Below are 144,179 nucleotides of genomic sequence, written 5' to 3' on the forward strand. Positions count from 1 at the left end.
TTATTCTGTAGAGGGACCTCTTTATTGATATTGCACTGATTTAGCCAAGACTTGGCATCTTTACCCCAACCCTACTTTAACCATAAGTGGTTTTGAATAGCTTTTGAAGCAACCTTGGGAGGCCTTTTATCTTCTATGTTGTTTATCTTATTATTGCATATTAATTACCTAGTCATAGTTGTGCTCTCAATGGGGGAAATATTCACTTCTATGAGAAGGATAGGATAGGATGTGTTGCATTTGATTTTAAAATTATTAGTTGTAAAATGATCTTAGATTTTCTTTATCTTTCTCGATGACTTTCAACAGATTTTGCAACCCTAAACTTCACAACCATATGAGTTAATAGGAGTGATGAGAGTCTCAAAGAGGAGTTTATTCTTTTTTGATAGCCATAAGCTTATTGATTTACAACTTTTTCAAGTCCCTAATAAGCATTCTTCCCTCCATTTATGCTCTTCTCAATGCTACATTTCTAGTTGAACTTGTCATGGAGATTGATTCCAAGAGATTTGATTGAATTCACTTCCTCCAAGTTGTTATTATCATACATAATTTTAGCGTAAGTGATATTTTTTTTATTTAATATCTTAACCTTCATTTTTTCACTGTTAATAGTTATACCTACACTAAAGTAAAAATCATTGAGAATTTTTAGTTTCTTATTGATGTCATAGGGCCTCCTCACCATACAAAAAATATTGTTAACAAAAAGAAGGATGATGACTATTATTGTCAAATACATACTAATACAAATTGCTTCCTCCAAACAACCATTTAAGTTGTCATTGTATTTGTCAAACAGTAGGGGAGAGGGGGAAACCTTAACTCATTTATTACAATCAATTTCTTTTAATCATTCCTCTGTGTTTAAATTTAGCAATAATGTTGCCAAACAACCTTATCGCAACAACTTTCAATTCAAAAGGAACTCTTAGTTCTTCTAATCTATTCTAGAGGTTAGTTTTGAGAATTCTGTCAAATTATTTTTTGAAGTCAACAAAGAAACAAAGGAGGTTGGTTTTATTATTGCAACACTACTTTGAAATGATCCTATGGGTAAGAAGGTAGTCCACATTTGAATGATAACTCCTAAGTCTAGGTTAACCTTTAGCTCCTTTTCTATGAATTTATAGTTGTACATTAAACTTCATAGAAATTCCATATAACTTAGCTAAAGGAGGGCTAATTAAAATGGTATTATAATTACAAGACTTGTTTTTATGCACCTTTAACAATAGAAATAATGAGGCTCAAGGAAACCCTACTTAACTGCTAAATTGAAGAGCTTGTGAATGTAAAGGATGAGGATAGGCCCTTGAATTTTTAGGATTTTTGCATGGTAGCCTTTGATGCCCTTAACTTTCCCTTTTGTAAGCCACTTGACCACAAACTTATGTTTCCTAAAGGAAAAACCTCTTCCTCCATAGAAATGGTTTAAATGTTGTCCACAACAATAGGGGATTCATAAAACTTTTTCAGGTAGGTATTCTAGTCTTTCAAAGGAATCATGTTGTTTTCTTTATTTATGAGTTATAATTTACCTCTATAATTTCTTAGTATGCACCTTAAGTGTAAGAGCTTCTCTTGCTTTCTATTTACATACCACCTTTTTATTTTAATTTTGGGTTTTTATCTATTTGTCTTTTTGATTAGAGGGATTCTTTAGAAGGAACTCTAATGGATTTTTTAGTAATCTTGCACTCTTTATCATAACAAGGGTTAATCATTCTACTTCCCTTTTTACTTGACACCTTGACAGAGAACTTGTTAATTGAAGTAGAGAGGAGTACTCGTAAAATTGAAAAGAATTCTTCAACATTGTTATTTATCGATATGAGAGTTAATTCATTGGTTAAATTCATTAGAAAAATAACAACTTTATTTTTGTCAAAGATTAAGTGCTTTTGGTTATGAAATATTTTTTATATGTTTTTTTTTTGTATGACAAAGTTTTGCCTCAAGGTTAAATGTCTATGGTTTGATTCAGGCTCATGAACATTTAAGATGTCAAAAATTTACTATTTGGTTATAACTAGGGATACCAAATTCCACATAATCTATGACACTGCTACCAAGACTATGAATACAAGTCATTCAATTGGATTTCAGCCACTTCATTAGACTATTGAAAATGATTAGATCTTCAGAACTGCATATCTTGAGAAGCTAAGTGGAACAAATTCTTGACCCTTCAAAGCTTCTTATGTATTTGATAGCTAAGATCCTCATTTGGACATAGAGATTTAGGGTAGGAATCATTTCTTAAGATAATACTTTGGTTAAATCCTAAATTATATATGTAAGAAATTGACCAAACACTTCATGGGGGAGAAGAAAAAGAGGTTTAAAATTCCAATAATGGAGGTCTATGAACTAGGTTCACAGGTGTTATGTGCTTGTGCATAAATAATTGTTTGAATTTCAAGGAAGTGAAGATACTTTGTAGTGCAAAATTCAAATAGATTAAAAACAATATCCAAGTAATTTTGTATGAATACATTCATTAATTTTGAGATTTTTTTAATGCATATATTTTCAAATTGTAGATGTTACATATTAAATTTTAAAATAAAAAGTTAAATCAAAATCTTATTTTATGTAAATTATTTAAATTTCCTTTGAAAATCAAATTACATCATTACTAAGCCAATCATCAAAATTACTGGCCTCACTTTTCCATATAGGAAACCAAAGTTGTTGGCTGATATCAAAAGCAAAAAATATCTACATATATGACCAAAACAACAACAAAATAATAGACCAAAACATGGGATCATGTAGAGACATAGCCAAAACATAAAACCATATTAGGTGTTTGATGATGATAGTGGAGTTGGATCCTTCACACTCGAATCAGGTGGCATATAGGGATTGAAATCACATTGGTTGTGCCTCTCAATGTGAGCTAAGCGTGCTACCAATTTGTTTAGACTGTCCTACTACTTCCATTAATTGTGTTGAATGTCATTGAGAAAGGATATAATGTCATTCTTGTTCTCATGCTTCTCCTTTAATACATGTCCAAGTAGAGTATTTAACTGCCAATGGAGCCTAAGCACATGAATATATTGATTCCTTCATCCCCTAGTATGACCAGGGCTAGGAAGCCATTGAGACACCTCCTCTATAATCTTTGAATCCAAATAAGCTTGCTTCTTTTGTGCTACCTGGGTCTCCAATCCATGAATCTCTTCCCTAGTGTTATGGAAGGTTGCAAAGTAATAATTCACTGCCACCTCTTTTGCTTGTGATTGGGAACGAGACTGAATGGTCTAGCCACCTACACTAGCCCCACAACACCCTTTCACATTATGTCGAGGTACAATTCTCACCACAACAAATATAACCACATAGTACCCTAGCAAAAGACCCCACTAGTTACTGACTCCATGCCTGGTCAACCTCTCTTCTGATCTAATTACATATGCCAATACTATAAGAATAATTATCCCTTCCACCACTAATAGCCACAGAGGCTACTTTGGCCTTCTACACACCTTCCCAAGTGAGTCCAACAACCACTGATATAGACAAACCATGAACCCACCTCGACACCTAGACCCGACACCAAGAGAATAGATCCACAAAGCCTTCTGCTGAGAGACAAAAGAATTAGAAATACAAGCTCTCTCTTCAAGAAACCAACTCGTCAAGGACAAGAAACCTTGAACTGATCCGTAAACTACCGTGGATATTCCATTGGACAGTTCATCACAACATATCTGATAATAATATATTAAAATACTGAAATTTTACAGTATTACATTTTATTAAACTTTAAGATCTTTGAATTTAATTGTAATTAGTGCATGCATGCGAATATAAATTATGCAGAAAAGTAGAGAATGACAAAATAATATCACACACACATAAGATACAAGATATTCTCTCTGGGAAACCCTTTGGGGAGAAAACACAGCTGGAAGGTGAGACCGATTCGCTCTCTTTCTCTGTCTAGAAATATGGTTTGCAGGTACAACGAAGTAATTCTTGTGGCCCATGGGGTGCTACATTGCACAAATCCTCTGTGTGTGCTCTACCTCCTATATCTCCTAGCTATCTTTTCTAAGATATGGAACAAAATGCTCTCGAAAGAATGGAATGTCTCTTCTTCCTAGTGGCCTAGTTATAACATAAACCGATAGCCTACTAGTGGTTAAGTTTGACTAAATCAACTCTTAACTAGAGTTACAAAATAGACTCTTCTATAGTATTTTACACAAAAAACACGTGGATTGCCTCTTTTCCATGAATAATGGTGGCTAACGCAATATCCTCCTGAACTGTATGTGCGAAAACATGAAGGTGAACTTCTGAGTGGCATAACTTTTGCATACAAACTCCGATTGAAGTGCTTCTTGTGCCATTCGAAATGTCTCCGTTTGTAGAATAGAATGAAAAGGTGCGGTACATAAGAGTCAATTTTTTACACCCAAAAAACATCATTTAATGCCTCAAAATGCTCTCAAAAGGTTTCTGACCCCGTTTTGCAAAACTGGGTCTTGTCGGTAAAAACAGTCTTGTGAACTAATTCCTCCACTTTTTCCACTCCAAATGCATTGAGATGGATGAAAAAAAATATAATGATCCCATTTGGATCACACCTCCCCATTTTGGGAGGCTTTTGGTCCCAAAAATATTTTACTAAATCAGGTGAGGAAAGATTTCCTCCACCTTCTCTCTGGTGTACCATTTAAATTTACCTGGAAGTTGACCCTTCAACCTAATATGCCAAAGGTCATGCTGCCCCTATCTTGTAGTTCTGGATCTCTTTTGCAAAACTATATCTTCTGTCAACTCTTCTTGAGTGTCTGGTGCCAAATCCTCCATAGAAAGTAGGACTTGTTCCTCTTCCCGATCTATCATGGAAGGCTCATAGAGTTTCAAATTCTCTACATTCACAACTGAGTAATGCACATATATGGTGGTAAGATGAGTCGATAGGAATTATCACACACCTTTTGAAGTATCTCAAAGGGACCATACCTTAGAGCCTTGATTTTCTTACCAGGCCCTTGCAGTCACTCCTTGTTCAACTGTAGCCATACTATGTCTCCCACCTTAAATGATTTCTTTGTTTCGTGCTGATCATGCCTGACCTTATACTTCTCATATGACTTATGAAGTGTTTCTTGTACTTGTAGATGGATCTTCCTGATCTTCTCTATAATTTTTTCAGCCCTCAAAGAATCTCTTGTAAGATCTTGCCTCACTCCTCCTTGCTGCCCATATGAAATATCCAAAGGTGAAGGTGGAAAATATCTAAAACAAGTCTCAAATGGGAACTTTCATGTAGAAGTGTGGACTAATATATTATAAGAATGCTGTATATATACCATATTTTCATCCCAGGTCTTTGGATGCTTCTGGTTGTATGCCCTCATAAGTTGCACAAAAGTCCTATTGACTACTTCTTGTTATAGACATATTTGGGAACTACAACCCTAAACTCATATGTCCATAAACTAAGGGCTCCTTAAGTCCCTAAAAGTGTTGTCTCATACCCTAAAGGATCATGGTTAGCTGATTACATCATTTCCCAGAAGTTCCACCTGAAAAACTACTCAAAACTGGCCAAAACTGGACCATTAGACTACTCCATGGGCAAGGTGCGATGCATACTGATTGCCAAACTGGCCAGGTGCGATGCATACTGAAATGGCCTTCTGTGGGGTGTGATGAGTGAGAATAATGGGAAAGATAGTTTGTGAGGTGGATAATCATGGAATCTTCCAGAAACTTCTCCTGTGACACTTGCCTCTTTGAATTCGCCCAGGGATGAGTAAGAGATTAATGAAATCTCCAAGTGGAACCAAGAACTATCAGTGGAATGACACTAATCAAAAACCCAGAGCTGACTGACACCCTTGCAAGACATCTATAAATGGATCCCTCATTTGAGAGATCTGGGGGTTGGAATTTTATTTTGTAAGGAAGTGTTGTTGGTTTGTTGGTGAGAAGAGACATTGCATTGTTGGGTGATTTTCTTGTTCATGAGGTGAAGAGGGCTTCTACAACTGGGAGGATGATGCTGGGTCAGATAGCTGGGTTGTAATCCTCTCTTACATTACTATTAATAAATTTCTTTGAGTTTTCCTCCATATAATCTTGTATTTGTGAATCTTATTGTTTATGAATGCAATTGTATGGTCAATGTGTTTCTGATTCCGCATTATTTCTGATGTTTTAGATAGAGATGCTTTGATGGTTTGCTGTTACTTTGACTATACAGGTCCTCTTTGAAGTGGGACAAGTAGGAGAGGAGTGGCAAATTCTATCAAGGAAAGGAGAAATCAAGCTAGGATCGAAGCGGAAGATCCAGGTTGGTCCTCTTTTCTTCTCTTCCGTCTATCACACTTAAAGGAACTCTTGAAAATCTTTCATTGTTTGTTTCTAAGATAGCTAACTGTCGTAGTGGGACTAGCAGTTCAAATCGACACTAGTTTTCCCTGAAACAAAATGGTGACTCCGCTGGGGAACAAATAGTTTGTTTTGTTTGCTTTATAAACTATAGATGGAGCTTGATGTTAGCCAGCTAGCCTTTGAAATGGCTTCGCTATGCAATTGCGAAGTAGATGAATGCTGCTTCAGTCAATATCCGGGTTGGTTTATGAACTGAACATCTGACTTACAAAGCATTCTAAGTGCCCTTGTGGTAGCTTAGAACCTCATCAGATCTTACCCTTAAGCTTTGTTATTACTGTCCATCATTACTTAGCCTAAATCATTGAACTTAGCTGCAAATTTTGAGAAAAAACCAAGCTCCATTTCGCTCCCTGGCCCATCGCACTATCTATAACTGTGCAACCTGGATGCATTGCACCTCCCATGTGTTGTAGGTGAGATGCATCCCTGTTTCCTTGTGTTGCAAGTGCGATGATTGAGTGATACTATTTTCTTCTCTGAAAGTTTGGTTTTGCCTCCTTGTTTTTAGCTTTATTCAGTAGTTTTGTTGTTCATGATCAATATCTTCCTACTGAAACCTTCTTCCCTCACATTATTTCAGCCTCCATCAGTTAGGAATTGTAAATGTTTTTTTGTACTTTTCAATCATTTACAATCTTCCTTTGTCAAAAGTAGCCTAATCGAACTGTCGTTTTTGATGCAAGTGTCGTAATTGTCATTTTGAATCAAAAGAAGAGTGTCGTAAAGTCTTCCTCTTCTAGATAGTTTATTGTACTTTTGTCATTGTACTTGATTTGGAATTATTAGTATTTGAAGTGTCGAAAAACAGTTTTCAATTCGAAATCGAAAAGTGTCATCTTAGTCTTCCTTTCGTTTTGAAAAGAAATTATTAAAAATGTCGCTTTGAAAGAAAATAGTTCAGGTCTGTAGTTAGCTTTCTTTTTGGCGTTCACATAGTAAGAAAGTGGAAAACAAATACATGCATGTGCATCTAAATTTTGACTGCATGCAAAATTTGATTTAGGAAAGTGCATTTAGTGTGTGCTCTATGCTCTCAGCTGAAAGAAAATCATAATCTTCTTTCCTTTGTAGCTAGGATTTTCATTGCTAAAAGAACATAAATGATTGTTTATCATTTTAGATTGCATATTTAGGAATTTCACATCTACATCACGTGGTGAACCTTTAAAGACAAACTTATAAGCAAGATCAACTCTAAAATAATCCTCAATGAACATAAAAACGCTTTGGAACCTAACACAACACATCTAGAAGTCTAGGCTAGAGACGTGTTCCGGTGTCGTAAAACTTGGTAACTATCATTTTCATTGGAGGTTGGGTGATTCCTCCTCTTTGATACGACAAGTGCTAGTACGGACTTGTGCTCCTTGTACAGTCGAGTATATATTGGGAGACCATAATAGGATGATACCCTTTATCCTTAGGAAGAAGTGTCTGCCGCCCTATCGATCGTAATGCATTGAACACAACATTTGGGAACATTGACTGCCGTACATAAGTCCTTGGTAATTTCTCTATCATTTATCACCAAGGTGTATTGCAAGCAGTTTTAGGATCGGTTTGGTAAACCCTCTTTCTAGACTTCTAGAGCAGTCACTTCGTTCCTTTTCGACTCCTTAAAAGAAAAGGTCCATCTGAGCACTTGTCACTTCAGGCTCATTAAAAATCGAAGGTGATTAGAGTCACTTTTAGTTTTTTATCGACTCTTAAAAATTGAAAAAGCAAGTTGTGTCAAAGTGTCTTAAAATTTATTTTAATCGGAATAACATCCCTGTTCCTTCGTTGATCTGAGGTTGAGATAATGGAGTCTACCAATCAAGGAATCCGTCTTGGAGGGAATCCTAGTCCTTTCTCCTCTTGGGGAGATATTGGTTCTCCATACATGGCTACATTGTATCTTCCAGGAACCATAATCGGCTTGCCAGTATGGCTTTTCTCGACCTCAGTCATTCAAAACACCGTAATTCTGCAACAATCTAATCAACAACCAAATGATACTGAAGTTACCCCTTCACCTTCTACTTCGTTTGTTTCTCCTTCCCCTTCTTCCTCTTCGCTTGGTGAAACTAGTGACACTAAAAACCAAGTAGTTGAGAAGAAAAAGAAAGGGAAGGAGAAGAAGAAGAAGCCAGCTAAACAAGGGAACGACCAGAGATCATCTGGCGAAAATATGCACACTAAAAATTCCAAACCAAAAACTCCATGTGCAATTTGCAAGGAGAGACATTACCATCGAGATTGCCCTTGCATCCCTTGGATCTTGAGAGAATGGTCTCCCTGGTTGCACCATTCGGTGCCATCAACCTTTGACAGTTAGGTTGACAACACACCGTCAACTAGTGAAAACGAAGTCAATGGACAAAAAAGAAAAGTCAGAGTTCCATGTAGGTTATGTGAAGGTGATCATACTCTTCACCATTGTCCTTTTCTGGATGAAGCCAAAAGCATTTTGGATAACCGGCCTGCTTCACCGCAGCAACTTCCACCTGGATACAAGAAACTCTTGCCAAGTCCTTCGCTAGTTGAAAACCTGATTGACATAACTCAATTGTCGATCGAATCACCTATCATTGAAAGTGAACCTTCTGAGTCCATACCGGATCAAAGTCAACTGGTCGAGATGGCAGTCGACCCAGTCTTGCCTTCAGAAAATCCACCTTCAGATGATATAGTTTCCAAAGAGGATGAGAACGACATCGTTCAAATTCTTTTTGTCGATACAGAGTATAATGAACTTGGGGGAAATCCGCCCATTCCTTCACAACAGGAAGAGACCCCCCTAGTTCATGAGATTTATTTGGACATTTATCTAGTACCCCCTCTAAGCAGTCTAGTCATTTTCTTTGATTGGAATAAACTAGTAAAACCCCACCTACCATCTAATGTACCTTTTCGAATCATAGTACACGTTTACAAAATGATCGTGTCTGGAACTCATAGATAAAGGGGCTTCAGTGAGTATCCTTTCCTCAACTGCTTGGAAAGCGCTTGGCTCGCCATTACTTTTGCCTGAGAAACAAAATTTGTCGGGCTTCAACAAAGGAACCAGTTGACCATTAGGGATCCTTCCAAAGTTGCTGATAACTTTGAGAAAGAAAACCGTTCATTTGAACGTGATGGTAGTCCAAGGTCCACCAGATTACAATCTACTCCTTGGATGTGACTATATATATAACATAGAAGCTATTGTTTCCACATTCTTTCGAGTGATGTGTTTTCCACATGAACGCAGACTGGTGCAACTTGTCGACCAGCTTTCATTTCTTGGTTCAAACATGGCTATGAATCAACCATCATCCGTAAATGGTCTCTTCGCATCAACAATGTCTCTTCAACCTTCATTCCATCCACCTAATTACAACGGGTAGTTCGGTGAGTGTTTTGAAGGTCAGGGGGCTTGCACCCTGGTCTGCTTCAGCAGACGAACCCAGAGGAAAAGAGAGATTTTCTTGAAAGGTCATAATACTTGGACCAAATAACATTCCTATATAGGTTATGTAATCAGTCTGACATAGTTATTTCCTTTGTACGATTGTGAATGGAAGCTCACAACATTCACATTCATATGTTATGTGATTGGAAGCTCAAAACAATCACCTTCGTCTATTTCGATGGACAAAGCAAGGGAATAGTTTTTGTTGGCCGACAGAAACAATCCTGCCTAACCGCAGGGACTTCCATTTAGTAACCTGGAAACTCTCCTTTTACTGAAAGACTTGGGGGCATGCAAACCTTTGCATGCAAGTGAAAAATGACCTTTGATTTTCTTAGTTTGTAGGTTATTAACCCTTTAACCTTGTAGCTTGGTCATTTCTAGCTTGCATAAAAAGGTAATAAGCACATGTTATAGTAGTGTTTAAGCTCATTAAAAAATAAATCTACGAAGAGACATTATCAAAAGACTGGTAAGAGAAATGTTCCTGCAAGGTTCAAGATCATTAAAAAATCAACCTTGCACTGAGCACATGTTGGCACAAGGTTCAAGCTCATTTAAAAATAAACCCGCCTTTAGTAAATAACCTTTGTGATCGCTTTGCTATCAGCCCTTTTGAACTTTGGTTGTGTTCCTTCCATCACCTCCATTTCATTTGGCCGATCATACGCTTCCACTTGATTGTTTACCCTTTTGAGGAACATCTACGATGAGTGATTCTGATTGCCACCCTCTTCACACTGCCATGTTTTGAGAAGTTCCAAACTTACCTGGAACTAGCTGCTACCTAGAAATACCACTCGTTCCTAAAAAACGAGTCTCTTTTAAACTCTTTTTAGACTCGTTAAATATAAAAAGATTGTCAAGCCATTGGCCTTCCCAGCTCGTTAAAGTAAAGGGAATGTCATCCCTCTCATATATTTTAATATTTTTGGACTTGAGGGATTAGTAAACAAAAAGATCAAGCGCTTGTCTTTGTCAACTCGTTAAAACTATCAAAAAGTCATCCTTTTCGTATTATTTTATACTTTTTCAGACTTAAGGGATTATGCCACGAAAAAGGACTGTTGGAGTGTCCTTTTCATCCGTTTTCAAACTCTCTAAACATGAAAAGGACCGAGTTATCTTTTTCGTTAAAATCATTAAAACAATAGCGACAAACTTGTCCACCCAGACAAGAACGAGTCTCACTGATGCTAGGCTCACTAAACACAAAGCGACAGGTTTTCCCGAAGGGCAAATTATAGACCAAGCATATGTTATCCTCCTCAAGCTTGTAAAAAATAAAGAGGTACTAGTTAGCAATGACTGGGGAAAAATGGGAAGAAAACTTGAAGAACTCTATTGGTAGCAGGTCGCTCTTGAACATGACACTTTCACTCCATCACCGTGATTGAGTTGGGTTGGGTTTTCGTTCACCCTCACCATTGGTCCGCCATGACATCCATGGGGTTAATTCTACCAAGTCCATATCAGTGTCACCAATATGTTCAAGAGAATTCATTCAGAGAATTCACCATCTAGCAAACGCCTCATCCACTGCATTACATCCACTCTTCATTTCTCATGGCCGCCATTCCTGAACCTTATATCATCAGATCATTTTCACCTCCACAAAAATCATTTTCTCCATTTCGTGTTGTAGATATGGGATACATCAAGTCCCTCCTACGACAGGTCACTTCTTGTCGACATTAGCTCATTATCCAAGAAGTTGACTTAGAAACAACCCTTTCAGTACTTTGAAGCTTGCATGCCTCAATGGAAAGTTTCTCACTTCCGACGATAGGTTTACATCAATGACCTTCAACCGAAAGACTTTGCGTGGTGTTCAACATCAAATCATATATTCACACCATGTGAATTATACTGTAGTACCTTGAGGGTCATCATCATTATCGGTGACTCCTCTCGCGTCTGTTAACAACTCACATTATTGGCTGGTAATCAGGCGATGTCTTTCCATGTTCGACTTCAAAACATCTTTTCACATGGATCGACTTGTACAGCGGGAAAACATTGGACGAGTTTTGAAGACCCCAGATCTAGTTTCATCCATCCGGGTTGCGATATTCAGGAAAATAAATACAACAATTGTACACAAAAGCTGCACAGATAGTCATCTAAGCCAGGGAAGATGACTCTTCATGCGAAGAATCACCAGTCTACAACAGCAGACGATTGTCTGTCTTATGTACATGAAAATGAATTTATAAAGCTAAGCATGGGAATGCCCGCCTCATCTAGATCATGAAAATATATGATGATGATGTATTGTATTGTATCTTATATAGGTCACCTTCTAGTACGAATACCTCAGATCCTCATGGTAAAGCATTTCACCCAACATCAGAAGATTTACGACCTCATGCTTTAGGGGGTAGCTGTTATAGACATATTTGGGCACTACAACCCCAAACTCATATGTCCATAAAATAAGGGCTCCTTAAGTCCCTATAAGTGTTGTCTCATACCCTAAAGGATCATGGTCAACTGATTACATCATTTCCCAGAAGTTCCACTTGAAAAGCTACTCAGAACTGGCCAAATCTGGACCATACAGACTACTCCATGGGCAAGGTGTGATGCATACTGATTGCCAAACTGGCCAGGTGCGATGCATACCGAAATGGCCTTCTGTGGGGTGTGATGAGTGAGAATAGACAAATGGTAGAGACAGTTTGCGAGGTGGATGATCATGGAATCTTCCAGAAACTTCTCATGTGACACTTGCCTCTCTGAATTCGCCCAGGGATGAGTAGGAGATCAATGAAATCTCCAAGTGGAACTAAGAAATATCAATGGAATGACACTAATAAAAAACCCAGAGCTGACTCACACCCTTGCAAGACATCTATAAATGGATCCCTCATCTGAGAGATCTGGGGGCTGGAATTTTGTATTTTGTAAGGAAGTTCTGTTGGTTTGTTGGTGAGAAGCAAGGAACCAAGCGCAAGATAGAGGTTGGTCTCCTTCTTTCCCCTCTTATCTACTTCTCATAAAGGAAAACGAAAGTGGTTTTAGTTTGTTTGTTTCTAAGGTAGCTACCAGCCTTAGTGGGACTAGCAGCTCTGCATAGACACTATATTTCCCGATAACAAAATGGCGACTCCACTGGGGAGCGAATAGATTGTTTGTTTGTCTATATTCGTTTTCTTTACAAACTTACATACGGAGCCTGAAGTCAAGCCAGCTAGCCTTTGAACTGCATTTGCTATGCAAGTGCAAAGCAGATCAATGCTGCTTCAGTCTATCTTTGGGTTTTGTTTATGAATTGAACAATCGATTTACAAGCTCTCTAATTTCCCTTGTGGTGGCTCTAGTAACCTCCTTAGATCTACCCCTGTGATTTATTTACTGATTACCACTTTCTCGGCCTAAATCCCTGAACTGAGCTGCAAACTGTGACCCGGAACCCAGTTAAAGTCTCGTCCCTGGACCATCGCACTGTCTCTTCTTTGGAATCTGGATGCATCGCACTTCCCGAGTGTAGTAGGTGTGCTTCATCTCACTTTCCCTGTGTTACAGGTGCGCTGATCAGATTAGACCTCTTCTGCTCCTAGATTTTGGTTTCTTTGTTCACTCTTTTCAGCTCTATTCAGGAGTTTTGCTGCCTGTAGTCAGTATACCTCTGTTGAAACCCCCTTCCTTACCATTATTCCACCTCCATTGTGCAAAGAACTGTAAATGTTTTTATGTATTTTAAGCCATTTTCAGTTCTCTTTTACAAAGAAGTAGCGTAATTGAACTGTCGTTTCTTGATTTGAAAGTGTCGCAAGTGTCGTTTTCAGTCATAGAAGAGAATCCGATTGTTCTTGATAGTCGATTACAGTGTTACTCTTGTATTTGATTTGAATTATTAGTTTTTCAAGTGTCGAAAGCAAGTTTTCAATTCCAAATCACAAAGTGTCGTCATTGTCTTCATTTTGTCTTGAAAAGAAACTTGTTAGGAATGTCGCTTTGAAAAATAGTTCAGATTTGCGCTTAGATTTCTTTTTATCATTCACACATTAAGAAGGTTGAAAACAAATACATGCATGTGCATTTTCATTTAGAATGTTTGTTGGTTTGATTCATGACAGTGCATATAGTGTGTGCTCTCTGCTCTATGTTGAAAGAATATCATCTCTCTTTCCTTAGTAGCTAGGATTTTGATTGCAAAAAGAAGATTAAATGATTGTTTATCATCTTAGATTGCATTTTAGGAATTGTACATCTACATCATGCGGTGAACCTGAAAGGAAAATTTCTTAAGAAAGATCAACTGTAAAATAAATTTAATGAATCTAAAAATGCTTTGGAACCTAACGCACAACATTTAGAAGTCTAGGCTAGAGACGTATTCCGGTGTCGTAAAGCCTGGTAATTGTTGTTTTCATTGATGGTTGAGTGATTCCTCCACTTTGAGACGATAAGTGCTAGTATGGACTTGTGCTCCCATGTACCATCAAGTATATATTGGGAGACCACAATAGGCTTTATCCTTTATCCATAGGAAGCCGTGTCTGCCGCCCTATCGATCACAATGCACTGAACACAACATTCGGGAAGATTGACTGCCGTACCGTAAAAAGTATTCTGCAGTTTTGCGATTGGTTTGGTAATCCCTCTGTCTAGATTTCCAGAGTAGTCTCTTTCATTCCTTTTCAGACTCCTTAAAGGAAAAGGTCCATCTAAGCACTTGTCACTTCAAGCTCATTAAAAATCGAAGGTGAATAGAGTCATCTTTTGCTTTTTCTCGACTCTTAAAAATTTAAAAAATAAGTTGTGTCAAAGCGTCTAAAATTTATTTTAATCAGAATAAACATCACCTTTCCTGCGTTGGTATTAGGTTGAAAAAAATGGAGTCCACCAACCAAGGATTTCCCCTTGGAGGAAATCCTAGTCCTTTCTCCTCTTGGGGAGATGTTGGTGCACCCCATATGGCCACATTGTCGCTTCCAGGATTGACAATCGGCTTGCCCGTATGGCTCTTCTCGACCTCTATCATTCAGAACACCGTGATTCCTGAACAATCAAGTCAGCAACTAAACGATACCAAAGTTACCCCCAACCTTCTACTTCGTCCAGTTCTCCCTCTCCTCCTTCCTCTTCGCTTGATCAAGCTGGTAAAGCCAAAAATCAAGTAACTGAGAAGAAGAAGGAGAAGAAGAAGAAAGAGAAAAAGAAGAAGGAGCCAAAGGAGAAAAGGGGCAACCAGGCATCGTCTAGCGAAAACCCACACACTGCACCGTCCAGGCCTAAATCGCCATGTGTCATTTGCAAAGGAGACCACTATCATCGAGATTGTCCTTGCATCCCTTGGATCTTAAGAGACTGGTCTCCTCGTTTGCACAATCTGGTGTCATCAAACTCTGATGATCATGTTGAAAATACACCGTCGACTAGTGAAGGTGAAGCCCCTGGAAAAAAAGGAAAATGTAAATTTCCTTGTAAACTGTGTGAAGGCGATCATGCCGTCCATCGTTGTCCCTTCTTAGATGAGGCTAAAAGAGTTTTGGACGACCGTCCGGTTTCACCGTTACGGCTTCCTCCTGGATATAAAAAGCTCTTGCCGAGTCCGTCATCTGGCTGACACGTCATTGTGGTCGGCCGAGGCATCTATCATTCAAGATAAACCATCTGAATCCACACCAGACGAAAGTCAAAAGGTCGAGGCGACAGTTGACCCGGTCTTGCCTTCAGAGGATCCATCTTCAGATGATACAGTCACTGGAGAGAACAAGAACGACACCGTCCAAATTCTCTTCGTAAGCACAAACTCTGATGAACATGGGGGCAGTCTACCCGTTCCTTTACCGCAGGAAGGAAGTTTGTCAGAGTCGTATTCAGCTGTCTATTCCGTCCCACCTCCAAGCAACCTAGTTTTTTTCCTTCGATTGGAATCTACTGGGCAGACCCCGCTTACCGGCTAGTGTTCCATTTCGAATCATTGCTCAAATATATAGAATGGTCATGGCCGGTACCATCATAGATGAAGGGGCTTCTGTGAGTATCCTTTCCTCAACTGCTTGGAAAGCGCTTGGTTCGCCATCGCTTTTGCCTGAAATGAGAAATCTAACAGGATTTGATAAAGGAACCAGTCGACCGTTAGGGATCCTTCCTAGTGTGCCGGTAACATTGAGAAAGAAAACTGTTCATATGAACGTAATGGTAGTCCAAGGACACTTGGATTATAATCTACTCCTTGGACGTGACTATATTTATTGCATGGGAGCCATTGTCTCCTCACTCTTTAGAGTAATGTGTTTTCCTCATGAAGGAAGAGTGGTCAAGCTCATAGACCAGCTTTCATTCCTCGGTTCACACATCGCAAATAGTAAAATACCATCCCTGAATGGTCTTTTCATGCAAGGAATGTCTCATCAATCCCCAGTCCGTCCACCTGATGAGCGTGAGTGATTCATGAGGACATGACTGAAACCCAGGGGGAATGCACCCTGGTCTGTTTCGGCAGGAAAACCTTGGGCATAGAGTAGGTTTCCGCGAAGGATATATGACTGGTTGACACACCCGTCCATTTAGGAAAATGGGGTTAGACCAGAATAAGATACCTCTGTTAAAGGTAGGCCTTTCTCGATAAAACAAATGTTTTGTCTGCAAATTGAGGGGTAACCTGGAAACTCTACTTCACTATACCTGGGGGCATGCAAACCTTTTGGCATGCAAGTGAAGAGTGACCATTTATTTTTTTAAATTTGTAGGTCCTCTAACCCTTTAAACTCGTAGGATTGGTCATTTCCTAACTTGCATAAAGAAAGGATGCGGGACAAAGCTTTGAAAAAATGCCAATTATATGAGACATCCTTATTATACGACTGGATCGAGCAGTTTTAACGTGGAATTCAAGCTCGTTAAAAAATAAACATAAGAAATGAGCAAGTGTTCCCCCAGAGTTTAAGCTCATTATAAAATGAACCAATTTCCGGTAAATAACCATCGTGAATGTATTATCACCAGCCTTTGAAGCATTGGTCGTGTTCTCATCATCACCTCCACTCTGTATTGGCCAATCATTCACCTCCATTTGATTGTTTACCCCTTTTGAGGAACAGCTGCGAAGAGTGATCCTGTTAGCCATCCTTGTGACATTGTCGTGATTGGAAAATTCCAAACCTTACCTGGAATCAGCTGCTACCCAAATTTATCACTCGTTCCTCAAAAAATGAGTCTCCTTTAAGCTCTTTTCAACTGACTTGTAAAATATGAAAAGATTGCCGAGCCATTGGTCTCTCCAGCTCGTTAAAGTGACCAGAAGTGCTATCCCTCCTTTAGATTTTAATCTTTTTGGACTTGAGGGATTATTACACAAAAAGATCGAGCGCTTGTTTTGTTCGGCTTGTTAAAAGTACCGAAAATTCATCCCTTTTGTATTGTTTTATACTTTTTCGGACTCAAGGGATTATATGATGAAAAAGGATTATGGGAGTTTTCTTTACGTCCCTTTTTCAGACTCTCTAAAATTGAAAAGGACTGAGTTATCTTTGTCGTCAAACTCATTAAAACTCAATAGCGACAAACTTGTCCATACAGACAAGAATGAGTTTCACTATCGCTAGGCTCATTAAAACATAGCGATGGGTTTGCCCGAAGGGTAAATTATAGAACAAGCATATGTTATCCTCCTCAAGCTTGACAAAAATAAAGAGGTACTGGTTAGCAATGATTGGGGAAGAATTGGGAGGAAAACTTGAAGAAACTTTATTGGTAGCAAGTCGCTCTTGAACATGACACTTTCACTCCGCATTTGAGTCGGGTTGGGTTATTCCGTTCACTGGTCATATCACCATGGGTCCATCACACCATCCATATTTGGGGTTAACGCTACCAATCCATCATGTCAGTGTCGCCGATATGTTCAAGAGAAGTCGCTCAGAGAATTCACCTGTGTCTCATCCACTGCAATACATTTACGCTACATCCTTTCATGACCACCACCCTGAACCTTATACCATCAGATCGTTTTCACCTCCATTAAAATCATTTGCTCCGTTCCGTGTCATTGATGTGGGATTCACTAAGGCCCTCCTATGACGGATTGCTTCTTGTCAACATCAACTCATTATCCCGGAAGCCGATCTAAGAACAACCCTTTCAGTACTTTGAAGCTTGCATGCCTCAATGGCAAGTTTCTCACTTCTGGCGACAAGTTTACATCAATGGCCTTCGATTGAAAGATTTTGCATGGTGTTCGACGCCAAGTCCCTTATTCACAACACGTGAATTGTACTACAGTACCTTGAGGGTCATCATCATTATCGGTGATTCCTCTCGTGCCTATTAACAGCTTACATCATTAGTTGGTAATCAGGCGATGTCTTTCCATGTTCGACTCCAGAACATCTCTCACATGGATCGACTTGTAATTTGGGTGAAGATCGAACGAGATTGAAGACCCCGAATCTAGTTTCATCCATCCGGGCTGCGATATATATTCAGGAAAATAAAGACATCAAATGTACATCATTACTGCACAGATAATCATCCAATCCAAAGGATGATGGCTCTACCAGAATCATCAGTCTGCACTCAGACGATTGTCTGTCTTATGTACATGAAAATGAATTTATAAAGCTGAGCATGGGAATGCCCGCCTCAGCTAGATCATGAAAATATTATGAAGATAATGTATTTTATTGTATCTTATTACAGGTCGTCTTCCAGCTCGAAAAAACTTTAGATCCTCATGATAAAGCATTTCACTTGACATCAACAGATTAACGACCTCATGCTTTAGGAGGAAACTGTTATAGACATTTTTGGGCACTGCAACCCCAATCATAAATGTCCATAAACTAAGGGCTCTTAATTCCCTAAAAGTGTTGTTCCAACCTCTAAAAGAACAAGGTCAACTGATTACATCTTCTCCCAGAAGTTCTCCATGAAAAACTACTCAGAACTGGTCAAAACTGGACCATCTCACCTGCTCCATGGTCAAAGTGCACTGCATCCCACCTAAATACACACGGGAGGTGCGATGCATACTGAAAAGCCATTCTATGGGGTGCGATGGGCGAGAGTGGACAAATGGCAGGGTCAATCTGCAAGGTGGAGGATCATGGAATCTTCTAGAAACTTCTCCTGTGACACTTGCCTCTCTGCATTCACCCAGGGATGAGTAAGAGATCATCAATCTCCAAGTGGAATCAATAACTATCAGAGAGAGGACGCTAATCAAATCTCAAAAGCTGACTCACCCCCCTTGCAAACATCTATATATGGATCCCTCATCCCAGAGATCCAGAGGCTAGAAGTTTGTATCTTGTAAGGAAGTGTTGCTGGTTTCGTGGTGTAACATCATAGTGTTGGGTGATCTAAGCTTTTCATGAGGTGAAGAAGGGATTTCTTACTGAGAGGATGATGCTGGGTCAGAACAATTGGTTGTAATCCTCTTTTCTATTCTTGATTATTAATAAAGCTATTCAAGTTTTCCTCCAGATTCTTGTATGATTGATGATATATGCATTTGTGTGGTCAATATATATCTGGTCCTATATTGTTTATGATAGTAGATCTATGTTCTTGGATAGTGTTATGCTGCTTTGATTCTACAGGTGCTCTTTTAAGCTGGGTAGATGAGGAAGCGAGTGGCAAAGATCTATCAAAAGGGAGAGGAATCAAGCAAGGAACCGAGCACAAGACAGAGGTTGGTCTCCTTCTTTCCCCTCTTATCTACTTCTCATAAAGGAAAATGAAAGTGGTTTTAGTTTGTTTGTTTCTAAGGTAGCTACCAGCCTTAGTGGGACTAACAACTCTGCATAGACACTAGATTTCTCGATAACACTAGCAGTTCGAATTGACACTAGTTTTCCCTGAAACACTTCTGTCTACCCATATTTTTGTGGATGGAATGCTGTAGATATCTTCAACTTTGTGTCCATCTTCTCCCACAATGTAGTCCATAATGCACTACGAAATCTTGTGTCCCTGTCTAAGATGATGCTCCTTGGTATCCCAAAGTGCACTGAGACCTGTCCAAAGAATAAGTTTGCTGCTTCTTGTTCATTGATGGTCTTTTTCCAGGGCATCAGAACACACATCTTGCCGAACCTGTAAACTACCACGAACAAGTAGTCATGTCCCTTTGCGGTTATCGGTAAACCTCCCATAAATAACATGGAAATTCTTTCCCAAGGATGAGTAGGTACAAGTAAGGGATGATATAGACCATGTTTCCTATTGCTAGGCTTACTAGTACAATAAAGCACACATCCTCTTATGAACCTAGCTACCTACTCTTGCATCTTGGGCTAGTACACATACATCTGCAAGTTAGCCACGATCTTCCCTACATCAAAGTGCCCTGCCACCTTGGAGGCACGAGCCTCTCTAATCAGCTGCAATCACTCACCTTTAGGAACACTTAGCTTATCCAGCCTGTAGAGTAACCCATTTGGGAGAAGATAGTCAATCATGCTATCAACATCACGCACATGACTCTAACTCTGAAACTGCTGATACACCTCCTTGAAGTCCTCATCTTCTAAATATGCCTCTTTGCATGCATCATGGGTGAATGGCTCCTTGTGCATAAGAGTCCCAAAAGTTTTAATCTTCGATGTGGGTGGCCTTGAAAGCACATCGTTCAACTTTTTTGTGCTTCCCTTCTTATACTTGATCACCAAATGAAACTGCTATAAAAACTCCATCCACTTGTAATGCTTGGTTTGCTGTAGCTTACTCTGGGCCTGCAAATACTATAACAACTGGTGATCTGTGTGGATTACTGTCTCTTTTCTCATCAGATAGTTCTTCCACTTCTTCACATATTGCACCATGGCATAGAGATCCTTGTCATAGGTAGGGTAGTTAAGAACTGCCCCATGAAATACTTCAGAATGGTAGCATATAGGCCTTCCTCCCTGCATCAAGAAAACTCCCATAACATACCCACTCACATATGTCTCCACTTCAAAGGGCCATTGCAAGTTTGGTAATTCTATAACTGGTGCTTAAATGATCTTCTTCTTTAACTCCTCGAAAGACCTTTGTTGACCTTTTCCCCACCGAAAACTCTTGCCACTTGCTATTATGGAATGGATTAGTGCTGGTACCACTGAAAATGAGGCTCTGAACTTCCTCAGGTACTGTGATACCTAATGAAAATACCGATCTCAGAAACATGAGTAGGCACCGAACATTTCATGATGGCCTCCATCTTGGAAGGATCTATCACATATCCCAGATACCCCAAAGACTGCTGCACAAACTCACACTTCTTAAGATTTGCTAGCAACTTCTGCTTCTTCAATGTTTCCAACACTTACGTCAAATGTGAAATATGCTCCTCCCAGGTAGCACTATATACTAGTATATCATCCAAATAGACAATAACAAATGAATCTATAAAAGGGTGCAATATATCATTCATTAATCTCATAAACATAACTGGTGCATTACATATGCCAAATGGCATAACTAAACACTCATACAAACCTTGCTGGTTTTGAAGGCGATATTCCATGTATCTTCTTCTTTGACTCAAACCTAGTGATATCCAGACTTCAAGTCCAACTCGGTGAAATACTTTGCTTGCTGCAACTGATCTAGAAGATCATCTATCCCATCCTGGGGGTATCTGTTCTTGAGCATGATTTTATTCAATGCCATGTAATACATACACACCTTCTAACTCCTATCCTTCTTTGGCACAATGATGACGGGTGACCCAAATGGTTATGTACTCGGTCGAATGACACCCTGTTCGAACAACTACTACAACTTTTTCTTCACCTAACTTTCTTCTATAACAGACTACCTGTACAACCCAATATTTGGCAATGGGGAGTGTGGAAATAATTGTATCTCATGCTCCACTTCTCTCTTAAGTGGTAACCCTTTAGGCTCTTAGAACACATCTTTGTATGCTTGTAACAAATCCTCCAATTGTTGTTTCTATTTCTTAGTACGCCCCTCCAAGGATTCCTTGCCTCTTATTTACTCCTCTTCAGAGTAACTTTCTCTTAAAATCAACAAAACGTACTTCTTCTCGACACTGATCAATTTATTGGCTTGGTTGGCACTTACCAATGAAATTTTTGACTTGCTTTTATGCACGTTGATGATGAACAATTTTCCATCCTTGATGAGCCGATATTGGTTAAATATCCTCATGAATATGGCATCACACACGTACATGTATGTACTCCCAAACACAACTCCACATACATCAATGGGAACCACATCTAGATCATCAATAAAATCAACACTGATAGCAAATCTAATTTTGCACTGTTTTGTTACCTTCAGCTCTACATCCTTATTTACCCATCCCAGTGGATATGGGTTTGGATGATCACGAAATTCCAACCCCAAATTCTTGACCAGCTCTACTACAATGAGATTCACTTGCAATCCTGAGTCAAACAAAGCATCAATATTTTTCTTCTTGATCTGTATCTTTATAAGGAAGAGTTTGGTCATTTGTTTCTCTTCCTGTTGCTGAAGGCTACTCAGATTCACCTTCTTCTGCACTGATGTACAAACAATCTTCTCATCCACGTCCATGATAATTTCAACTTGGTTTCTTGAATCAGTGGCCATGAGATTCTTCTTCTTCTTATTATCTTTCTTCTTGTTCTCCGGGTTTACCTTTGGATGCAACTTCTAATAGTTCTCCTATGTATGGCCATTAATGTTGTAGTGGTTGCAATGGTTGCTAGGGTCTTTACACTGGTGTGCTATGGATTCTGTCTTTTTATCCTTCCCCCCTTTGTCTTCTTCTTCCCCTCCTTTGAAGCTTCTTAGTTTCTCCTTCTGATTTGATCCACTTGATTACACTATTTTCAGGCCAATGTTCTCCAGGTACTGTGTCTGTACACAAGACTCATCCATCGATTTGGGCTTGAACAACATCACTTTCTCACGTAGATGGTGATGCAAAGCCTCAAAATACTTGAGGAGTACATTTGGGTTCTTTGGAGGGACACCCAACATTATAGCCATCTTTCTGAATTCTGTGCTGTACTCATGAACGCTTTGGCTCGACTTTTTCCTGAAGTAATCCCATCGGATCCACTAGTCCTCCAGGTACCCAATGGGATAAAACTATGATTTAATGAGGGTTTTGAAATCCTCCCACTTAGTCACTGGAGGTTCTCCCTCCAACCTCAGGGTTTCCGTGTGGATCTCCCACCAAGTCAGTGCATGGACCTCTAATTTCGTCCATGCAAATGAGATATTTTTCCCTTCCTCGATCTGATGGATGCTGAAATAAACTTCCATTTGTGGCAACCAATGGCTCAACTTCAAAGCGTTGATATTGATGTAGTACGACTTGATATTGACTTTTGCTTCCATTTTGAACAGGGATTGATTCACGATACTCGAACTAGGTTGATGTTTTTCAGGTTCTTTCTTCAGCTGGTTCTCCGTGTCTTCCCGATATCCAGATTCCCCTTTTGATTTGTCCTCTGCATTTGAACCCCCCATCTTCTCCAAATATCCCTAGATTATTGCTTAGGGCCTCCATGAGGAGGTTTACATTGCAGTTTATATCCGTGACTTATTATTTAAGCTGCGAAAACCTCACCTCCGCAGGATCACGAGGTTCGTTAACAAATTCGTTGCCCATGATTAGGGTTTTACGATTTTCGACCTTGCTGATCTAGATCCCTACAATCTCCACAAAATAACTAAATAAAGTGCTATGATTCTAAATTATCTGTAAACTACCATGGATATTCCATTGAAAATTCATCACAACAGATTTGATAATAATATATTAAAATACTGAAATTTTACACTATTACAGTTTATTGAATTTTAATATCTTTGAATTTAACTATAATTAGCATCAGAATATAAATTATGTAGAAAAGTAGAGAACAAAAAAATAATATCACACACACATAAGACACAAGATATTCTCTATGGGACACCCTTTCAAGAGAAAACCATCCTAGAAGGTGAGGTCGCTTTGCTCTCTCTCTCTCTCTATATGGAAATATGGCTCAGGTACAATGAAATAATGCTTGTGGCCCATGGGGTGCTATGGTGCACAAGTCTTCTTTGTGTGCTCTACCTCCTATCTCTCCTGGCTATCTTTTCTCAGCTATGGAACAAAATTCTCTCGAAAGAATGGAATGCCTCTTCCTCCTTGTGTTTGGGTCATAACATAACCCGATAACCTACTAGTGGTTAAGTTTGACTACATCAACTCTTAACTAGAGTTACAAAATAGAATATTCTAGAGTCTTTTACATCACAAACATTTTGCTAGCCCCTTTTCCATGAATAATGGGTGCTTACACGACATCCTCTTGAACTATAGGTGTGAAAATAGGAAGGTCAACTTCCAAGTGGCAGAAGTTTTGCATACAGACTCCGATTTACGTGCTTCTTACGTCGTTGGAAAGGTATATGTGTGTAGAATAGCTTAAAAGGGTGTTGCGATTAATAAACAATTTTTTACCCCCCAAAAACATCGTTTAATTCCTCAAAATGCCCCCGAAAGGTTTTAAACCCCGTTTCGCGAAACTGGGTCCCATCGGTAAAAATAGTCCCGTGAGATGATTCCTCCACTTTTTCCACTACAAATGCATCAATATGGATGAAAAACAATATAATGATCCAATTCGTATCATGAATAGTAAAAAATTGCTAACCGAATAGAAATAGAAACCCTAAGCATACGATAAACTAAAACAAAGGAAATTGTAGTACTGGGCAAGGGGAGAAATACTACTCTTTTAAGACCATGAAAATGCACGAAGTCAATGCTTCTAAACAATGTTGAGCCTGACATGTGGACATACTGATTCTGCCTCCAATCTCATGTACTGGTATGCATAAACATTGTCTAGCTTATGCTTGCATGATTTCCACTATGCCACCTTCATCATAGCCAACAACTCCCAGACTAGGGAAACATATCAAAGGTTGATAACCACCATTGTCTCCGGTCGTCGCACCATGTTCATCTTTCCATTTTAGGAACTAACAATCCCAATTTCATTCTTGGATTTTTGGCTAGATGATATGGAAATTCTCACTTTTCCAACTCCTACATGGGACAATTAATATCACCTATATTAGGGGATTATCACTCTCAAGATTCATATGCCCGCCACACCTCACATACCAGATATAATGAAAATCCATGGTATGCCATGCCATAAGACGATGGTGTGACTTCAAATGCCTCATTCTGGGGGTGGAAAAACATGCCACTCCCCCTTTAATGACATGCATAGTGGGTGGGGTGGAGCCCCCCCCTGACACCTCACCTCCCACCCCCATCAAGGATTTTATTTTAATTTTTATTGGTTTTTCCTAGGGGGAATTTGAACTTTAAATATCATGCTTTACATAATACTCCATAACATGATGATCACTAATTGAGCTACCCTTGTGGGAAAGTTAAATCAAAATCTTATGACAAAACTAAATTATTTTTTTTTTCTAAGGAAAAAACCGTAATTTTATTCAACTTGCAATAAAGAACAAAATTACATTCTGTATATGCTAGAAGCGTTTGGTAAGTAAAGCCTTTTGGATTATGAGTAATAATTTTTTTTGTTTGTAAAACATTACATAACAATTTCGAAGTTAAGTGTGATAATAATCACTTAAATTCTCGTTTTTGCCTTTCTTTTTTTCTAGACCTTCTGGCAACCTCCTGAATTGGGGTCAACTAGGACCATTACCAATTCATTCTTGATGTCTACGGTGGAATTTCTTTGTCTGAGATCTCAAAAACATGAGCTCTCTTTATACCTCCCATCCCATTTTAGTTGCATGCTTCCTATTTCTATTATTTTGTTTCTTGGATATCTTCTGATTTGATATCCTTCTGTGTGTGGGTCACGTTGTTTTTATGATCCGAAGCACCCCCTTCTTCTTGGTTTGGTGGGGATTCCCATGGTTTCTTCTTCTTCCTCTTCTGAGAGGTAGGGTTATGAAGGCTATCATCCTTTTATTGAGTCTGCCCCTTTTTCTTTTTCAATATTTTCTTTGCCCGTAGGCATGTGTTCAATAGGTGTCCAATTTGATAGAAAATATGACCCCTGAATGTCGTATTTTCATAATCTAATAATTGGGTCCACTGAACGCTTCCATGTTTCATTTGAATGCAATTTGGGAGACCTTTGCTAAGGTCTATTCCAACACATATTCTATCAAAGGTGAAAATACCTTGTATTAGAGGAAATTTCAACATAAAAGTGGTCACTTAAGGAAAAATCAAGAAATTAATAAAAAATTCCATATAGACAATTTTTTAATTTCATTTCACTTTTATTTATGTTCCACAATATTTATTAGCATGAGATTTAATAATTTTTTTTAATATATTTTTATTTTTATTTTTTACTTTTATCGAAATCACTCAATATGTGACACTTTGATCAAGATATATATATATATATATATATATATATATATATATATATATTATTTATATTAATTTATAAGCTGAATATTTAACACAATTTGTTAACCAAATGGTTTCAAATTTCTATATAAAATCCTAAATATAAGGGAAAGTTTGTTAACCAAATTGTTTTAATTTTCTATATGAAATCCTAAATATAAAGGACTTTATTAGATAGAAAATAAAAAGTTAATCATTAATAAAAAGACAAATAATATTAATAACATTTTTTCGTTATTACTTTTATTTTTTAAGATTAAAATGTTTTTTTTGGGAATTTAAATTTAAAATACAAATTCTTTTAATATTTTGTGGGAGAATATGTGACATGCATGAAACTATCCACAAGTTTTTCCTAAACCCCTATTTTCATTAATTTTTTTTCTAAAAAACTTATCATATTAAAAAAAATTTAAATTAGCTATTAGTATTATTTAATTAAAAAATTGATAATCTTATTTAAAAAAAACTAATTATTAGTATTATTTAATTATAAATTTTCACAAACTTATTGTATTATAATTTACAATAACTTATAAAAAAATTAATAATTAGTATTATAATAACTTTTTAGTATTATAATAACTTATTTAATATTGATAATATCTTACTTAAAATTGATAAACTTATATAAAAAAATTAATTATTATAACTAAAAGTTGCACTTTACAAAATGAAGTGCAAAAATTTCTTCGGCATCCCGAGTTTGCAAAATTTCTAAGGAGAGACTACTCATAGCGGCATAATTTCAATGGGGTTTCACAAAAATTTTCCTACTAGACAAAAATTTCATCAAGGGTTGCAAAATTTCTCCAGGGAGATTGATTATAGTGACAAAATTTTATTCATGGAGGTTTGCAAAATTTCTTCTAAGAGACTAAAATTTCATTAGGGGTTTGCAAAACTTATATTGGGAGACTGATTATCTCCAAATTTAGTGGAGCAATGTTCATAGCAGGAAAATTTCATCAATATTGCACAGGGGTTTGCAAAATTTCTCTCGGGATATTGATTATTTGGCCAATTGAATGAAATTTGTTGTGATTTTTTTGATAAATAATGGAGCAAAATTCCTTCAAGATAATTTTATTCATTGTTCAATTGGGACATCATTTTTTCCACTTTGGACACCTCTTCTACTCCCGCTTCTCAGTCAACTGCACTTGCCCTTGGAGGACTTTCAAGAGGAATAGATTTTTAAAGTCAATCAACTACATCTACCCTTGGGGGATTTTCAAGAGGAATACACAGTTAACATAGAGCGGGAAGGGGATTCAAAGAGGAATTCAAAAGATATCTTCTTCAGATAGAGGGGTGTTTCGTAGGTATGGTGGTTCATATTTCCCTTTCAGATGACATTTTCATTTGCACAAGGTATACAAATGACATTTTCTTACATGACATTGGTTGATTGGGAGATAATTGAAGCTTAGATTAAATATACAAGCTTGTTTCCTAAAATTGTCTTGATGGTTATAAAACTTAAGACATAATTGATGAAATTGTTATGATGGTGATAAAAATTAATATAGAATCGATGTAAGAAGTGGAGATACATAAAATGACACCAAAGAAAAACTAGCAGTTCAATAATTTATCGGTGTAGTTCAATAATTTGTATTTTAAAACTTGCTGAGTTGCGATATGATTCTTGTGCTAGTTTCAAGATGAACTTTTAGAGTCATATATTTTAATAAATTGTTAGTTTCTTAACCATTTTCAGCTTTAAAATAAATATTTGAAGATAAGCATAAAATGACTTCTGATCCTCCATTATACGGGTTCCTCCACGATGCACAACCAAAACAATTTCCATTGAATATTTTTATTTACTACCATTTTATTTGCACGGGAGATTTTCATGCACCCGTGGGTAAACATTTAAAATATTTAAGGACTGGACAACACATTTGAGGGGTAGTGTCTCTTGACACCTATTCATCATGTTTTTTTGTTATTTTTTCTTTTGGATATATCCCTATTTGGCATCTATTCATTATGTTTCATTGTTATTTTTTCTTTTGGATATACAAATTTATCTTCTAAAAGTTTTGAACTTTGTGATTTCACTATCACGGGCACTTTGTGATTTCACTATCACGGGCTCTGGGATGTGAGTATGATATATAAGTATTCATTTTGATTTCTTAGTTGGCTCAAGGGATTACTACATTTATTTTTTTCCCTTTATTTTTTTAGTTGGCTCAATAAATTACTAATATATTTTTTCTCTTCTAGATTCCTTTTAATTATTAGTTTAAATTATTGTTGGTTTATGAATTGAGATTCATTGTTATTTCTTCCCTATATTTGTTTTTTTTCCCAAAATTTTCTATTTTCCTGAGTCATGATATGATTGTCCTTCAACTTGCTGATATTTTCCTACATTCAATAATATTCTCCACAAGAAAATTACCTACATGTATATCAATATTAAGTATCCTAATACCTCGTATTCTAATCCTATGTACAACAACCACTAAAAAACTAGATGTTCCATGGTCATTGGCATCACAATCATGTGGGACAAACTACTGAAACGATGCAATTTTACTCACAATTTGTCCCTTATTTTCTTTCTTACGCATAGTCATTATGTTTACATTAAAATTGAATGTGTTATTTTTATAAGCATAGTAGGGGAACATTTGCAAAATGAACATGATCTAGAAGGTATGTTGCAACTTCTGTGATACTTTTTCTCCAACCCCAACATGTCTCTTTAAACTAGGTTGTCCCAAAATTTTTCCCACAATGTCTTTTGGCTTGTTGGGAGCAAAGGAATACTCATTTGTTGGTTTTACAATGGCAACATTTCTACCTCTATAATTTTTGAAATAGTAAGCCCCACCAAGGCTACCTTGAACAAGGATCAAAATTACCATTGTGCTTAACTGCCTTAACCATGTCCTTGACCAACTTCCTAATTTTTGGGTAGTATCTTCCTCCCACACTACAAAAAATACCACTTCTATATTTTTCCAACTGACCATCAATAGAGGAACTGTGTTGTAGTGAACCTCTCCTAAGATGAAGAGGAGCATCATTTTGGACTGTACTCAAATCATTACTCAACACTATGTGTCCATATGTGAGAGAAATTTCTTTAGTGGGTATATTCAAGGCCATTTTCATCTAGTGTGGGCATTTTCTTATTTGTCTAGTTCAATGTTGAATACACTACCTGTGTATATTTGAACAAATACATGCCTCTTCCTTATTTTCTTTCGATCCATGCTCTTAAAGCCATGACACTATCTGTTAATAGCACCATCTAGAACAACAATATCCATTTGTGTTTGTACCAAACTATCCTTGTTGGAAGGCATAAATTATTATCTGCTTGCTTCAGAAAGCCAAAGCTCCTCAAAATTGGAGATCAACACCAAAATATAGCCTTCAACATGCAACAAGAAGTAAATTATGCAATGAATAATTTTCAAAATTTGTGACAATGGTTTGATTGATGAAAGTGACTCAACATTAGGTTCAACTATAATAGATTGAGGTGCTAAACTAATCCTAGCTTTTGAGTGAAAAGAAGATGGCAGTATTATGAACTCAAATTTCTTGGATTCCTTAAGTTTCTATGTCTACAACTGCAAAGGAATAGATCTTAACTTTATGATATTGGGAAACAATTGGTTCATTTCTAGTGTCTACATGTACATTTTTTGGAAAAATTATTTCTCTAACTCCTTGCCAACAATTACTTCCTTGGAATCCATCTTGAATTTCATATACTTCCTTGAAACCACTTCTTTTCAACGTTTGAGGTACTTCCATTGAATTTCCATCATTCATGTCAAGAATGTACAATGTCGTTTGAGCTAGCTCCCTGAATCATTTCTGTATCTCATACAAAAATGCATCCTCATCTCCTATGTAGGTCACCTAAACATCCTTTTTTTTGAAACTTGAAATATCTAGAGAACCAATATCTATAGTCTCATCTATACTTCTGATATCTACCAACTAAGGATTTACTTCATCCTTCAGATTCAAGTAAGTAGTTTTTGCTGAAACCCATTTCCTTGATCTCTCAACTAGATCCGATACAAGGGGAATCACCAAGAACATAATAAAATAAAATCCAAATGTGAGTAGAGGATTCTTGTCTAGGAAATGATTCTTGTTCTACTAAAATTTATAGTGGAGGAGGATGAGCACAAGACAACCCTTAAGTGTCTACTAAAGGTGACAATTGATGAAGATGAGCACCTGATAGACTGGTAGAAGATGACTTGTATGTCTACCTAGTTCATGCTAATGAGTTAGGGAAAGTTATAGGGTTTTCAGTCTTTGAAGAGGGCCTTTTCTAAGGTTGTCAATAAAAAATGTAATAAAATTTTGTGGAATGTCAGATATGAGTGTCAACATTGGCTTACAAGCTCGATGAATTTATGCCTACCATGGTTCAAGTCTTCCCAAAAGTACTATCTTGCTTGTGCGCTGTTGACTTTAGTGGAATAAATACCTCTCACTGGTGGCCTCTTATGCCAAAGGGCATCCTCTATGACATGGAAAAACATTTCTGCCCATTGAATGTATCATCTACAATAGTTGTCACTTACTCATGTTGACTGGAAACATTTAGTAAAAATAAACATTTATGAGCTTGTCATCATCTATATCTCCTTTATTGTTTCCTTGTTTTTGTTGCTCATGTTGATAGGTAATGAAAAACCTATAAGTGTTGGCATTATGATACATATGTTGTACTTGATGGCAACCCACTCATCTCAGATGATAAATTATAGTAGAGAAAAGTTCACGCACTTTTATGCAGAGAAAAGTTTATTTCATGTAGAAAAAAGTTCACGCACTTTTATGCAGAGAAAAGTTTATTTCATGTAGAGAAACGTTCACGCACTTTTATGCAGAGAAAAGTTTATTTCATGTAGAGAAAAGTTCACGCACTTTTATGCAGAGAAAAGTTTATTTCATGGAGAGAAAAGTTCACGCACTGTTATGCAGAGAAAAGTTTATTTCATGTAGAGAAAAGTTCACGCACTTTTATGCAGAGAAAATTTTATTTCATGGAGAGAAAAGTTCACGCACTTTTATGTAGAGAAAAGTTTATTTCATGTAGAGAAAAAGTTCACGCACTTTCATGCAAATAAAAGTTCCTTTCATGAAGAGAAAATTTCACGCACTTTCATGGTTGGCTCATGGTATTAGTCCAACAGTTTTTGATCCTATGGTTTTGGTCCGTGGTATTGCATCCAAAAGTGTTGATCTCACGCACTTTCATGGTTGGTTCATGGTATTAGTCCTATAGTTTTTGATCCTATGGTTTTGGATCGTGGTATTGCATCCAGAAGTATTGATCTCATGCACTTTCATGGTTGGTTCATGGTATTAGTCCAACAGTTTTTTGATCCTATGGTTTTGGACCGTGGTATTGTGGAAGGCCTAAGACTATAAAAGAGGAAGGAGATCATTTGGCAAAGTATCATCGAATGAATTGAATATCTAATAAGTGCTAGATCTGAAATATTTATGATTGGGTTATGGTGCAGATCTGGATCTGAATGAAGGAGGAACCTTAGCGCATAAAGAAGGATAAGTTCTTTTGATGGGTCATAATATTTATGCTTGAATAATAGTATCTTTGCATGATTTTGATCTGTTATATGAGACGCATGCTTGATCTATAAATCTGACAATCTGGGTTAATTAGTGTCTGAATATTTGAAAGAAGGAATTATCCTTTATAGATCTGCACGCAGGTTTCAGGTTGTTGAAGTAGTGTATATCTTTAAATTATGATCTAGCTGCCTCTGTCTATTGCTGCAGTATTCTGGGTTCAGAATTTGGTGTGTGGTTACTGTTACTGTGTTCTGGGTACAGTTGTCAGAGAAGTGTTTACTTGATTCAGTGCTAATTGGGAAAAGGATATTGCTTGATGCAGATATACTTGATGATTGATTGATGTTCATGGATCCAGTCTAAAAATTTATGAAACGTGGTCCCTGGAAGAAAGAGAAGGTTGTAGCCTTTAGTAGGCCAGCACCTACGTACTAGTATCTTGGCTAGTACAAGAGCTAAGGGGGTTGTAGCTCCCTTCCAGGAGAAGCTGGAGAACGAGAGAGGGTTGTAGCTCTCTGCAGGTTGTAGCCTGCATACTGGTAAAGGACTGTACCAGTACAAAATCATCGTAAAATAAGTTTCTAATTGAAAGAAGATAGAGACATATTGCAGCAGGTGGTTTTCACCCACATTGGGTTTCCACCTTATATCTGGTGTTCTTTTGTGTGACTATTTGATTTTCTTGTTCCTGCTCATTATTTTATGATACTGACATACAAAGTAATGATCAATATTTGAAGAATTATTCAAAGTATAAATAAGGAAGATAGATTGATAAGAATTTGATAATACTGATTCACCCCCCCCCTCTCAGTATTATTTCCAACAATTGGTATCGGAGCAGGTCCTTCTGAAGAAGCTTGATCGCTTGAAGGAAGATCTAACATCATGAGCAACTATGAGAGGGAAGCATCAATCAGGCCACTGATTTTTGATGGAACAAACTTCGTATATTGGAAGGTAAGAGTTACTGCCTATCTTCAATCTTTGGGTACAGAAGTATGGGACATTATAGAAACAGGGTATACTTTTCCATCAGCTACTCCTACAAATTCAGCTGAGAAGAAGAAATATGAAACAAATGCAAAGGCGGTTAATACTCTTCTAGGATGTCTATCTCAATCTGAATTTGTGAAGGTTATGCAATATAAATCCGCAAAAGAAATATGGGACAAGATTGTTTTGAGCTACGAAGGAGATGAACAGGTAAAACATGCAAAACTTCAAACCCTCAGGATTCAGTATGAGAATCTCAGAATGTATAATGATGAAAGTGTGGCTAACTATTTCCTTCGGGTAGACGAGATTGTTAATTGTATGAAAAACTTGGGTGAAGAAATAAAAGAGGCTATTGTGGTTGAAAAAGTCCTAAGATCATTGTCCCCCAAGTTTGAATCTAAAGTGCCTGCAATAGAAGAAAAGGAAAATCTACGAACTCTTACTATGTCTTAGCTACACGGAATTCTAACTGCTTATGAAATGAGAAAAGGAGGTCCATCAGACATGAGAGAAGCTGCTTTTAAGGCTTCAGGAAAAGGAGACTACTATGAATCAAGTCACGTGCCAGAAGAAGAAGAAGAATCAAATTTTGTCAGAAATCTTCAACGGGGTACTGGAAGGTTCAGAGGTAAGCTACCTTTTAAATGTTTTGCTTGTGGAAGAGTAGGTCATTATGCTGCCAAATGTCCTCATAAGGATAAGATTGACAAAGGAAAGGAACCTGCCATATGGAACAAGAAACAGAATGCAAATAAGAAAAGCTACTACACTCATGAAGACAGTGATGGTCTATCAAATAGTGATGAAGATGAACGAGGTAATGACTATAAACTTTTAATGGAATTTGAAGATGATGATTACATGGATGCTATAGATGTGGATAGTTTTTATGAAGAGATTTCTAGACTTAAGACATGTATAGAAGAAAAGAATATGATCATTGATACTCTACAATTTCAAATTGATGAAAAAGAAAAATATCTTGAAAAGTTAGAAGGTGAAATTGTTGGCCTTAGAAAAGAAATTGAGAAAACAAAGGCTATTAATCTTAAGTTTGTCAAAGGATCTGAAACTATGGATGAGATCATCAATGTACAGCATTCTCCGCTAAACAAGACAGGTCTGGGGTATAATGGAGAAACATCTCAAGCATCCACCTCAAAGAGTTATCTTGATGCAGCAAGAAGGAATGAGCAAAAGCACAATGGAGATCACCAAGTAAAGCAGGGACGAATTACATCAAGAACGAACAAAGACTATCAGGTAAACCAGGGGCAATCTGTCTTAAGGATGAACAAAAGCTACAACCAGCCACAGGTAAAATCTTCTCAATTTGCTTCAAGAATGGATGACAATAGAAATTACAATCATTTGGCCAGTAGATTTGATAATCGTAGAAGTTTCTTCAATGGGCAATGTTTCTCTTGCCATAACTTTGGTCACAAAGCAGCTCAATGTGTTGCATATAAAACAATCATGACTAGAGAAGCTCAAAAACAAAGAAGTATGATCGGGATTACAAAAAGGACCTATAACAACTTTTCGGCTCTTGAAAATGAAGTTGAATGTTCTATTTGCAATAACTTTGGTCATGAAGATTCTGAATGCAGGAGCAGGTTTCAGCAGACAAAGGAACAAGCCTCAAGCACCAGAACATGGAGAATAAAGGAACCACAAACAGAAAGATGTGGGATAGCCTTTTATGCAGAGGGACAGGAAAATCTATGGTACATCGACAGTGGATGTTCGAAGCATATGACAGGTGATAAAGAAAAACTTGAATCATATTCTGCTTTAGAAAAGGGAAAGAAAGTTTCTTTTGGAAATGATACTCCAGTAGCTATAAAAGGAAAAGGCACATCTCAGTTAAAAGAAAAGGTCAAAGCTGGAAATGTTTTGTATGTTGATGGCTTGAAGCATAACCTTCTGAGTGTCAGTCAGATGTGCGATCAAGGAACCGAGGTAATATTTCGATCAAATGGATGTATTGTTCGTGATCTTGATACAGGGAAAACAGTGATCATAGGTAGAAGAACTCCAAATAATCTATACATATTTGAAGAAGGACAACAACAATGCTATTTGAGCAAGGATGATGAAAATTGGTTATGGCACCAGAGGTTGGGGCATCTAAGCTTTTCACAAATAAGGAAGGCATGCAAATATCAGGCAGTTCGTGGTCTTCCAGATATCAAAATTCCAGACAACACTATATGCAAATCATGTCAGTTTGGTAAGCAAACCAGAACCAACTTCCCGGAGAAGGAAGGATCAGCTAGCAGTCCTCTTGAACTAGTCCATACAGATGTATGTGGTCCTTTCAGGACGAGGTCACCTCGAGGAGAAGAATACTTGATATTATTCATTGATGATTTCTCCAAGTTTATTTGGTTAGGACTTTTGAAGCACAAAGATGAAGCATTCGAAAAATTCAAATCCTTTAAAGCCTTGGTTGAAAATGAATCAGGTTACAAAATTAAGTGCCTCAGGTCCGACAGAGGTGGGGAGTTTACCTCAAATGAATTTTTCGATTTCTGTGAAGAACATGGGATAAGAAGAGAATTCTCTACAGCTAGAACTCCTTAGCAAAATGGAGTGGTGGAAAGGATGAACAGAATAGTCCAACAAATGGCCCGTGCTATGCTTGATGAGTCTGGAACTCCCGCAACTTTCTGGGGTGAAGCTGCATATGCTGCGGTTGTTATTCTCAATAAAAAAAATGTCCAAGTGAATAGCACTCAAACTCCTCATGAACTCTGGTATGGTGAGACTCCTTCGGTAAAACACTTCAAAATCTTTGGGAGCAAATGCTATATTAAGAATACTGATGAGCAACTTGGCAAACTTGAACCTAGAGCAGATGAAGGCATTCTTCTTGGTTATTCTCCACACAACAAAGCATATAAGTGCTACAATAAAAGACTTGGAAGAATTGTTGATAGCATTGACGTAGTGGTTGATGAAAAAGGATACATTCCTAGGCAAGTAAATCATGAAAATATCGAAGAAGATGAAGACTACCCTCAAAGACAGAATGATGAAGAAGAAGAACCTCAAGAAGCACCAGAGGAACAGATAAGGGTAGAAGAGAAGACTCCATCCAGGTACATTCAGAAGAATCATACAGAATCTCAGATTTTGGGGCAAAAAGAAGCAGGTGTACAAACAAGAAGAGCAATTGCAGAAGCTTCAAGCTATTTGGCATTACTCTCATCCACTGAACCACAAAATGTAAGAGGCATGCAAAGATGAATGTTGGGTCAAAGCAATGGATGAAGAACTTGAGCAGATAAAAAAGAACAACACTTGGGAGTTGGTTCCTAGACCAAAGGATAAGAATGTTATAGGGACAAAATGGGTCTTCAAAAATAAGTTGAATGAAAATGGGGAAGTAATTAGAAACAAGGCCAGACTTGTTTGTAAAGGGTATGCACAGCAAGAAGGAATAGACTTTGAAGAAACTTTTGCTCCTGTTGCAAGACTTGAGGCCATCCGAATGTTCCTTGATCTCTCAAGCTTTCAAAAGTTCAAAGTAATTCAAATGGACGTGAAATCAGCCTTTCTGAATGGAGACTTAGAAGAAGAAGTATACATTGAGCAGTCAGATGGTTTCATTCTTGGAAATGATCCAAATCTTGTATGCAGATTGAAAAAGGCTCTCTATGGTCTTAAACAAGCTCCAAGGGTTTGGTACTATCGTTTGGACAAATATCTTCATCAACAAGGTTTTTCAAAAGGATCAACAGATAGCAATCTTTATATAAAAATTGAAAATGACAAATTGCTGATACTTGTTGTGTATGTAGATGACATTATCTTTGGAAGCAATGAAGAATCTATGAGTCAAAGCTTTGCCTTGGTGATGCAGAAAGAATTCGAAATGTCCTTGCTTGGAGAATTGACATATTTTCTTGGCCTGCAAATCCAACAAAAGGAAGGAGGGATGTTCTTGTCTCAAACCAAGTATCTCAAGCAGATTTTGAAGAAATATGGCATGGAAGATGTAAAACCAGTATGTACACCCATGGTCACAGGATGTAGCCTCAGTGCAAATGATGAATCAACAAAAGTACATCAACCAACCTACAGATCTATGATTGGAAGTCTACTTTATTTGATAGGTACCCGACCAGACATCATGCATGCAGTGGGAATAGTTGGAAGATTTCAGCCAAATCCAAAGGAAACTCATCTTCAGGCAATAAAGAGAATCTTCAAATATCTTCAAGGGACTCAAAATTATGGCTTATGGTATCCTAGAGATACAGATCTCACACTTCATGCTTATACTGATGCAGTTTGGGCCGGAAGCGTGGATGACAGGAAGAGCACAAGTGGTGGTGCATTCTTTATGGGTTCCAGATTAGTATCTTGGTTCAGCAAGAAACAGAGTTCGATTGCCTTGTCTACAGCTGAAGCAGAATATGCTGCTGCTGCATCTTGCTGCACTCAACTCCTTTGGATGATGCAGACCTTGCAGGATTTTCAAATCACTTGTACACCACCCATCTCCATCTTATGTGATAATACAAGTGCAATCAACATTTCAAAGAACCCAGTCATGCATTCAAAAACCAAGCACATACCAATCAAGTATCACTTTCTCCGGGAACAAGTGCTTGAACAAAAGGTCAAGTTGGAGTATGTTCCTTCTAAGGAACATGTTGCTGATATACTCACCAAACCATTGCCTAGGGAAACCTTTGAATACCTCAGGCAAAAGCTGGGGGTTGTTGATGCATCATCTTGTTGTTGAATATCTTCTGATTGTTGGTTGTACGCAAGGTTCATCTGAAGTATATGCGTACATGTGCTGGGTTGCGGATTGGTCAAAGATCGAATGGCACAGGTTCAGGGGGAGAATATCATGCATTGTTGGCATTATGGAGGAAGTACAGAAGGAGATCATGGATGCTAGTCTGAATATTGCTGCAATATGTCTCTATCTCTTTCATTGTCATTTATGGTGTTTGATGGATTATGGTTCTTCTTTGCAGATCTGGTTTATAGTCAGGGGGAGCATGTTCTTAGGGGGAGAATAACCCTTTGCCCTTGATGTCAAAGGGGGAGAGTGATTGGTTGTTGTTGCCATCAAGTCCAAAGGGGGAGATTGTTGGCATTATGATACATATGTTGTACTTGATGGCAACCCACTCATCTTAGATGATAAATTATAGTAGAGAAAAGTTCACGCACTTTTATGCAGAGAAAAGTTTATTTCATGCAGAAAAACGTTCACGCACTTTTATGCAGAGAAAAGTTTATTTCATGTAGAGAAAAGTTCACGCACTTTTATGCAGAGAAAAGTTTATTTCATGTAGAGAAAATGTTCACGCACTTTCATGTAAAGAAAAGTTCCTTTCATGAAGAGAAAATTTCACGCACTTTCATGGTTGGCTCATGGTATTAGTCCAACAATTTTTGATCCTATGGTTTTGGTCCGTGGTATTGCATCCAAAAGTATTGATCTCACGCACTTTCATGGTTGGTTCATGGTATTAGTCCTATAGCTTTTGATCCTATGGTTTTGGCTCGTGGTATTGCATCCAAAAGTATTGATCTCACGCACTTTCATGGTTGGTTCATGGTATTAGTCCAACAGTTTTTTGATCCTATGGTTTTGGACTGTGGTATTGTGGAAGGCCTAAGACTATAAAAGAGGAAGGAGATCATTTGGCAAAGTATCATCGAATGAATTGAATATCTAATAAGTGCTAGATCTGAAATATTTGTGATTGGGTTATGGTGCAGATCTGGATCTGAATGAAGGAGGAACCTTAGCGCATAAAGAAGGATAAGTTCTTTTGACGGGTCATAATATTTATGCTTGAATAATAGTATCTTTGCATGATTTTGATCTGTTATATGAGATGCATGCTTGATCTATAAATCTGACAATCTGGGTTAATTAGTGTCTGAATATTTGAAAGAAGGAATTATCCTTTATAGATCTGCACGCAGGTTTCAGGTTGTTGAAGTAGTGTATATCTTTAAATTATGATCTAGCTGCCTCTGTCTATTGCTGCAGTATTCTGGGTTCAGAATTTGGTGTGTGGTTACTGTTACTGTGTTCTGGGTACAGCTGTCAGAGAAGTGTTTACTTGATTCAGTGCTAATTGGGAAAAGGATATTTTTTGATGCAGATATACTTGACGATTGATTGATGTTCATGGATCCAGTCTGAAAATTTATGAAATGTGGTCCCTGGAAGAAAGAGAAGGTTGTAGCCTTCAGTAGGCTAGCACCTACGTACTAGTATCTTGGCTAGTACAAGAGCTAAGGGGGTTGTAGCTCCCTTCCAGGAGAAGCTGGAGAACGAGAGAGGGTTGTAGCTCTCTGCAGGTTGTAGCCCGCGTACTGGTAAAGGACTGCACTAGTACAAAATCATTGTAAAATAAGTTTCTAATTGAAAGAAGATAGAGACATATTGCAGCAGGTGGTTTTCACCCACATTGGGTTTCCACCTTATATCTGGTGTTTTTTTGTGTGACTATTTTCTTTTCTTGTTCCTGCTCATTTTTTTTATGATACTGACATACAAAGCAATGATCAATATTTGAAGAATTATTCAAAGTATAAATAAGGAAGATAGATTGATAAGAATTTGATAATACTGATTCACCCCCCCCTCTCAGTATTATTTCCAACAATAAGTTGATCACAACATGCTCACACAATTAAGTAAGTATGGACTTCAACTGCTCATAAATATCAAGCTTTTTCTTAACCTCTATCTCTAATTGTGAAATTGGGATTACATTTTTAGGGGTAATATGTTAATAGTATGGTTACATATCATTGATGGACTCCTTTCTTTGTGGCTTTTTCTCTTGGATAATCATGATGTTTGAAAACAAATATTAGAAATAAGGTTATCTCTCTTTCGCTCTTTGCATGTGCTGAGTGCTCTTTTTAGATCTATCTAATGTTGATTTGAATTATTCGTTTTTTATGCTTAATAAATCTAAGTTTAACATGGGTAGATCTAAGGTTAAGATTGAGCTATGCTAGCTTGGTTTTTTGTTTACACCCTCTTGTTTGATGTGTTTTGATGATGTTAAGGGGGATTTCTACTAGCCTAATAGATGCAAGGTTAAGGTTGATTTATGCAAAACTGGTTGTTGCTTATATTGCCTTGTTTTATTGGTTTTGTTTGATCTTGTTCATGCTTAACATTACCAAAGTTAACATGGATAGATCCAAGGTTAAGATGGAGCTATGGTAGTGTAATAGATAGAAGGCCAAGGTGGGTTAAGATGGGGCCGTGGTAGTTTAATAGAAAAAAGGCCAAGGTGGATTTATGTTGCATTGATTGATGTTTACATCACTATGTTTGATCCTACTCTTGTGTATTAAATCTAAAGTTAACATGCATATATATAATGTTGCGCATTTGTGTGGAAAAGGACTTTAGTGCCGGATTCCTAGCGGAAATAAACCTAACAAGTAAAGATTATGTGTGGAACCAGAAACTCGATTATGAAAGTGTCCTCTTCCGATGTCGATCCTGCTTTGAGATAGGCCATCTACCCAAAAATTGCCCAAAAGCCTCCCAGAAAAATCTTGGTAAAAAAAGCCACCACAGATCTACTTGGTGGGAAGGAGCACAAAAATAACACTACACTGTCATCAAAGAAGAATACTCTAGAGAAAACTCTGAATCACAAGAAATTGGGCAAGACAGAAACAACTCTCAAGACAAGCATGGAGAAAGCCCTGCCCAACAACAAAAAAGTGCACTTGACAACCCCTCAAGTATCAACAGTTATGAGGATTCGAATATCGTACAAAATAAATCTTCATTTAACAACAAAGCAGATCTCCTAGACCAAACCTCTTCTCCGACTATCTTCAAAAGGACGAACACAATTGATCGCGAAGCTAAGACACCATTGTCTCAAGAACCAAAAGAGATGAAGGAGATGCAAGATAAAGGAAGTTGGAAGACAATAGAGAAAAAAAAGAGATCTACAACACCAATCTCGCCAAGAAAGACGAGGAGCCAGACAATTAAAAATTAAAAATATTATAGGTCCGATAGACCAATTTGGTCTCAGTGGACGGTAACCACTATCATTATCATCATCATCATTATATATATATATATATATATATATATATATATATATATATATATATATATATATATATATATATATGTACATGTATATATGTACATGTATATATGTACATAGATACACACACACACACATATATAGATATATCTATATATGCTAGTTTAATAGTTCCAACATTAAGGTGGATCTATGCTAAACTATGTAAATTGATAAAAGTGGTAAGCTAAGCTTCCAAGGTACTTCAGGCTCCACTAGTTAAAAATATATGGTCTTGTGCATTGATGGTCTTTGGGTATGGATTGCATGTGCATGTGATGGAGGTTGTGTTTTTGTTACTTTGAACATGGTTTTAGTGACTAAGGTTGCTTGTTCTAAAATAGTCACTTGGTTGTTGTAAGACTACTTTTATGGTGTTCTTCTACTCACTAATATTTAATTTTTGTTGTCTTCAAATCCAGATATACATGCTTAGTTGGATTTACCATATTGTACAATATGCATGATAACTTCGAGGTATGACTTCATATCTACATAGGTTGGTTTTTTCTTAGAGGATCTCCCAAATTGTTCCTTAGGCTAGTTGGATTTTTCATTTTTTGTTTTCTATTATGTTTTGATTTTCATAATTTTGATTGTTTATAGGGCTCTCCAACACATGTAGAGTGTATAAGAAAATATCCCTATGTTTTGCACATAAATTTAAGTAAGGATATGGAACCGATCCATAAACAAAATCAGAAATCGGTCTCTAACATTGATTACAATGCCTTAAGGGAATCTGGAGCTAAAAATGTGGATCTTTGGGTAAAAGGATAATTGTATCCAATTGACCCTATGTCCAACTCTCATCTTGATTTCAAATCAATAACAGGGTTATGCAGGTTTATATGCCTTGGAAAAAATGGCCTTCTAGGATATTGTAAAAACTTGGAAGGTAATTGTATGTCTTTTGAACAAAAAATTTGTGACCTTCATATGTCTTTTGAACAAAAAAATTGTGACGTTAATATGTCTTTTGAACAAAAAATTTGTGACCTTAATATGCAATTATGTCATCTCCATCAGTTATATAGGGCTCAGTGTGAAGAAAATATAAGATTACAACAAGCCTCATCCAACTCATTAGGAGAAAATATGAGTTTGAAAACTAAGATTTGTCATCTCCAAAAAGACTCTCTACAATGAAAGGAACTCCAATGGGGTGGAGGAATAGATAAAAAAAATAAAAAAAATGCTAGGTTTGGAAAAGATGAGAGGTACCTTTAAAAAAAGAGTGCATGCATTGAAGTCCATATTAGATCCAAGTTGTATAGATTCTATGGATTTCTGAAAAACTATGTTAAAGAAACAAGACATTATGGCAATGCTTAAACAACCCGAATATGATGATTTGAGGAAAGAAGTAGTTAACCAATTCATTGCAAACTTAACAATTGATGTAAAGGATGTTCAAGGAGTTTGTGATGAAAGAGGGGTTAGTAGGGAAGCATATGCAGATCTTTTTAAATTTCTAAAAGAACGAATGTTGAATGTTGGCATTAACAAGATTTTGGTTCCTCACCCTTATCATGTGAAGAAAGAGCGTGCACTATGAAATAAAAAAATATTTGATTCATTAGGAGATGCATATAAATTAGAAGAAATGCATGAAGTTGCAAGTAAGTGTAAAAATAAAGCATCAAATGAAATTATTCCATTAGTTAAAAAATAACTTGTGGTTTGATCTTGAACGAGTATTACAGTTGATGGTTAGGTACTACAACATCTCTACTGAGGAGGCATGTGGTAAATTAATTGTTCTCATAAAATTAGATGAGATGGAGTTAGTCAATGATGAAAAATATGAAAGAGTTTCAATTACATTAATGAATCGTGCATTAGATCCAAAACTTGATAAGACAAGTGATGAATACTTTCAAGTTCAATTTGAAGATCACCTTTTTTGGTTGGGAATTTTTCATGTCAACAAGGAGTCCCATGAGTCCTTGAAATTTGTTTTCAACAAAACATATTTACCATCAATTATTGCTTCACATACTGTAGGAGAAAAATTGCATGTGGAGGGATATGGTTCATATTTTGTGGAATGGCATTTGGTAGCTGATTTAAAAACTCTCAAGTGCATGTACAATATTTTTCATGGTGCAAATGCAACACATAGTTGCTTATATTGCATGCAAAAAAACAAAAAGATTGTAGTTGGAAAAGTGGTATTTTGAGTTATCCTCAAAATATTCCTCCTAATCATGAGCAACATGACCCAGATCTAGATCCCATCCTTCCCATACCATTGACTAGGGTGCACATGTGCACTTTGCATGCATTTGTGAGAATTGTTGATAAAATGGTGTATTTATCTATTTTGTTTTCTTGGAACAAAACCCCACAAGTTGAAAGTAAAAAGTCAATTGAGGCCATTGAATGTGTTCTTTCAAAAGCGGGTTTGCATGGTGGACATGTCAAAATTGAAAAAGATATTAAGAGGTTAGGTACAAGAGGTAATCTTCCAACAAATCCATCAATGTCAGGTGTCAAGGCACATTATTTTCTTGAAAATAAATGTGGACATGGATGTTGGGGGTTGTACGAAGACTTAATTGATGCCGAAGATGATCACAATAATGGAGGGCAGGAATTGTCCATAAAGAAGAAGTGTGCTTGGAGTTCACTTTCATATTCATTTTTTTTTTTTATGGATAAGGAAAAATTCATGGAAGGTGACACAATAGAATTTCAAGAATCTATTACAAACTTCATCAAAGCAATGAAAGAAGCTTGGGGAGAGAATCATATGACACATTATATGGTATGCATATTGAATTTACATGTCACTAGTATTTTGATTTTGTACTTTTCATTATTTTATATGTTATATTCTAAATTAAGTTGAATTTGTACATTTTGTTTAGTCTTGTAACTTTAGATTGAAATCTGTATGTTCATAGCATCAATTGTTTTCACATGGGCCATGGTTTGCAAGGAAATATGGAAGCTTGGCCATTTGGGGTACACAGGGTATGGAGAAATTACATAAGCTAGCTCGTACCATTTACCATAGATGCACACAAAAAGGAGGGGGTTCCAATCATTCAAATGTTCTTGTCCAAATGGGTCAGGCATTTTATAGACGTAAAATGGATGGATTTAAGAAGAAATGCCACCTTCCAGAAACAATTGAGCTTCATAGAGTCATAAGACAAGCACAAATAAGTAGAAAATGCAAGAGATATGAGGTTTCTGAAGGTGTAGTTACAACAAGTGAAAGGTAAGAAATTTTCATGTTAACTTTTCTACCTTTTCCATTTAATCTATTTATTGAATTTTATAGGTTGATTATCATTATTTTCTGTAGATGTGACCCTATAGTAACAGGACCTTCCACAAGCCATTAATGTTTCTTATAAGTGTATTCCTTATCAAAAAATGAGGTAAGTGTAATCTCTATAACTATCTTGTGTATAGTTGAGCTTCGATGGAGTTCCTATCTTTTGCTTCAGTGCAATAGTGTCTTTAGACACCACCAGTACAATGGTGTCTTTTGAACACCACCACTTTCTCTCGGGTTTATTACTCTATGTTGTTGTTTAGCCTATCCCAACAATTCTTTCACTGATTTTTTTGTGTAGTTATTTTATTAATTTTTATTGTTTCAACATGGTACATATATAATCAATCATTTTCATGGAGGCCTCTTCCAGAAGAGAAGAGAGGATATGTTCTGTGTATACACAAGAATGACAAGGATTATATTATTATTTCATATTTGGATCATATCATGGAGAATGCCTTAGAGATCAGAAGAAGAATCAAGAGAACTTGCTGTACACAAATTCTAAAGGAGGAAATATGGATTCAAGGTCTCAGCCATGGGAATCAGTGCCCTTCAAACATTCGAGCACATTTGATACTTTGGATCTAGATCCTGATAGGAAAAGATAAATCATAAAAGACCTTGAGGCCTTTGCTAAAGGAAAATAATTCTATCAGAATACAGGAACAAACTAGAAGAGAGGCTATTTTCTTTATGGTCCTCTAGGAATAGGAAAATATAGCATGATTGCAGCTATGGTCAATCACTTAGGCTATGATGTCTATGATCTGGAGCTCACTTATGTCCATACAAATGGAGAGCTGAGGAAACTGCTGATAAATACCACTAACACTCTATTATTGTTATTGAGGATATTGACTGCTCATTGAATATCTCAATTTGTGCAAAAAAACCAGCTGCTAGAGTAGAATCTATAATGGAAGGAACTCCAATGCATTGGGATGATGACAAAAATTCTGTTACCCTATCTAGCTTTCTTAATTTCATAGATTGAGGATGAGGAGAAAGAAAAGAGAGCTCTGGAGACTCCTAAGAAGACTCAACTCCATGAGGATTATTTGATGTCTACCGACAGATGCCAATGTCCAATGAATGAACAAAAAGAGAGTTCTTTTTGGTTTTACAATTGTATTGGGAATTTTCAATTCAGGGGCCCAAGTTAGTTGGATATTGAGATTATTTCATCCTCAACAACAAAAATTATGTGAGATGGAACTATCAGCAAGACATCAAATTCTAGGAAAATTATGAAGCTACATTGCAAGGCATTAAATGTCCCTCCCTTGATAAAGAGCCAAAAATATTAGTCGAGGTTAATAATTGAAGCTTTATGGTTTTACAATTGTATTAGGCATTGCAATTCAGGGGCCTAGGTTGGTTGGCCCCTGAGATTATTTAATCCTCAGCAATGAAAGTATGTGAGATGGAATTATCAGCAAGGCATAGAAAACATACAATGTTATTTAGGAGAATATCTTCACAATTGGATTGGTTAATTGAGGATGCTTGGTTACAAAACTACATTTTACTGCCTTGCACCCCTGTTTCTGTGGAAGGATTGGGCCTTTTTTCTCTTTTCATCACTGGATCTTGTAAATTGAATAGGTAAAACAATGAAATATGCAAACTCCAACAACTTTCTAGGAATATTTCAATGAAGAGTGTGTGCTATATTTCAAGAAACACTCCTTGCAGTTCTTGTTATGTGTTTGTTAGTGGTTGCTACTTCTATCATCTTTCTATCTGACCTCTGGCCCTATGCTTAAGTAATCTTAGTGCACTGAAATAAAGAAGAAATGATTTTGATATAAAGTGTCTTGTATTTGAAGAGAACATACTTTTCTCTTGCCATGCCTGCCTTTGTGTTTCTTGGGTTTAATATCTGTGTATACCAATTCCATGGCATAGATTGCTGGTAATGACTAGCACACACCTCTAGTTTTTGTCAACTTGAATTAATTTATCTCAAAATCTAACTAGGTGTGGGATATTATTGTATACTACTAGTCACTGGCCTTTCAAAAGAACATTTTAAAATTAGATTCTTCATGAACTAGTGTGTTAAACATTGCTATAAATGTTTGTAGGGAGTTTAATGGAAAATGAGGCTATAAAGAAGTTGAAAATTTGTTATATTGTTATTTTCTTTTAATGTTGGATTAGTGTTATGGTGTATGATTATAGTAAAATTTTTCTTTTAGTTGAGGGTGATTTCATTTACACTGTTAAGAGCCCATCTCTCTAGAGGAACTAACAAATCACTCCCCATCTTAAAGAACACAAAATGTCTTAATACAAATACAATATAGTTTCCATCCATTACCCATTTCCTGTTTTTCATAATTGCATATAAGAAAGACATTAGCACCATCCAATACAACATAAGAAACAAGATAGTTTTTAATACTAGAAGCATGGACTTTCTCTGCAATTAGTATTACACTACACATTGAATAACAATGGCAACCAGCCCACGGGGATTTGGATTGATGGTGAATGGATGCACTGTTAAGGCACTCCTTGTGATAGGTCACTGGTTCAAATCCCCGTGGGTGCTTACCTACCAAAAAAGAATAACAATGGAAACCGGTATGCCAAAAAAATTAAAATGGCATAAGCTAACACAAGCATACTATCATTTAAAAAAATGGAATATGACACATAGTTACCCTGCTACAAGCATACCAAGTTAAGAAATACGATACAATGCAAAAGAGACTACTACTAGGTTTCCACCCCAGTAAAAATGGGAAATTGCAGGCAAACGAGACTACTAATAGGTTTCCACCCCAATAAAAATGGAAAATTGTAGGAAGACTCATAAAACAAGGCATTGGTCCCATAATCATGAAAAAATTGGATTGGTAAGGTCTACTATAGATGAATCATAAATACCCTATATTGAAAGTCGATGAGAAGGATTGAATGCCCATTCCATATTCCTGATGCTTTCACCTTGCTTGTAGTTCCCTTGGAAGTTTGATTACTGTCTGAATTTTGAGTTACTTGCTAAGACTGGGGGGAATGGGCATTTAAGAGAATAGAGGCACTGACATTTTTTAGTTTTACTTCTATATTATCTAGGTCCTTTTTAATACTAGTATAATTCCAAGAAACCTTTGAAATTATTTCATTGACCTGAATTGATCCCCATCTGGCGAAAGGTAAACCTTAAAAATGCATTTGTTTCTTTTTGTAGGTGGTACTTTCCAGCCATCCCATGTAGTTCCACCATATAATAAACTGATTTATCCTTGCACCAATAGATGGATTCATAATTAAATAACCACTTCTTTCACATAACTTTTCACAAAGACATTTGTCCAAAGAGGGTGAGTAGGAAACTCAAGCAAAATTATATTAGTAAAAGTTGAAAAATGTGTTATTGTTGAAAATAAGACTTTGTAGACTGTATCAAATATGGTACCAACAACACCTACATTTTATGTATAACTATGGGTTTTGACCTATTTTTAAACTCTCCTCCCTACTATAACTACTTACAGTAATTCTAACTGAAGAACTAGAACCATCTTCATATGAGGAGCCCCTTTACCATGCTTACTATTCTTGCAGATATTTTCACCAGCAAAAACCAACTTACATGCAAGATAATCCAATATGCCACCCTCAACAACTATTGAGAGGTTATTTCTCCTAGCAAGTGCCAAAGTTGTCTCACCTCTATGATCTACTAGACAACAGTTGGATCCCCCAAGAAGTAGGATTTTGAAAGCATTTACATGGCCTTATAGCAAAAATCAAAGGAGTGCTTCTTCATCAAGAGAATTGACTTCACAATATCATTTCAAAAGTTGACCTAGTGCTACATTTCCTCTCCCAATTTAATAATGAAGTGATTTAAACTCCTCTTCCTTTAATGCATTTTCTAGAATGGAATACAAGAGAACCCTCTTGATAACTTCTTTACTTCCTGGGGCTTCTGAGATGATCATGGTTGTTACACCTATTTTATTAGTCAATCTCAAATCAGTTCCAGCAAAATCTAGGACTTTGATAACCTCAATATGGCCCTCTATTGCAACAATCATGGTAAAAAGTTATCCTTGATTATCCTACTCACTCAAATAAATTGCAAACTACCTAGAAGTTTCTGAAGAACTATCGTATTGCCAAATATGGTCGCAAAAAGAACAAGAGAGAAGACTTTGAGATCACTTGAATTTATTTTCTGTCTTGCCTTTAATGTCTCTCAAATATTTTGGTAGACAAAAGAAACAATATCACTTTCTTCTGTTGTGCTTATCACATTTTTCCCTTCCATATTTACTAGCCCAGGATCAACCCCTGCAACAAGTAGCTCCCAAAAAAATTCTTGATGACTAGTCCTTGCATATAACACCACTTCAGTTTCACCATTTTTTTTCTTACCTTTAGATCACTTTTATTCTCTATGAACTATTGTAAAATTAAATGATATCCCATCCTAGCATCGAGATGAAGAGGGTGGACATAATGTCTATTATTTATCCTTATAAAAAACTCACCATTCGCACCAACATCTAAAAGTGTACCAACTGCCCATGAGATGGCCTAAAGAACCTCATGATGCATAAGGAGTTCTCTTTTGATGTTCACTATATGGGCATGTGTATTCAAGAAACATATTTATGATTTATCACCTTTGTTTCATAGTATTCAACAACAAACCATGCTTCATTATATAGCTCTACTAGAATTTCTCCAACATGCAACTCTTTGCTAGAGTTTGTATCCCATGACCAAGCTCCAATTCTAACTTTACAACCTATCCTAGGACCTTAAACAAAAACATGACAGTAGGATCTTACTAGCTCACAATAGTAGAAATCAGGGGTCTTCAGTCTATGTTTACATGTAAATTTGGCTTGGAAGAACACAACAAGGCTTTATCCCATGTTTTGATCACCTTAATATTGAGGATGAAAACTCTGGTCATAATTATTCAAATGGTTTTCATGTGTTCCATGGTGTACTATCCACCAGAAATCAACAAATGGATGGTTCCTCTTTAATACCCAAGTTCATTTTTCTTTCTTGTCCAAATTTTCCACAGGCAAGATTAGACAATAATTTCTAAAGAAGCTTCACAAGTTCTATTAAGCACACCCCTTGCATACATGGAAATAAGGAAGGTATCCGATCCATGAAAACTAAGAGAGTTTCCTTATGAACCAATAAAAGAAGACAATACAAAGCCTAGAACAACCCATGGGTCTGCACAAGGGCCCCATCTTGACCAATATTGGTAATGGATAAGGCTTTCCTCTTCATTTCCAATGCTAAGTGTATTATGTGGATGCCAATAAAGTTGTTCAAGGACTCTAAATTTTAAAAAACCTACCTGTAGGTGGATGAGACATGATAGAGGTTTCTTTTACGATGAAGGACTATATCATTAAAGATCACATCTTGCAGTCTTCAAAAGATGTACAATATACCTTGTAGATGCAAACAAGTCTAAATTTCCCTAGTCTAATGAGGTGGAATTTTGGCCCTTGGACCTTTTTTGGTCAATTTTCCCCAAAATCCAGCTAGAAATTGGCATTGTAATTCCAAGTTGTTGAGTCTCCACAATCCGCCCGGATTTTTATTGAAACTTATGGGAAACAATGAAATTCCCTATTTTAGATAGTGAGAAACAAGCACACTATAACTTTGTTTCATCTCATGTAGGTAAGTTGGTAGGATCTCCTCTTTCAAGTTCATCCAAGGAACATAACACAAAAATATCATATTAATATAATCATTGTAGCATTTTTCCATCTAGTATACCCACCAACAAAACAAGGATACTTTGAGAAAACTACCCATGTATAAAGTTTGACTAATATAGGATACTTTCACTTATAGATGTATGAAAAGAATCACATGCAAAATTGTAGCTTAACACCGAAATTTAATGTGCACACAAGAAAAGAAGAAGAAAACACATAAAAGGCACAAAAAGAAGACACCAAGGCTTGATAATGGAGTTCGTCCAATTCGGACTACGTCTCCACGGCCAACTCAACAATGGGGAGGCCTTTATATTAAATGGCATGAAAGAAGATAATTACAATCATCAATATATATATATATATATATATATATATATGACCTTCCTCCAACCCAATTGCCCTCTGGTCGCCGATTTGATTTAATCAGAGATCGATGATCAAGGGTTCCACTACACCTTTCTTAAGTCTACCTCCATGAATCCTCCGATTACGATTTTGACTTTAAGGCTCAAAACCCATTTTTAAGGAAAAGTCCTCATTTCCTTAAGGAACAAAGCAACCTTCTTTTCGCGATAACTTCACCATCCAGACTCGGATTGAAGTACCGTTTGCGCCGTTGGAATCAGGATACAAGATCTACGCTCTGGCCATGAGTTGATTTCATTATGAAATCTTTGATTTCTGAGCTTTTCCATGCCATTGTATCTAAAGATCCACCTTGATCAATCCTCCCCATTTAGGAGCTTTTGGACCGCCAAAAGCTTTTCATTACTCAACTGGAAAGTGAGGGAATTGTTCCCTCACTTTCTCTTTCTCCAACCATCTAGCCTTGCTGGGGTGCATTCCCTTGAAACCAACTCGAAGGTATTCTACATCTCCTCGCCGTGAAGTCCTGGTTCTTCTGTCGAGGATGATGTCTTCGGGTAACTCATCAAGATATTTTGGTGCAAAATCAACAACTGTAGGAACTGTGCCCACCTTTCAGTGTCCATGATCGAAGATGGTTCATATAGCTTTAGGTTCTCCACATTCACTACTGAGTACATCTGCATATATACCGGTACGTCAAGACGAAAGGCATTGTTCCCAATCTTCTCCAAAATGGTGAATGGTCCATACCAGATTGGCCGCAACTTCTTTCCTTCTCCCTTCCTCCTGTCTTTGCTAATGTGGAACCACACTTTGTCACCCACTTGGAATTGATGGTCGACTCGGTGTTTATCATGTCGAGCCTTGTAACGGACTTGACTTTCTCCAATTGCTCTTGCACTACTTGGTGAATCAATTGGATTTGCTGAATGAACTGCTGAGCTTTGTCCCTATCATTACATCCACTAGAGCCATCTTCCCTTCCAAAGACCATATCAAAAGGGTCCTTTAGTAGGTAACCAAAACATGTCTCGAATGGTGAACGTTGCATAGATGAATGCACTGCTTGGTTGTAGGAATGATATACATAGGGGAGATCCTCATCCCACAACTTGGGATGTTTCCCACAATAGCCTCATAACAAGTGTACCACGGTATGGTTAACAACCTTTGTCTTTCTGTTGGTCTGTGGGTGAAATGTCATGCTTCTTTTCAATTTGGTGTCCATCATCCTCCACAAGCTAGTCCAAAATCTCCAAGACAGTGGGAGTCTCGATCGAACACAATTGATGTGGGTAATCCAAAGTGGACCCAAACATGCTAAAAGAAAAGAGAAGTAGTCTACTCTATAGTAATCTTCTTTTTACAAGGCATAAGAATACACATCTTTCTAAAATGGTCAACAATGACATACAAATAGTCGTGACTCTTCCTAGACAAAGGTAAACCTCCTACAAAGTCCATTGACACACTTTCCCATGGACGATTCGGAATAGGGAGTGGTGTGTAGAGCCTGAGTTTTCTATTAGAGGGCTTTGAAATAGAACACATCACACAACCCTTTACATAGCTAGTCACAATGTTTTCATATGAGGCCAAAAAAAATAATCTTTGTACATGACATAAAGTCTTTTCGACACCAAAGTGTCCAGACACAAGAGAGGTGTCGGCCTCTCGAATTACATGTACTCTTTCCCCTGTGGGAATACACAATTTACCAAGGTAATACAACAATTTCCCCTACAAGTGATAGTTGTCCACTTGTGAACCATGGGTTAGTTTTGCATAAACCTCCTTAAAGTCATCATCATTAGCATATTGTTCAGCATAACTCTCAAAAGATAATGAAGCATTATGCAAAATAACAGAAGCAGAAATAGGAGGGCAAGATAGCATATCGGCCACTTTATTGCTAGTGCCCTTCTTATACTTTATTACCAGATGAAACTGTTGAAGAAAGCCCATCCACCTGAAATGATGAGATTGCTGCAACTTGGTTTATGACTGAAGGTACTGCAAGGGCTGATGATCTGTATGGATGATGGTCTCCTTGCCGATCAGGTAGTGTTTCCACTTTTTCACATTGCACCAAGGCATAAAGCTCCTTGTCATAGGTGGGATAGTTTATCACAGCTTAAGAAACTTCTCAGAATGGTAACAAATTGGCTTCTTTTGCTGCATCAGTACAGCTCCCATGGCATATCCACTGGCATCGGTTTCGATCTCGAATGGCTGTTGGAGATCGGGTAAGGCTAAGACTGGCGCGGTGCTGATCTTTTCCTTCAATGTCTCGAAGGAATTCTGCTGTCTTCCTTCCCATTGGAAGACCTGTTTCACATTTGTCAATGTGTGCAAAGGTGCTGCAATAACAAAGAAATTAGCAATAAATCTCCTCCAATACTGGACTGCACCTAGAAAGCTATGGACCTTGGTTACACTAGTAGGCTTAGGCCAATTTACAATTGCTTCAACTTTAGAGGGATCAATTTTTAACTGACCATGACCAACAATATGACCTAGGTAACCCAAAGAGGTTTTTCCGAACTCACACTTTCACAATTTTACAAAGAGTTTTTCTTTTTTTAGCACATCAAGCACTTTCTTTACATGATAGACATGTTCAAACCAACTCTTACTAAAGACTAGTATATCATCTAAATACACAAGAACAGGCTCATCAATGAAAGGCTAAAATATATCATTCATAACCCGCATAAAAGTGGTTGGAGCATTGCAAAGACTGAATGGCATCACCATCCATTCAAACAACCCTTGCTTGGTCTTGAAGGTGGTTTTCCACACATCCTACTCCACAATCCAACCTAGTGATAGCCACTGCACAAATCCAACTTTGTGAAATAAACACCACTCTTTAATTGGTCTAATAAATCATCTATGCATGGAAGGGGATAGCGATTTTTCACTATGATCTTGTTGAGCACGCGGTAATCCACGCACATCCTCCAAGTGCCATCTTTCTTTGGCACTAAAACAATCAGCGAACCACACATAGAGGTGCTCGGCTTGATGATGCCTTGGTCCAACAATTCCTGCACATGCCTCTTGATTTCCTCCATCTCAATTGCCGACATCCTCTACATGCCAATATTTGGCAGGGGGGGCATCATGCTATAGATGGATTTCATGTTGGATTTCCTTCTTCAGAGGTAATCCCTTCGGTTCCTGAAATAGCTCATCATAATTAGAAATCAATTCAGTTAATTCCTATTTATGCTCCCAATCACAACCCTGGAAAGCATCAGTGAATTCTGCCTCTTTCTCCCTTACAACCATAAGCATGCATCCTTTACTGGAATTCACCAGTCTTTTCATTTGTCCAGCACTTACAAGGCTGGCATTAATTTTATTTTGATGAGCCCTCACTATATATTCTACCCCATCCTTGGTGATTTGATATTTGTTCTCATGACGGAAAAATATTGCCTTTCTATCATACAGGTATGGGCTCCCTAACACCATGCCACAGATATCCAATGGTATTACATCCAATTCTACTTTGTCTACTAGCTTAGACGCAATCACAAATTTGACCTTGCACTGCTGGGTTACATTCAATTTCACTTTATCATGTATCCATCCCAGTGGGTAAGGTTTCGGGTGTGGTTTTGTCTCTAAGCCAAGCTTCTTTACCAGGGATTCTACAATTAAGTTTGCTTGGGACCCAGTATCAAATAGAGTTTCAACTTTGGTATGATTTACTACAACTTTGATATGAAATAATTCAATTATTTTTTGGTCATTCGAAAGGGACTCATCTACAGAACTGGTGCCTTCATGCGATTTAGAATTAATAGGAGGTGTAAGAGTACCTTTTGTTCCTGCTGCTGTGATCAGTGCTTCATCTCCCGAATCCGATCCAAGGTCTTGTTGGGCCGTTGCCACTGTCTTCTGCTTCCCTTTTCCTCCATACTTCTTTGGACGCTTTTTTGGGTGCTGCTTCCAACAGTGATCGTCATTGTGGCCTTCCTTCTTGCAGTGATTGCAATAAGGCCGCTCTCCTTCTTTGGTTGCTGCTATTTTCTTCTCCTTCCCTTTCCATTTTGCTTTGGATTTGCCATTGGGAGGTTTGAATGGTGGATTTCTGGACTGATCATCTCTTTCATTCTTGCCCCTATTCTCAATATGAATTGCTTTTACGCTGGCTGAATCAATAGTGGTTGGTTCAAACAATAACAATGAATGCCTAATATAACTATGCAGTGAGCCAATATACTTAGTTACAACTTTAGGTGCATCAAGTGCAATACCCAAATTCAGTGCTTGCTTCCTAAATTCTTCTATAAAACTATGAACATCCTGCCCTTTGCCTTACCTTAAATATTTCCAATTCATCAAATCTTTCTGCTTGTATCCTAAGGGATAAAACTGTTCCTTTAACGCAGAAGTGAAATCAGACCATGAGGAAAAGAGCTTACCCGCACTATTACTGCTTTGCAATTTTCTCTCCCACCAAACGAGAGCTGTGCTGCTCAACCGTAGAGAGGCTAACTAGATCTTTGCCTCATCCTCTATGATTTGCTGAATCCTGTAGTATACCTCAATCTGCCTAATCCAATTGTTAAGCTTCTCTGCGTTACTTTCACCATTAAACATAGGAAGATCAAATTTAACATCTAATTTAAAAAAGGGTTTCTTAGATGCATCCTTTGGATTTCTATGATTATGGTGGTGAGAGGAAGGAGAGCCTTCACTCCCAGAAGGAGAAGGAGGGGGTTCTTCTCCACCATTCCCATGTGCTGAACCTTGTCCTTCTAGATTCCTCTCTTCTGCTTTCTCCAGTCTTAAAACCAACTGATTGATGTTCTCTGCCATTGAATAGAAAGTCTTTATGAAATTACGCTCCTCTTCAAGATGAGCTTCATCTTCTACCATGTTTCTCCTTCGAGGTGCACGCCCTGCTTCTGAATCGAAAGGTTCTAGTTCCCCTTCACCTCTTTGAAGCCTGCTTCTTGTTAGCATTCAAACATGCAATTCACATCTAAAAAGCCCTGCTCCGTTACCACTTTATCTAGGATACTTTCGCTTATAGATGTATGAAAAGAATCAAATGCAAAATTGCAGCTTAACACTGAAATTTAATGTGCACATAGGAAAAGAAGAAGAAAACACATAAAAGGCACAAAAAGAAGACACCAAGGCTTGATAATGAAGTTCGTCCAATTCAGACAATGTCTCCGGGCCCAACTCAACAATGGGGAGGCCTTTATATTAAATGGCATGAAATAAGAGAATTAAAATCATCAACTGCATACAAGAGTCTTATACCTCCATTCTGAAAGATGGCTGTGAAATGGAGACCTTAGATGGAGAAGTGGGCAACACCAATGCGTCCATGGCAGTGAGAGGGGCTGAACACATGTAAAACTTGTCCAAAACAGACAAGGTGCACTATTAGTTTCCTGAAGGCTCTTCTCCCACGAAACAGCGTGCTGAAATCCCCCCTCCCCTGCTCTTCCAACCATCGTGTTTTTATAATGGGTTTTTGGACAGAATCCCATTTAAATCGGGTCTGTCTTGGTTCAAAATAGAGGCAGGTGGAGTAGAAGGATCGGTGGCACAATCAACCCTTAAAATGGCCTCTTTATCGTTGTAATGAACAATACCCAAAAATCCTGAAAAAACACTAAAATTCAACCAAAATCTTCAAGCACCAGACTTCAAAAATCATTAAATCGGACCTATGTTCTTATCGGGTTCGAGCCTGAGATCGCAATCGACATATCGAGGGTGTAATAGTCCTGTTACTCAGGGATTTCTGACCACCGATCGCCAATATCGGCGTTTGTCGATCACATCGACATCCTGCTCATATATCTCCCCAGTGTCCCGATAACGATCCCGCCGATCGTTTTATTGCCAATCGCTCTGCCTGCTCCGATATCGCCGATATATATATATATATATATATATATATTGATGAGCCTCATAAATGGGTAATTATATGGGCTTATTTTACCTCCTAACCTAGTCAAATCAACCATTCTCTTAGCTTATTGTATGATTTTCTGATTATATTTATGCTTATGGAGTGAGCTGAGTTAGTTATGATGCCATGTGGTCTAACATGTGTTTAATGCAGATTATTGTTGAATTTCGAGGTCAAAGTCAAGGATCCAGTGGAAAAATGGTAGAAATAACTCAAAATGGACAAAGGATATGACTTATAGTAGGGAATCCCCCTCATTTATTACTCCTCACTTCGAATTATCCTTCATTTAGCTCGGAGTAAAAGCAGCCAAATCATGCACTAGAAGGCAGCCAAGCAAGTGGAGGATGACCGATGACTATCTCAAGTTTTGGGAGCCAAGCCTCCTTGATTTTAAGGAAGTTGTTGGTAGCTTCATTTGTATAAGTAGAGAGGCCTAGGGCCTCACTAGGGTCAGATTTTTGTTGGATTTTTGCTTATGTAAACTCTGCTCAACTTCGAGCTTATTATTTTGTGACAGTTTCATGTAATCCTGTTATTGTTTTGGAAATAAAGATGTAATCATTTTTGAGCTAGCACTGAGTTACCTCATAGGGTTGAAGCTCTTGGGTTAGGGCCCAATACAATAAACCAAGCTCCCCTTTACTTTTATTTGTATGTTTTATTTCAGGTCGCTGTTAGATGTATTTCTTTTATGGTTAATAATAGGTTGCTTTTGATGATTCAGTAGTTTTCTTCCATTTGTGCTTTCTATAGTAGGTTAAGCAGTGATTAAGAGAAGATTCAAAAGGCTAGAAACAATGCCTTGGCCTCTCTTCCTCCCTTTGGGACCATGATTTGAGGCAAATACCCTCTCGCTGCCCCAAAAACATAGATTTTCCTCATTCATAGGACTTCTAGTGTTTGCAGCTTTTTAGTAGGTTAATAGTCTAGTTGTGCTTTGGTTTAGATCTTCTTCATCATGCTCACTTCTTTATTTGCAATAAAATTCTTTCATGCTTTCCTTTCTTGTAGCATTTCTCAACATTTCCTTTCATTGATCATAGTTTAGACTATTTTGATGCAAAACTCTGTTTTTCTAGATGCACTCATTTCATTGCTTGCTTGATCTTATTGGTTGACTATCAGTTCCTTTGTAGCAGATCTCTTCTTGCAGTAGGCCAGCTTATCATCCATCACATCCTCCATCTGATCCATGCCCTACAAGTCACCCAAACCTCACCTCAATTCTGCCTTAGTTTCCTGCATTTTCCATAGAACTTCTTCCTCTCTCTTTGAGTAAACCCAATCATCTTCCTCTCTCCTGGTGATTCTTGGTAGACCCTAGGTGCCCTAACACCTCATTCCAACCTTCATCCACCCTTTCCACCCACTCTCACACTCTCAAAAAAGTGAAAACTTCTCTCGACCTCCTCCTGTAGTGGCCCTGTTTTCCTCCTGTAGATTTCCAGTGTCCTCCTGTAGATTTTCATGTAGGCTTTCTTTTGAAGGCCGAGTGTGGGAAAAGCCTCTAAAAGGCCACCTGAGACCTCCTAGGACCCATCCACACCATCCTACATCCTCTTAAGTCCCAAAGCCACCCTCCAATGCCATCTATTTGCTACCACATTCACAGACAATAAATTATATGCATGTCAAATTCACATAAAAATACATAAAAATCCAAAAATATGTTTTTTGCTTATTTACTTCCAGAAATAGCTTAGGTGGATGTTGTTTACTTCCTTGAGTAGGTAATGGCACTCCTTTCATGGTTTTCATAGTGATTTCTGCAAAAGTAGGATTAGTTGGTTAATTAGAGTTTACTAGGTTTGCCTTACATTTCAGTCCTTCTCCTTTCTGCAGTTAGAGTAGCATCTGTAGAGTAATCTTTCTCTCCTTTCATCACATATAGAGATTCTTCTGGAATCCATAGAAGTTGGCTTGAGCTCCTAGTGATCTTGCGCCGGCTGACCAAGTGACAACCTGCAGTAAGAACTAGTACTTGTGCATACAGCACCGACGCTTCCAAGTTTGTTACAAACTACCGGGTTGATAAGAGTAAAGTAGGCAGCCCAGGAGTTGCAGCATTATTGCTGCAATACTGGTGCTCAGCATATATATATAAGACCTTCTTCCAACTCGATTTCCCTTTGGTCACCAATCCGATTTAATTGGAGATCGATGATCAGGGGTTCCATTGCGCCTTTCTTAAGTCCGCCTCCATGAATCCTCCAATTGCGATTTTGCCTTTAAGACTTAAAACCCATTTTTAAAGGAAAAATCCTCATTTCCTTAAGGAACAAAGCAACCTTCTTTTCACGATAACTTCAACATACAAACTCGGATTGAAGTACTATTTACGCTGTTGGAATCAGGATGACGAGATCTATGCTCTGGTCCTGAGTTTGACTTCATTTTGAGCACTTTGATTTCTGAGATTTTCCATGCCATTGTATCTAAATATCCACCTGGATCATTGACAGAAATAGTTAGTAGAAAATGGATTTGATGTAACAGATTCCTTCAACCATGACGTCTCATCCAAGTTATGGAGACACAAGCCATAGTCTACTCGTTAGATGTTTTGAAGGATTTTTGGGCATAATCTTTGGTCAAATTTGTCCAAAATTGACCAAAAATTTATTAGAATCACAAGTTTGAGTTCTAAAGTTGAACTCTTCACAAGATGAGTGTCCCAGGGGTTTTTCACGATGTTGAATCCATATATACAATAAAAATACATTTTAAACAACAAAAGGTAAGGATTTAACCAAAAATTGTTTTTCCGGATTCTAGCCAAAAACTCCAAAATGTATAATAGTTAGACAACATTAAGACACAATGGCATATACATAATGATGGGTAAATTATGGGCACATGCTTGGAACCTTTTCAGTGTAACAAAGTCTAAATTATGTGAGAAATAATAGAAAATTTAGCATCCAGGATATAAATCAGGTCACAGGCCAATCCCTACAAATGTTTCCAATAGAAATAAATCCTAGAACCCATACACATCACAAAAACGAAAATATGTAGTATGGTGACTTTGATAGAAGAGATCCACTTATCACAACTTCTCTAGACAAAGGCCATGGAATTAGAAAAAAAAATGCAATGGACGCAACCATCACCAATGCATAAACATTCAGGTAAAATGCAGATCAAAGAGAACAACAATACATTTCCAATATGATTAGAGAGAGGCACATATCCACAAGCCAAAGTCCACTGCATTAGAATAAAAAACAGTGTTGACTCAACACTGACAATATGACACAATCGAAGGTAAACACAAGTGTAAATGCATATCCCAATTTCTCAATAAGAAAGAGGCACACTAACAAAATGGAAGGGAAATAAAGGTGTAAATGCATATCCTAGTTTCTTAATGTTGGAGGGACAATGTTCATCATCGTAGAGAATATTCCTCTATCAGATCTATTATACATTATTCACCAAATAAATGCATAATTAATGAAGAACACATCCACATTTATGAATCGGTTTAATTTGTGATAATGAAATGTCACATGGGATCTTTCTTTTCATTTTAAGTTGGTCAAACATGGAATGCTATGATCCATTCATGATCAATGAAAATGAAGATGGACAAGGCTTACTTTCCATTAAATATTTGGTACTAGATGCATATGAATAATTACAATCCTTCTTAATAGCTGGTTTGGCGATGGCACAGGTAGTGTAGGATCTGATTTATTTTTCAACATCATGTCAGATATTTGGCCAATAAAAATACTTTTGTACTATGACCACAATATATCCACACCAAAGTTCCCTACGACCTGACTATAGTGTGCCTCCAAAATCATCTTGGCACACTTGCTTGAAGGAACACAAAGGTGGCCCAGGTAGTCCAATAATACATCCTATAGGTGGAAGTCTGGGAATTTCTTTCCATCTAATAAAAACTCGTATGTGGTGGCAAAATTTAGATCATATTTGTATAGCTATGACCATCCAGAGGTCTCGTGGCTACAAGATTTGAGAATAATGGTCAGTGCTGCAACACATCGCCAACTAAGGAAACCTACAACATGATTGGTACTACCCTTCTTGTATTAGATATTCAAATGGAATTGTTGCAAATATGTGGACCACTTCTGATGGCGATCATTATGCAAATTTCCTTGGGTCTGTATAAACTGTAGGGGTCAGTGATATGTGTGGGTGATCGTCTCCTTCCCTAGAATGTAATGTTTCCATCACTGATAAGATTGCATGATGGAATGCATCTCCTTATCATAGGTGGGGTATTTCTGAATTGTGTCTGAAAGTGTCTCACTGTGATAGGCCATCGGATGTCCTTGTTGGGTGAGAAATATACCAATAGCATATTCAGAGACATCTGTCTAAATTTCAAATGGTTGTTTCCGGTATGGAAATGTGAGTACTAGTGTAGAGCAGAGGCAATGCTTCAACTCAATAAACACCTTCTGTTGGGACTTGGACCATAAAAACTTTGCTTTCTCTCCACCCTTGGTAGCTTGAATCAAAGTCCAAGTGATATGGGAGAATCCCAACACGAACCTCCAATAAAAATTGGTAGGGCCCAAAAATATGCGAAGATCTATTAAAGTTGTTGGAGCTGGCCAATCCTGAATGACTTGGATCTTAGCTAGACCAAAATGCACACTTTTCTCATGAATAATGTAACCCAGATATTGGACCTTTCTCATGCCAAAGGTTCATTTCTCCAAGTTGGCACATAGTTTGTGTTGCCACAGGGTTTGAAGGACATGCCTAATGTGTTTCAAGTTCTCTTCTCAACTCTTGGTGAAGATAAGAATGTCATCTAGACATATAACCATGAACGAATTGGTGAAGGGCCGCAAGATGTCATCCAACAACCTCATAAAAGTATCAAGGGAATTTGTCAACCCAAAAGGCATGATCAACCATTCAAAAAGGCCCTCCTTGGGTTTGAAGGTAGTCTTCCATATGTCTATGGGATCTATTAGACCCTAGTGATAGCCATACTTCATAATGATATTGCTAAAATACTTTTCCCCTTTGAGCTGGTCAAGAAGGTCATTAATCCACATTATTGGATACTTGTTCTTGATAGTGATTTTGTTCAATGTCTGATAATTAATTCAAATCCTCCAGGTCCAATCCTTCTTTTGTAAAAGTACAATCGGGCTCCCACAAGGTGATGAACTTGGTTAGATGTGCCATTTTCGCAGCAATTATTGGATCTACTACTTGATCTCTTCATTTTCCAAAATGGAGTAGTGATATATCGACCTATTGGGTATAAGTGCTCCGGGGGTCAGAGTGATCAAGTTCTTGACTTTATAGTGTAAGGGTACCCCTATGGTTTAGGAGAAGATGTATCTGTATTCTTCCACAACCTTATCCACCTACTACTGCTGCGTCGAAGAACCTCTCCCGGGGGCCATGGATGTGTCCACAATCTTCCCCTTACTTTGAGAGCGAATAAAAAAGAAAACAAATTTCCCCGCCTGGGAGATGATCTTACTGCATTTCTCAACAGAGATCAAAGAGATGGAAGTAGGCAGGGCTACCTTTGGTATCTTGTATAACTTATTTCCCAAAGTAATAAGAATAGTGCAAGACCTAGAGTCATACACAACATGACACTTCCACAAGTATGGTTGGCCTAATAATACATCACATAGTACTGTGAAGGGCTTGATGCTGTAGGGAAGATGACACTAATGACTGACACAAATATCTCTTCCTTGGTGAATCCACCCAATGGTTTACAACTGTTGGTGTGGTGTGGTAGGTATGATCTGAATGAAAAATGGCATCAACCCATGGTACTCATCCACCCATGGTATTTATCCACCCATGGTATTGTAAGTGACATCCACCCATGGTATTCATTCACCCATGGTATTTTCCCATGGTATTGTGACATCCACCCACGGTATTCATTCACCCATGGAATTGACCCGTGGTATCGTGACATCCACCCATGGTATTCATTCACCCATGGAATTAACCCGTGGTATTTTAACAGAAAAAGACTATAAGTAAAAAGTCACATTTTGTAAAAGGACAGATTGTCTGCCACAATGTAGCCTTTACAGTTATTCTCTGTTTTAATAAAAAAATTTCTTTGTGGTTGTTTATTGGGCATTCTCCTTTTTTTCTTTTGGCATTTCAATTTTTCAGATCTTAAGCGCCTCCCCCTCAAGATCCATTTCAATCTTTTAGATCTTGAAGGCCTCCCCCCAATATCCGAATCAATGGTGTTATCACTTAGAATTAAAATTGATATATGTAACTTTTCATCCTAGCCCGATGACAAAGGTCAGTGCTAGTCTATTTTTGTTTTAATTTTCTTCCCTTAGAATCTGAAGTTTTGAAGAGTTTTTGAGTCAAGTTATTCTCAGCTCCCATTGGTTCCCCTCCATCTACCATTTTTTTATAGCCACCTATTTTCTTATGTCAGTCACCGTGCCTTTTTGTAATTTCGTAGCACAATCCCAATTAGGTAGTTTCGCAGCGTAATCCCAATTAGGCAGTTTCACAGCGCAATCCCGATTAGGCAGTTTCACAGCGCATCATTCAAATTTAAAACTGACAGCGCTGCGAAATCATGGATTCGTACATTTCGCAGCGAATCTTTCCCGAAATGTCAAGTCCGTTAGGTGATTCATAGGCAGTGTCTTCTCATGTCAGCTCATGTACCCCTCTTATCACATTTCACCACTCATTGCCACTATCACCACCACTAGATCTGTTGATATGCACGAATCATCATTTCCAAGAAAGACCACAGTGCATAAATCTTAATGATGGTCGTAAGTCTTGCATGAATGACAAATCTGCAAGATTACAACTTGAAAGATTTTAAGCGGAAAAATTTAAAATTCAACTACAAAGATAATCAAGCGAGGCTGAATTCAAATAGAAGCTGAATCACAATTCCAACCGGAGCTGGTAGTCATTGTTTGCGAAGATTTGGAAGAATCAATGGGGAAAAAGGAGCACAGATCCGACAAATGTCTAAGGACTGAGCCTGAAGGCTTAGATATAATGCTGAAAAATAAAGAGGTGGAGAAAGCATTTAAAAAGGCTGGGTGCTGGAATTTTTGTAAAAAGTTACAAGGAGGACACGCACAGGTAACTAAAGAATTTGCACTTAACTTCACAGGTTTGAATTCAAAAGTAGCCATGATAGAATTGCAGGTTTTGCCAGAAGTGATATCTACTGTGACAGAGATCCCACGAGGACAAGAGCAATGGTTTAAAAACTTCAAGTTTGACATGAATCCTTGCAAGGAGTTTTTGAAGGATGAATTTGTAAATAAAGATTTAAGTAAGGTAGTGCCCAGGAGTTATGTCAAAGAATATTATGCTCATTTACTCACCTGCATACAGAAATATCTAACTTGTGAAGGAAGGTATAACAAGGTTTACTCTTACCATTTTAAACTCCTTTTGCATTTCACCGGGAAGGTCTCCATAGACTTACCTTTTTATCTTTTCCGTAGTTTGAGTAAGATGTGTGATAAGGTACAGCTGAGGAAAGAGGATTGTGAAACCTCTTTTGTTTCATCATGGTTTGATCAAACTACTGGTTTTAGATGGGCTCCAAAAGGTAGACAGAGATTGGAATTCATTCATTTTTATGGCTGGCTTCAAAAGCCAGACTGGCCTCACTCCTCTACCTACTAGAGATTTTACAATAGCTGAGCTCCAAACAGAAGAAAGAGCTAAAAGAGTTCCAAATTCACAAGTAAGAAAACAAGTGAAGCCACTCATCATCCAAGATCAACCTCAGCAATCAACTAAGGAAAACGCTCATGGTAAAAATACTGTACCTGAAACAAGCACATCTGAAGTAGTCTCAAGGATAAGAACAAGAAGCCAGATGAATAAGGAAAAAGGTAAAGCTATAGCTGTCGAAGAAAGTCCAGTGTCCAAGGGAAGTTTAAATGACTAATCACAGGCTATTGAATTTGAGCAGTCTCTACCAGTTCAAATTGAGTTGATACAGTCAGAACAAGAAAGCACCAAGAAAGCCAAGGCCTCAAAAAGGCTTAAATTTGATGAGCCAGTTGAAGAGTTTGTTTTTAAACCTAGAAGACCTATGACAAGGAGATTCCAGCAAGTACAGGAAGCACTGCCAAGAACAGAGGAAACAGGGGAAGGGACACAACGTTGGCAAAAGAAAAACACAGGCAAAACAGTCATTACATCTAAAGAAGATAATATAGCAGACCTGAAGAGCCAATTAGAATCAGCTAAGCATGAGATTGCCAAATTGAAGAAAGCTGCTAGAAGACATGCAGTCATACAAGCAAACTATTATAGAATTAAAATTCTATGGGAAGAGAATGCAACTGTAGAAGTGGTTGATTGCAATACACAATCTCACACCTGGACAGTACCAACAATCAAAGAAGCCAAGTACATCAGAATGATCAATATGCAACTGAGAGCTGGGAATAAGGTTATGAAGAAACAAATTGAAGATCTGAAGGCACAGCTAAGCCAGCTTAAAGGACTTGCTAAATGAGTTTTCATTTCAAGTAAGATTTTGTTTCAAAATTTTGATAAGTTTGCTTGATCTTATCTTTCTGAAGAAAACTAAATCCCTATTCGGGCTTTGGAAAATCTAAAGAAGTTTTTGGCAATCAAGCACTCGGTTAATAAAGGTCTCAGGTTAAAAACAAGTTGTTTTAAATAACTCAGCAGTTTCGTAGCGCGCTACGAAACTGCTGAAAGTGATGATTTCAACATAAATCAAGCAGTTTTGAAGTTGAAGCGGGAAAATTTTGAAGGACAGCTGTGTACAAAGAGAACACCTGAAGTTACAACAACCAATCAGACTAGCACAAGTGGAAATAAATAGTTTGAATCAAAAAGTGGCATTTTGTCATATCATAAGGAAATTGAAGCATGTATCAGACAACTTGAATATGTTTTCCTTTTTGTTTTCGAAACAGTGGATGACACATCATCAAATCAGGTTTCATATCAAAACGTGGCCACCGTCATATTTTGAGGGACAACAATTAAAAAACCGACTTATGAAGATTTGAAGATCATAAAGCCGAGAAGCAAGGATAGTCTCCTAATTTTTCTGGACAGTAAAGAAGATACAACATCCAAGGTCAACATGGAGCATTAAACACCCATCTCAGCCAAACTGAAAGAGAACCAGATGTCATAGAAAGGAATCATTTTAATTATAGCCATCATGCATGTAATATGGAGTTAGAGTCATAGTTGATTTAGATCTCTAAAAACTCCAGTCAACACTTTGTTGTATTTATTAAGTAGTTAGAGTTTAAGAGTTGTCAGTAATAGAAGTAGTTTTCGAATTCCCCTCATGCTGGAGGAGGAATCTCGATCAGTTAGAATAAGAGCTCTATATATAGCTGAAACAACAATGTAATCAGGGTTACAAATTTTATGGAAAAGCTTGTATTTGGCCGATATAAGACTCATTTTCAGTAATACATGCTTGACTTTACTTCTCAGGATTCATGAAGGATTTTTTATGTTCAGAATATGTGATGTTGTCATTTTCTTAATTCTTACAGTGGTATGGATGTATAATCACTCAGAATTCACTGAATGTGCTCTGACTTCCTGTATACATTTATAAACTGTGTGGTCCCATATGAGTTTATGTTCTGAATGTTTAAATGCTGAATGCCCTGACTTCCATGTAAGGTTGAGTTCATTGTTATATTGAGGTGTTGTTGACTCCATAAGCCCAATGGATAGTTGTTTAATGTGTTTACACCATTCATATTTTTCACAGTTGTTCTCTAAGAGTTAGCCATCTTATCTTTAATCAAAATCATTAATCCATCAAGGGAGAGCCCTCTCATGTTGAGGTGGCTAAGCCTCAGCCTAAAGTAGGTTTGAAATAGTTACTTAGAGTCAACCTGACCAGCAGCCTATCAGGATCTGATTTTGAGATAACAAATGGTATCAGATTAGGTTATGATTCCATGGGAATGAGGGTTTCATGCATATTTTAGTTTCAATTTTTTGCATCAATATTAAAAAAACTTCAAGCACATGCTGTGAACTCCATAGAGCACTTTCTTGGGCCAAACAGGAATAATTTTTATTTTTTTCATTTTTTGCAGGAATATATTTTTGGGTGACGAGTTTGCAGATCAGAAATGAAACATTTGGTAGAATATTTAAAAAACAAATAATAGATCTGGATTCCTTGCGGAAAAATACCAAAATTCAAAAAAAAATCGGTCAAATCAGAGTTTGGATGAGGGAGATATCACTGATTTAAAATCAGCTATGTTGTAGAATTTTTTTCTGACGACATTTGGTGGATGACGACTCTCCTATTTTTTTTTGAAGTTTTTGTACAAAATTTCAGAAAAGGGATTATAGATCTGAGCTCCTCTTGAAAAATCTCCCAATTTCAAAAACAAAATGGGTCGAATCAGAGTTCAGATGTGGGAGATATCGTTGATTTAAAATCAACTATTTATACATATACATATACATACATACATACATATACATATACATATACATATACATATATATATATAGATATATTTATTTTTATTTTTATTTTTATTTTTGTTTTTTTTTCAAAACTTTTGTGACGTCGAAAAAATTGCAGCGCGAATAGGAGATTCTAGAGTGTCCAAATAAGGATTTCCAACACATGGGAAGATGCAAAATGGTCCTTCTGCTTCCAAAAACAGGTTATAATAAATATTCTAAGTTATATTGACCGATTTATGTCCATTTTAATTATGAAGCAACATTCAGAGCGGGTTCCTGTTGGAGACGTGCCCTCCCACCCCACTTTAGTAGGCACTCGCTTCACATTCATCAGTTTCAGCATAGCAACATTCAACTTGGGTTATGTGGAGATGTGCCCTCCTACCCCAGGCTATGTAGGCACCTGATACTTCATCAATAACCAAAATCATGGTTATGGGTCAACCACACAAAATCCTTGTCATCGAAGTCCATTTGCTAGGCCGCACACTGTTAGGATCACAGTTGATCATAAGAATTACAGGGTATCTCTATCCTCAGATCTTCGTTTGTCATGGTTATGGGTCATCCACAAACCCAAAATTCATCAAAGTCAATTTTCTAGGCCACACACTGTCAGTATCACAGTTGGTCATAAGAATTACAAGGTATCTCTATCCTTGGATCTTCGTTAACCATGGTTATGGGTTAACCACATAAAAACCTTCTCTTCAGTGGCTCTTCATATTCAACAAAGGCTTTGTAGGAGAGAACTTCACGCAATGGGGACCATTGCTTATTAAGGAGGGAGGAATGATTCGAATGCAAAATGGCATCAACCCATGGTATTCATCCACCCATGTTATTCATCCACCCATGGAATTTACCCATGGTATTGTAAGTGGCATCCACCCATGGTATTTATCCACCCATGGTATTGTAAGTGACATCCACCCATGGTATTCGCCCATGGTATTATGACATCCACCCACGGTATTCATTCACCCATGGAATTGACCCGTGGTATTGTGGCATCCACCCATGGTATTCGTTCACCCATGGAATTGACCTGTGGTATTGTAACTGAAAAGGACTATAACTAACAAGTCACACTTTGTAAAAGGACAGATTGTCCACCACAATGTAGTCTTTACAATTATTCTTTGTTTTAATAAAAAAATTTCTTTGTGGTTGTTTATTGGGCATTCTCCTCTTTTTCTTCTAACATTTCAATTTTTCAGATCTTGGGTGCTTTCCCCCCCAAGATCCATTTCAATCTTTTAGATCTTGAGGGCCTCCCCCCAAGATCCGGATCAAGGTAGGCCCAATCGCTTCATGACCTTTGCTAAAATGAGGTTCTTTTGGCTCTCGTTGTCGACAATGAACTGTAGCAGAGATCCCTTCACCCACATCTATGAGTGGAAGTCGCTCCCCTTCCTCTAGATCTTCAGGCTCAATCTTCTAGATCTTGGTGGTGGCAATGGGCTCTACATTAATAATTTTCTTCCCTTTGTCATTCTCCTTATCAGGTTTTGGCTCAGAGTTGAAACATGCATCTGACTTTGAAGCCTTCAACGTGACCACTAGTGGCTGCTTGATTCGACACTTGTGTTGCGAGTGGGGCTCTTATGGAAATCACACCACTTTCCTGTGTCCTTCTTTGTCTTTGTGGTGTTATTATTTTCTTGTGGCTTTGACGAGTTTTCCTATGTCATCCCACCTTGGTTTTGTCCTTTGTTATATGGTTTGGGGGTGCCTTTCCCTTGCTTCAGATTCATAGATCCAACGTTTCACTTCTTCTATTTAAATTTTTTCTCAATCCTGACAGTGTATTGATAGACGACTCCAAGCGAGGAGATGTCGGGGAAATCCATCTTGTCCTGGATGTATTTGTGTAGACAGTTGCAATAATTGAGTACTAGATGTTGCTCAAAATCCTTGATACCCAACTTTGTACGAAGGGTATGAAAAATGCCTTTGAAATCTGACACATCTTGGTCCATTCCCTGCCACATTGTGGTCCACTTTATGTACTTATATTCCTAGCTCCTGATAGGGTGATAATGTTCCTTGATGACTTCTTAGAAAAATTTCTAAGTGGGTGTGGCTGAAAACAATGAGGGTTCCCTCTCATCCCTCTACTTGCAACAGGTTTCCCACCAATCCTTCATGCGAGGGGCACAACTTTGAGGAGTGCAAAAGTAACATTTTCCCTATTGGAAAATCATGAACTGAAAAATATCCTTCTAACATATTTAACCATTTATATACGACATCTGCATCTATCTAGCCTTCAAATATTGAATTTCAAAGTTGACTTGTACCTTAAATGGTGTGGCCCCTCTAGGGTGGCTGTTAGATGAAGATGCGTCTCCTATGGGCATATGCCACAGGATTTGGGAAAATTTGTCCATCATCTCATTCCTTTGTCACTTGAGGGCTTCTTTGTGCAATATTTTGAAAGGATGTCTGCTCTCTCGTCTTTATTTTCTTCTACCATGGGAGGCCGTCGCGGTTGGCGAGGTCAGTCTTGCAAAGGTTCAACTAGTTCAAGCCCTAACTCCTACCCCGACCTCATTGGGAACATGCACATAAAAAGAGAGAGAGAAGACCACTCTGATACTACTGATATAGATTTATGAAGGAACTAAATGAAATATATTTATAAACAAAAACATAAAGATACAGTGAAAACGAAACTTCAATTCATCAATAAAAAAATATTGGAAACTATTTACATGTAGAATGGAAATAAACTAGCGGAAGCGATGGTAGCTTATCTCTGAGAAGAGACGTGGTGACTACATGCCTTTTGAACTGTGTTACAATGAAGTTTGAAGGCCTATTTATTATTAAGAAACAATGGAAAACCCTAATTATCCAAAAACATAACCCTAGGAGATGAAGCGCCAAAATTTTGTGGGTCCCGTTGGGGTAAATTGGTACATTAATTTCTCGGGATTGTAACTTTGGAATATGATCTCCATTTGACGTGTACGATACCTCGTTAGAAAGATATATCCAAGGAACACAACTTTTGACTTCAAATCCCTGCCGCAAGCTACATGTTTTCTCGTTTTCCAAAAACATGTTGTTTAGGGTCTCAAAACAACAATAGAAGTTTAGGACCTGAAAAACTGCCGAAAGTAGTAAATTATGTTACAATTAAGGAAACTGAAAGAAACGATGGTGGGGTTCCAATTGGAATAGGTGAGTGACCATCAATATCCACCTAGATCAAATGCAGACACCACTTAATTAGCTATAGGGATAGGCAGATACACATCATTTATGACTAAAGTATTAGCAACAATTGTATAAGTCCATTGCTTACTTCAGTGGTATTAAAATTATTTAATACTAAAGTCCAAGTGTGGTGAATCACACATTGAAAGCTTCATCTACACAATGGAATTTCTCTACACTTCTGCACATTTGCTAAATTGAAACATTATTTACAATTGAAATTTACTTAAATAGCAGTAGTATACATTATTTACAATTAAAACATTATCAATAATATGCTCATAAACAATGCTATCAGCCACATAACAACAAAATTGAAAGCTTCTTTTACTACAAACAAAGCTTATGATCAATGAAATGCGGTTTTGTGCACAACTTCGTTTGCATTCCACACTAGTTTTACTCACTTGTCTACGTATATGCATTATCTATAACTAAAGTATTAGCAATAATATTAGAAATAAAAGAGTTTAGTTCAAAGTGGTTACATCCACACATAAATCATTTTCAGACAAGATCATAAACAAACATATATTCGAAAAATTATTTATGTAACAACCTTGGTTAAAAATCCATGTAATAAAGTTAATAAAGGAAAAATAAGACCAAGGCCATGGGACACATATTCCAAGCTAAATGTTGGGAAAAAACATAGTGATGGGTATCACTTGTGATTAATTTATGGCTATGGAGATTGGGAAAGGCAATGGAAAAGGCAAAGAGGCATTTATTGTAATTTTATTTATGAAATAAAGGGAAATAGAAGAAAAGGAAGGTGAAAGGTCACCAAATTTCATGCGAGGAAAATTGAAGGAAAAATAGAGGAAAATGAAGAAAGTAGAGGCCAAAATGATAAAAATGCTTCTAAGGATCAATTCACAACCTTTTGTCAATTTTAGCTAGGATCTCTCTTCTATTCTCTTATTCTCTCACACACTTGCACACTTAGAGTTGCTTGGAGCATTGTAGCATACTTTGGATTTGGAGAAAGAAGGAAAACAAAAAGAAGGAAAGTGCAAGGGGACAACAGCATCAACTACAACGGGTTTTCTTTCCAGGTACTAACTTGCATGTATGATTTTATTGCTAGTTTTGTCATGCATGGTATATGCACGTGGTTAATTGGTTATGATATGTCATTGGCATGGAGGATTTCCTGGATTGACAATGGTTTTGCCTAGCCTTTCCATTTCTTGGATAACTATGGCGTTGTTGGTTTCCCATCTATTTTCTGATTGGTGCTCATGTTCCTTATGGCTATGGGTTGAGTTACTAGTTCTTAGAACTTTGGTTGGACAAACGCTCTGGAAGCCCTGAAATAAATTGGGTTGAGTTACTAGTCCTGGAGCATTAGTTAAACAAACGCTCTCAAGCCCTGCGATAGTTGTGGGTTGAGTTACTAGTCTTGGAGTTGGGTTGGAAAACATTCTCTAGAGCCTTGGACAACTTGGGTAGAGACCAATATGGTGATGGTTAGTGATGTCCAACCATGAGGTGGAATCACTAGTTGAGGGTTGAGGTGGTTTGGCCTTTGGAAGCCCTAGTTTGATTTTGGTTGGTTTATTCCATGAGATCCCACATTCATGCTTGGAATATGGCATGGGGGTGATTGGATGAAAGAGATATTTGGTTCAGCCCAATCTATGGTCAGGTGGTACATGGAAATGCCTGAATTGGTTGGATTTTTGCATATGTTAATAAGAGATTTTTCCTATTGTATTCTATTTATATGTTGGTTATAAGCTTGGTTCCATAATAGGTTCTAGCTGTGGCTATTGATATGTTTTTATTAGTTGATGAACGGTCAATGAATGCACGAGCTAACAAATGTTATTGCAACTATTATGAGAGGGACTTAGACCTTCTTGATGATTCCCAGATAAGTTTCAAACTCCTATGCTCAGATATGCATCCATGACCTGTAGATTACATATTTGATGTGTGTTTGGTTAAAGTGAGTAAACATGGTGTGGGGTGGTTACAGAGTGGTAACAAATATCTCAGGTTCAAAACTTGGATTGGATGGGATGGATGTATTTTTTATGCATGTATGTTAGTTTTATATGTATTCGTTATGAATGTCAGTGTCTATATGTTTGTTATGCACATATTGTTATGGTTATGATTTTCATTCATGAGGTCATGGTATGCAGTTGGTGTTGTCATGCATGATGTTATAATACTGATATGATTATGTATATATACATGTATCATGCTAATTCGGATTAATATTGTAGATGTGATACCCTCCCTTGAACTTTAATGAGGTATGTTGATTATGTTTGTATTTGGTTTATCAGACATGGTATGTTTGCAGGAAGTAGAGGATCAAATATGAAAAAAAAATGGTGGACTATAGTTCACGTGATTCTCCCTACAAATCAGATGAGAAACATGCCAATGAGTACTCCCCTCACATAGTAAATACATTGAGAAATTTGAGGGTAGAGATAAGAAGTTGCAAAGCAGATAATGATAGGATCATTCAGTCACAAGAAAGACTTTGCTAGCTAGGGCACATGAGAAACAAGAAGAGGTTAATTCAATGATTCTTCAAATTTTATAAGATTTGTAGAGGCAGGGACCACTTAGGATCAGTCATGGATAAGAGGAAATTAAAAATGGTGTATATGGTAGTAGGTCTTGATCAAGACACAAGTTGGATAGAGACGATATAGTCAGAGATGAAATATTTCTAGATACACTTGACCAGAGGGGTAGTGATCATGGGTTCTATCCTAGTTCTGGTTCAAAGAGACAGTATGGTCATCACTGTCACCATCCGTATAGGAGGAGTGAGAAGAAACATTTTTCTAGAAAAGTTCTTGAAAGTAAATCCACCTACATTTAACAGAGAAATGAAGAAGTCACATGATGCAAAAACTTGGTTTCTTGGGATGAATACATTCTTCATATTGCATGATTATTCAAGAAACATAAAAGTTGGAATAACTACTTCTAGTCTTTAAGGAAAAGAAGAAATTTGGTGGGAATATGTGAAGAATGCTAGAGGCATTTGGGAAGAGGAGTTGACTTGGAGGGATTTGAGAGACTTTTCAAGAAGAAGTATCTATTTGAAAGGTACTATGATGACAGGGAGAATGAGTTCTATAAGTTGAATATGGGATCTATGACCGATGAGGAGTGTACTAGTATATTATTGGAGTTGTTCAAATATGTGCCTTATCTTAAGGAGGAGAAAGTGAAGATTCAGATATTAGTCAATGGGTTGCCGGTAGTGTTCAAGGACAAGATTGAGTTTGATGAGCCTAGATCACTGGAGGAAGTCATCAGAATGTTGAAGCATTTCTATGAGAAGTTGAAGCGTAGGTCTGAATTTAAATAGGATTGGAAAGGTAATGACAAGACTAAGGGAAAATGGGATAAGAAGTGAGGAAGACTACAAGACACATGTAGCAAAGAGAATGAAATGCCACACAAGAAGTTTAATAAGTATGACAGAGGACAAGTATTTCAGTCTGAGGAGTAGAACAAGGGTGATGACAGGAAGCCTTTATAGTGTTGGACTTGTGGCAAGGATCATCATAGGAGAGATTGGGCACAACATCAGGGTGCCAGAACGCGAATCTATAGTGATGAGGAGGAACAAATAGTGGGGGATGTTGGAGAGAGTATTCCTCGGATTTATCCAACATTGGATAATAGGCAGATGGATGACTAGGCATCTTTTATCGAGATGGACGATAAACTTTGTGATCAAGTTGTTTCTATTTTGATTGACCCTGGATCTAATTATAGTTATGTTAATCCTGACCTGGTGGATAAGTGTGGTTTGAATAAAGAAGTGCATGCAGAGTCTTGGTTAGTACAATTAGATACATGTACTAAGAAAAGAGTTCATCATTGGGTAAGAGCTTGTGCATTTGAGTTGAATGGTATGTCTACATCAACACATCTAAATGTTCTTCCGTTGGGATTGTACAATATGATTTTGGGTATGTATCTTAACATGATTAAGGTGGATTGTTATGAAAAGGCTATTGAGGGCTTGGATGACAATGGAGAACAAAGAATCTTGTAGTGTAAGAACAATGTGACATCCATTAGGGTTGTTACAACTATGTAGGAAAGTGTAGTCGTAGGAAAGGGTGTGTATTTTTATAGTGCATATTTCTAGTGATAAAGTTAAGGATGTTGAGAATGTGGAAGTATTCAAGAGGTACTCGGTTTTACAGTAGTTTCAACATGTGTTCCCAGTAGATATTTCAGAGTTTCCGCCTCATAGGGAAGTGGATTTTTCTATTGAGTTGGTACTAGGGTAAACACTAGCATCAAAGGCACCTTACAAGATGAGTACTCCAGAGTTAGTGGAACTGAAGATGCAGTTGAAAGAAATGCTGGACAAGGGATATATTAGGTCAAGTGTGTTGGCTTGGGGTGTACTAATGTTATTTGTGAAGAAGAAGGATGACACTATCAGGTTATGCATTGACTAACGACAGTTGAAAAAGTTTATGTTGTGGAGGGTTGATGACTTGTTTGACCAGTTGAAGGGAGAAGCAGTGCTCTCAAATATCGAATTGAGACTAGGTTATCATTAGGTACGCATCAAAGAAGAGGATACCTATAAGATTGCTTTCTGGACAAGGTTTGGGCATTATGAGTTTGTTGTGGTTTTGTTTTGTTTGACTAATTCTCCAACTACTTTCATGTGTTTAACGAATAGTGTGTTCCATCCCTATCTGGACAAGTTTATGATTATATTCATTGATGATATATTGATATATTCTAAGAATGAGGAAGAGCATGCAAAACTTTGGCAGCAGTGTTAAAACTGTTGAGAGAACATCAATTGTATACCAATCTTAGTAAATGCAGCTTCTTTCAGACAAAGGTACATTACATGGGATATGTTGTCTCCAAGGAAGGCACAACAGTGGATCCAGAAAAGATAAGAGCTGTCATGGAATGGGAAACTCCTAGTAATGTGGATGAGGTCAGATCATTCATAGGGTTGGAAAGTTATTATAAGAGGTTTATTAGGAACTTCTCATAGATTGCCTATCCTATTACATAATTCCAGTGAAAAGGAAAGAAATTTGAATGGACAGAGGAATGTGTAGTGATTTTTGAGCAATTGAAGTAGTTTCTTACAAATGCTCTAGTTCTAAATATTGCAGATCCAGACAAAGAGTTTGTGGTATGTACAGATGCTTTCAAGAGAGGACTTGTTAGAAAATTATATATTACGGAGCAATGGAACACATAAAATATTGCAGAAATATAAACACAGAAAACGCACAAAACAAGAGAGACATAGATATACGTGGTTCACCCAGTTTGGGCTACATCCACCCCGAATAGCCAGTCCTTCCTTTCTGTTATCCAGCAAAATGAAGAGACACAACCTACAGCAAATCCGCTGTAATATCCTCTGTTTTCTCTCACAGTCTCACCTCTCTGTTTCTCCCTCACACTGAATACACATCTATCACACAACCTCAAATACAATACCCTCATACAAAGAGAGGCGTTGCCTTCTAGGGCAAAAAACCCTAAACAAACATAAGTTCTACCGTCAGATCATCCGCCTAATGAACGGCCTAGATTGACTAGAAATTACTATACTTTTACAAGGCAATTTTACATTTATTTTTGGCTTCGGGGGCACTGCCCCCGAGCCCCCGCAGGGGGACCGCTGGCCCCCGGACCCCCCCCCAGCCGGGGGGGATGGGCCCCCTTGGACCCCCGCAGGGGGGACAAGTCCCCCCTGCACCCCCCCCGCATGGAGGGGTGTACAAACTTCCTGGGGTATACATCCAACTGAAACAAAGACCTCTGAACAATCATGCTCCACACACAACAATCTACAACTTGGAGAATGATTGTTGAAACTCCATCGCTGCTTCATTTGCTGGACAATGAATCCTCTTTGGACCTGGCTATTTCTCATCTTCATCGTCATCCTTGAAGACCAACTGAAACTGAGCATATTCTCAGTTTCTCCCTGGTTACAACTTTTGTTAGCATATCTGCAGGATTCTGGCTAGTGTGTATCTTTTCCAGCTTCAACTCTCCATCTTCCAACACTGATCGTATGAAATGGTACTTGAGCTGTATGTGTTTAGTCCTGGAATGAAATGCTGAGTTCTTTGCAAGATTAATGGCACTTTGGCTATCACTGTATAACGTGCCCATATCATGCTTCTTACCCAAATCACCCATAAACTTTTGTAACCAAATCATTTCTTTACTAGCCTCTGTAGCAGCAACATACTCTGTTTCTGTTGTTGAAAGTGCAACAACACTTTGGATTTTTGAAACCCAACTGACAGCTGTTCCTCCAATAGTAAATACATATCCTGTAGTGCTCCTCTTGTTATCTCTGTCACCTGCCATATCTGCATCAACATATCCTTGTAGGGAGATGTTTGAACCACCAAAGCATAATGCTTGATTTGTGGTACCTTTCAAATATCTGAGAATCCATTTCACTACCATCCAATGTTCCTTTCCTGGATTGTTCATGTACCTGCTTACACCTCCCACTGCATGTGCAATATCAGGCCTTGTGCAGACCATTGCATACATTAAGCTTCCAACTGCTGATGCATATGGAACTTTAGACATATAATCCATGTCTTCTTGGGTCTTTGGGCACATTTCCTTGCTAAGTTTGAAATGGCTAGCAAAAGGTGTACTAACTGGTTTTGCATTGTGCATGTTAAATCTTTTCAACACCTTTTGTATGTACTCATTCTGAGACAATGTTAATTTACGAATTTTCCTGTCTCTAGTTATTCTCATACCAAGGATTTGTTTTGCAGCTCCCAAATTCTTCATTGCAAATGAATTTGCCAGTTTTCTTTTGAGCACATTTATTTCCTGCATGTTAGATCCTGCAACAAGCATGTCATCTACATACAATAGCAATATAATATAGCTGCCATCATTTTGCTTTTTCAAATAAACACAATGATTAGAGTGACATCTAGTATAACCTTGTTCAGACATAAACTTGTCAAATTTTAGATACCACTGCCTTGGAGCCTGTTTTAAGACATACAAGCTCTTCTTCAATCTGCACACTAGTTTCTCCTTCCCTTTCACCTCATATCCTTGTGGCTGCTGCATATATATCTCTTCCTCCAAATCCCCATGGAGAAAGGCTATCTTTACATCTAACTGCTCAAGATGCAAATCTTCAGCTGCTACAAGACTTAAAATAGTTCTGATTGAAGTCATTTTAACAACAGGAGAAAATATTTCATCAAAATCAATACCTTTCTTCTGTGCAAACCCCTTCACCACAAGTCTAGCTTTATACCTCTGTTTTCCTCCATCTTCTTCCTTCAGCCTATAAACCCATTTATTCTGCAATGCTGTTTTGCCTGCAGGCAACCTGACTAAGTCCCAAGTCTGGTTATGTGCTAAGGAGTCCATCTCTTCTTTCATGGCTTGCTCCCACTTCTTCCTGGTTTCGACCTGCACTGCTTCTTCATAACATTCAGGTTCACTAGAATCAGTCAACAATAAATAATATAATGAAGGAGAGTAACGTTCAGGGGGTCTACTTATCCTGGTAGATCTTCTAAGACCACTTTCGGGTGTTTGGGGTGCCTGTTGCTGTTGTGGTGGTTGCTGTTGTTGTGGTTGTTGATTATTATTATTTTTAGGCACCTTTACTTTTTCAGTGATTTCGTCAAGAACTGCGTATTCCTTGTTTTCTTTTTCTTGCTTCTTTTCCTGCAACTGATTCTTATACAAGACATTTTCATTGAATATTACATCTCTGCTCCTAATGATTTTGTGATTTTCATAATCATATAAGCGATAACCAAAATCATTAACACCATATCCAATAAAGGTACATTTCTTTGACTTTGCCTCAAGCTTTGTTCTATTTTCTTTATCAATATGGACAAAGGCCTCACAACCAAAAGGCTTTAAAAAGGAGTAGTTTACCTTTCTACCTGTCCATGCTTCCTCCGGAACACCACCATCCAAGGAACTTGAAGGCCCTCTGTTTATTAGATAAACAACAATATCTACAGCATCTGCCCAAAATTGTAAAGGCAATCCTGCATGCAATCTCATGCACCTTGCACACTCCATGATTGTTCTGTTCATCCTTTCTGACACACCATTTTCTTGTGGTGTTCTTGGAACTGTCTTCTCTCTACGAATTCCATGCTCTGAACAATACCTATCAAAATCTTTGCTGCAATATTCACCTCCATTGTCTGATCTAAGACACTTAAATTTCTTTCCTGTCTCAATCTCAACCAAAGCTTTCCATTTCTTGAGAGTATCAAATACATCAGATTTATTCTTAATATAATAAATCCAAGTTTTTCTAGTTGCATCATCAATAAAAGTAACATAATAACGAGAGCCACCGAGAGATGATACCTGAGCAGGTCCCCATACATCTGTATGCACAAGCTCTAATTTTTCATTCTTCTTTTCTTTCCCAACTCTGAGAAATCTGACTCTCTTCTGTTTTCCATAAATGCAATTCTCACAAAAGTCCAAATCAAAATTCTTCAAATCCGGCAACAGATTCCTTGAGTGAAGAATCTTCATCCCCTTTTCACTCATGTGTCCGAGCCTATGATGCCATGATGTTGCATCTGCTCCTTTGGAAGTTAAAGCATTAACAGAGTTAGAAATACCATTGCATAAATACAATGTACCAACCTTTTCGCCTTTTTCTATTACCAGGGCTCCTTTGGTGACCTTCCAAGATTTATCTATGAAAGTTGTCACACAACTTTGTTATAGACATTTTTGTGACTTACAGCATTAAGCATGAAATGTCCATAATCCAAGGGATCCAAAGTCCCTAAAAGAGTTGTTCCTACCCCTAAAGGAACAAGGTCAACCAATGACAGCTTCTCCCAGAAGTTCTCCACCAAAAACCACTCAGAAACAGTCAATTCAGGATCAATTCAGAAGCTCCACTAGCTGCCTGCGTTGAAATGCAGAGGCTACACTGGCTAGGTACATTGCAACGCAGGTGGAAGCACTACCAGGGTGCGCTGAGCGGGAAATGACAAATGGCAAGCTCATTCAACGAGGTCGAAAGACCATGGAAGCTTCCAGAATCTTCTCCAATGACACTTGCCTCAATGAATTCGACTAGTGATGAGTAAGAGGCTCTCAACCTCCAAGTGGAAGCAGGAACTGACAGAGAGAAGCCACAAGTCAAAAAACATTAATATCGACAAACTTGTCTTTAGACGAGAACGAGTTTCACTATTGCTAGGCTCGTTAAAACATAGCGATGGGTTTGCCCGAAGGGCAAATTATAGAACAAGCATATGTTATCCTCCTCAAGCTTGACAAAAATAAAGAGGTACTGGTCAGAAATGACTGGGGAAAAATTGGGAAGAAACTCAAAGAACTTTTATTGGTAGCAAGTTGCTCTTGAACATGACACTTCCACTCCATGCCTGAGTCGGGTTGGGTTGTTTCATTCACCGGTCACATCACCATGGTCTCGCCATACCATCCATATTTGGGGTAAATGCTACCAATCCATCACACAAGTGTCGCCAATATGTTCAAGATAAGTCATCCAGAGAAGTCAATCGTGTCCCATCCACTACCATACATTATACTTCATTCTTTCATGACCGCCACCTTGAACCATACATCATTAGATCGTCTTCACCTCCATCAAAATCATTTGCTCCGTTCCGTGTCACTGATGTGGGATACATTAAGGCCCTCCTTTGACGGATCGCTTCTTGTCGACATCAGCTCATTATCCAAGAAGTTGATCTAGGAACACCCCCTTCAGTACTTTGAAACTTGCATGCCTCAATGGCAAGTTTCTCACTTTCGGCGACAGGTATACATCAATGACCTTCGACCGAAAGATTTTGCGTGGTGTTCGACACCAAGTCCTTTATTCACACCACGTGAATTGTACTGCAGTACCTTGAGGGTCATTATCATTATCGGTGATTCCTCTCACGCTTGTTAACAATTTACATCATTGAATGGTAATCAAGCGATGTCTTTCCATGTTCGACTTTAGAACATTTCTCACATGGATCGACTTGTACTTAGAATGAAGATCAGACGAGATTGAAGACCCCGGATCTAGTTTCATCCATCCGGGCTGCGATATATATTCAGGAAAAATAAATACATTGACATGTACAGCATTGCAACACAGATAATCATCCTACCAAAAGGATGATGATTTCATCAAAATCATCCATCAGACGATTGTCTGTCCTATGTACATCAAAATGAATTTATAAAGCTGAGCATGGGAATGCCCGCCTCAGCTAGATCATGAAAACAGTATGAAAAATAATGTATTGTATTGTATCTTATTACAAGTCTCCTCCCAGCATTGGAAGAACTTCAGATCCTCCTAATAAAGCATTTCACCCGATAAACGACCTCATACTTTAGGGGGCAACTGTTATAGACATTTTTGTGCCTTACAGCATTGAGCATGAAATATCCATAATCCAAGAGATCCAAAGTCCCTAAAAGAGTTGTTCCTACCCCTAAAGGAACAAGGTCAACCAATGACAGCTTCTCCCAGAAGTTCTCCACCAAAAACCACTCAGAAACAATCAATTCAGGATCAATTCAGAAGCTCCACTAGCTGCCTGCATTGAAATGCAGAGGCTACACTGGCTAGGTGCATTGCAACGCAGGTGGAAGCACTACTAGGGTGCGCTGAGTGGGAAATGAAAAATGGCAAGCTCATTCAACGAGGTGGAAAGACCATGGAAGCTTCCAGAATCTTCTCCAATGACACTTGCCTCAATGAATTCGACTAGTGATGAGTAAGAGGCTCTCAACCTCCAAGTGGAAGCAGGAACTGACAGAGAGAAGCCACAAGTCAAAAAACATTAATATCGACAAACTTGTCTTTAGACGAGAACGAGTTTCACTATTGCTAGGCTCGTTAAAACATAGCGATGGGTTTGCCCGAAGGGAAAATTATAGAACAAGCATATGTTATCCTCCTCAAGCTTGACAAAAATAAAGAGGTACTGGTCAGAAATGACTGGGGAAAAATTGGGAAGAAACTCAAAGAACTTTTATTGGTAGCAAGTCGCTCTTGAACATGACACTTCCACTCCATGCCTGAGTCGGGTTGGGTTGTTTCATTCACCGGTCACATCACCATGGTCTCACCATACCATCCATATTTGGGGTAAATGCTACCAATCCATCACACAAGTGTCGCCAATATGTTCAAGAGAAGTCATCCAGAGAAGTCAACCGTGTCCCATCCACTACCATACATTATACTTCATTCTTTCATGACCGCCACCTTGAACCATACATCATTAGATCGTCTTCACCTCCATCAAAATCATTTGCTCCGTTCTGTGTCACTGATGTGGGATACATTAAGGCCCTCCTTTGACGGATCGCTTCTTGTCGACATCAGCTCATTATCCAAGAAGTTGATCTAGGAACACCCCCTTCAGTACTTTGAAACTTGCATGCCTCAATGGCAAGTTTCTCACTTTCGGCGACAAGTATACATCAATGACCTTCGACCGAAAGATTTTGCGTGGTGTTCGACACCAAGTCCTTTATTCACACCACGTGAATTGTACTGCAGTACCTTGAGGGTCATTATCATTATCGGTGATTCCTCTCGCTCTTGTTAACAATTTACATCATTGAATGGTAATCAAGCGATGTCTTTCCATGTTCGATTTTAGAACATTTCTCACATGGATCGACTTGTACTTAGAATGAAGATCAGACGAGATTGAAGACCCCGGATCTAGTTTCATCCATCCGGGCTGCGATATATATTCAGGAAAAATAAATACATTGACATGTACAGCATTGCAACACAGATAATCATGCTACCAAAAGGATGATGATTTCATCAAAATCATCCACCAGACGATTGTCTGTCCTATGTACATCAAAATGAATTTATAAAGCTGAGCATGGGAATGCCCGCCTCAGCTAGATCATGAAAACAGTATGAAAAATAATGTATTGTATTGTATCTTATTACAAGTCTCCTCCCAGCATTGGAAGAACTTCAGATCCTCCTAATAAAGCATTTCACCCGATAAACGGCCTCATACTTTAGGGGGCAACTGTTATAGACATTTTTGTGCCTTACAGCATTGAGCATGAAATATCCATAATCCAAGAGATCCAAAGTCCCTAAAAGAGTTGTTCCTACCCCTAAAGGAACAAGGTCAACCAATGACAGCTTCTCCTAGAAGTTCTCCACCAAAAACCACTCAGAAACAGTCAATTCAGGATCAATTCAGAAGCTCCACTAGCTGCCTGCGTTGAAATGCAGAGGCTACACTGGCTAGGTGCATTGCAACGCAGGTGGAAGCACTACCAGGGTGCGCTGAGTGGGAAATGACAAATGGCAAGCTCATTCAACGAGGTGGAAAGACCATGGAAGCTTCCAGAATCTTCTCCAATGACACTTGCCTCAATGAATTCGACTAGTGATGAGTAAGAGGCTCTCAACCTCCAAGTGGAAGCAGGAACTGACAGAGAGAAGCCACAAGTCAAAACATAAGCTGACTCATCCTCTCTGCTTACATCTATATATGGATCTCTCACCCAGAGGTTCAGGAGGCTGGAATTTTGTACTTTGCAGAGAATTGCTGTTGGTTTGAGATTGAGATTAGTACATTGGGTGATTTATGCTTTGCTGGAGGAGAGGAAGGGATTCCTTTGCTGGGAGGTAGATGCTGGATCGGAACTCACTTGGTTGTATCTCCTCTTGGACTTTCTTATTCTATCAATAAACTATTTGAGTTTCTCCTACATGTTGTGTACCAATGATGTTTTGTTATACTTACATGTTTAGCTTAATCTGATCTCGAGCTTTTTATGAATGTATATCTATATCTTCGTGTAGTTTCTCTCTCTTGTGATCTTGCAGGAATTCGGTGAAGCTGGGTTGGTGAAGGAGCAAGGAGCCGAGAGCCACTGAAGAGAGGAGTGATTGGATCAACAAACTAGCGGAAGACACAGGTTAGTTACATCCTTTCTCCTCATTTACATTTCATAAAGAAGAAATACTCAATTAGTTTTCCTTGTTTGTTGCTAAGGCACTATCACACCTTAGAGTGGGATAGGGGCATTCCGAATGGATACTTTTCCCAACAACAAACCTTCACCGCCTAACTGCCTTGTTGAAATCAGATTTTTCTTTAGATCTGGAACATGCCTTAACTCCTTTAATAGCCATTGGTTTCCATTCTACTGTTTTACAAGAACCTTACCCATTCCAACGATTTTACAAGGTTTATCATCACCCAAACGAACTTGTCCAAAATCTCCTTGAACATAGTCATGAAAGTATTTCTTATCAGGTGTGGCATGGGATGAAGCCCCTGAATCTACCACCCAGGAATCAGTAATATTTTCGAAAGAAAGAATCAAAGCATCTTGTAACACCTCACCTGTTACATTTGCTTCATGATTGTTTTCTTGCTGTGCATCTCCTTCCTTCTGAGATCTACAGTCTTTCTTTAGGTGTCATTTCTTTCCACATTTCCAGCACACTATCCCTGATCTGGACTTGGATCTGCCTTTCCTTGATTTACTGCGATATCCTGAGCTCTTTCCTCTTTCCATTTTTCTTCCTCTAGACTCTGCACTCAAAGCATTTCTTGATGTCTCACCGGAGCTTTTCCGTCGCATTTCCTCGTTAAGGATAGCACCGACAACATCATCAAACTTTAAAGTACTAGATACAGAAACGGAGTTACTAATGGCCATTACCAAACCATTCCAACTTTCTGGTAATGAGCACAAGAATAATAGAGCTCTAACTTCATCATCAAAGTTTACCCCTACAGAACTTGACTGACTTGTAACTGTATTAAAATCATTTAAATGGTTTGCAACAGATCCACCTTCCGACACATTCATATTAAATAACCGTTTCATAAGAAATACCTTGTTTGAGGTCGAGGGTTTTTCATATAGTTTCGACAACGCCTACATCAAACCCTTTGTCGTGGTTTCCTTCGAAATGTTGAAGGTGACTGATGCAGCAAGGCACAACCGTATTGTTCCGAGTGCCTTTCTATCGAGAAGGTTCCATTCTTCGTCTTTCATACCCGTCGGCATCTTTGTTTTTCCGCCCAATGGTAGGTATAGATCTTTCTGATACAAATAATCTTCCATCTGCATCTTCCACAGCGAGAAGTTTTGGCCGTTAAATTTCTCGACCCTAAACTTACCATCTTCCGCCATTGCTCCCACTCGAACCAGGAACCCTTCTTTCTTGCGAGTTTATCAGCCAAATAGACCTTCGGCTCTGATACTAGTTGTTAGAAAATTATATATTACGGAGCAATGGAACACATAAAATATTGCAGAAATATAAACACAGAAAACACACAAAACAAGAGAGACACATATATACGTGGTTCACCAAGTTTGGGCTACATCCACCCCGAATAGCCAGTCCTTCCTTTCTATTATCCAGCAAAATGAAGAGACACAACCTACAGCAAATCCGCTGTAATATCGTCTGTTTTCTCTCACAGTCTCACCTCTCTGTTTCTCGCTCACACTGGATACACATCTATCACATAGCCTCAAATAAAATACCCTCATACAAAGAGAGGGGTTGCCTTCTAGGGCAAAAAACCCTAAACAAACATAAGTTCTACCGTCAGATCATCCGCCTAATGAACGGCCCAGATTGACTAGAAATTACTATACTTTTACAAGGCAATTTTACATTTATTTTTGGCTTCGGGGGCGCTGCCCGCGAGCCCCCGCCGGGGGACCGCTGGCCCCCAGACCCCCCCAGCCGGGGGGATGGGCCCCCTCAGATCCCCGCGGGGGGGACAAGTCCCCCCCGCACCCCCCCGCCTGGAGGGGTGTACAAACTTCCAGGGGTATACATCCGGCTGAAACAAAGACCTCTAAACAATCATGCTCCACACACAACAGGACTTGGTGGGGTTTGATGTAGGAAGGTCAAGGAGTGTGTTATGAATCAATGAAAATGAATGAGCACGAGCATAATTATGTGAGGCAAGATCTTGAGTTGGCATTTATCATCTATGCATTGAATATGTAGAGACATTATCTTCTTGGAAGGAGGTTCATATTGATGAGTGATCACATTGGATTGAGATATTTATTTAACCAACCTAATCTGAATGCTAGGCAAGCTAGGTGGTTGGCCATAATTAGTGAGTTTGACTTTGATATCAGGTACATTAAGGGAAAAGAGAACAAGGTTGTAGATGCTCTTACAGAAGAGTGTAGGTAAATCACATAACAACTATGAATTCATATGGGATATATTTACATGACTAGATCTTGCCGGTAGGACAACATGATGATAGGTACCAAAAGCTTAAGCAAGGGTTACAACAACATGGTATAAGTACCTGCACCGTAGGTAAACTTGCCTCCCTTTCAAACTGCTGGTCAGGAATTGATACAAATATTTATCAGAACCCTATCAGGAAGAACGATTTGCAAGTGAACCGGGAAGGGGACGTTGATAGAAGATATAAAGTATGAAATACAAGCACATACAGGCATACCAGCAAACATGCAAAGCTTGATATATGCAGGACAAATCTTACAGGACCAATACACAATACAGGACTATGGAATTGTGTCAGACTCAACTATCATCCTAAACACGAGGCTGAGAGGTGGCAGCTTTGGATCTAGCTCAAAGGGCACAGGTTCTTTCAAGGATGCCATCAAAGGGAAGGGGGAAGCCATCAACAAACCAACACCACCTCAAGACCTACCTGGACCCTATATTGTGGAACAAAAAGCACAGACTCCAGTACTGACAATCGATCTGCCTGAGGTAAATAACTTTTATACTAATTTTTATACAAAGGCTGTCATATGCAGATTCAATGGCTTCTGGCCCAAAATAGATGCATTACAACAATGGATCTTTTCCACATGGAAAACAAATTGTGACCTCCATTTATGCTCCAAAGGTTTTTTTATTGTCAGTTTCGACACGGTCAAGGAAAGGGAATATGTCCTCCATGAGGGTCCATGGTTCTGGGGCAATGCAGGACTCTTCATGATTCCTTGGTTCCCAGGTTTTGATGCCACTACTATGGTGGTTTCCAAAATGCCAGTATGGGTCATACTACACAACCTCCCACTACATTTTTGGCTTCCCAGAGTCTTTGAAGCAATGGGGAATGCGATAGGAAAATACCTCAAGATAGACGTGGAAAGAGTTTCAAGAGGCATACATACTTTTGTGAGAATTTGTGTAGAGGTAGACCTTAGTCAAGGCTTACCTGACAACATAATTCTGATCCATAATAACACACAGTGGAAACAACCATTAGATTATGAGAATACGACATTCAGGTGTCGTGGCTGTCAACAAATAGGTCACCTTCTCAGTAACTGCCCACAAGTCAAAAAAGACACCAGAAGAAATAAGAAGCAATCACAAAAACCAAGAGGCTGGCAACACACAGAGAATCTATATGAAGCAGCAAAGGATGAGGAGGCAACTATCCCTCCACCAGTTCCTGATGATGGCCCAATTGAGGAGGTAGCTATGGAAACCATTCCCAAGACACACAAGGCGCCAGAAACTAAGGAATCTGTAGCACAGGATCTCATGGACTCTTTGCCGGAGAAGATACCAGACATAATGGACACCAGTGGAGCCAAAAGACATCATTCTTCAGACCACTCCGATTCAGACAAAGACAATCCTCACCCTGTGGAGGGCAATTCTCTAGTACTTTTTTCGTCCTCACCGACTCAAGGGGAGTGGCGAAAGGTTGAGAAGAAAAAAGGGAGAAAAACATAAATTTTCCCAATTGTACATTAATTTCTACTTTCTGGCTTTTCTTTTGACAACAGTCTTTTGATCTGCTTTTGCATATGCGATTTAGCATCTACAAAATGTAATTTTGTTATTATTAATAAAATTACAACTTTTCTTATGGGAAAAGACATGGTATAGGAGAACAAGATGTGGACTATCATCTCAAGGAAGATGGTTTGGTCATATTTAAGGATAAGATCTACGTGTCAAACAAAAATGAGATCAAGAAGCTTGTCTCGAGGGAATTTCATATTGAACTGCATTTAGGTCACCTAGGATATCAAAATAAATTGACAATGGTTAAAAAGTTCTACCATTGGCCGAATTTGAAGAAATAGGTGGCAGAGTTTGTTGCGAGATGCTTGGATTATCAACATGTAAAAGTAGAGTGTAAGCATCCAAATGGATTACTGTAGCCGATTCTGATTCTAGAGTGGAAATGGGAGGTCATTTCCATGGACTTCATTACAGGTTTTCTGAGGACATATAGATAACATGATTCTATTATGGTTGTGGTTGATAGATTGAAAAAGGTAGCTCACTTCATTATAGTGAAATCTACTTATTCATATAGTGAGGTAGCACATGTCTTCATCAAAGATATAGTGAGGTTACATGGTATTCCTAGGAGGATTGTGCCATACAAAGATGCCAAGTTAACAACAAGGTTTTGGAAAGAGTTATTTGTAGGTTTGGGCACATAGTTGGCCTTCAGTAAAACTTATCATCCACAAACTGATGGTCAAACAAAGAGGGTCAAAAAGATTTTGGAGGACATGTTGAGAATGTATGTCATACGTTAACAACGAAAGTGGGAAGAGTATCTTCCACTGGTGGAGTTTGCCTATAGTAATAGATATCATGAATCTTTAAGGATGAGTCCATTTGAGGCACTTTATGGGAAGTGTTGTAATACTCCTATCAATCTTCATATAATAATGTGTATCAAGAATACTTGAGGATGAGTCCATTTGGGGAACTTTATGGGCAGTGGTGTAATACTCTAATCAGTTGGAGTGATCTAGTGAACATGGTATTGATTGGACCAGGCATGTTAGCAGAGATGGAACTAGAAATGTAGGTTATCAAGAAGAATCTAAAGGCAACATAGGATAGACAATAGAGTTATGCAGATCATAACAAGGTGTTCAAGGAGTTTCAAATTGGGGAATAGGTGTAATTGAACATCAAGCCCAAGAAAATATCCTTGAGGATTGGATCATGTGCCAAGTTGGCACCTCAATATTGCAGACCTTTCAAGATTCTTGAGAGGATTGGATCAGTAGCCTACCGACTTGCACTACCTCCAACAGTGAAAGTCCATGATGTTTTCCATGTATCATTTCTTAAGAAGTATGTGAAAGATGTTGATCATGTGATTGAATGGTTTATATTGCAGGTGGAACAAGAAGGAGAATTTCACCTAGAACCTAAGTGCATTTTGCAGCGAAATATGCTCATGCTCCAGAATCAAGCAATCGAGCAAGTTAAAGTGTAATGGAAGCACTTTGGGATCGATGAAGCTACATGGGAGATGTCTAATCAGATGCAGGCTATATATCGTTCTCTATTAGTTGGTTGAGTGGATTTATTTTGATATATGTTTGATGTTGTGTTTTGGTTATGTATATGTGCATATGTATGTTGTAAATACCACATCGAGTCATGTTATAAAGCTCCAATAAGTTGTATTGTGTTCATGATATGTTATTTATGTTTTCAAAAGATGGATATGATGTAAATGCTGCATCGATCTATGTTATAAAGCTCCATGGGAAACATGTGTTTGTTGGTTTAGAAGTGTCATTGAACACCAAGGATAGTCTTCCTGCAAGGGGGATGGTTCTGTAACAACCTCAATTAAAAATCCATGTAATAAAGGTAATAAGGGAAAAATAAGAACAACTTCATGGGACACATATTCCAAATTGAATGTTGGGCAACACCATAGTGATGGGTATCACTTGTGATTAATTTATGGCTATGGAGATTAGAAAAGGCAATGGAAAAGAGGCATTTATTGGCATTTTATTTATGAAATAAATGGAAATAAGAGAAAATGAAGGTGAAAGGTCATAGATTTGCATGTGAAGAAAATTGAAGGAAAAATAGAGGAAAATGAAGAAAGTAGAGGCCAAAATGATAAAAAGGCTTTTGAGGATCAGTTCACAACCTTTTGTCATTTTTAGCTTGGAGCTCTCTTCTATTCTCTCTCTCTCTCTCACTCTTGCACACTTCGAGTTTCTTGGAGCACTGTGACATACTTTGGATTTGGAGAAAGAAGGAAAAGAAAAAGCAGGAAAGCGCAAGGGGACAATGGGATCAACAACCACAACAAGTTTTCTTTACAAGTACCGAGTTGAATGTATAATTTCTTTTCTAGTTTTGACATGCATGGTATATGCATGCAATTAATTGGTTATGACCTTCCATTGGCATGGAGGATTTCCTGGATTGACAATGGTTTTTCCTAGCCTTTCCATTTCTTGGATAGCCATGGTGTTGTGGGTTTTCCCATATATTTTTTGATTGGTGCTCATGTTCCTAATGGTTATGGGTTGATCTACTAGTTCTTGGAGCCTTGGTTGGAAAAACGATATGGAAGCCTTGGAAAAACTTGGGTTGAATTACTAGTCCTGGAAACCTTGGTTGGAAAAACGCTCTGGAGCCCTTGGTGGGTTGAGCTAGTAGTCCTAGAGCCTTGGTTGGACAAACGATTTGGAGCCCTGCGAAAGCTGGGGGTTCAATTACTAGTACTGGAGCTAGGTTGAAACAAATTCTTTGGAGCCCTAGACAAGTTGAGTAGAGACCGATCTGGTGATGATTAGTGATGTCCGATCACGAGGTGGAATCATTGGTTGAGGGTCGAGGTGGTTTGACATCTGGAAGACATGGTTTGGTTTTGGTTGCTTTATTCCATGAGATCCCACATTCATGATTGGAATATGGCACGAGGGTGATTGGCTAAAAGAGATATTTGGTTCAGCCAAATCTATGGTCCGATGGTACGTAGAAGTTCTTGACTTGGTTGGGTTTTCATATGTTAATAAGAGATTTTTCCTATTGTATTCTGTGAGTACTGTACTTCTTATTATGTGGCTTTGATGGTTGTTCTATCATGGTTATCATTCTGGTTATAAGCTTGGTTCCATAACAAGTTCTAACTATGGCTCTTGATATGTTTTGATTAGTTGATGAATGGTTAATGAACACATGAGCTAAAAAATGTTATTGCAACTATTATGAGAGGGTATTAGACTCCTATGTTCAAATATGCATTCATGACTTGTAAATTACATATTCACTATGTGCTTGGTTAAAGTGAGTAAATATGGGGGTGGAGGGGGGGGGGTGTTACAATTTACAATAGAAATATTATCAATAATATGAATATAAAAAATGTTATTATCATTTATAACTAAAATATTAACAATAATATGAACACTTAGTGCAAAGTGTAGACATTTGTATAAAGAGCACTTTCGCACTGTACATCTTCAAAATATACAAAATATTAGCAATAACTTCATATATGTTAACTGTTTACTAAAATAGTTATTCGCTCTGGTGGGGTCTCCACATATAGCGTGTATGAAAAAAGTTGTGCAAACAAAGCAATGCATAAAATGTGTACATCTACGCATAATAGAGTTACTTGTCAAAATATAGCACGTATGGAATATACTGTGCAATCGTCATTATGCAGAGCAAGCAATGCGGAGCAAGCAATGTGGATGAAATACGAACCTCTCCACACAAATACAAAAAGATATTCAGAAATATGAATATCACCAATAATATCATATACGTCAATTGCTTACTAAAATATTAGCAATAAAAGCCTTTAATGGATGAAATGTATATCTCTTGGCACAATAGAGTTACGTGTCCAGATACAATGTGTATGGAAGAAGTTGTGCAGTCATCATTGTGTGGAGCAAGCAATGTGGATGAAATACATACCTCCCCACACAAATACAAAAATATATCCAGAAATGCGAATATCACCAGTAATATCGTATATGTCAACGTAGACAGCTTCGACTCTATGAAAATATTTATGCAAAAGAATTAATTAAATAGCAGTAAATAGTGCAGATGAGACACAAATGTGGATGAAATACAGACCTCTTCGCACAAATACAAAATATACACCAACAATATCGTATACGTCATTTGCTTACTAAAATATTAACAATAAAAGTCTTTAGTGAACGAAATGTGGACCTTTTTGCACAATAGATTTATGTGTCCAGATATAGATTGTATGGGAGATGCTGCACAGTTGTCATTGTGTTGAGAAAGCAATGTAGAAAAAGCAACGTGTATGAAATACAAACCCCTCCTCACAATTACAAAAAGATATTTGGAAATATGAATATCACCAATAATATCGTATACGTTAATTGATTACTAAAATACTAGCAATAAAATCCTTTAATGGACGAAATAGATGGGAAAAAAATTTGAATGAAATGCGGACCTCTGCGCAAAATAAAGTTACGTATCTAGATATAGCGTGTACAGAATAAGTTGTGTAGTCATTGTTGTGTGGAACAAGCATGGGCTGAGACACAAATGTAGATAAAATACAAACCTCTCCGCACGAATACAAAAAGATATTTGGAAATAAAAATATCACCAATAATATCATATACGCCAATTTCTTACTAAAATATTAGCAACAAAAGCCTTTAGTGAACTAAATGCGGACCTCTCCACATAATAAAGTTACATGTCCAGATATAGTGCGTAAAAAGGCTGTGTAGTCGTCGTTGTGTGGAGCAAGCAGTGTAGAACAAGTAGTGTGGATGAGATACATGCCTCTCTGCACAAATACAAAAATATATTCGGAAATATGAATAGCACCAATAATATCGTATACGTCAATGTAGATAACTTCCACTCTGCGAAAATCTTTATGTAAAATAATCAATTAAATAGCGGTAGAGATAAGGTCTATGTTACATCGCAATTATTCCCCTTGTATTATTATTATTTTCGCAAATGTTAATAACAAAATAATAATTATATATTCATATTTTATATTTATAAACTTTAAATTAAATAAGCATATAAAACATGTATGGTATGTAGAAAAATATAATAACTAATATTTCATATTTTTGTAATTACCCCCGTATAAAACATGAAATCTAATTATTTTTTTTATATTTATAAACTTTGTAAACTTAATTAGTATATGAAAATACATAATGAGTGGAACTATATAACACTTAATATCTTATTTTTAATCGAAAATTAATATAATTAAATGTTTTAAAAAAATATAAACCAAATCAATATATATATCATTGCATGTTTATTTAAAAATGATCACATTGCAAGTTTTTTAAACATATATTTATTAAAAATTAGCAGCTTAAAAGCATCTATATAAATATAAATATGTGATACGTGTCTACTATTTTTAGCTTTAGGTAAACATATTTTTAAAAAATGAGCATTAGCATAAACAAAAAGTCATGTATGATATAATAGGAAAAATGTGTTGTTTTAGTGTTAGGGTTTTAATCTGAAGTAAGGATATTTGATTTCTCTATTGTGAACCTAGTTATTCTATAGTGCCATGGTGAAATTTGTAGGGGTGGAATTCCCTCCAAAAATATTGTGATTGGAGAGAGTAGGTTAAGCATTGTTAGGAGTGCAAAAACATCTCTTCAATCAACACTAAGTAAGCTAGTCCAATAAAAATGGAGGTAATATGCTGATGGGAAATCCACCTTAGGCACCTTCTAGAAATGCCAAAAACAGGGCCAATGCTTGCCAAAATTAATTCTAGATCCAAAATATGAAGTAAAATCCAACAATATCATCATACATTCAATACATAAAAAACCACACAATAATCTACATAGTCATAGTCATATGGCCATCCAAAAAATCTCTTAAGGGATGGATCAATCATAAATAGAAACCAAAGGGTCACATCGATATAAAATTAAGGGAAACATGATTCTTTATGGTCATATTTGTAACTCTCAAGGACAAAACTAGGGTATTTGAACATGGTCCTCATTTCTTAAATAATGCATGATTGTTTATCAGATTCTAGAAGGAATAATACTGTCATTAAAAATGAGAATTCCTTGTTGTTATGATTTGGGTACATCTTTTCTCTCTACCAAGGGATGTTTTGGAGGAAGGAACACTCGAGGTTATAAGAAAAAACATAGGGAGTTTTGTCAAAATATATCAGGCAACAAATTTGGGTTGATATACTTTCTATGCATGGATCTATGCATGTATGAATATCTTGTATGAATATCTTCCAATCCATATCTACCTTGATAAACATCTTTTATTAAGAAAATGTCAGGAATCAAACTATAAATTATGAGCATGTCCCATTTCTTTTCCAATGATATCATGAATATGGCGATCTATTTCAAGAATTTCAACAAATGTAGAAAGATGAGCCACATAAGCAAGTGATGTCAAAGAATTTTGATGGCTTCAAAAAAATCACATCTAGGAGGAGGAATCCTTGCCCCCCTATGACCACAAGCTCAAGGGATCTCCCTTAGTTCAAAATAACCTTTAGCTCTAGAAATTATTGAGGAAGATGGGGATAATCAGGGAGTTGCCCTCTCAATATCTTGGGAAAATTTTGAAGCTTAATGGTACCCGATAATAGGAAAGCATAAAAATTCAGAAGAAACTAGGAAAAACCCATTCTTGAGGATGTGGGGATGCCATGTTGTTACAGGTGAAACCACCCTAGGGCTTTGGGTTGAGAACCCCAACAGAGAAGAGGGAAAACCTCAACAATAAATTCTCAAGCAATCATTAAACATCCTTAATCTACTAAATCATGTAGGAGTGTCCTTACCCGATGTCCTTCATTTGGGTAGATCCCGCAGGGTGCAAACCCTCAACTTCTCCCAATGTTCTTGAAACCTGAAAATTATTCAAATAGAACATACAAGATAGTAGAAACATAAAGGATATACATGATGTTAACTTTAAATCATATAAATGAATGACTAATTATACATCAATAAAGATTCATAAATGAATTACAACACAACTTTGATGCATAAACACATTTCATGTTGGAAACAGAACAACATTCCTTTTTATTGAAGTAAGCTATAGATAAGGTGGAGAAATATGACCTGAGTCTTTCTCCGGCTCCAAGTGGAACCATCCTCAGGATCTGTCCTTCCCTGACCTTCAATAATCTTCCTCCATCACCAACATAAGGATATCTCAATCAAGATGGGGGATATCTATAACTAAGGAAACAAGGGTTTCCTGAAGATTTGGGGAATGTAGAAGGCACATGGATCCTTTAGACTTGATCAGGAATAATCTCATTATAGTATCAATATCTCATACTTTTCTCCCTTAAGGCCTTCCCATAGATGTTTATTTATACCTTTCCAAATTAGTTTTTTCAGTTGGGAAACAGTTGGGCCACGGGCAATAGGAGGTGAGTAATAGGTAAAACCTGTGAACTCCGCCCGAAATTAAGGAAATTTATTTTTTTAAAGTGTTTTAACATATGTACGTGGGTTGGGTACATGCTGACCCACATGTACATGCTTTTATCACATGGAAAAGTAGTGTATAGGGAATAAAACACTGCTTTTTAAGATTTTGGACCAAGTCTGGAAGGAAGGCTTGCCCTAGGCCATAAACAAAGCATTAGATCTACCAAAAGTGGTAAATGGTGCTATAACACATGTGTGACTAAGGTAAATATGAAGGAATTCCCAAAGGACATGGATTTGGATAATATCACACTCTTTACTATGATGAAAGCATGGAAAGGAAAGGGTCCATAGACCATCATAGAGTATAAATTTCAATGATTCCATCTGTTGACAGTGTTGGAAATCCATCAACCAAGGCGTCTCCCCGATGTGAAGTCCAAATTAGACCTCACACTATTTGGATTAGGAGCCCCATTCAGATATTGACTTGGTTGCCATGTATTTTAAAAGATATGCCTTGGATCTAGGTGTCAGCAAGAGAGAGGAGTGTGAATGCGCCTTTGAAAAGCAAGGGGGTGTGCCTTGGGAGTGTCCGATCGTATGTGTGTCAAAGTTATTTCATTGTAGAGGGGAGGAGAAGTGAGCCTCTAAGAGAGAGGTAGTAGTACTACCCTAATAGAGACACACATGAACAATAAGGGTCCGTACAATGTTAACACCCAGGTTGTTCCCTTTGACGCCGAAGGGAATACGGCCGGGGTAACCACTAACCAATCTTTGGATTGCAGCTTCTAGCCAGGCTGTAATCAGAGAGGGCTCTCTCTTTAAGGTTTAGCTCTGTTTGTGTAGAAATTTCAGGTTAGTTATGATGTTCAAGATTTGTTTTTTGTATTTGGTTGGATAATGTTTCAGTCAAGATATGTATGTTCTTACTAGAATGTTATAGGTCATTGGGCAATGGAGTCAGTGGTCCTTTAGTTGTTTGGTGTGCTATATTGATATAGTAGTGAAGCTGTAGAGCTGGATAACTATCTGAGAAACAATACTTTGAAATTGTGATTAAGTGTGATGTGTCCAGTTCATGAAAGGCAGTTAAGGATCTTCCAATAAACTGGTATGCTAAAGAAGTGAGAGTGTTATTTAAAAGCAGTGAAGAATTTCTAGACAACATTCACATTATAGAATTAATAAAAACATGAGCATTTAAGAATTCATGTCCATAGTTAATCCTGAAGAAAAACATTTACAACAGTAAAAATTGAGCACAAGGTGTAACCAGACAATTCATGCACTATTCTTTTTCTTTACTGCTAGTCAGTGAAACATGAGTATGATTTAATGAACATAGGAAAACAAACAGAGATTAAGGAAAACTTATTATTTCATCAGACAACACAAGAATTCTGCAACCGCATGCAGGTCATCAGCAAGACATCAAAATTTCAGGAAATCACTAAGCTGATCTAGCCCTTTGTATTAGAGAATTCTGAAAGTGTACAATACATTTGCCTCAGAGTGAAAATTACCAACCCTTTATACATTACTAAGGGGGGTATATATACAAAATTTACATGAAAAATATCTAGGAAATGAGTTAATGGCTCATTGATGTTATGCCAACTCCTGGAGCGTTGTAGCTGAAAAAGTTAATGCTGTAATAACTCTTCAGTGCTTTAGCTGTCAAAATGGTCAGAGACTGTTGACTTGGTGGCTGCTGGAGTCGGCTGAGGATAAGCTGTCAAAGATATGCGTTTTTTCTTATCCTTTGGGCTAGTTGTCGTTGTACATGTGCTGAGTCACTTTTCAGCTGCCTTAAATGCTAACCTTTTCCTGTTGTTTGTCTTCTAGTGAGCTGGAGATGGCAGCGACCGAGCAACTGAGGCTACCGTGGAAAAATTTGAAGCATTGCCTGCCACCAATCTTCCTTAGGCATTTGATGTCTTCGAATCTTAATTAAAGTTTCATCGGCCTCTATATACCTGTAAAAATTAGGAGGAATTTCAAAAAGGTGCTTCACCTCACTCTCAATAAAAAATAGGCCTTCAAGTTTATTATATAAGCTCTGTCCTGTTGGAGGCCCTGTTTCCTGAGAGGTACTGCCAGATGCAGTGATTTGGTTTTCAATATAAGCAGCCATCCTGTTAGCAAATTGATCTCGGGAGATCAACTTTCCTGTACCGCTTAGTAGGCTGGGCAGTCCTTTTGCTTGCAGTGCTGCCATCTTGTGTTGGTACTCATGCACCTCAGCCTGTATTTCAAAGCACTTTCTCTCCACAGTCTGTACATAATTCCTGAGAGTGAGTACTTTCTTGGCTGTGAGGACAGCCTCTGTCCTGTTGACAATGCCAATGGCTTCCAGCTCCTCCTTTTCTTGCCTGTTCAGGAAATCTATCATTCTGTTTGCTTGTTCAGGCTTGTCTCCCAGTGTTGCTTTGGCCCTCTGAATTTCTGTTTGTGCTTGGCCAATTAAATCCATCTGCTCATGTATAGTCTTAATTGACCTCCATTGTTGAGTGATGGATTGGCCAATTTTGGCCCATAGAATTCTTTTTATTTCAGCCATGGCACTCTCCAGATTTAGCTCTTTCTCCAAGGCTTTTATTTTTTCTTTTAGAGCCTTTATTTCTCTGCCTTGCTCTGCTACGGTCACTTTTGATTTGTCATACTTGGCATCTAGTTCTGCCAATTTTTCCTTGGCCTTCTTTATTTCATTTTCCTGGAGCTCCATTTCCTTAATGGCCTTGGTTAATTCTTCCACACTTGCGCTGGAATCTGGAGCTGCTGTTGTTGCTGCTGCTTCTGTTGTAGGGGCCACTGCTAGCTCTGTAGTTGTTGCAGTGGTTGAAGTAGTTGGAGGAGCTTGGGATGTAGATTCTCCCTGTTTATCTTGCAATGCTCCTTCAAGCTATTCTCCAAATCGAGGACCTTTTGATTTAGCTGCATTATGAGGTCCAGTTGCTCATCAGCCTGTTTTTCCTTTTGTAGCTCTGTTGTTTGAGGGTGCTCTGTGGGCTGCAGCTTTAACCTCTTCTTTAATGCATTGAGGTCATCTTCTTTTTTCTTCATAAGGGCCTTTACACCCTTTGGATCCTTAGGATCATGCCCTAGGTCAACAATAATGTCCTCTAGTAACTTTATTCTGTTATCTTTGGCTAGGGAGGACATTCTCTCAAAATCCAACTGAGTGTTGGTATTTTTGAGTGACTCTTTTAGCTCATGGGCCAATGTTTCCCTCTCCACCAAGGTTGCATAGACCATTTTTCCAGTCTGTTTGTGGAGTTCAATCTGGTCCATGGGATGGATGTCTTTGGCTAGGACCTCCACCCTTGTCTTCACATAATCTGCTGCTGATTTTGGATGGGGCACTGTAGGCTTGAAATGGCTGAGGATCATTTTCTCCTCTTGAATGTCATATACAAACATTAGCCTTTCCTTTTGGGCTGGTGTGGCATTGAGAAATTGTTTATAAACCTCCACCCTCAGCAGGTCATTCTGTGCCTTTATTTGCTTGAAGAAGTCCTTAGTGCCTTTGGGCTTCTTGCTCTGCTGGGAGGGGGATGACACCTCCAAACCAAGTTGTAATCCTTGCTCCTGCTGAAAGGAGCTTGTCCCTGTGTGCTGGCTGCCCTCCCTGTTTTTCCTTGAACTGTCAAGGAATTCTTCAGTGATGTCTTCTACCTCCGGGGAATCATCTCTTGGCCTCTTGGTCTGGGGTTGCTGGGAGAATCCACTAGCAGGAGTGGACTCTTCTCTGGCTCTTTTCGTACCCCTGTATTCTTGTGCTGGGGTTTGAAAAATTGGGGCTGTCGGTGGCTCAGTTTGTGGAGGGGGAGTCTGCTCTTGCTGCTGCTCCAGTTGCTGCCCTTGTGGTTGCTCTGGTTGCTGCTCTGGTTGCTGCCCACTTGGAGGGGCAGACTTTTTTTTCACGGTTTCATCTTCAGCACCATTATGCCTTTCCCTTTGTCTGTAGCTGGTGCTGCTGTGGAAGGTGCCTGTGTGGCTGGTGCGGTCCTTGAGGCCGAGGTCCCTTCTCCTGCTGAATAAGGCCGTTTGAAGGGTACCTACTGCACAGAGTCTAGGTCAAGAGTTTTTTCTAGTTCCTTGACATTCTTTAACATTGTCTCTTCTTCAGTTAGTTTTTCAATTAGAGTGTCCTGCTGCCATTCTTGCTGGTTGGAATATCTTTCAATATATGGGTATTTACAATGCCTATAACCTAGAAGCCTGTACTTGATTCTTCTAGCAGTGATGAAGCCTTCAGGGTCATAAGGGACCCACTGAAAACTATATGACAGCTTGTATTTATCTTTGAGGATTAGGTCGGCATCTTCCCATCCTTCTTTCTTATTCATGATGAAGGGGCCCACCTGGTGTTTGAACTTGAGGTGGGCTTTCTTCTTGGAGCTATGGAAGTGAGTGAGGTCAGACTGAATCAACTGCCTGTAATACTCCAAGGCAAATATCCTCATAGGCACATATTTTGGGAGCCTGTATGGACAAAGCTCACAGCCATAGACTCTGATGACTGTATGATTCTCATATAGGTACCAATCACCTATTTTGTACTTTTTGGAAAGCTGCAGAGCTTTCTGTATCTCAGTTGATATTCTGGGAGGAGGGGACCTCATCAATAGGCAAGAGACAGGGTATACAAATTGGTCAACAAACTCACAATAGGAATAGGGTGAGGTTTGGACTTGGTGATAGACAGATGTCCAGAAGATAACAGATCTTCTCTCCCCTATATAGTCTAGCTTTTTGATGTAGCATGGAAAAGCCTCAGACTGATAGTACATAAAAAGGTGGTAGATATAGGATGAGTACTTGAAGAGACCATGTCTATCTACCTTGCACAGCTGATCATGAATCTTGTTAGCTATGAACTTGGCAAAGTTATATTTGCGGGCAGGGGGTTGGCCTGGGCTGTAAGCAGCTAGCAATACCAGCATTGTTTCATCCACATGCTCACTGGTTCTGTATCCCAACACATAAGCAATCATGTCTAGCAACATTCTGCCTACCTAAGTAAAATAGACATCCAAGTAGGGAGGAGGCCCTGCAGGCTGACATTCAGGTTTCACAAATGTCCTGGTGACCTTCTGAATATCCTCACTGGTCATCTTGGCACCAGTGTCCGGTAGATAATTCATGGAAAAGGGGAACAGCAGCTCAGTTTGATCAAAGTGGAGCATCTTATTGATAGTTTCAGGATTGATGTGAAAGAGGATGCTTCCAGATGGAGACTTAATGGCTCTTTGCTGCACATCATAGTTTTCAACACATAGGCGAATGATCTCAGGAAAAACATTTACAGAGGGGAGATAGTAGTATGGCAGGTTTGACTCCCATATCCCATATGTATCATGACCATTCAGGTAGTCCTCTCTCAATTGCCTGAAGGTCTGCAGAAAGTCCCTGTTACCCACAAAATCTTCAATGAGGTAGTCCTTATCAGCAAGAGGCAAGGACTCCAGGTCTTTATTTGGTGGATTTAATGGAGCAACACTGAGGGCTGAGGGTGCAGGAGCAGCCATTATGCAGTTTGAATTTAACTGAGGTGATTACAATGGTTTGCAAGGTTCCTCAAAGATTTGAGTGACAGGCTTAACAGACAATACTTGAAATTCTCCTCAAAGTTGAAAAGGCAGGCTTGGCAGACTTGTTTTTTCTGTTTGCTAGTAAATTCACAGGGATTGTGAATTTATGAGGATGATTGCAGAGGGTATGTGAGATTTACTTTGGTAAAAAGCTGCAGCTGGTCTACACCCGGCAAAAGGGAACAATGCCGGGCACCTCGAGGACAAATTTACAATTTTGGTCCGCGAATTGACTGTTTTAATGTTAAATTATGGTGCTGGGGCAATGCAGGTTACCTTAGCTCACTTTTAGGTGGCAGACAGAGTTTAATTTGGAATTTGACAAGTGCTTTAATGGTGAATTTGCAGAGAAATGGTATGTATGGGCGAAATGGGAGAATTATGGTGAATACCTGGATAAAATCGCTTGAAAAGCCTGCGGGCCGAACTGTGAAGGCTCAATGTAGCTGAGTTGATAAGCTCGGGCGGTCACAAATTCGAATTTGGAGGTTCGGGAACAATCTGGCGCCGAAGCAGAAACAAGAGTTCTATGTATTTCGCTCGAAAATGACACAAAACGGCTATTTCGGGCGTTTATAACGACAATTTTGGCAAAAACGGGTTATTGGCGCTTTTCCGCCGATGACGTCAGCATGACGTCATGGCGGGCCCGGGTACGGAGGGTGACGTGGGCGCTGAGGTGGAGGCCAGTGTGGTCGGACACGGTGGCGGGCGGATAAGGTGGCAGGGCTACGTGGAGGGCCACGCGGTGCGGGGTGGGAGATGGTCCGATGTCATGGTGACGTGTAGGTGACGTAGGAGGGAAGGTGGTAACGGGGAGGGTGGTAAGCGGTTTCCCTGCACCACCTTTGGGCAAAGGCGGTATCGGGGAGGGGGGCTCCGAACAACCCCGCCGCCTGCCACGCGTCCCATTTACGGGGCGGAAAACCACTGTTCCCCGGACGCTAAAGGATGACAGATCCAAATCTGGAAATACCCGCCCACCGTTGGATCGGGGGTGGCAGACGATGGACAGCTGGTGGGCCTCCCGACGGATCGTGCATGTTGGGGGGGTCTCGTCGGCATATTAAAATATTCAAATTAATATTTTGGGCGGAGAACTTTAGGTTTAAGGGCTTTTTGTGGGTTTTTCGGGGCAAGGGTTAATCTGAGGGGGGAAGAAGGGTTAAAAAGTGGGTTTTAAGCAGAGGGAAGGGGTTTTTGTGGAATTCTTGAGCAGAGGTGAGGTGAGGGCTTAGGGGGAGGTTATCACTCCAACCAGAGGTTAGAGCAATCCCATGACAGGGTTGACCATAGTCCCTGGTGGACTAATGTCTCCCTTAGACAAACTTATTTAGCTATAGTGCTAAAAAGGGAGGATATTTATAAAATGCTTGGGATTTATACACCATGGTGTTATAATAGTTGGGAAAAGGTAACATAGGGGATTTAGATAATAGAAGTTAGGGGTTAATATGGATGGAAAAGGTGAATGAGGAGTGAAATCACTAAGTTTATGTGAGGATAACTTAGCTTAGGGAGTAGATCAAAATAAAAAGATTTTTAGACAAGAAATGTGGCTTTCAAAGGAATAAGAACCAGCATGAAATCTCAAATTCTTTCATGAACACAACTTATGAAGGGATGTTAGTAATGAAGGTGAGAAAGGGGAAAAGGAAGTTAGTCATGCCTCTTTATTTTGCTGCAACATGATGGAGAAGAAGACCTTCTCAATCCATTGATATTCCTTTGTGAATAGGTTAGCACACATTGAATTGTAAGGAATGACATTTCTGCAACCCCATCTGCCTACCCATCTATTTGCCTAGCATTTTTTGTTTCTTCATGGAGGGTGCACTTAGACTTGCAGACCTTTATGTGCCTTTTCTTTTCTTTGGCTTTTTCCTTTTGATTTTCTATCTAGAACTACCCTTATTGCTTCCAAGGTCCCAGATTAAGTAGTTGGGAACCTTACTTCTCTACCTAAGCAACTGGTCTGCCAAGATTAAACAGTTTGGATAGACTTCTTTCTCTATTCTACAACAGAAAAATTGAAACATGGCATGATCCAGATTAGGCTTTTGGACCACCCATCAAGATTTTGTGAACATCAAGCTATATACACACATTGTCTTCTCTTGGAAATATGGGATCTTTGCATCACCAAAGCAGAGCATATTTGGACCTTTCTTTGTCAATCATGAAATATGAAACCTATTGGTATAGGTAGCTAACAGTGGCTCCACATGGGGATGGTTTTTCCATCTGAAAGACCAAGAACAGCAGGTCAGAATGCCTTGGCCCTTGATTTCTTGTATCAAACTTAGAGTATTCCTCTTTGAAATGCCAAAATTATGCTCTTCCCATCTTAGTAAATCTCTGAACTTATTTGCCCTTTGCTGATAACTTATAAAACTTGAGAAACTGCATTTTTACATTTTAACAGGAAGTAATATATATACATCTGAATATGTACAAGGGAAACTCGGGTTGCACTTATGGATAGTAGTCAAAATAGTGCTTCAACATCCTGCCATTCACAGGACCTTCATCCAAATCAGTTTCATTAAGACTTTTAAGGAAATAAGTATTGTTTCCTTGTACTGCTTGAACAACAAATGGTCCTCTCCAAAGGGAATCAAATTTTCCATGTTTTCCCTTATCTTCTCTTCTTGAGTCCCACTTGAGGACTTTGTCACCAACTTTGAAGTCTTCTGCCTTGGTCTTTCTATCAAAAGCTTTCTTTAACTTTTCTTGTAAAACTTGCACTCTGCTGTAAACTTGGTCTCTAGTTTGCTGCAAACATATTATTTGATTGATTCTTCTTTGCATATCATTTGGCTCAGCTTGACTTTCTTGAAGTAGTTTCATAACAGGAACCCCTAATGATGAAGGGAATTTGGCTTCTATTCCATAAACTAACTCATATGGGCTGATCCCAATTGATCTCTTGGTTGTTAGTCTATCTGCCCACAAGGCATTCACAAGCTTCTTATGCCAATTCTTCTTATTTTCTTCCAATACCTTCTTTATGATGTTTACAAGGCTTTTGTTTGATGACTCAGCAAGGCCATTTCCTTGGGGATAATATGCAGTAGAATGGCCCAAGGTAATGTGAAATTTGTGGCAGAAATTGACCATCTTCTTTGATCTGAAGGCAGCAGCATTGTCTGTTATTATTTTATCAGGACAGCCAAATCTAGAAAGAATATTGGTCTCAAGGAACTGAATGATAGTGGAATCATTTGCTTGTCTGCATGGAACAGCTTCAATCCATTTAGTAAAGTAGTTTGTAGCTGTTAGAATCCATCTATGTTGGCCTGAAGATGAAGGGTGAATTTCCCCAATGAAATCCAAGCCCCATTGTTGAAAAGGCCTCTCTGTTGCAATAGGCCTCAAAGGAAGTGGCAATAGCTTTCTCTTTCCCTCAAACACTTGACATTTATGACAAGAGGTGGTAAATTTCTTGACATCAGAGAAAACAGTGGGCCAATAAGAACCAGCCCTCAGTATTTTATCCACGGTGGACTTCCATTTCAAGTGTCCACCACAGTCACCTGCATGAAATTCTTTGGTGATATTATTAGCTTCATTTTCAATCAGGCAGTTTAGCAGTATACCTTCATGGTTTTTCCAAAGCAAATTGCCTTCCATGACACAAAATCTTGAAGCTTTCATTTTTAGGAACCTACACTTAGTTCTGGACAATCCTGGTGGAGCACACAGGTTTTGTAACACATAACATATATCAGAGTACCAAGGGGATTGTTCAAAGGCTACATTGATCTTTGGAGTCGCCAGCTCCGGTTCATTGTCCAGCTGGTTTATGTCTAAGGCTTGGAAGTTTGCTTCTGTCATTAGTTTGGCCAAACCTTGCCCTTTTATTAGTTTTGTAGGTTTTATTTCAATGTCAAATTCTAAGATGTTGGCAATCCATTTTCCTCTTCTGCCCTCTAAGTTTTCTTGAGTGAGTATGTCTTTTACAATAGGACTTGGCACATAAGCTATAACATGGGAATAAAGGATGTAAATCCTAAAGTCTTTAATGGCCTTGACCAAAGCATAAGCTTGTTTCTCCATGATCTGATATTTCAGAGGTGCATCTCTAGGGGCTCTACTAAAGAAAGCAATGGGTTTCTCATTTCCTTGGTCATCTTTCTGTAATAAAACAACAACAATAGTATGCTGGGAGGCAAAAGAGAAAATGATAAATTCCCTGTCAAATTGAGGATTTGTTAAGACTGGAGTTTGGGTAAGGGCCAATTTTATGCCTTCAAAGGCTTGATTTGCCTCTACTGTCCATTTTACTTTTGAATCCTTTTTTAGCATGTTGTTCAATAATCTGATCAGTTCTGCTAAGTTTGGGATAAACCTTCTTAAGAAATTAATCTTCCCTAAGAAGGCTTGCAATTCTTTGATGTTTCTTGGGTGGGGCATTTGCAAGATAGCTTGTATCCTGTCTGGGTCAATTCTGATGCCATCCTTTGAAATGATATGTCCTAAGAGCTTTCCTTCTTCCAAACCAAATAGAGACTTCTTTGGGTTCAAGGAAATTCCATATTTCCTACATGTTAGGAAGATCTGTCTCAAATGTTTCAAATGTTCTTGGTCTGATTTTGAGAAAGGTGTGAGGTCATCCAAATAGATGACAAGGAAGTCATGAATCTCTTTGGCAAAAGCAATATCCATTGCTCTTTGAAATGTTGCCCCTGCATTCTTCAATCCAAAAGGCATTTTTACATATTTGAAAGTTCCCCATGGGGTTGTGAATGCAGTTTTGTCTTGATCATCAGGGTGCACTAGGATTTGATTAAAACCTGAGAATCCATCAAGTAGTGAGATCCTTGATGCTCCTACCACTCTTTGGAGAATGTGATCCATCTTAGGTAAGGGATAGTTGTCTTTGAGGGACACTTGATTTAGGTTTCTAAGATCAACACAAAGTCTTATTTCACCAGTTTTCTTTCTTGTAGGTACCAAATTTGAGATCCAATCAGAAAACCTGATTGGTGCTATGATACCAGCCTTAAACATTTTTTGTACCTCTTTCTCAATTGCAGGGAGGAGCATAGGGTTTATTCTTCTCAATTTTTGCTTAAATGGCTTTTGATTTGGCTTGAAAGGGATTGTGTGTTGGATAACAGAGGTGTCATAGGATTTTAAGTCCTCATAACTCCATGCAAAGACATCCTGGAAATATTTGAAAAGGTCAATGTATTTGGGCTTCTGATCAGGAGGTAGGGATGCAGACAATTTTATTATCTTGGGATTTTCCATGGTTCCAATGTTGCATTCTTCAATGGCAGAGTTAAGGGGCTTCATTTTTGGTTTTCTAGGGACATCATTTGAATCAAAAATATCCTCTAGTGGAGTTAGGCCTGTTGGAAGAAAATTATCTTTCAATTGTATCACTTCAGCTTCAGCATCAGCCACTTCTTCACAACTGATTTGTTGAATTTCTTGTATGTTGTCTTTGTTGAAAATTGTTGGACGTAGGATTTGGTGAGCTGTCTTAGGTGATATTGACTTGTTATTCTGTTTACTCTGTATTTGTGATTGACTTGCTCCCTCAGTGTCAATATTTAGTCCTGCAAATTCTTGTTGCAAGGTCAAGAAATTATTTATTTGTGCATCATCTTCAAATACTTGCCAGTCTTTGACATTGTTTGGGACAGAAGTTCTGTGTTTTACCTCAGCTGTAAAGCAATGATGGGGCTCAAAAGGTAACTTGCAGGTGCTTGCAAATGTGGCCAAACTATGAGCATGTAGGTTATGGGTCTTAGGAATTTTGGTAATCTGAAATTCAGTGAAGAACTGTAGTAGTTCAGCAGCAGCAGATCTATAAGATCTCAGTCTTTTGTCATTAGTAACAAAATTTCCCTTTACTTGTTGGATGATCAAGTCTGAATCTCCCATAATTGAAACCTTTGTGGCTTGTAAGGATTTTACTAGCTTAAGGCCTAGCAAGAGAGCTTCATATTCTGCCATATTGTTGGTGCATCTGAAGTTTAACCTATAGGCTCGGCCCTCTGCATGACTATTTTGTTTATTATGTATCCAAACCCCTGCTCCTGCCCCTAACTTGTTGACTGACCCATCAAATTCTAGAAACCATAGGTTCTCTTTTTCTAGGGGAGATTTAATAACTTGTCTGTGATCTGGGATCATAAGTTGAAGTTCTAGTTTTTCACCTGGTTTGTCTTCTAGGACACTCTGATCACTTGATTGAATTAGCTTGATTTCTAGAGCAGCAGCTTGTTCATTAATATCCTGGTCTTGCTCAAGTGTTTTGGTTTCAACATCATTATTTGTAAGACCTGTATTGTCATTGAAAAGAATATATGAGTCTATATCAGAATGAACAACATATATGGGAAAGTTTTGAGGTTTTTCTTCACTGCTGACCATGTATTTCATAAGTGTTTCTCTGTATAGTCTTTTTGGTTGCCCAAAGACAGAGATGGTTGCATATGACATGTCTAGTTGTAGGGAACCTTGGAGTTTAGCCCCCCATGATCTTGATAACAACATCCCATATTTAGGTGGGATATCAACAACCACAACATCCATGAGAATTGTTTTATTTGGGTACTGAACAAGGGACACACATAAGTCTTTTATCAAGCCTAGACACTTGACTTGGCTGGAGTCAAATGAGAATAGGTCCTTATATGGTCTTGTAATATCTAGATTCAATCTTTCCATGACTGATTTGGGCATCAAGTTGTGAGAGGCACCTGAATCAAACATTGTATTGTGTAGTATCTTATCATGAACATGTAAACTAACATAAAAAGGTAAGATACCTGCAACGATTGTTTTTCCATCAACTTCTAGACCGAAAAGCAATTCTGGGGTGTCATCTAACACATTTACATTATCTTTATTACGAGTTAGCTGAAGGGACTTCTTGATTTGTTGTCTATAAATGTCATGCTTGGCTAGTTCTGAAAGAGGAACAACTACCTTCAATTTGCCAATTTCAGCTTCTAAGTCAAAGGGTCTTTCAGATTGGATCTTGGTGTTGTGGGTGGCAACCTTTTCCTTGTTCACTAGGTTTTCTTCTTGATTCTTATCTTGATCTTGAAGCTTGTCCTTGTTACTGACCTCTTGAGAAGTGTTACTTGGATTGGGCTGCAAGGGTGATGTAGCCATAGGCTGTTGTTCAGTTACTTCCTCAACTATTACCTCATTTGTGATTGGGCCAGTTTTGTCACTTGGTTCTGTGACAGTGGCTTTCTTAGGCTGCGGAGTGTCCTTTGTCTTGTCAAGCTGTGTCACATTTATATTTCTGCTTCTTAGCTTATATTGTTTATGAACTTCATAAACAACTGTGTCATATCCTTGTTTAAAGTCAAATGACTCACCTGACCTGGTTTGGAATTGCTGAATGTCATCATCTTTATGATCCTCTTGACTTAGAAAAACTTGCTGCTCATCATTCAGGCCCATTAGGTTAATGTGGGTGTCATCTGTTGGTTCATCCGAAGTGGATGCCTCAGTATAGTTTTCCTGGAAAGGAGGTCTTATGTCTGGGTCAGAACCGGTCTTGCCAATGTTTGGGTTTTGATTTCTCCTAAAGTTTGGATTCCTGTTAGGATTATTTTGTGGTGCATCCCATGATGACTTTCTCTCAACTGATTCTACTCTGTCTCCCAATCTCTTCATGCCAGTGAGTATTGCATCCAGTTTTTGATCAAAGGCTGAGGGTTCTTCTTTGAAGGTAGTTCTCTTTTCTAATCTTGCCCTGTTTCTTTTGGCAATCAGGTTAGCCTCCACTGTGACAACAACCTTTTGGGCTTCTTCAAGGGTTTCAGGTGCCCTTTCTTTCAATTGATATGCCATATCAGGGTCAAAACCATCAGGAAATTTGTACAAGGCTAAATCAGGGGGAGGTCTTAAATTCTGTGGTATTGCGTTATATACATTATTGAATCTTGCACAATACTCCAAAACAGTCTCTTGAGGACCTCGTTTGATTGTGTCATATTCACCAAGTATGTGTAGGGGATCTTTCTTCTTCTCCCATCTATTAGTAAAGGCTTGATAAAGGTCATCAGGAGTTGTGATGGTATTTGCAGCTAGTGATCTAAACCAAGTTCTTACATCCCCTGTGAGGCTCTGAACAAAGATTCTCATTCTCACACTGTCATCATCTATTTCATAGTTCTCAAAGTGGTCTTGCATCCTTCTGGCATGCTGAATTGCTGTGAAAGGGCTAGTGGAGTCAAAATATGAGATCTTGGATTGATAGTCCTGAGGTAGAGCTGGAGCATTGGCAGGTAACTGCAGGGGTGCATATCTATTAGCCATATTTGCAGGATTTAGAGGGTTAACAGGGATGACTGGGATAGCATGAATGACTGGTATAACAGGGGTAGTGGGAAAGGTGGAAACTAGAGTGTTGGTCAAGGGAATATGTGCAGTGGATGGAGGTGTAAAAGGAGGGCTTTGAGATGTGGATGGTGAACTGGGGGAACCAAGGGTAGACCGAAATAGAACCTTGATTGGAGTTGGAACAGGGTTTGGATGAGCTGTCTCAGGACTTGAGTCAGCAAGGGTCTCCTGTTCCCGCTGCTTCCTAATGATCTTGGGGATGGTATTAGGATTTTCAAAAATAGCTGGTGGATTGGGGTCAGGGTTTGACCTAGTGTGTCTAGGTTCCCTTTTAGGAGCTAGCTTCTGAATTTGTTTTTGATATTATAGGATATTTTTAGAACTGTTTCAAGGGACTGCTCAAATTTTAGAACCACTGTCTATAGACAGACAATAGTTGAAAAATAAGTTGGTCCCCAGTGGAGTCGCCAATTATGTTAACACCCAGGTTGTTCCCTTTGACTCCCAAGGGAATATGGCCGGGGTAACCACTAACCAATCTTTGGATTGCAGCTTCTAGCTAGGCTGTAATAAGAGAGGGCTCTCTCTTTAAGGTTTAGCTCTGTTTGTGTAGAAATTTCAGGCTAGTTATGATGTTCAAGATTTGTTTTTTGTATTTGGTTGGATAATGTTTCAGTCAAGATATGTATGTTCTTACTAGAATGTTATAGGTCATTGGGCAATGGAGTCAGTGGTCCTTTAGTTGTTTGGTGTGCTATATTGATACAGTAGTGAAGCTGCAGAGCTGGATAACTGTCTGAGAAACAATACTTTGAAATTGTGATTAAGTGTGATGTGTCCAGTTCATGAAAGGCAGTTAAGGATCTTCCAATAAACTGGTATGCTAAAGAAGTGAGAGTGTTATTTAGAAGCAGTGAAGAATTTCTAGACAACATTCACATTATAGAATTAATAAAAACATGAGCATTTAAGAATTCATGTCCATAGTTAATCCTGAAGAAAAACATTTACAGCAGTAAAAATTGAGCACAAGGTGTAACCAGACAATTCATGCACTATTCTTTTTCTCTACTGCTAGTCAGTGAAACATGGGTATGATTTAATGAACATAGGAAAACAAACAGAGATTAAGGAAAACTTATTATTTCATCAGACAACACAAGAATTCTGCAACCGCATGCAGGTCATCAGCAAGACATCAAAATTTCAGGAAATCACTGAGTTGATCCAGCCCTTTGTATTAGACAATTCTGAAAGTGTACAATACATTTGCCTGAGTGAAAATTACCAACCCTTTATACATTACTAAGGGGGGTATATATACAAAATTTACATGAAAAATATCTAGGAAATGAGTTAATGGCTCATTGATGTTATGACAACTCCTGGAGCGTTGTAGCTGAAAAAGTTAATGCTGTAATAACTCTTCAGTGCTTTAGCTGTCAAAATGGTCAGAGACTGTTTACTTGGTGGCTGTTGAAGTCGGCTAAGGATAAGCTGTCAAAGATATGCATTTTTTCTTATCCTTTGGGCTAGCTGTCGTTGTACATGTGCTGAGTCACTTTTCAACTGCCTTAAATGCTAATCTTTTCCTGCTGTTTGTCTTCTAGTGAGCTGGAGATGGCAGCGACCGAGCAACTGAGGCTACCGTGGCAAAATTTGAAGCATTGCCTGCCACCAATCTTCCTTAGGCATTTGATGTCTTCGAATCTTAATTAAAGTTTCATTGGCCTCTGTATACTTGTAAAAATTAGGAGGAATTTCGAAAAGGTGCTTCACCTCACTCTCAATAAAAAACAGGCCTTCAAGTTTATTATATAAGCTCTGTCCTGTTGGAGGCCCTGTTTCCTGAGAGGTACTGCCAGATGCAGTGATTTGGTTTTCAATATAAGCAGCCATCTTGTTAGCAAATTGATCTCGGGAGATTAGCTTTCTTGTACCGCTTAGTAGGCTGGGCAGTCCTTTTGCTTGCAGTGCTGCCATCTTGTGTTGGTACTCATGCACCTCAGCCTGTATTTCAAAGCACTTTCTCTCCACAGTCTGTACATAATTCCTGAGAGTGAGTACTTTCTTGGCTGTGAGGACAGCCTCTGTCCTGTTGACAATGCCAATGGCTGCCAGCTCCTCCTTTTCTTTCCTGTTTAGGAAATCTATCATTCTATTTTCTTGTTCAGGCTTGTCTCCCAGCGTTGCTTTGGCCCTCTGAATTTCTGTTTGTGCTTGGCCAATTAAATCCATCTGCTCATGTATAGTCTTGATTGACCTCCATTTTTGAGTGATGGATTGGCCAATTTTGGCCCATAGAATTCTTTTTATTTCAGCCATGGCACTCTCCAGATTTAGCTCTTTCTCCAAGGCTTTTATTTTTTCTTTTAGAGCCTTTATTTCTCTGCCTTGCTCTGCTACGGTCACTTTTGATTTGTCATACTTGACATCTAGTTCTACCAATTTTTCCTTGGCCTTCTTTATTTCATTTGCTTGGAGCTCCATTTCCTTAATGGCTTTGGTTAATTCTTCCACACTTGCGCTGGAATCTGGAGCTGCTGTTGTTGTTGCTGCTTCTGTTGTAGGGGCCACTGCTGGCTCTGTAGTTGTTGCAGTGGTTGAAGAAGTTGGAGGAGCTTGGGATGTAGATTCTCCCTGTTTATCTTGCAATGCTCCTTCAAGCTCCTTCTCCAAATCGAGGACCTTTTGATTTAGCTGCATTATGAGGTCCAGTTGCTCATCAGCCTGTTTTTCCTTTTGTAGCTCTGCTGTTTGAGGGTGCTCTGTGGGCTGCAGCTTTAACCTCTTCTTCAATGCATTGAGGTCATCTTTGTTTTTCTTCATAAGGGCCTTTACACCCTTTGGATCCTTAGGATCATGCTCTAGGTCAACAATAATGTCCTCTAGTAACTTTATTCTGTTATCTTTGGCTAGGGAGGACATTCTCTCAAAATCCAACTGAGTGTTGGTATTTTTGAGTGACTCTTTTAGCTCATGGGCCAATGTTGCCCTCTCCACCAAGGTTGCATAGACTATTTCTCCAGTCTGTTTGTGGAGTTCAATCTGGTCCATGGGATGGATGTCTTTGGCTAGGACCTCCACCCTTGTCTTCACATAATCTGCTGCTGATTTTGGATGGGGCACTGTAGGCTTGAAATGGCTGAGGATCATTTTCTCCTCTTGAATGTCATATACAGACATTAGCCTTTCCTTTTGGGCTAGTGTGGCATTGAGAAATTGTTTATAAACCTCCACCCTCAGCAGGTCATTCTGTGCCTTTATTTGCTTGAAGAAGTCCTTAGTGCCTTTGGGCTTCTTGCTCTGCTGGGAGGGGGATGACACCTCCAAACCAAGTTGTAATCCTTGCTCCTGCTGAAAGGAGCTTGTCCCTGTGTGCTGGCTGCCCTCCCTGTTTTTCCTTGAACTGTCAAGGAATTCTTCAATGATGTCTTCTACCTCCGGGGAATCAACTCTTGGCCTCTTGGTCTGGGGTTGCTGGGAGGATCCACTAGCAGGAGTGGACTCTTCTCTGGCTCTTTTCGTACCCCTGTCTTCTTGTGCTGGGGTCTGCAAAATTGGGGCTGTCGGTGGCTCAGTTTGTGGAGGGGGAGTCTGCTCTTGCTGCTTCTCCGGTTGCTGCCCTTGTGGCTGCTCTGGTTGCTGCCCACTTGGAGGGGCAGACTTTTCTTTCACGGTTTCATCTTCAGCACCCATTATGCCTTTCCCTTTGTCTGTAGCTGGTGCTGCTGTGGAAGGTGCCTGTGTGGCTGGTGTGGTCCTTGAGGCCGAGGTCCCTTCTCCTACTGAATAAGGCCATTTGAAGGGTACCTGCTGCACAGAGTCTAGGTCAAGAGTTTTTTCTAGTTCCTTGACATTCTTTAACATTGTCTCTTCTTCAGTTAGTTTTTCAATTAGAGTGTCCTGCTGCCATTCTTGCTGGTTGGCATATCTTTCAATATGTGGGTATTTACAATGCCTATAACCTAGAAGCCTGTACTTGATTCTTCTAGCAGTGATGAAGCCTTCAGGGTCATAAGGGACCCACCGAAAACTATATGACAGCTTGTATTTATCTTTGAGGATTAGGTCGGCATCTTCCCATCCTTCTTTCTTATTCATGATGAAGGGGCCCACCTGGTGTTTGAACTTGAGGTGGGCTTTCTTCTTGGAGCTGTGGAAGTGAGTGAGGTCAGACTGAATCAACTGCCTGTAATACTCCAAGGCAAATATCCTCATAGGCACATATTTTGGGAGCTTGTATGGACAGAGCTCACAGCCATAGACTCTGATGACTGTATGATTCTCATATAGGTACCAATCACCTATTTTGTACTTTTTGGAAAGCTGCAGAGCTTTCTGTATCTCAGTTGATATTCTGGGAGGAGGGGACCTCATCAATAGGCAAGAGATAGGGTATACAAATTGGTCAACAAACTCACAATAGGAATAGGGTGAGGTTTGGACTTGGTGATAGACAGATGCCCAGAAGATAACAGATCTTCTCTTCCCTCTATAGTCTAGCTTTTTGATGTAGCATGGAAAAGCCTCAGACTCATAGTACATAAAAAGGTGGTAGATATAGGATGAGTACTTGAAGACACCCTGTCTGTCTACCTTGCACAGCTGATCATGAATCTTGTTAGCTATGAACTTGGCAAAGTTATATTTACGGGCAGGGGGTTGGCCTGGGCTGTAAGCAGCTAGCAATACCAGCATTGTTTCATCCACATTCTCACTGGTTCTGTATCCCAACACATAAGCAATCATGTCTAGCAACATTCTGCCTACCTCAGTAAAATAGACATCCAAGTAGGGAGGAGGCCCTGCAGGCTGACATTCAGGTTTCACAAATGTCCTAGTGACCTTCTGAATATCATCACTGGTCATCTTGGCACCAGTGTCCAGCAGATAATTCATTGAAAAGGGGAACAACAACTCAGTTTGATCAAAGTGGAGCATCTTATTGATAGTTTCAGGATTGATGTGAAAGAGGATGCTCCCAGATGGAGACTTAATGGCTCTTTGCTGCACATTATAGTTTTCAGCACATAGGCGAATGATCTCAGGAAAAACATTTACAGAGTGGAGAAAGTAGTATGGCAGGTTTGACTCCCATATCCCATATGTATCATGACCATTCAGGTAGTCCTCTCTCAGTTGCCTGAAGGTCTGCAGAAAGTCCCTGTTACCCACAAAGTCTTCAATGAGGTAGTCCTTGTCAGCAAGAGGCAAGGACTCCAGGTCTTTATTTGGTGGATTTAATGGAGCAACACTGAGGGCTGAGGGTGCAGGAGCAGCCATTATGTAGTTTGAATTTAACTGAGGTGATTACAATGGTTTGCAAGGTTCCTCAAAGATTTGAGTGACAGGCTTAACAGACAATACTTGAAATTCTCCTCAAAGTTGAAAAGGCAGGCTTGGCAGACTTGTTTTTTCTGTTTGCTAGTAAATTCACAGGGATTGTGAATTTATGAGGATGATTGCAGAGGGTATGTGAGATTTACTTTGGTAAAAAGCTGCAGCTGGGCTACACCCGGCAAAAGGGAACGATGCCTGGCACCTCGAGGACAAATTTACAATTTTGGTCCGCGAATTGACTGTTTTAATGTTAAATTATGGTGCTGGGGCAATGCAGGTTACCTTAGCTCACTTTTAGGTGGCAGACAAAGTTTAATTTGGAATTTGACAAGTGCTTTAATGGTGAATTTGCAGAGAAATGGTATGTATGGGCAAAATGGGAGAATTATGGTGAATACCTGGATAAAATCGCTTGAAAAGCCTGCGGGCCGAACTGTGAAGGCTCAATGTAGCTGAGTTGATAAGCTCGGGCGGTCGCAAATTCGAATTTGGAGGTTCGGGAACAATCTGGCGCCGAAGCAGCGACAAGAGTTCTGTGTATTTCGCTCGAAAATGACACAAAACGGCTATTTCGGGCGTTTATAACGACAATTTTGGCAAAAACGGGTTATTGGCACTTTTCCGCCGATGACGTCAGCATGACGTCATGGCAGGCCCGGGTACGGAGGGTGACGTGGGCGCTGAGGTGGAGGCCAGCGTGGCCGGACACGGTGGCGGGCGGATAAGGTGGCAGGGCTACGTGGAGGGCCACGCGGCGCGGGGCGGGAGATGGTCCGACGTCATGGTGACGTGTAGGTGACGTAGGAGGGAAGGTGGTAAGTGGTTTCCCTGCACCACCTTTGGGCAAAGGCGGTATCGGGGAGGGGGGCTCCGAACAACCCCGCCGCCTGCCATGTGTCCCATGTACGGGGCGGAAAACCACCGTTCCCCGGACGCTAAAGGACGACAGATCCAAATCTGGAAATACCCGCCCACCGTTGGATCGGGGGTGGCAGACGATGGATGGCTGGCGGGCCTCCCGACGGATCGTGCATGTTGGGGGGGTCCTGTCGGCATATTAAAATATTCGAATTAATATTTTGGGCGGAGAACTTTAGGTTTAAGGGCTTTTTGTGGGTTTTTCGGGGCAAGGGTTAATCTGAGGGGGGAAGAAGGGTTAAAAAGTGGGTTTTAAGCAGAGGGAAGGGGTTTTTGTGGAATTCTTGAGCAGAGGTGAGGTGAGGGCTTAGGGGGAGGTTATCACTCCAACCTGAGGTTAGAGCAATCCCATGACAGGGTTGACCATAGTCCTTGGTGGACTAATGTCTCCCTTAGACAAACTTATTTAGCTATAGTGCTAAAAAGGGAGGATATTTATACAATGCTTGGGATTTATACACCATGGTGTTATAATAGTAGGGAAAAGGTAACATAGGGGATTTAGATAATAGAAGTTAGGGGTTAATATGGATGGAAAAGGTGAATGAGGAGTGAAATCACTAAGTTTATGTGAGGATAACTTAGCTTAGGGAGTAGATCAAAATAAAAATATTTTTAGACAAGAAATGTGGCTTTCAAAGGAATAAGAACCAGCATAAAACCTCAAATTATTTCATGAACACAACTTATGAAGGGATGTTAGTAATGAAGGTGAGAAAGGGGAAAAGGAAGTTAGTCATGCTTCTTTATTTTGCTGCAACATGATGGAGAAGAAGACCTTCTCAATCCATTGATATTCCTTTGTGAATAGGTTAGCACACATTGAATTGTAAGGAATGACATTTCTGCAACCCCATCTGCCTACCCATCTATTTGCATAGCATTTTTTGTTTCTTCATGGAGGGTGCACTTAGACTTGCAGACCCTTATGTGCCTTTTCTTTTCTTTGGCTTTTTCCTTTTGATTTTCTATCTAGAACTACCCTTATTGCTTCCAAGGTCCCAGATTAAGCAGTTGGGAACCTTACTTCTCTACCTACGCAACTGGTCTGCCAAGATTAAACAGTTTGGACAAACTTCTTTCTCTATTCTACAACAGAAAAATTGAAACATGGCATGATCCAGATTAGGCTTTTGGACCACCCATCAAGATTTTGTGAACATCAAGCTATATACACACATTGTCTTCTCTTGGAAATATGGGATCTTTGCATCACCAAAGCAGAGCATATTTGGACCTTTCTTTGTCAATCATGAAATATGAAACCTATTGGTATAGGTAGCTAACATACAACATCAAGCAGAATATTCCATAGAGATGCGACTGTTTATTTTGAGTAGCATCGGATGTGCTCTAGCTCCGAAATTTTGTGGAGGGGATAAAACACATGAGATCTCTAGAACCCATAAATTGTTTAGAGAAATTCCACTTGGATGGTGATTTATTAAAATAATTAATATTTTTAATGGGTTCCTAAGTCAAAACTTAGGAAAATAAAAATATTAATGGGAATTAATAAGAATATGGGTGAGAAACTTCTATGTGACAAGGATCAAGTCTTTTTTAATCTTAGAAGTTGATTAGGGAGTTAATCTTGGCTTTTGATTCATCAACAGGAAAAGTATAAGAGGAGGCTTGAGGGTCAGTTGGAGATACACCAAAAGATCAAAGATTTCAATTTTTATGGGGCGTGGTTTACTGAGAAAGTCAAGTTAGGTGATCTGATTTGCAGAAAGAGAGGGGTAGTTTGGTAGAGGGACTTTAGTCCAAGGCCGAGAATACATAACAGAGAGGTAGATAAGCAGTAGGAGAGACAACATAGCTCTAGAGAGGATGATGCAGAAGCTAGAGGGGCTGACATAGTTTCTTAGAGGCAACGCTGGGGTTTTCTGTGGGGCATAGAAAGAAACAGTTTAGCATATCGACTTCTAGGCAAGGGAGGTTCACTGGGAGGGTGACACAGTTTCAGTGCAGATCTTGGAGCAACCATCACTGCCCAACATTGGGAACAACAATTTCCATCTATAGGGTTTGATCATCCAGTCGCTGGAATTGTCGAAATATCTGTCTCCAAAGAGAGGTACTTTTGCCAGGTTTATTCTGTGTTGGGTGAGCCAGATTTGGCACCCTAGTTGTATTTAGAAATCTGCTTAATAATACAAACCCTCTATATGTTGCACCGATTTTCCTGAATTGTGTTTTTCCAGGGACGATTATCCAAAAATAACGGTGTCCCTTGAGTGATTGTCTCATTTTATTTCAGTTCATGATCTGTACGTATGTTTAGGCTACAATAGTGTTTTCATCGCTATTTAAGTAATTAAATAACTTGTTGAATGTAAAGAAAAAGTAGGAGATGATAAATCAATGATTGCAGTAGGATTTCTGATATGTAGATTCAGAAATTCTCACATGGTATCGGAGCGTTGCAAATCATAGGAGATATAAGACACTAGCCAAGAAATCCAGAGAATTTGCTATAGAAAAGCAGTTGTCCTGAGTGACAGTGCTCTTCCAGAGCCAAAGACCCAAAGGGAGGAGTGATGCAGTGTAGAAAAGGTGATGCAGAGGCTCACACAATGCCTGTGTCAACACTCTGAGCTAGGTGAGGGTTACGTAGCAGATAGGAGGAGCCCATGCAATAGTTGCGATAGCTGTCTAGGCTAGTGCAGAAGCAGAAGGGGGGGAAATCAGGCTCATGCAGTGCAATTTCATCTTTCTGAGCCAGGAAGCATCGACGCAATGGTCATGAGGAGTTGATGCAGCTCATGCAGTGATTGCACAGAGCCAGAGGGGCTCAGATTCTTCAGTTGCCGCGTCTAAGGGAGCAAAGTAGATCTTGATTTGAGGAGCTGGTGGGACGTTGTTTCTGTTGGTGTAGAATAGTATCTGTGGAGATAGAGCCAAGGTAGAGGGAATCACTGCCTTAATAGATTTATAGCCAAGAAATCTAGATCAAGGTTGAAGCAACAAAGGAGGATTGGAGAGGAAGTGATTTGACAGTTGGGAGGAGGATTTCAATGAAGGAAATTAGGACTTAGAGGGAGTCTACAGGAGCTTGTTCCTTAGAGGGTTTCTTGTGCCAAAGAAATCTAGATCCAAGTCCTAATAGATTGAAAATAGGAGAGGGAGAAGAGAACCAATCCTTTTTTGAGCAGAGATGGCTGTGAATGGGTTGAGGGATCAGGACAGATTGGACGGAGCATCGAATTTTTTCATCAAGAAGGCCAGGATCCTAGAAATCCTAGATAAATATCGCATCAAGGACTATGCCTTGAAAGTGGTTGTTGTTCTAGTTGATGTTGATGCAGAAAAGAAGTACGAGGAGGCCCAGGTGAAGGCAAAGTGCATGATCCTAGACGAGGTCAAAGATCATGTAGTACCACACATTGCTAAGAAGGATACAACAAGGGAGATGTGGGAGACCCTAACCACCTTGTACCAGGGCTCTTCTGTGCAACAAAAGATGCTATTAGAAAATAAGCTGAGATAGTACCAGATGCAAAAATGATAGGAGCTAGATCCCTTCATTCTCAGGTTGCAAGGGATTCATGACCAGTTGAATTCCATGGGGTCTACACCAGATCCCGAGTTCATGGTCAGGATTGCCCAGAATGCAGTCATCAAGGAATTCGAGGCATTTGTCCAAAGTATTTTGGGCAGAGCGACTCTCCCTAGTTGGGAGGAGATGTGGGCAACTCTTCAACAAGAAGAGCTCAAGAGGTTGACCAAGACAGGGAGTAGCAGCAAGGGAGGCTGGGTCAAGAAGGAGGCAGAGGAGGATGCAACTCTCACATCATCGAGAAAACAAAGTCAACATAAGAGAAAAAATAAGGACATAACTAAGGTTGGATGCTTCAATTGTTGGGAACTAGGAAATTATTCCACTCAGTGCTCGAGAAGAAGGGCAAGGGGGAGGCTTCTGACTCAAAGGATACTCTAACAAAAGTTGACAAGGAAATAGAAGATGATGACTATGCCATGAGTGATCATGTGCCCCTAGAGAAGAGGTGGGGCGACATGGAGTTGTAGTCGAGAGGACTACATGACGAGGCAAGATACTTGAGGTGCCCAAAATCCTGGATCACATACGACTACAAGATGCCCTTAACAACACTAGAAAAATGATGGGTGTCAGTTGGAGCGAGTTGTGATAGAGCAACAATGGCAGAGCTAGAGTGCTAAATTCTGAGGCAACACAATGGATGTTGTAGTAGTGCGAGAGGCACAAAGCATTTTGTAGTAGCGCAGTAGCAGCAGAGAGTCAGTGCAGATGAGCCAAAAACGTAGCTTCAACATCACAAGGCATCCAGACTAACCAACATGTTCGTTTTTGGGTGAAGTTTCAGTTGCTTACTTCTCAGCAACTGAGTTGCAGTGTAGCAGTTAGCAGTGGCAGTGATATGGGAAGCATGATGCAACATTTTGAGAGGGAGTTGCAGTACAGATGTAGAAATTTCAGTGGCAGAGTCATGGGCAGCAGTACAGGAAGTAGCTGTACAGTGGATGAAGGGCATCAGGATGAGCATCAGCAACACAGAGGACCGATGCAGTGGATTAGTGTAATGCTTCTATGGGGAAGTATTGCTAGAGCACATTACTCGCTAAGAGGGAGTTTTGATTTTGGGTAGCATTAGATGTGATCTAGCTCAGAATATTTTTGGAGGGGCTAGCATACACGAGATCTCCAGAACCCAGAAATAATTTGGAGAAATTCCACCCGGATGAAGAGTTATTAAAATAATTAATCTTTTTAATGGGTTCCTAAATCAAAACTTAGGAAAATAAAAACATTAATGGGTATTAATAAGAATATGGGTGAAAAACTTCTAAGTGAAAAGGATCAAGTCTATTTTAATCTTAGCTGTTGATTCATCAACATGAAAAGTATAAGAGGAGGCTTTAGGGTTAGTTGGAGATACACCAAGAGATCAAAGAGTTTGATTTTTTTGGGGTGAGGTTTTCTGAGAAAGTCGAGCTAGGTGATCTAATTTGCAGAGAGAGAGGGGTAGTTCGGCAGAGGGACTTCAACCCAAGGATGAGAATACATAGCAGAGAGGTAGAGCAGTAGCATGAGAGACAACACAACTCCAGAGAGGGTGATGCAAAAGCTAGAGGGGCTGACACAATTTCTTAGAGGCAACGTTGGGGTTTTTTGTGGGGCAGAGAGAGAAACAGTTTAACATATCGAATTCTGGGCAAGGGAGGCTCACTGGGAGGGTGACACAACACCTAGAGGAGGTGATGCAGTTCCAACATAGAGCTTGGAGTAGCCATCGCTACCCAACACCCGAAACAAAAATTGTCATCTATGGGGTTTGATCATCCAGTTGCTGGAATTGTCGAAATATCTGTCTCCGGAGAGAGGTGCTTCTGCTAGGTTTATTCTCTATTGGGTGATCCAGATTTGGCACCCTAGTTGTATTCAAAAATCTTCTTAATAATACAAACCCTCTATATGCTGCACTGTTTTTCCCGAATTGGGTTTTTCCAAGGATGATTTTCCAAAAATAACGGTGTCCCTTGTGTGATTGTCTCAATTTATTTCAGTTCATGATATGTATGTATGTGTAGGATGAAATAGTGTTTTCATCATTGTTTAAGTAATTAAATAACTTGTTGAATGTAAATAACAAGTAGAAGATGATAAACTAATGATTGCAGTAGGATTTCTGATGTGTAGATTCATAAATTCTCACAACTATGGTCATTGAAACAAATATAACGAGGAAGATCTGTCTAATATCTAGTAGAATAGTCCATGAGGATGTGAAAATGATAATAGCAATTACAACACATTCTCAATATGATACATACCAAAATAACTAAAATAGTTCAACTACTTTAGCACAAATGAAAGAAACATAAATTACAAACATTCACATAATAGTCTTACAAATATCCATATTCCATGCATGAAGAACATTTTGGCCCATAGGGCTTCTCATATTAAGTAAAATTTCCAAGACACATGTATACAATGAACACCACTAGCTCCAATAGTGGAGCGTTGGAGCCAATCCTTGCTCCTCAAAAGAACTATATTATCTCTCTAATGGCTTGTGGGAGGAGCAAGGTGAAAAGTCCTTTTCTCGTACAATGAGGGTGTATATATAACCAAGGGGTGGTGCTTCACCCTCCTTATGACTCTTTGACTACCCTCATGCCTATTTGACTTCCTATTACTTTTTGATTTACATGACTCTTCATATTCCATGTGTGTCCTTTGGACTTCCACTTCATAATACATTTCAAATAGGTAATGACATAATCGACAATAATGATGTGGAAATAGAGACTTGTGATAGGACATGACATGACACTGATGACATGGATTGCATGATGATGTGATAGTGCCTAGTTGTCATTCTTGATGCTTCTTTCTTTGTGTCTTCCACAATAGATGGTACATGTTATTCTTCTTCCTCCTCCTTATGACTTGAAGATGAGGAGTCTTCCATGTGATCTTGATCTTCATCTTCTATTAGAGTTCAATGTTCCTTTGTCTTCTCACCTATTGATCATATTATATCTTCATCTCCACATGTGTCTTCTGGCATGTCCTCCTCCTCCATCTCCTTCTTCATCATCTTGCCATAGCATGATAGAGTTCCTGTTTATGAAATTTACTCATGACAAGATGACATTAGTTCGATAAACCCTTAGTCTAAGATGGTGCACATTGATCACTAACTGAGCCAGATTTGAAGGACATGATGGGAAAGAGGCCCAGTGACTATGAAATTGCACAACTCAGGCAGTAAGGGGTGAATCTTGAGCCTTAAGATTGCACAATGCGTAGTTCAGGCAGGATTGGGGAAGAAATCTACGTAATCTAGAAGCTCAGTGTGACAAGCTAAGGGGATGGGCACTAGATCAACCTAATGCATAGTTTTGGAGGAGAGAGGAGCCCAATTGATTGATTTTTTCTTCAATTCAAGAGCTCAGGGATAAGGCTTTAGCCTTGAGACTGCGTAGTGCAGATTTCAGGATGGGTTGAGGGAGAAAACTGCGTAGTTATGGAAGCTAGTGAGACAGGCTAAGGGGATGGGCACTAGATGAACACACTGTGAAGTTTGGGAGACAAGGGAGGATGTGCTATTGTGCAACTGTGAATTTTGGAATCCTAGGGAATGATCTTGTGGATTTTAATTGCGCAATGCACAGTTAGGGCTAGGCTAGGAGAAATTATTGCACAATTATAGGAGGCAAGGGCGGGCTTGAGCACTGAAGTTGTGAAATGCGCAGTTATGGGCTTGAGCATTGAAGTTGTGAAATGCACAGTTTTGGGCTTGTTCACTGAGATTGAGAAATGCATAGTTCTGGGCTTGAGCACTGAGGTTGTGAAATGCGCAGTTCTAGAGGGCTAGATGAGGCTAGGTTGTCAGGAAACTTTTGAAATTTGGCTAAGTGTGGGACCATAAGGACTGTTGTGAAAAATGATATGACTTTACTGTGATCACACACTTGAAACACTTTGACGAAAAAAAACATAGATCATCTGGAGCATGTTAATAACATATTTCCCTCAATGCGACAACTTTATGACAAGTGTGACACTAAAGGTACACTTTGCGACGACAATGACGACACTTGTGCGATAATGCTTAAAACTTTGGGAGTGAGTGTGATTGATGTTTTCATGGTTAGAGAAACTCATTCACACAAAGATAACCCCATGAAACCTCCAAAACAAGTATACATACATTGTGCACCAGCTAACATGCGAAAAAGACAACAATGGCTAAAGTGTGAATGACTCTTGCGACATGTGAATGACAATGAAAGTAACACATGCCAGAGAAAATATAACATGAAGACCCCACTAATTAGAGTGAAAGCAAGCGAAAGAGGCGACCAGAAACATGAAAAAAACACTTGCAAAAACAAAGGTGTGCAAAAGCAACAAATTACAAAACTCACCGAAATGGAAGTACGAATGCAACTAGAATGTGATAAACTATCATTTTCAATATGAACTAGCTATTAGCATGGGTTGGACATCGCACAGGCACAATCTTGATGGGATGTGCTATGTTTTTCTAGTCTCGTGTAAAAGAATGCACTCATGAAATTGTTGAGGACTGAGCATGTGTGAGAAAGTGGTTTTGACACTTGTGATCCAAGAAGGGAGCCTGAAAGCATCAACTGACCAAGAAGTGACTATGGAACAACCGATCACAGAATCCAAGAAGGCTCCAAAATTTAAGTGTATGAAAAATTTTGGAGGGTGTTTGTCGTAGCGAAAACACCATCAAACATATCTCAAGTTGCACAATCACAAAGGGTTCAACCCCTATAGATCCAACTCCTTAAACCATGATTTTTGGATTCACATATACTCTTTCAAGGATCCCCCCCAAACGATCAAAGGAAGACAAAAAATGGGGAAGAAAAAATAACAAGAATGTCATCCAAAAAGTAGGAGAAAAGTTTTCCAACTCAAGAAATGTTATGCTTATGAAATAGATGTTTTCCTCCACACAACCCCATTCTTAATTGATATCATATTGTCTAATATTAGAGGCCTGAATTGCAGAGGAAAAAAAATACTTGTAAGAGATCATATTCATAAGGAACTTCCTTTGATAGTGATGCTACAAGAAAATAAGTGCTCTAGTGAAATAGTTATGGCTCTGATAGCTCAATGCTAGAGAGGATGTTAATCCATTGGCTTAGATGTTGCAAGAAATGTGGGAGGTATATCATTACTATGGAACCCAAATGAAGTAAGAAAATTATATTTGGTTGTGGCTTTAGGCATACTAGTAGGCCACTTTCAACTCATTAGATCAACATAAACACGATGTATAATGCGACAACTGTAGATTTTTCTATAGATTCAAAAACTCATGTGATATACTAAAACATAAGACAATAATAGACTCTACTCTTTACAGTGGAAATCAATAATGATCGATGAAAACAATAATCAGAAAGAGGAAGAATATCAATCACACATAATACAATATTTCTCTGGGGAAAGCAACCACTCAAAACCTCGACTATATATTGCATTAACTAGAAGATATGAGAAGAAAATAGAATGCTTGTTCTCACTAGAACAATACCTACACAAGTATTATAAACTATCTACCTCCCAAGCCCACTCTAGTCAACACTTAGCCAATTTTACTGCCTGCCAAGCCCCTATTTCCTTGTGTAATTCCTAAGAGAATCAACCCATATTTAATTGGGAAATCCTTCCTCCATAACTATGCAATCCAAACTTAGGTCCTCAACTGATTGCATGCACCATATGTACAACTCAAAAAATTATACAACACATAGTACATTATCCTTGCACTCTAATCTCAATTGGGTCTTCCTTTGAACTGACATGCATGAATTATTTGTGAGTGAATCTTCAGTTAAATGGTGTGGTACTTGTTGATGCACTAGTGCAATGACTCACCACTAAAACTCTACTAGTTCCTCCAATAGTTAGAACTAATTTAACTGACTATAACTCATTTAGACTGAGTTATCTAATTACAACTCCAAAGAACTCGACCTGGACACCTAAAATTTATGAATTATACTTACATGATTCCAAATAGACTTCCAACTCGAAATTCCTAGGTCAATTAAGTCAATTTAACTTAATTAACTATTACACGTTGCTATGAGAATAGAATTAGATTTTAATTCACAATTTAATTCAAGGACAAATTAAATTGGAATTTCTTGTTGCTATTTTTAACACTCCCTCTCAGAAAGAAAGGGATTATCAGCTACCTGATTCTGTCTATGTGAAAATCGAATTTACATCTTGACAATGCCTGTGTCAAATTGTCATCATCATGCTCCTATGTGGGAATGTACTCCAACAACATAATCCTCCTCTACACACAATCTCGAAGATGATGATACCAACTATCAATATGCTTGGACCGATCATGAAAAAATAGATTTTCAGAGAGTTTGATACAACTCTAATTGTCATAGTAAATCACAGTTGGATCCATCTTCTAAATAAAAAAACCAACCAGAATCTTCCTCATCCATATGGCCTCACATGTTGCTTGACTAGACACCATGTACTCTGTCTCTGCTGAACTGAGTGCATCCGATCTCTATTTCCTACTGTACCAAGAAACAACTGCTGACCCAATACTAAGGATCCCTCCTGATGTGCTCTTCGTGTTGGATGGACTCCCCACCTAATCTGCATCGGTGAAGCCTTGAAGCTTCACTCCCTTTGTCCATATGTAACACAATCCACACTGAGTAGTGCCTCCAGGGTATCTCAAAACATGCTTGGCCGCCTTCCAATACAGTTTAGTCAGCCTAACCATCGCTTAACTAAGCTGGTTAATTACATAGCACATGTTTAGTTGTGTGTTCACCAAATACATGAGTGAACCCACAAGCTTCCTGTAAATAGTAGCTTCCACTACTTCACCTGAAGTAGCATCCTCCTTCCTCCAGTTACCTACTAGAGGAGTCTCCATGGGTTTAATGCTCTCCATGTGGAACCTTTTCAGTATCTCGTTGGCATACTTTCCTTGAGAGACAAAAAGTTCCCCATCACCTTGCCATACTTCCATGCCCAGAAAGTAGTGCATGAGCCCCAAGTCCTTCATTTCGAACTCTCTTGCAAGATCCTCCTTGCAAGACTTGATCAACTTATCATCACTTGTCAGAATCAAATCATTGACATATAAAAAAATTCTATAATTTACCTTCCACCACAATACGGTACAGGTTCACATCTGCTTCACTTTTGGTGAAGCCAAACCTAGTGAGGTAGCTATCGATCTTGGTGTACCAAGCACAGGGTGCTTGCTTCATCCCATACAACGCTTGCTTGAGTTGACACACATGCGACTCTAAGTCAAAGGTCTCAAAATCTTCAGGCTTCTCAATATACACCTCTTCCACAATCATGCCATTAAGGAAGGATGTCTTTACATCCATCTGATTTATCTTCCAACCCATCTATATTGATTGTGCAAAAATGGATCCCATTGATGAGTACCTTGCAACAGGAGAAAAGGTTTCATCATAGTCAATCCCCTCTACCTTAGAAAAGCCTCGAGCCACAAACCTGGCCTTATGTTTCTCCACACTACCATTGGTTTCTTGTTTTACCTTGTAAGGCCATCAGGAGCTCACCACTGACTTGTCTGCCAGTCATACTCCTCCACCATGGAATCAATCCAAACTGGTTGCTACATTGTCTCCTCAAAAGAAGATGGCAATGTCTCAACACATCCACTCATAAGAGCCATCTATCCAGTGTACCTCTTAGGTGACCTCCTCTTCTTGCGCTGTGATGTGGGTGCTCCCACATTCTCTCTCACATCTCGCAATAACCTGTTAACCTCTTTGGTGCGATTTCTCCCATCTCTAGAAGACTCTTCCTGAGTGGATGTCTCCACTCCTAGATCCTCTTCATGTGGTTTCTCCACATTAATCTGAGGTTCCTCCTTTGGAGCTAAAAGATCCTCAACCCATGTATCTAAAGCTCCCTCTCAAGGGAACATCTCATGGCCTTCTCTTCATGGAATTTGACATCCCTGCGAACCACTGTCATCCTGCTGGTCGATAGATATACTCGATAGTTGTGAGGTGTATCAATGCACCCCACAAATATCCCCAACTCTACTTTCGGCTCAAGCTTCTTCCATGCATATTTGGTCACATGGAAATATACCTATGAGCCAAAAATCCTGAAGTGACCCACATTTGGTCTCTTCCCTAAGAAATCCTCCTCTAGTGTACTCATCCCAACAATGCAACGAGGGCTTCTGTTATGCAAATAAACAACTGTGTTTAATGCCTCAACCCACAAGTGTAGTGGTAGGCCCTTATCATGCAACATTGCTCGTGCTGGCCCCAAAATGCTTCTATTCTTCCTTTCGGCCACCCCATTCCATTGTGGGTTATGGGGTGCTGTCAACTCCCGTTTATTCCCTTATGCCGCACATAAGTTTTTAAGATCATTTGACACATACTCTCCACCGTTATCACTTATGAGAGATTTAACCTTCTTGATAGTATCTTTCTCGACCAATGCTTTAAATTCACAAAACTTTGCAAAAATATGATCTTTCTTCTAAATGAAAAAGATCCAGCATTTACAAGAAAAATCATCAACAAATATCACATAATACCTATGTTTGGCCATGGATGTTGTCAATAATGGTCCACATACATTTGAATGGACTCAATCTAGGATTTCCTCTGCTCAAATATCTTTTTCGTGAAAGGAAGCTTTGGTGAATTTTCCCAAAGTACACCCTTTTCATGTGTCAACTTGCTCTAGTGTACCTTTGGGAAGACTGGTAGAAATTTTCTGCATGATTTTCAAAGCACCATGATGCAAGTGACCCAACCACCTGTGCCAAAACTCACTGATGTCTCAGATCTGCACCTTCTATGCTTTCATGCTCAAGGTAGCACAATCTTCTACCTCCAACTTGTAGAGATTCTTCACCTGAATCCCTATCCTCTTTACCTGTCCCATGGCTATGTGACGAAGGAATGCCTTTCCCTTACTAAAGATCACATCATAGCCTCTATCCTCCAACATGGAAACATATACCAAGTTCTTCTTCAAACTAGGAACATACATAACATCTCGCAAAGTGAGGGGAGCACCCGACTCCCTCTGAAAGGTAACTGTACCCAACTCGATAGCACTATACCTCCTGTCATCACCCATCTCGATATGCATTTGGAGATCCTTCTCCTCCAAGTCACTGAAGAGCTCCTTGTTACTAGTCATGTGGAAAGAAGTTCCACTGTCTAGGTACCATACACTACCAATCAGTGATGACACCGTGCATGCAATGATGGTAAATTGAAATTTGAATTGTGAGGCAAGAGCCTTACCTGCCGCTCCTCCTAAGGACTTCTTCTTGGAATTCGTGAGCAAATAATTTGTAGCAAAATGTCCCAGCTTGTGAAAATGAAAGCGCTTGACTTTTGACATGTCCTTGTTCTTTCCTCCATGACAAGAATCTTATTTGGAATGGGACACCTTCCCCTTCCCTTTCTTTGCCTTACTTGTTAAGGCACAATTTTCCTCATCATCAGTCTTTGATGAGGATCTGTCCTTGGTGCTCCTTTAAATCTCTTCCTGTACCAATGTTGATCACAATCATTCCCAATCTGGCAGCTTCTCCCTCCCATTGATAGAGTCCTAATTTCTGTGCCAACTCTTGGGGAGTCATAGAAAAAATAGGCTCGCCATATCATCCTCGGTAACAGTAATCCCAACACTTCCAAGATGATCACAACAATGAGTGAACTTAGTCAATTATTTCAGAATTGAGTCACCCTTCTCCATCTTGATATTTCTAACTTTGTCCTTTAATGCCAACTTCCTATGTCCACTTCTATTCTAAAACAGGTCCGTTAATGCCTTCGACATATCACAGAGTTTCCTTGCCATGGAGACTCGAGACAATGTGGTCTCAAACTCCCTCAAGAATAATCTGCCTCACCTTTTCCACACACTTTCTGCATTCAACTAGATCATTAACTTCCGATGTTGGAGGATTAAGAATGTCTTGATCAATGAATTCCTTGAGGCCATTGTCTTCCAACACTGCTTCCCTCCTTTCCTTCCAGGTTATCGAATTTGATCTTCCTTCCAAGGCATACTCAAGTTTCAAACCGTAGAAATCCATTTAAAGACTCTAAAGTATGAACTACAAATTCGAATTTCACTTGCAAAACAAACTCAAAATCTCCTCTTCTATACTATCTTCAACTTTGATACCATGTATATTTTTCTATAGATTCAAAAACTCATGTGATATACTAAAACACACACTACTCTTTACAGCGGAAAACAATAATGATCGATGGAAAAATAATTAGAAAGAGGAAGAATATCAATCGCACATAACATAATATTTTTCTAGGGAAATAAACTACTCAAAACCCTAACTATCTATATTGCATTAACCAGAAGATTTGAGAAGAAAATAAAATTCTTGTTCTCACTAGAACAATCCCTGCACAAGTATGATCAACTCTCTGCCTCACAAGCCTGCGATAGCCAACACTTAGCCAATTCTGTTGCCTTCCAAGACCCTATTTTCTTGCACAATTCCTGAGAGAATCAACCCATATTTAATTGGGAAATCCTTCCTCCATAACTGCACAATCCAAACTTAGGTCTTCAACTTATTGGATGCACCATATTTACAACTCAGAAAATTATACAACTGATAGTACACTGTCCCTACACTCTAATATCAATTGGGTCTTCCTCTAAACTAACATGCATGAATTATTTGTGAGTGGATCTTTAGTTAATTGGTGTGGTACTGGTTGATGCACAAGTGCACCGACTCACTACTAAACCTCTACTAGTTCCTCTAATAGTTAGAACTAGTTTAACTGACTATAACTAAGTTAGACTTAGTTATCTAATTACAACTCCAAAGAACTGAACCTGGACCCCTAAAATTTAGGGATCACACTTACATGACTCCAGATAGAATTCCAACTCAAAATTCCTAAGTCAATTAAGTCAATTTAACTTAATTAACTATTACAAGTTGCTATGAGATTAGAATTTGATTTTAATTCACAATTTAATTCAAGGACAAATTAAATTGGAATTTCTTGTTGCTATTTTTAACAAAGGATTGCCAAAGTTGATACAATCAATAAAACTTTCATATGGAACAATAGAAGAGGAGGTAAGCATCTAATTGTATCTCAACTATGCCACTTTCTTATTTTTGAACCACTTTTAGATCAACACGCATTTTTGGAAGCCTTCATTCTCCCAAGTATTGGATCAAACCACCATCCAATATGTTTAGAAGTTGACATTAAAGCTGGCCCCAAGAATTGGCCCTTTATATTTGAAAGCTTATGGTTCAGAGAACCTATCTTTGTGGAGAAAGGTAGACCTTGGTGGGAGGAAGTAAATCCCATTGAAGGAACTATCATGTACAAATTTCAACAAAAGTTCAAGTTTCTCAAGGCCAAAATAGAAAAATGGAATATGGAGGAGTTTGGAAATATTTTCCAAGCTTAACAACCCGTGGAGGAAATATGCAACAATTGCAACAACATATTATCCTCGAAGTCCAAACATGATAAGTTTTTAAGGAAGAAGGGGAGGTGTTAAATCAACTAAAGGACTAAAGAATACATGAAGAAATACTATGGAAACAGAAATAAAAAATTAATTGGTTGAAGGAAGGGGAGAAAAATACAAAAATATTCCATAAATCTATGGTCAAGCATAGGAAGAGTAATATAATATTCTATTTTATGGATAGGAATGGAAGGAAAATCATAAATCACTAGGACATGGAGCAAGAGTTGGTTAGGCACTTTAGCTCCCATATGAAGGAACCAAAGCCCAATAGACTACAAGATATTTAAAAAATAACTCACAATAGACCCTCTCTAGTTAAGGAATTGCATAATGAAGCCTTGACGTGAGAAATAACACCCATTAAAGTAGAATACATGTGTAATGGCCTCGGGTTAAAAGTTCATGTAATGAAGTTAATAAAGGCAAAATAAGACCAAGGTCATGGGACACGTATTCCAAGTTGAATGTTGGGCAAAAAATCCTAGTGGGTTTCACTTGTTGTCTTTTATGGCTAAGGAAATTGGCAAAGGAATTAGCAAAGGCTTTGAAAAGGAAAAAAGGAATTATTTGGAATTTAGTTACAATAATAAAGGAACATAGGAGAAAAGGGAGATGAAAGGTCACATGTTGCATGTGAGGAGAAATTGAAGGAGAATAGAAAAAAAATGAAGAAATTAGAGGCATCAATAATAAAAAGGCATTAGAGCATCATTTTGGAGCCTTTTGTCAGTTTAGTTTTGGAAGTGGTTTCAGAGAGGAGAAAAGCACCAAGAGAAGGAAGCAAACAAGCAAACAAAAGAAAGCAAGGACAAGCAAAGGAAGGACATGAAATCAAAGGAAAGCAAGGATACAACAATAAAGAGTTGGATCAAGCCGATACAACAAGATTGCTTGAATTTATCGAGTTGCATGTATGATCTCCCTATTAGTTTTGGCATGCATGGTACATGAATGTATGTATTTGGTCCATTTTCTCTCATTGGCACTGGTTTTTCTTGATTTGACAGTGGTTTCAACCTTGCCTTTCCATTCTCGAATAACCATGGTGTGATGGGATGGTGTGAGGTGGTCTTAGGAAAATCCCAAGGGCTGGGAGCATAAATGGTTTTCTTTAGGAAACCCTCAACAAGTGGGTGGAGACAGGAAAATTCCTCAAGGGATAGTGAAGGAATTCTGAGGAACCCAAGCTTGGTTTGGTTTTGTGATCTTGGGACTAGTTTAGGTGAGATCATGGTAGTGTAAGGGTGGAGGTGGTTTAACTTCTATATTCCATTAGTTGTTTATGGATTGGTTGATACCTTGAGATTCCACATTCATGCTTGAAATATGGCACGAGGGTGATTAGCTGAAAAAAAGATTTGATCTAGCCCGATCTATGGTCGGGTAGTAAATGAAAGTGCCTAACTTGGTTGGATTTTTCATATGTTAATAAGATATATTGTACTCTTGTATTTTATGAGCCAATGTACTTGTTATGACGTCAATTTGATGGCTAATCTATCATTGTTATTAATTTGGTTATATGTTGGTTATAAACATGGTTTTATGACATATTCTAGTTATGGATCTTATCATGTTTTGATTGGTAAATGAATTGTTATTGAATGCAAGACCTAATAGATGTTATTGAAACTATTATGAGATGGAATTGGACCTTCTTGATGATTCTCAGATAAGTATCAAACCCCTATTTTCAAATATGCATTCATGATTTGTAGATTTCATGTTCACTACATGTTTGGTGAAATAAATGTCATGGTTAGGCTTGGTTAGGTCAATTTCTTGAGTAGGTTTTGCATTAATGGATTTTTCCTTGTGTCATTCATCATTATAAAAAGTTATATCAAGTTTTGGGCAGAGGTCTAGTTCCTAGCCCTGAAACAGTGGCTCAGATTCTGGGGCCGCATGCTCAAAATTGGGAAATCTAGACAACATTTGCTGGAAGGTAGGGTTATCCATGTGACTGGAGGGTTACAATCACTAGATTTCCTTGTTATGCAAGCAATTGGGAGTCTATATCACTCAAAATGCAAGTTAACTCAGAGTTATGGCACTTGGAGTGGTTGTTTGGCTCTTAGGGGTCCCGTGGCTCCCGAGGAAGGTCAGTAAAGTTTTAGGTTGTCGATTCCACTTCCTTAACTGTACATAGGAGGTTGAGTCATATCATAGTAGCCTTCAGCTCATGTTTACCCCGACAGGCCAGTGAAAGTGGATAAATGTGGGAGGGATGGTTACAGATTGGTATTAGATCATGGTTCAAACACTTGGACTGGATGGGCTAGATGTGTGTTGTTATGAATGCATTGTCATGGTTTTGGTTATCATGCATGACATCATGGTATGAAGTTGAAATTGTCATGCATGATGTAAGTATATTGATATGATTATGATTATACATGTATTGTGCTAATGTTGACTGATTTTTCAGATGAGATCAACCTCCCATGAACATCAATGAGGTATGATTTTGATTATGGTATCTATTTGATTTATCTAACATGGCATGTTTGTACGAAGAAGAAGATAATATATGATGACAAAAATGGTGGACTACAATTCACGTGACTCTCCCTACAGATTAATTGAGTATCAAGGACATGAGTATTCTCCTGATATAACAAATACATTGAGGAGTTTAAAGGTAGATATCAGAACTTGCAAGGCAGAAAATGACAGGTTGGTTGAGGCTCAGGAAAGGCTTGTAAGGGTTTAAGAAAATCAAGTTGCAGTCAATGCAATCGTCCTTCAGAGTTTTGCAGAATTGTAGAGATAGGAACAATTTGGGATTAGTCAAGAGAAATAAAGGAATACTAATGGGGCATATGATAACAGGTCTCGGTCAGGATACAATTCAGATAGAGGGGACACAACCAAAGGTTGCAGATCATTAGGTACACCTAACATGAGGACTGGTATGCATGGGTTTCATTCTAGTTCCTCTTCTAGGAGACATCATCACCATCATGACCACCGTCATCCTTATAAAAGGAGTGAGTACTTTCCATAGGAGTTCAAAAAAGTCAAGCCTCCTACATTTTATCGAGAGATGAAAGAAGTTAGAAGATACAAATGCATGGTTTCTTTGGATGAACAAATTATTTAGATTTCATAACTATTCCGAGAACATGAAAGCCAAAATAACTACCTTTAGTCTTATAGGGAAATCTTATATACGGTGGGAAGATGTGAAGAATTTTAGAGGCATTCGAGAAAAATATTTTATTTGGGATGAGTTTGAGAGACTATTCAAGAAGAAGTACCTAACTAAGAGATATTACAATGATAGAGCTAAGGAGTTTTATGAGCCACAAATGGGTTCTATGATAGATGATGAGTATACTAGTAGGTTCCTAGAGCTATTGAGGTATGTGACTTACCTTAAGGATGATAAAGCAAAGATTCAAAAGTTCATCAGCAGGTTGCCAACAACATAGAGAGACTAGATTGAGTTTGATGAGCCCTGGTCACTGGAGGAAGCCATCAGGAAATTGAAGAATTGTTATGAGTAATCAAAGTGTAAATCTAATCCTAAGCGTGATTTTAAGGGGAATGATAAATTTAAGGGGAAGTGGCCACCAAAGTGGGGAAGACCTCGAGATACAAGTGAAAAAGAAAATGCTGCTCCTTATAAGAAGCATAATGCAACTAAGAAGGGACATGGATCTTAGCCTGGAGAGCAAAAAAATGGAGGTGATGGTAGGGGACCATTGCAGTGCTAGATTTGTGGCAAAGATAATCACAAGAAGGAATTTCCATTGTACCAGGGTTATAGGCCTCAAATATACAGTGCTTAAGAGGCGCAAATAGTTGGGGATGTTGGCCATAACATTCCTCGTATTTATGCAGTTGTGGACAACAAGCAAGCATATCACAAGACATCCATTATTGAGATGGAAGGTAATCTCTATGATTGAGTTGTTTCTATTTTGATTTACCCTGGAGCCAATTATAGTTATGTTAATCCTGACCTGGTGGATAAGTGTGGTTTGAGAAAATAATTGCATGCAAAGTCTTGGTTGGTGTAGATGGCTACAAGTACTAAGAAGAGAGTTCATCATTGGGTAAGAGCTTGTGCATTTAAGCTAAATGGTATGCCTACATCAACACATCTAAATTTGATTTCATTGGTATCATATAGTATGCTTTTGGGTATGGATTGGTTGTACCTCCACAATACAAAAGTAGATTTTTATGAGAAGGCTATTGAGTGCCTAGACGATAATGGGAAAAAGAGAATTTTGTAGGGAGAAAATAAACCTACATCGGTGAGGATGGTTACAACTATGCAAGCTAAGCACATTTGTAGGAAGGGGTGTGTACTATTTGTAGTCCATATTTCTAGTGACAAGGGTATGGATGTTGAGGATGTGGAAGTCCTTAAGAGGTACCCTATCTTGCAACAATTTTAGGATGTGTTCTTGTTTAGTCGATTTAGTGTCCTAAATTCCTTGCATAAATTATGAACCGAGGTTTGTAAATTGATGAAGTGTGGTGCACTATATGTGCTTAGTTAACCTTTTCTTACTTCGTTGTTTTTTATTTTACGTTGTTTTGGGGGGTTTTTCGTTCTTTGATGTCTAAGAATGTTCAACCTAAAACTATGAGAAGATTTAAGTGAATCTAAAGAAATGTTCCTAAGTTAATTTAATTATCTAAACCAAAAAGAATTGGCTAGTTAGAACATAATTTGGAAAAAAAAGCATCTATCTTATCTTATCATTAGTCATAATCCATGGAACTATTTCTTAAAACCAAAAATGAAATTGCAGTGTTTGTTTGAAGTAAAGACAGAAAATGAAATCAATTAAAGTACTTTTGGTTATTTTGGCATTCAATTATGAAGTATGATCTTCTTGAGATGGAGTATAAGCAACTGTCTGTACTTTAATGTCCAAGAAAAATAAGCAGAGTATGAAACTAAGTGAGAATCTGAAAGAAAAAAGGTGAAAGAATGGAAAAATAATTGTAAACAACTAATACAATTTTGACTCTCTCCAACATTCAAATTTGAAGCATTACCCTCTTGAAGTGCTGTGTAAGAAGTCAATTATGCCTTAGTTCCTAACTTCCTAGGAAGCTAATAACAATTTACTAAGTAATTTCAATCACTGTATGAATTAGACATTTAACCATTCAATTTAGGATCATCATCATCTTGAAATGGATTTTGAAAACATCCATTAACACAGTTAATTGAAAATTCTGTTCTATTTAAATGAATGAAAAAACAGTAAGAAAACTAAGCAACTGTGTATTCTTATCACTTCAATATTAATTTAGTTTGGAAACAGAGTTGTTTTTCTCCATGAAATATCTTATAAGAACAAGGCCGCACAGTTGTGATTTATCACTATGCTATTGATAAAAAACTGGAATGAAATATTTTCCTAATTAGAAAACAGATTTGCTGAAAACAGAGTAATGGAAATTGAACTAAAAACAACAAATGAAAAACCTCCTCCAGTGCAGGGGCCCTCTGCAACTGATTTGGCTGGACTGCTAGCTAGTTAAGGATGCTCTTAACTAATCAATCACCACACGAAATTTATATTATGATAAAATGAAGTCTGAATACAGAGTATCAAAAATAGGCATGAATTTAACACTTAATTTCTGAACTGTTTCTTGGTTCTATGTAACCGATATTTAAAGGAAAATAACATAACTGTTTGTGAGATAAACTTGCTATAGGTGTCTAATTCGAATTAGATTTTCAATAGGACTATTGGACTCTTGATTTCCTACGAAAGAGTGAATCAAGAGTCCTATTGCTTCTGGATAACGTATTTTGATGCCATCTTTGACCATGATCTTAGGCTCGCTTTTCTGTCGATCTGGACTGAGTGAATATGATAGAATCCATGTGGAGATGATTCTAGAAATGCCCATGAGGCCCAATTATTCATTTGACACCTGGAACCTGCCAAACCATGAGAGTAGCTATGGAATCCATCGTTAGCTGCAGAATAGGCTGCATTCTGTAACTAAATTTCTAAAATCTACTCAAATAGTAAGAACATGAAAATATAATATGGCAATCATTTTAATACTTTCCTTAAGACAAAAATTAGCATTTATCATTGATTGGGGTCTGTAATATTATGAGAAAGTGAGGGAAAAAGGTGAGAAAAACTGTCAAGGAGAGGGTAATTCTGAGGTTCAACATACCCCCACTGCAAAATCATTGCATGTCCTCATGCAATTTGCCAAAAATGTGAGTTCTTCTTCCCTACTGCATTTGCTCAAACACCTCTGCTAGTACATCCAATTTCCTTCTTTTGTTCTTCTTTGAAGTGACTGCCATTCTGGGCCTTCTCATAAGAAGCTTGTACTTGAGGTTAATGACTGCTTTGTTCAAAATCTTATTCTTTCTTTTCAATTTCCTATTTTTCTTATACCACAGTCCTAGATGTAGAATGGTATTATCATGAATTGCCTTGTCCAATTTATTTTGTTCCTTCAAGGTCTCATTTTCTTGTTTGATATGTTTGTTCAATATCTCTAATTCATAAATATCTTGTTTGAGAGCATTAATTAGAGGTTCTTGTGGATTTCCAGAAGGTTTTGGGTTCATTGAGGCACTTATCTTCTCCAGTGATTCTATATAATCATATATTTGTTGTTGTACTGGGTCTATGCCTGGAGATCTCTTGCTGGGGCTACCTTCAAACTGACAAATAAGAGAATTTTAAAGATTGTGTGCAGAAGATATGTTAACATGAGATGGTACTGGGGTTTCCTCGTCTAAATTTATAAACTCTGTCTCTTTTGATGATGTTTTCTTCATCAAACCTCAGAGTCTAGAGCTCCTTCTAAGTGGTGGAGGACTTACATTTTCCTCATTTGTAACCTTTTTCTCCTTTCTTATCTTCCTTTTGTCTTGATTTGCTTTCTGATCTATGTCAGTTCTTCAAAGATTAGCTTTTCATCATCCTTCTGCAATGAAGATTCAAGTCTGTTTTCAATAGTTATCTTTGTTTTCTTTCTTCTACTTCTTCTGACATTATCTTCTTTAGGTGACTCTGGTGCTTCTTGAAAATGGTTTCTAATAAGGAAATTCTCCCAGGTATCACCTATGCTTTTTAAATGAAATTCAACCAATATCTTTATCAACCCATGATGATACATGGTTGTATCTATGGACTGTATTTTATTTTTCACATTTGAGGCCATCCTTTTAAAACTATTTAGCAGTAAGAAAGGAAGATTACTTTCCCCTTTTCTTAAGAAACAAATATGGTAGACATACATGCAACCAAACCTCCCTTCACAAGCGATAAATTTCTATAAAATCAAGAGCATGTTCCTCCATTTACTTTTAAGAGCTGAGCTAGAGATACCTTTTCTAAAAATGAAGACATCCATAGTTGGGTTTTTGAGTATTACTTTCCATGATTCATTGTGGAACTCCTTGTTCTTGAACCATATTTCACCATGCCTGGGAAGTTCTGTAGCCTCAGCCATGAATGAATCAGTCACTGCAAATTTGATATCTTCAATTTCTACCTCTGTGCCATCAAAAGATCGAGCAAAGGATTTTGTAATCTCCTTATGAAAATCATCAAATTTCTCAATGAATTTAGGCCATCCAACTTTAGGCAACATTTCTTTGAGCTGTGGGTATCCTTCCATGTACTTTGCTCCTATCGATTTTGATATGACAATTATCCCCATGTCTTCTACTATGCAAGGTTCTCAACCTTCAGAATTACCCTTCCCTATTGTATGAATTGTCTGCGAATATGGTGAAAGGAATTGTGGGTTGTGATGAGCCCCAATTTTGGTACAATTTGGGCTCATTTTGGCCTATTCTACTTGCTCAAACCATTCATTTTTTATTGCTTATGCATGCATTTCTTAGTTTATTCATGTTGTTTGTAGGAAGAAGGGTAGGCACTCTCTCTACGTGACTAATTCATTATGATTCCAGGTTTTGGCATTAAAAGGGAGCAAAAGACAACGAAAAAGGAGATAAGGAGACAACGAGGTGGCACTGCGGGTTTTAGGAGAGGTTGTCCACGGTTCTAGGGACATCCCTCGTGATTCCCACCAAGAACTCCAAGCTCTAATCCATCTCCCCTCCGAGCTTAAAAGCAGCCAACTGTTCTACAGGAACAACAGTTATAAACTGCTCTACAGGAACAACAATTATGACCATCCTACAAGATCAGCAGTTAAACTCTAGTTGGACAGCCGAGCTCCTAAAATGAAGGACACTTGTTGGATCATCGGTTTTGTATAAGTATGGAGGCCTTAGCCTTAGATAGGTTGTTGAAACTCTCGTATTGCTATTGTAATTTTGGAGCACAGCTCAGTTTTCGTTCCTTTTTGTAAGCCAATTTGGCATGATATCAGATTATGAATAAAGAAGGCAGATTCTGATCTAGTTCTGAGTTTTTCTTAAGGAGACTATAGCTCTCAGGTTAGGGCCCAACCTGAGAGCCATAGATCCCCTCTGCTGTAGTGTTGTTTCCATTTCATTTCAGCACTTTGAGCTTTTCATTTGCACATGCAATTCGAATTACAGGTTGTTGAGTTGGTCTTTTTCATGAGTTAGATAGGAATTGCTTATGGTGAATTTGTTTCCACTTGCTTAGTGTAGCAGAGGATAGATATAATCGATTGGAGCTCCAACAAAAAGGTTGTTAAGGCTCACTGCCGTCTCATCTGGGATTGGAGTGAAGTCCATGACTAACCACCAAAAATACGCATTTCTTTCTTCCATGGTTGCTGCAAACATAGTCACGTTATGTTAGATGCTTCCACATGATTCACACCTGCACCACACTCCCTTACCACAGCTTCATGCACATTCTCCTTCGCGTTTAGATTGCTGCTCATTGAATTTACAAGCACAGGTAGTTTAGGTTAATGCATTTTTGGTTGAGTGACAGTCATAAGCATTTGTTTCACTTACACTGCTCTCTCTCGTTCCATCACTTCGTCCTCCATCTTGATCACGCATGCAGACATCTCTTTGACCCCTGCTCCGCTCTGTTATCTCCCAAAGTCTTTCACTCCTCACGTACTTCCATTCTCTAGCCCTTTCGTTGACATAGCCCTTTACCTTCCATCCTCCTCCCTACACTCACTTCCCATCCTATTCTTCCACTTCTAAAGCCATCACCAGCCTTATTCCTACCTTACACATCTCCCCCTACCATTCCATTACTCCTCCATCACTCCAAACACTCACGGTAGGTCATCCTGTAGCCATTTGTAGACATCCTGTAGAAAACAGAGTATCCTGTAGGATCCTCCACAGCCATCCTTTAGGAGGCCACTCTCTCGGTTGCTGAGCATCTGAATGTGAGGAACCTCTGTGGATGGATGCTAAGGATCCCTAGGGACCTCTCCTAGCCTCCCCAACCTATCCCACGCTTTCCTTCCTTCTCCATCCCATCTGCACAACCAAACCCTAGTTAGCACAAGATCACCATCATTCCACACACTTAAAGGAAAAATACAAAAACATAACTTTCATGATGCAAGTAGTTTAGATCCATGCATTTTCATTTATTAGAGGTAGTGACAGCATTGGTAGAAGTTGCATTTACATTCCTTGCACTGTAGAGGTCAGACTAGTTAATTTAGGGTTTCCTAGGTTTACATGCTTTGATTTGCTTTCAGTTCATTTTTGTCAAGTAAAGTAGCTTTCCTTTGAGATTAGCTTTCGTCCATCAAATAGCAAGCTTCTTCTGAGAGCCCATAGAAGTTGGCTTGAGCCCTAGCGGACTTGTGCCAGCTGACCAAGTGACAGCTGCGACAAGAGCTAGTACTTGTGCATATAGCACCGTCACTTCCAAGTTTGTACGAACTACCGGGTTGATAAAATGAGAGACAGGAAGCCCCAGGAGTTGTAGCATTATTGCTACAATACTGGAGCTCACCAGGTTGGTATGAATAAATAGATGGTATGGGTTTTGGAGAAACATAGACAAGTATGTCATGTCGTAGTCATGATCGTTAATGATCAATGATGGAGTCAATTATGGACCATTATGCAACAAAATATTGAGGATGTGGCGGATATGTAGTATGATGGAGGTTGCAATCAAATCAAATGATGATTTGTCAAGGAACTTATGAATATCCATATTATACATGCTTTATGTTTTAACCTTGCTATTAAAATAGATTTTTTCTCCCTACCTTTTACAACTTAACCTTTTCGTTTGCTATTTTCTTTGGCGTTGATCCTTAGGTACCCTTTTAACCTGTTGGTCTTCAAAACATAATTCTTCAACTCCTTGCAATCATCATTTGTTTGTAAGTTGTACAATTGTGTCGGGGAGACTGAATGAGACATGGCTGCAGAATCGAATTAGTTGCAAAATGGAATTAGCTGCAGAACATGATTTGTAAAAAAATAAAGTATGGCTATGGAACATGAAAGTGAAATGGAATATGATGGTGAAATGGAGTGAGATGGAATGAAATTGTAAAATGAAATGAAAATGGAGTGAGATGGAATGAAACTGTAAAATGAAATGGATTTGCAGTTTATGAACTGCAAATGAATGTAGCTTTATGTCACTACTTATTACAGAAAATAAATGGAAAATATAGGATCTTGATAAAATCCTCTCTTGAAATTGGCTTATGATATATCTTCAACTGATGACCATTCATAAGAAGAGGTACTTGTCTTTCATCTATTGTCCTTATCTTCATTGCTCCATTATCAAAGAATTTTTCAATCTCATATGGCCCAAGCCAATGAGTTTGAAACTGTTATGAAACCAGCTCAAAAAAAGATAGAAAAGATAGATCAACACCTTATAAATAAGCCTCTTCAAGGGGGCAACCTCCTTTACATTACACAGATGAATAATTCTTGGATGATACAAATGACAAGACCTCCTTTCTATATATAGGAGTCTAAGGGGTCATAATATAATAAGAGCCGACATAACAATAATAATGTAAGGGCACAATAATAATATAGTGGGCTTGTATGGGGCACAATAATAAAAATATGGGGACTACTTGGGCAAAAAAATATAATAAGGGGGTTGTACTAATAACAATAATGGTTTACACTAGTAGTATTGGGACCTAACATGCCCCTCTCCTTCTAAAAGTGTTGTCCTCAATGCTTGAGTAGTTCTTGATGCTTTTGTATAAAATCGTTGTCCTCCCATGTGGAATCTTTAGCGGTAATTTTTCCATTTGATGAGATGCTTTGAAATTGATCGATTTCGTAGTTGTCGGGTTCTTGTTTCTATGACTGCTCTAGGCTCCAATATGATTTTTCCTTCCTTGTCAAGTTATGGCAATATTGTTTGAACTGGGATCTTCTGCAACTTTTGAATGAGTGGCCACACTTCTTCGTCCTTCTTCCATTCATCCCTTGCTTTGTTTATCCAATCTGGTTGGATAATAGAAATAGTACAAAACAATGCTTCCACATCTTCATCCTTTCTTGAGAGTGCATCTGCAACAACATTTTTCTTCCCTTTTTTGTAGATGATTTCAAAGTCATAACCCAACATATTTTTGACCCATTTTTTCTGTTCTTCTAAAGATAATCTTTGTTCTAAAAAGTATTTAAGACTATCATGATCCATTTTTACATTGAAGTGTCTTCCCATTAGGTAAGGTCACCATTTCTTAAGTGCATGTAGTATTTCCAACATTTCCTTCTCATAAATAGCTTGCTTGAGATGTAGCTGTAAAAATACCCAATCACCTACATCAAAACTTCTTTCACTACGAAATCCTTTGAAAGTTGGAGAAATTGTTGTTGATGCTTGATGTCATGTTTCACTGCTTGAATCCTTTTATTCTTGATATGTCCTTCTATCTTGAGATTTTGAGGAGTCGTAATTTCTTCCAATGCATTGCAAGATATGGTTGGATTCATTTCTTGATGCTTGATGTGATCTTTCACTTCTTGAACATTTTTCTTCTTGATATGTCCTTCTATCTTGATAGATTGAGGAGTGGTAATTCCAGCCAATGCATTAGAAGATATGGTCAAATTCATTTCTTCTTTCTCGATGTGGTATTTCACTTCTTGAACCTTTTTCTTCTTGATATGTCCTTCTATCTTGCGAGTTTGAGGAGTGGTAATTCTTGCCAATGATTTACAAGATATGGCCGGATTCATTTCTTCTTTCTGTGGGGTTGGTTCCTGGTGTATATCCTCTTCTTTTGATGTTTCTTGATCCTTTTCTTCCTCCTCTTCATAATCTATGTAAAATAATTTCTTCTTAGCACACTTATGACCTTTAGTGTATTTGCTATCACAATTGTAACAAAGCCCTTTTTCTCTTTTTTTCTTCCAATTGTTGTCATGTAAACCTTGTAGGTTGTGGAAGGCTAGGAGAAAAAAAACTTCCATAATTATAGTCGTGAGTGATGGGATTCCTTGTTTCCATAATTTCGCTTTCAATTTTTCTTTCCAACCTGAATGCCTTCTCCATTGAATCAGGTTCCCAAAGAAGAACCTCATGTTGAATGTTATCCTTTAAAGTCCCTATGAAGACATCAATCCTTTTATTCTCTGGAACATCATTTACCCTTATATTCAATTTTTGAAAGTATTCAATGTGCTCTGCCATTGAACCCTTTTGTTCAAGATCTATCAATTGGCTAAAGAAGGTGTTACACTTTGTATCCTCATAATGTGCTATCATTTCTTCCATAAAAATTGACCAAGTGACAAGTGCTTTATGAGAAAAAAGCCCTTTATACCATAAAAATTGATCTGGTTCTAAATATAAAGATGAAATATGTACCTTTTGTAACATTTGAACCTCATGTAGATCAAAATATTTCTCCATCTGTAGTATCCAATTTACTGGATCCTTGCCATCAAACTTCCTCATATCACCTTTTCTTGATTTTAGGAGCTTGATCTTGAAACGATTGTATCTTAGCAATTTCAGATCTCCAAGTTCTAAAATTGCATCCTGCAGTAGCCCTCTGAGTCCTCTTTCTAACCCCGCAAGTCTGATTAGAATTTTATTCTCCAAGAAAGAGCTATGCCCAATATCCTAAGATGACCTGATTATATAATGTTTCAATAGAGCGAACTTGTACGATGTGCCATGTGTCACTGTTTCGACCTTCAGATATGAAAAATATTCAAAGATAACTATAGCTTGTCCTCTTTCTGAAACTTCTTACTAAAGTCCAATTTGTTTCTCAAAGAGAAAGTTATGACAATTTTCCCAAGGTCACCTATTTCGAATGTAATTCAAGAGTCTGCAAAAACCCTAACTACCTCAGATCATATCTCCGTAAATATAGCAATACAAGATCTGAGATTTAGACCCGAGATTTATCAAGATTTTGGCTCAAATGGGTTTTAATTTCAGAGTCTGAACCTTTGTAGAAAAAGTATTATATCACAAATTCCACGATGAATGGTTTTAGATGAAATTATGGAGCTTGCAAAAACCCTAACTTCCTCAGATCATATCTCCTAAAATATAGTGAGATAAGATCTGAAATTTGGACCCAAGGTGTAGCACAATTTTGTCTCAAATGAGTTTTTCTTTTAGCTTCTGAAACATCATAGAAAAACGTTATAGCGAAAATACCATGATGACCTGTTTGGAGCAGCGAAACCCTAGAATCAAAAGCTTTGATACCAAATGTTATTAAACCAACTCACAAAAAGATAGAAAAGATAGATCAATGCCTTAGAAATAATCCTCTTCGAGGGGGAAACCTCATTTACATTACACAAATGAATAATTCTTGGATGATACAAATGACAAGACCTCCTTTCTATATATAGGAGTCTAAGGGGTCATAATATAATCAAAGCTGACATGACAATAATAATGTAAGGGCACAATAATAATAATAGTGGGCTTTTATAGGGCACAATAATAAAAATATGGGGACTACATGGGCACAACAATATAATAAGGGGGTTGTACTAATAACCATAAGGGGTTACACTAGTAGTATAGGGACCTAACAAAAATTTTCCTTGAAAATCTTTGAATTTTGAATCGAACAAAAGTGCTCAATCCCCTGCTTGAAACTTCTTTTCCTTGATATACTTATCATTCCATTTAGCCCTTTGCTACTGGATTATACTGGCTCTTTGAATTGCATCTTGTCTGATTTCATCAAGCTCATTGAGTTGCTCCAATCTATGTTTCTATGCTTCTGATAAATCAAGTCCCAATTGGACTGCCATCTTGAAGGTTCTGATTTGAAACTCTATAGGGAATAAGACTTGCTTCCCATAAACAAGTTCATAGGGAGTATGTCCTGTTGTGTTCCTCCATGTATTTCTATAGGCCCATAAGGCTTCAGGAAGCCTTTCTGCCCAATCTCTTCTGTGTAGATGTACAATCTTAGTGAGAATTCCTTCAATCACCTTATTGGTAGATTCAACTTGACCATTTTCTTGTGGGTGATAAGGAGTAGACTTTCTGTGTTTGATCTTGTAATCTTCCACAAGCCTTTTCACCATTTTAGATGTAAATTGAGAGCCCTGATCTGTCACAATTTCTCTTGGAGCACCAAAACGAGTGAAGATATCCTCAAAAAGAAAATTAACTACATATTTTTCATTAGCAAAAGGTAATGCTTTAGCCTCTACCCATTTAGTGACATAATCAGTGCATACCAAAATATATATTTTTTGTCTAGATGGAGGATTAATTGGTCCAACAAAATCCAAGGCCCATTTTTCAAAAGGTTCAATGAGTGCCTAAGCTTGTAGTGGCATTTCATCTGAAGGAGTAG

This window comes from Pinus tabuliformis, chromosome Q, assembly GCF_031772625.1.
Source record: "Pinus tabuliformis cultivar Carrire ecotype Pingquan chromosome Q, CPIR1, whole genome shotgun sequence".
Classification (NCBI taxonomy): Eukaryota; Viridiplantae; Streptophyta; class Pinopsida; order Pinales; family Pinaceae; genus Pinus; species Pinus tabuliformis.